At 36.7% G+C, this 144,179-nt stretch overlaps 1 protein-coding gene across 1 annotated transcript; it reads left to right on the top strand.

Annotated features, from left to right (window-relative positions):
- Positions 1 to 102,183: 102,183 nt before the first annotated feature.
- On the top strand, positions 102,184 to 104,182 carry LOC148819370 (leucine-rich repeat-containing protein 4C-like). The gene has a single exon (XM_088934779.1). It carries the CDS (start codon positions 102,231 to 102,233, stop codon positions 104,127 to 104,129), a length of 1,899 nt encoding a protein of 632 aa, XP_088790905.1. The 5' UTR covers positions 102,184 to 102,230; the 3' UTR covers positions 104,130 to 104,182.
- The last annotated feature ends 39,997 nt before the right edge of the window (positions 104,183 to 144,179 follow it).

Below are 144,179 nucleotides of genomic sequence, written 5' to 3'. Positions count from 1 at the left end.
GACCTCTTTCTTTGCTCTCTATGTTACTGAGATATTGAGGACATTTTTGTCCAACAATATGTGTGGATCTTTTATAATTATTAGAAAAAAAAACTATTAGGCATTAACCAATCAATATTCACAAATTTTCTTATAATTTAGTTACAACTGCCATCCTATTCATATGTCCAAATAACCTAAAATATAGCAATAACACATAAGTAGTGTGTGTGTGTGTGTGTGTGTGTGTGTGTGTGTGTGTAATAATATTTCAAAAGTTTAGTTTTAGCTACTTTACTTGTAGAAAAGATCTGTCCCTTAGTGTAAAAATAGTATAGAAGCCTCTTGCCTTATTTATGATAACAGGGATCCAAGATTTCCATGACACAGGCACAAGACAACTGCTGGAATATATATATATAAAAATTACCCTCCTACTGCAGCACCTTTGACACAGCACTGTATTGACCTTCTAAGAACTGCAATGGTGTGAAAACCAGCGCTGTGGTAAGGAGATAATGATTTTCTGACCACCAAGTGTAAGGCAAATCATCAGCTCTTCCAGAATAGATATGGTAATCCATGATATCTCCCTCCATGTGGAATAATAATCCATTCACATGAGCAGTAGGGTAATTTTCATTCTCTCTGCAATTTCTAGTTGTCATGCACAATTGAAAAACATCACTTTCTTTTGAGCATTGAGAGTGACAGCAGTCATATCTCTGGTGTAAACCTCTACTTTATGTTAACACATGTGTGCTTTAATAAATACTGGATAAAGAAAACAAATTGTAAATAGTCTTTGGGGGGAAATGGCAATTTAACACCTATAATTATATCAACTCCACTGAATCTTCACATTTCTCTAATAGTCTATCCCTAAATATCTACTTGCATCTAAATGCAGATTGGTGGAAAAATAACAAAAATAGAAAAAAGGCTGCCAACTTTTGCAGTGAGGTGTGAGTCTTATGGCATGAGATGTCAGATGGAGTGTTAGACAGCTAGTTAGATGAAGACAGATACATGATGAAATGGTAAAATTTGCAAGCAAGGGAGGAATAGAATACTGCTACTGTAGATGTACATGATGGAATTGTAGATTTTTTCTAAAGTCATCTCCAATTTAATTTTTGGAAAGAAAAATGATCAATCTAAAAATAATTTCTTATGCACCATCCATTGTTTGCTAATTGCTATAGAAAATATCTTAATAATTGCAAACAGCAGTATGTCTCCTGGTCCCACCTTGCTCTCTTTGAGGCAGAAGCCTACTTCAGAAGCATTGTGTGGGAGGAATTTTTTGTACGTTGGTTAACTCCTTTAGTTCCATATGGTGTTTACTTTGCCATTGTGAAAAATACTGGACAACACTATATTATGACTCGCAAATGAAATTTTACCCACTTTAAACCATGTAATCTTCCCTTCTGTTAATTAAACTGGTTGTGATTTCCTCATTAATCTGATGTGATTATATAATCACCACCTTTGCGAGAGTAATTAGTCTACTGTGCAAAAACTGGCTGCTGTGGTAGATGGATCATGCCTGAGTTGGTATTAATCTGATAACACCCCCCTAATACACTTTTAAATAAGTGATTTAAAATAAAGAAGTAAAACAATATGATTAAACATAGAAATACACATATTGTATGGCTCTGAAGCCGTGAATATACAAATAATGCAAAATATACACCATCAAAACAAGAATGGAAAGGCGAGTACAGTATATACTCTGAATACTAAAATGAGAAGAGATTGAGGAGGATATTTATAAAACCTGCTATCTGTTACACAATGGTGTTAAAGTCTCTATGTGAGTTTTTTTTTTTTTTAAAATCATTTACTGTTATTGTAGTTGCACTGTGTAAATCACTACACACCTAAAGTCCAAAATGGTAATTTTTCCATCTACAACTTTAAAATATTGAATATCTATCCAGTAAAACATCCTGGTCTGCTTTTATTTAAAAACTTTAAGTTTAAAATTTCATGCATTAAGAAGTTTAAAGCACAAGCACAGTGGCAGGTGATAGGTGAAAATGTACTATGGGGGATTCTGTCCTTCAGATGAGATATTAAACCAAGGTCCTGACTACATTTTTATGTCTAATGTCTAATGGCACTCTTTGAAAGATTAAGGATTTAAACTGTGGCTTTATGATTGAAATACGCATTGGATATGCACAACTTTGTCATCCATTTTCTAACCACTTCAGGATCGCAGGGGAGCTGGAGCCTATCCCAGGAAGCAGTGGGGGCAAGGCAGGATACATTCTGGACAGGACGCCAGTCCACTGCAGAGCACAAACAGGCACAGCCGCACACACTCCAGGGCCTATTTGCCCAGAAGCCCATTATCCTACCAGTACGTCTTTGGACTGTGGGAGGAAACCCACATTAACATGGGGAGAACATACAAACTCCATGCAGCTGGCACCCCAGGAGTTCCCAGGGCCCCAAGACTCCAGTACTGAGGCAGCAGTGCTGACCACTGTGGCAGCATGCCCACATTCACCTCTTCACTCATTTTTTAATCTGTGGTGCAGTGGGGCTGCTGGTGCATTATGGCTATTGTGCATCTGCCGGGTGGTGCCTCAATTCAGTGGTGGATCAACTGGGTCCCCTTTGATATGTGAACTGTTTGGGATGAGACAGGATCATGCTGGGGTGAAAACTGGTCTTCGTGTTTAACAATTATTTAAATTTAATTGTTTAACAAATGTATCTGCGTTCCTATGATGAGTAGCTCTGCGTGGAGTTTACAGGTATGTGTTCTCCCCCAGTGTCCTCCATTGTCCAAAGGCTTATTGTCGGAGCTCACTAAATTAAACCTGCAGATGCATGTGTGAGGTTACTGTATGTGTGTGCAATGCAATGACAGTCCTTGACTTACCGGGTGTATCTTTCCTTGTGCCCTCCGTCTGCCTGGTTGGTCTCTGGCTCACTGTGACCCTGTATTTGACTAAGGTTATTAAAAATGAACCGATGGACAGAAAATCCACCACACCATAATAGTTATTGCTCAGTTCCTGCTCTGAGCTATTCCCTGACAGTAGTTGAGTTCATGACTGTCATACTTTGTTTACTTTAACAGCATCTGAAAACATTTCTCCAACCACCCACCACCCTTGTCTCTCACTATGCTTCATGCTTTTGTGATTGGAAAATGTTGACAGCAATTTCAATGTTATTTCTCACCCACTGCCCTGTTTCTAGGTGCAAGACTAGGGATGTTTAACACTTTCACGAGAAAAGGATAATGAAGCTGAAGGTTACTTGTTTAACAAAAGATGTGCCAGCCTTTCTTTGCTATATTATTTTTTTTTATCCTTGGTGAGAATACACTTCCAGTAACACTGCAGTTTATTCTTTTCTCCTTATTAAAAGCATATCTCCCCACCGCAAGTGCTCATTGGGAAAATGCGCTAGAAAAGCATGAAGCAGAGGAACTGGTAATTTGATCATGGGCAGTGGTGTTGAACTTTACAGACCCTGTTCGTGTCATGGCCTGTTGTCCAGAAGAAAGTAGCAGTAGGACAAACTAAGCTGGGAGATGCAATGTTCTTGTCTCACTTGCCATTATGTGGTTATTAGCTTACTGACACAGCCATATTTGCAATAATCTCAGGAAATCAGCTTCACCAACCTAGCCGGGTTGTTCCTGAGGTTATTGAATGTCTGACAGCTAACCTAATAATGTTGTGATAACATCATACAAAAAACTTTTCAGCTTCATTTTTTTGTAGCAATGCAAATTTGTAGACTCCAGGGGCTGTTGTCAGAGCATTCTTTATAAATGTTTCCAAAGCAAAAACCTAACGTTGACACAATGCTAGTGCAATTTTCACTCATCAGCTTGTGGTTTTGTAACATTTTGACATCTTAAAAATGTGCATAAAGCATTCTCAAGTGACCTCTTCTAAAAGCACATTCTGTACACAATGAACATCTTAAGCTTTTACAGTGTTAAGTCTGAAAGTAAAAAAATAATCTATTTGCACCCTTAAACATTTTAGAACACTTTGTCTAATGTAGTTAAATCACAACCTTAGGAAATGTTTCTACAACATGTGTATTAGCTGGATAAAGGATTAGAATTAAACTTGTGCTTGTCTGAATTTAAATGTGAGCCCTTAGCCCTAAACATTCCAAGCTGCCTGAGGTGTTATATTTTCTTATGTGAGTAAATGACAATCTGGAAAAACACAGTCTCCCGATGCACAATAATTCCTGTTGCGGCTTCCTTTTCTATTATCAGATTTTCTAAGTTTGGAATAAATAAGTGTTTGCTTCTACAATGCAGGTCTCAAAGGCCTGCAGGCCTCACAGCATTTAAACTAAGACTGATAGCACTGCTGCAGAAAGCTCAGCTCCATGCAATTCTTGCAGCCTCCTCTAGTGTTGGTCAAAGCAGCTGTACAAACATGAAGCCTAGTCTCGTTAAAGTTTAGATCTAAATGAGAGCCCTGTTTGGATGGGAGGCTTTTAAGGGAAATATGGATAGTGATTCTGGTTAGAAGGTAGGTGTAGCTCCTCCCCAGGACAGCCACAGTACAAACCCATTTCTCATTTTGGTGACAGGGATGCTTTATTACCGCATCGCCAGTCACAGCACTCACTGTTGTTTGCACTTTTAAATGTATGTCCTCCAGACTGTTTAAATATCCCTTGACATTTGCTGGAAGAATAAAGGTTCTAACCTCTGTGCCGGAGATTTACTGCCATTTCAGCCTTTTCAATAGAGCCTACCTATGTATATTCCACATAATTTGATTTGCATAATACTGAATTTGATCACCCTCTCTGATGTGTATTTTAGCTGCTGGTGCATATACAGAGCTGTACTTCAGAGGAGGATGAACAGAGCCCCCTGTTCTGTAAAAAAACATGTAGGGGTCTTTTAGAAGGAATATAATTTTAAAATAAAAGGGATTAGTAGCATTAGTAGCAGTATTGTGGTACATTAACTTTTAGACAATCTTCCTTCCTCTGGCTGGTTCATAGATTGTAAGTTTTGGATTTACAAAGTGATTGTGTTTTAGAAAAACATTGCATTGTGCAGTAAGATGCCTTTTTCATTGCTGAAATCCTGAAACGTGTATAAGCCATGTAAACAGCCTATCAAGATCACTGTAAGTTCACTGTCTTGCAGCTAGGGTGTGACCTCAGGCTGCTGTCAATGTGTCAATTATTGCTTTTAGGATGTTTTTTTTTCTAAAGATCCCAAACTAACCATTAAATCTACTAATAAATATGAATCTATGGCTGAGGCGCATTGACGTATTCTTAAGTATACAAATCTATATGGAGATAATCCTGCAATAAAGCTGACAAGTTTATTTGTGTCTGAAGGCGCTAACAGATGTGCTGAGTTCACGGGAATTTACTTCACTTCAGACCAGGAAGTTCTAATAAAGTGTGAAAATATGTTACAGCAGCCTATTTTAATTTAATTTTCTGCTGATTAATGTAATCATTTGTGACAAGAATAGAGATTTTTTTCTGTTTCACAATGTAATCATCAGTTACAGTGTACAGTTCTTATTCTCAGTGGTAGTCTGCTCTCTGTTTTTGACAGTTCAAGCAAACAAAGACTGCTTCTTTAAAAATCTCTCTGAATGGCGGACTTTTATGTGTTACAGCAACAATATACTTTTTCAAAAACATTGTGTGTAAATCTTTAAAAAAAGCAACAAGATAGAGGATTTAATAGCAACCAGTTGGAAATTACACACAGCTCTTTTGTGTTACTGCATATTATGTTAAATGTACAGTATACTTTCATAATAATATTTGGTTAATGGTTTTTGTAAGGCCTTTTCGTAATGGTAAATGAAAAAGTGCTTTTGGAAATCAACATGCACAGAGATGCGAGTATTTCTTGAGAACAATAACCAAGATTATTTGATGTGTCTTTATAATGTTATAAATCATTGATTTGTGAGATTTATGGTGTGTAGCTCACAAAAAAGGGACATTTCTCATTTTCTCCAATTATAGATTTTGCCAGCTCTTTTTTATATCAATGACTTTCGCCTTACATTTTTGTCTCATACCATACAATGAGTGTTCATAGTAAAACTTTAAATTAGATGGGGTTAAAACACATACTGTATGTATAATGTGTGTATGTATGATTTTTTAAATCCTCCTTCATGATACACTGTTCTGCTTTTGTGTCAACTTTACTTAAGTATTTAGTCACTACATGAATGCTTTATCTCCCTTAGATCAATGTATTTTTAGTCCAGTTTTGTTCATAATGTAAAAAAGTTACATCAATTCATTTTTTAACATAAATATACTGTATTGTTTAGACTGTTTTAAAAGAAAACCAAAATAATAATAACTAAAAGCTACTATACACAACATTCTACAGTACATGGTGGTTGCAATGTGAATTATTTCTGTTAAAGATCAGAGTAATCTGACATGAAACACTGACCAATAGCTCTTATGCTTCATGGATCTGTCTGCTTCAGTTGAGAAACAGGGCACTGCAAGTCAAGTAAAATTGAAGGGCATCATGCAGTAGTGATCTTCACATCACTGTTGGAATAGACCATCTCAGAAATCACAGATAAATGTCCTTAGTGCCTGCGAGGACAGACCATTTCTATGAAGTACGGTCAGTGCTGAACTAATCAGGAATTGGGGTTCGCTATAACCCCTTGAGGTGCAGATGTGAGTTACTAGTAAAGGCTTTTATGCAGTAGATTGAAATCGCATGCAGAAACCAGACAATGAGATGAGCAGAAATTAGAATAGCAAACCAACAAAATGCAAAAACACTTTTAAGACATGGAAAGCAAAAATAATGTAATAATTTGTGGTCATCAACCTATTTGAGCATCGGAAAAGTCTGTAAATTATTATTATAATCAATAATAGCCATAATAATAACATTTATTATTATTATTATTATTGTTGTTGTTGTTGTTGTTATTATTATTACAACATTGCCCTGCTGTTCAGTTTCAGTCACTTTGCTCTGGGTGGCCTAGTAAGATTGACACGTGTTACGCGGCCAGCCGGTAGGTGGCAGCCGCGGTTCGCGATTGCCTGACTGGAAGCGGCTGAGCTGGGCATGCACTACAGTCTCCCCGTCCCTTTCCCTTCATGGCATCAAGTGTTAATGCAATTGACCAATCAGTGGTAAGATGATGGGAGGTAATTGGGTAATTGTATTTTACCCATCACAGAAGCGAGTAAGGTAGGGTGAGATGGGAGAGTACAGCGAGACCGGCGAGAGAGCCCTTACAAGCAAGTAGAGGAGAGGGATGGTGATGTGCCGAAAAAGAGAGGGAGTGATTTCTGCGGAACTGCGGTGTGCATGCCTCTGTCAGCAGCCCCAAGGCTCTAGGACACAGTAGTGGATTACAAACCGGCGTGCTTTGAGCCGGCGAGCCGAAGTGCTTTCGGGATACAGTCTTGCCCGCAGTCGCTTGCGAAGAACAGACCTTTTTTTTTTCTTTCCCCTCATCTGGCACATAGCTATGCTCCTTACAGGAGTAAATGAATGAAGAACCTTTTTGTCTTGCAGTAGAATTTCTGTAGAAGTACCTCCGCTATCTACTGTATGTGTTTGCTGCAACTAAATTTTTATTTTTAGGCTTCTTTTTTGCTTTTGTTCTTGGAACTACTGGGAAGGACAACGCACGGTAATCAACTTGTGGATTTCTGCCGTATCCTTTTCCCTCTCTGTCTTGATTTCGCGGGGGGGGGGAGAGGGGGGTGTCTCGAAATGCCACTGAAATGCTGAAAGCTTCGCTGCAAGGAGAACTGGAGAGAATTTGGGGGGAAATTGTTGTCGGATGTGCTCCTTGATGGATGCTCTCTGTCACGGCTTGAGAAGACCGGGGGAAGAAGACGTGGAGCTATAAATATGACTGCTGTAAATGCTAAAGCATGCACAGATTTGGAAATCAACAACTGAGGGGGAGATAAATCGACTGACAGAAACTCCGGTTACGAAGGGACCACGCTTATAACTGTACGGAAAAAAATGGAGTTCGTCTTATTTTCAGAGAGGCTTTCTGATTCCCAAGTAAGAGGGATGCAACGATCGCTAAATATAGAAAATAATTAAAAAATATTATTTTTTACAAAAGCCGGTTTATAGTTCGTCTCAACGACCAGCCAAAGAATACATACGCACTCAGCAGGCAGCATCAAAAAGGAAAATAAGAATCTGGAAATCCGCACTGGGCTGTGAGTGGAAATCTAATCAGAATCCTTAGGGTACTAGTGTTGGAAAAAAGTTCTATCGGGAAGAAAACAGAACGTAAATCAACACACTTTGGAAGGATGTACTGCTCGGGACTATAATGGAGAATCACAGAAAATCATTTTTTGTGTTTGTTTGGTATGACATATGGTCAAAATATAAACAAATTACTGAGCAAGCGTCTTTTTTTTAGATTATGATGGATAATCTTTGGCGAGAAAAGGGATGCATTCTTGAAAAACATCGCCCTAAACTGAAAACAGGATAAAAAAACAGTACAGGGTGCCTTTTTTTAAAAAAACCTGAACGTCAGTTTAAAGGAAGTACCAGCGGCTATCCCGTAGTTTTCTTGAATTTGTGCTGTGAAATGAGGAGATTAAGTCAGCACATACCAAAACAAATAAAAACAGTTGCACGCATTTAATCGCCAGAAAACTTAAATATATGTATTTCTTTATTTGTTAAGAACCGGAGACGCTGTGCGCTGTATTTCCTTGGATCCTCTGAAATTGATTGAAAATTGCAGATGGATTTTTGTTCCAATAGTCTTGGGGGAGGGGGGTCGTTGAAGCGGAGACCACGGATTTCTCGTTTTGATTTCGAGTAAAATCATCAAGGTAGGAGAAAAGTGAGTATTTATTGATGATCCATTGAAACATGCGTCATGTTTTACCTCTATAGATGGCAGTTTATATTTCCGCTTCATTTTATCGAGGTGTTCGTATTTTGTATTTTTTAACTGGTTGATATCTAATTTGTAGTACTGTATTATCTATTTTCTGTAGGATTTGAAAAGCAGTAGAAGGAGTTGTCTGTACATCGGTGCTAGGATGTTACATTGCTTCGATCTTTTATGAAGTGTTTTAACAGAAGTATCAGCGTCGCTGCATGTAACCTGTTTTGGCAATAGTTAAAACAGATGTAAATTAGTAACCCTTTCAGGTGACTTAAAACAGATAAAGGTCATAGACCATAAATGTAAATATATGTGTGATTGTATGTGAAACTGAAAATGTATACAGTTATATCTAGTAACTACTGAATTATTTTTCGTGCTAAATACCTTCTGATCTTTCCTTCTTTTCTCTGAGATCGTACTAGCACGTTAAATAAATTTTAATTATGGATTATTCCACACGAACACATAATATATATATATACATCTTCAGCGAGCATAAGCATGTTTATATACATGTAATTGGCTTGGTGTTAGGTCTATAGCTTTTTACGACTGATTTATAAATATATCATCGCATCTTCACTTTAGATTCCTGCAGTGCTTTTCCCTCCTGCGCTAGCTGTCTCCAACTATGAAGCTGCACTGGCAATAATGCTGTTTCTCATCATGGTTATTCTTTATTTTTAAATAAAAGTTGTAATGAACCTTTCCCAATTACAACACGTTACAGGTGAACGAAACAGTTTTGACAAGTTGCAGCCTTTGGGAAAGATAAGAAAATGGGAACTTTAAAAGGGAGGGAGACCTAAGATTTCAAACTCATAATTCAAGATTGAGAGCAAATCTTAAAATCTGCTCTTTAAATACAAGTTGTGTACGTGATTAATTAAAATCTGGATATCTGTACCTGCTGCAGCTGCTTGAAACAGTGTAAGATTGACCAATGAATAGCATAAGGTTCCAAAAGCCGACTTCGTTTTTAAATGCTAACCCTGCCTGGTCTGTGGTCATTTCAATTCCAGAAGCAGTGTTCAGTGTACTGATTTTTGCAGGGGTCTATGGTAGATCTACAGTACTGTAAGTGTTTTTATCTCGTTAAGCCCTGAAAGCTCCATAATTATTGCTGGACTAGCAGTAATAAAACATGTATTTGGAAAGCAAGTGTAAGATATGCTGAAGTAAAAAATTACGTCTTTTTGTGATAAAAAAGTAGACCCGCGCTTATGTGGTTGTTCTGCGAAGTCGACTACTAACCTGTTAGCAGCAGGTTCGCAGCTGGTTTGAAAGGGAACTGTCCACTCTTAGTAAGTGCTGAATGAATCGGGTACAGCTTTCTGTTTTGAACAGAGATCTATGCCATGGTTTATAAACTCTAATCGCCAATTATTAAAAATAGAAATGACTACACCCCTGGGCAGGACACTTTTCGGCATTGGTCTTCGTGATTTAAACTATGAAGAAGAAAAAGGCTTAGTCTGAGTGCCGTTGTAAACCTATATTATATTTGCTTTTTAAAATAGAGAATATTGAGCTATATCAGTTGTAGCAGAATTAATTACATATAGCAAGTCAGGGCTCACACCGATGATGCAGCTAAATTATCATTTAAACACATCAGTGATAAGAGTCTGTTTTGTCCTCACATTCATACTCACCATTGTGTATTATTAGTCAAAGAGAAGTTGTGTTATAGATTCTTGAAAGCTAAACTTTGTACAGTATAGTCAATGGCACAATCCGCATTAAACACAGTGAATAACATAGCCTTGCATATACCTGTGCTGGAGTAGAGGAGTAAAGTGATTATCTGTTCATGTATAGCAGTAATATGTAGAAAAAATAGTTTTCATGTATCTGTATAACTTTCAGATGTATATTTTCTAGCTAAATTGTACGGCTCATGTGCTTGATTTCTTGATGCTGTGGGTCCGCTTTTTGTATACTGTATTTGGCGAGTTGCACAGGTTATGTCAGTTCGTTTCTTGGCATTCCTTAAAATTAAATAAATAAATCAGTACAACTATAGAAGGACCACATACTGGGGGGAAAATTGTCTTATTGTTAATGTCCCAAGGTTGTGAGTATGCGTGTTTCCAATTGTGCGGCATAGCTGTGCAGAGTCAATTTCATCTATGCTATCTAAAGTAGTCCGCAATTTTACAGATACAGTACATGACTGGTTTTTGCAGTAAACACAGATAAAACCATACGTTAAGACTTAAGTTAAAATAGTAACTTCCCGACTTAAAAAATAGTTTCCTTGTTGTTGAAGTAATCATTTTAACAAAAACACTGCAATACAGAACGACAGTACAGTACCTCTGTGATTATCACATGAAATAACAAAAAAGTTAAGTTAACAATGTACGTTATCTTACGGATATTCGTTGAAACTGCTCATTGTGGCCATTTTAATAACCGTTCTGCTCGTGGGACACACAAAGTAGTCAGCGAGAGAGAAGTTCCAGTGGATTTATGTAAACGTTCGCAAGTGTAAGGGGAAAATGGAATTTAGTGGTTATTACAAACTTTTTGTAATGATAGTTCTCTAATCGTGGCTTTTCTCAGAAGTCAATGTGCTGAAAATGTGCAGTAATGTAAAATAAATCCGCGACTTACCAGAAAAGAAAAAGTAAAGAAAATCGGAGATGTACTGTAGCTACAGTACTTGGAACTACGCTATTTATGCAAACTCTAGCCTTCCACTTTGTTTACTATAGTGTGACAAATGTGACTCTTATTTGTCAGCTGCTATATGCAATAACGAACAGAACAATATTGTCAATAATTAAGTTGCGTGAATTTTTTCTCTTTAAAACAGAAGTATACAGTACATGTGCTTTGCCTGCCTTTGAAAATGGATTTGCAGACAAACTAGGCCTATGTACACGTGGAGAATGGTAGCTCAACAATTTTTAACATTGTGTTGATGAGTAATATATTCAGGGACGGATTTGTAAATTACTGTATGCGTGCAATATTTTATTTTAAATATTTTAATACAGAAGCAGCACCACGAGAATGACAAATGTCTAGGTGATGGGTTTTTGTTTTTACAAGTTTAAATTTACTGGGGAAAAGGGGGGCAAATTCAAAATATTTTTTATTTTCGACTTTCAAATGAGCATGTCCACTAGCGACAAAAGCTACAGCAGTCAGGTCGAGTATAATTATTTTCAGCACGTCTTAACGAGTTTCAGTCTCGGTATCTTTAATAAATACGGCGAGACAGCCGTGTAGTGTATTTGCGGCGGTTACATGATCAGAAAATATTTGTTTACATCGATGCAGAGGACCTTCTTAATCGCTTGGACAAGTGTGAACAGAGTGTTGCAAATGAACGACACTTTCGAGGGCTCTGACTAATCTACTAGCCCCTCAGAGGTGCTCACACGGAGTTAATGGACACTGACTATTGTAATAGGAATTTTAACAATTGTTCATGAGGCTATATCGATTTGGATCTCAACAGGACAGGAATATTTCAGCTTCAAATTAAGTGCTTTGCTCAAATATAAATCTTGAAGGTGAACGGGATTGAGCCATGCTGATAAATTTTGGCTCTTCTTGAAGCAAGCTAACAGCAGCTTCTCCTCATATCACTGTCTCCTGCCAGTTTTACCAAGGGGTTTTGACAGAGACCAATTACAGAGATAAACTAATTCGGGTTCTTTCCTATTTAAATGCAGATCCAATTTTAAGCAAATTTAAGCCAACCGAGCTGGCATAAAAAATGTTGACAGCTGAGTTTTGCTTCACTGCAGGGATAAAAAAAATGACTCAAAGACTCAGAGGTTGAATAAATGTTTCCGTAAACTGTATATCAGAGTCCAACCCCTCGAGAAAAAAAAAGAAGCAATTTAAAACTTTTTGTGTGAATTATCAGGTATGGTACACTGATTTCAAATTTGTAGAAGAGAAATATGAAAACTAGCTCCTTTGTCTTAATTTGCTTACCTGTGTTCCACAGAGAAACACCAGCAGCTACAAGGATCTCAATCCATAGCAGCACAACTCTAATCTCAGGTGGCCACATGGAGTTCATGTCTTCTTTGAACTCATTTAGGCAGTAAACTTTTACAGGAAAAGAATATTCAAGCATGATGAGAATGATATTTGAATCTCTCTAATGCAAGCCAGAATTAACCCTTTCACTGCCACTTCTGGAAGCAGAATTTGTACAGAAAAAGACTGCAGATACTTTTAGCTGACACTTCACCACGTACCAGTTACAAATGAAGGAATTCACATTTTCCCAAACAGAATAAGTGCACTCTATGGTATTAACTGCTCACAGGAGCAGAGCTTAAAAAAAGAAATCCATAGTTAAAATAAAATTAGGCTTGTGTGTGGCTACAAGACACTGGAATTGAGAACTGCTGGCATTCTGTATTCTTGTTTAGAAAGACTGAATTTCTAAACAATTACAAAGGTAGATAACAAAATATTTGTTAGCGATGTTCTCCCCACATCTTGAAGGTATGTAGTCTTTAGTACATGCACATGAGTTAGAGTCTGTTTTCCATGTGTGTGATTGTTAGTTTATGGTCTGTTAGAGTCCACTTTATTTATTATCTTTTATTTTTTATTTTTTTTATTTTAGAGAACAAAACAAAACTGTTTTACATATAAACCACCATTATTCAGCCTTAGTGAATGACTTTATTTTCAAATACCAAAATGGCCAGTTAAGTGAAATTAGACACTAATTCTTAGATAAGCTTTTGGGAAATTCAGAAACTTTTTAAAGACTTTGGACTTTCCTACTGAATACAGAAAAAAAATAGATTGAATTTTAAAAAAAGATCAGGCTTGAATACGTACTGTAATACTGTACCTCTAACTTCTTATGCCATTGGCCATAATGCTATTAACACTCAATTTAGGAACTGTGAATTTCAATGAGGTTGAAATGTCTTCTCAACTCTCTTTTTCTTTACAACATACCCAGAAATTCCAAAGTCTTCAGCAAAAAGCAAAGATTAGGCTTTGGATCTGTGTAACTTTTTAAAGTACCCCCAGGATTAAAATGTAATTATTCCTGACCTGTAGTCTTTGTATGCTAGTCTCATAATTGCTTCAGTCTGACCAAAGTCTATTTTTTCCATTCTCAGTGATCCAAGTTTGATCCCATTGTACTAAAATTACTCTATGATCATTTCAGACGACTACAGCGGATGTTTTTAAACCTGTGTAAAAATGGTAATCTTTTTGGACTGCTGTGATCTTTCTAGAAAAAAACATGTTTTTGTTTATTTTTCATAAACTATAAACATAGGATTGCTAATCCTACATAAAATCTCCACAGTTACCTTCTGTGACTTCAGGATGGTGAATCCTTGGTTTGACGCGGTAAAATGAAACATACTGTATTTGCAAGTTTTTATTCTGTGTTTTCATATTTTAAGCCAAAACAGAAGACAGTGTCTCTTTTAATTTTTGAATGTCACAATAAATAGAAAATGTCATAATTTAAACATGCATATGCGTGAGTACAAATCAGATACTACTTTTGTCATCTCAATTACTCAATTGCACACACTCCCACACACAGTAGGTTTTGTAAAAGTTGTACCATATTTATTTGTTTGCAGAAACAACACTAGTATTCACTGCAAAACTGGAACAATCCTTCTCAATCCTCACAGATATGTTTTTTATTAATGGATCTGTGCACATTTGAGTTTTAAAAATGCATATTATAAACAAAATTGAAGATGACGTCTCACAATATTGTGTCCATCAATATTTATGTTAGTGTTTTTGAAAAAAACAACAACAAACTAAGTTTGTATTGCTCCACATGCTGTTTTGTCAAACACAACACAGTGAAACAAAATGTTAGATATAACAGCCCAAACTGCTGGGAAATTTCAGTTAAACATCCTCTGACGTGAACATTTTTGGTTTTTTTCCTTTGCAAAGAACAACTGTTTTTGATGTTAAAAATAAAGTAAACAATACACAGGAAGGAATAAGTAAATTGGATGCAAATAGTATTATTTGTTATTTATAAGCTTCTGCTTATTGCAAAAATGACCTGTCCTTTTAAATACAATAATTTCTTATTGGTATGATAATGAAGACAAATCCCTTACTGGAGCATATTCATACAGTATATTGTAATGTTTTTGTCTAATACTCAAAATATGTATCCATGATCAATGCCTCATACTGTAATTTAATTCTGTATATAATATAAATCATAATTACTGTATACTGTATACTATATGCAGTATGAGGCATTGATCATAGATTTGATTTACATTCATACATTTGCAATATATTTAAAATGTGTGTGCTCTGTGTTTGTAGGGTGAGATAAGGTTGGTCCTCAGGAGTCACAAACAGGTTTCTGTATTTTTTTTCGTTAGTTTGGAAACTTGTACACCAAAACATCAAGATCACAAGAGTTTTCATACAGGTTTTTTAGCTTGACTAACTGCAGCCTTAAGTAAGACTAAGCTGAGTGCATATCCATACCAATCTTCACTATTCAGGGAGGAGCATGGAGTAGTGGAGAGAGCTGTCAGCTCCAGACTCCGGTGGGTTTTGGGTTTAAATCCCATGTAGGACTTCGCTTTTTTACCCATGAGAGAGATATTTCCCCAGTAAACGCCCAGCTGTGCAAATGGCTCTTAAGATCATTGGTATGAATGATAATTTATTCTCAATTAATGTATTTGGTAAAATAATTTATTAAAAATAATGATACTTTTCTTTCTTTTTTAAAATATGTTCTCATTCTATTAGTCATAGGTAACTAGATGATAGATTGACCAAAGACGTCAGCCCTGCAGCTTTGACTGTCTCGTATAATATGTGCAGTGACAGAAGTAAGCTTTCAAAGGAGCAGACAACAAACACGGACAAACTGACAATAACACTTTATGTCACCCCACATGATAGTCAAAGCCTGTCTGGTGCAATTCGGTCTCTTGCTATGCACAAGACATTGAGATGGTGCAAGCATTAGTTTATCCCTTTTTCATGTTGTCAAAGGTTAAACATCCTGATCTCTTTTAATTCGGTTGAGTTTCTTGAGGGTTCCAAGGTTGTGGTAGTGAAGTCATGGACTTAGCCTCCGTCTGTGTGAAGCAAAGAACTAATACATTTTATTCTTCAGAAATATTTTATTTTAACATGCTTACTCTGAACTTTGGGGGTGAGTTTCATAAAAGCTATAAAAGCTGTGCATGAACAATGTTTTTTTTAAGAAAGCCAAAGATAGGACAATGTAGGATGAAATTGAATAGTAATGAGAAAGAGAACAATATTGTTCTTCCCTGTTACTTAAACAGTTAAATGAATTAAATCGAATACATCTTCATGTACTTTGAAAACACTTTTTTAAAAATAGATCACGTTCGGCCAGGAGCACATATGTTTTTCACACACAAAAAATGAGATTACAGGTGATACAGTGCTATTGCCTGAGGGTAAAATATACTCATTATTTCCTTACCTTGACAAGCTTTTGACAAAATGAAATCTTCAAATCCTTCAGATCAGATCCTGTTCAATTAAAGGAAGAGGCTGTTTTACACTGAATGAGGAAAAAAAGCATTTTGAAGAGCTGAATTCTTTAACTTCTGCAAAGCATTTTGTCTCACTTGACTTGTGTTAGCTGTTGAGGATCATTAATATTTTGCTAGAGAATGAGAGAAGCAGTGACAGGAATGAGTTTAATGTAGAAACAGAAGCTGTTTCATTTTTTAAAAATGAGCATAACTAGTCCCTGTAATGTAATAAGATAAACAAGCTGAGACAAAAGATAGAGAAATGGAAATTCAGGATTGTTATCTGCAATCACTACCTATGATATTTTTTTAACTCAAGAGGACAGTAACATTTTGATGTTCTGTGAAAAAGTCAAATAAGTTTGGAATTTTTTTAAAGATATATATATATATTTTCATCCAGTCATTATCAGAAAATACTTTTTCCTTAGAGGGTCATAGTGAAGATTGTACATATAATATTGAAATCAATAATAAAACTCTTGGTTTTAAATTGATTAAAAAAATGTCTTGTATTAGGCATTTGTGACATCCTTTAGTGGTTAACAGTGATATAGGAAAAAGTGCTTGGACACAAAAGAGTTACTTGGACACCATTCAGATGACAGTGACTTTGTTATACTAGAGAGGAATTTACATTATAAATGAGCTTTCCTGCACCAAAACCTTGCAAAGAAAACAACACAAGCATTCATTTTTCAGACTTCTTGGGAGATAAGTCAAAATGGTGGTTCCATTGAGTGTTCAGAACTACATCCCCAGAACCAATTCCTTTACATAGTTTATGATTGCAGAAATGAATCGTAAAGGCAAGAAAATGAGGCTGAATGGTTTATTTTCTCACATAAAGTAGCACTGCAACAGTCATACCTTTCGGTTTCCTTCAGGGTAATGTTTAATTTGCTGACCTGTTTCTGTTAGAATGGAGTGTCTTCCCTCATTCTCCTGCAGTTTTGAGGCTGGAGAATAGAGGGGAGGTAGTAGAGTCACAATTTCCAAATGTGAGAAATGGGTGATGCTGAGAAAGAAATCATTGCTCCCCACGGTATTATTTATATTTTGCAGCAGGTTTGGAGAATCTGTAGCACAATGTGGGAGTGAGTTTAAGAGCCAGAAGCACTTATATTCACAGACATACCTGCAAGACCTGCAAATTGCCTTTGTTCAAATGCTATTGCTTGTGGAGTTAAAACTGTGCATGCAGTTTTCACACAACACTGAGGTGTCGCCTTCCTCTCACTCCCTGGCAGGATTGTTTTGAAAAAGGAAACAAACACTGACTGTACCTGTGTTTTTATGTAATGATACACTGAGGCTCTTCATTCTGAAACATACTTTGTTTAGCTCAAATTCCTTACTCTCAACCGATACCAAATTTGACCAAATCAGTGCAGTTTTCGTTATGGTTGATTTGTTCCAACAGAAAAAAAAAGATTATCTCTATCCATTAGAATATACTGTAGGCAATTTCTTAATCCATATTTATTTCTGTGCTACATTTCAGCTTTGATGTACACTAATTCCTCCTAGTAGTTACTGCTAAAGATTGCAGGAGAATTAATTGAGTTAGGACAGGAGATACCTAGAGGTACAGCAATTGCTTACATATATATGTAATTGCATCAGGTATAATTTTCTTCTCTTTGATATGTAGGCATTGGTGTCTTTAACTAATTTATACAGTGATATATAAATAATGGTTAAGATGGTAGCAGTTACATCTAATTACCCATGTGACATGTTCATTGTTGCTATTCTGTCTGTAGTTCTCTTAAACGTGTTGGAGCAGTGTAATAAAAAGTCACCAGTCTTAATCAATATTCTTCAATCAAGTGGACTATGCTACTGTATCATGGTATTATTAGTATGATATAGTTTGATCAGATTTTTCATTAATTTTATTTAGTTCTGTAGTTCCTCATTTGAAACTAGTAATTCTGTCAGCATGAGTGCTGGGATTTAATGTAGCAGCAAATACAATAAACTACATGTGCTAATCTGTGTTTAAACATTTAAAGATCAAGTAGTGGAGCTGCAAGATATATTAATGTTATACTCCACCATGTACCACTACAGCTGTTTAGTTGATATATTGGTAACATGTCATCTTTATGTGGTTAAAAAGGTTAAAGCTTGTCTTATTTTAGCTGTATCTGATTTTTCTGCTGCTCAGCATCATCTGCATGGAAGAAGAGGGGTTGAACCTGTTTCCATTGTTATGCCCTTTTTCCACTTTCAGAAGAAAGAATGTATTTAAAAATCCAACTCCTGTATACAGATTGTTGTTTTTATGGTGTGGTGCCGTGGCTCTGTGGCTAAGAATCTGCGCCTGTGGCTGGAAGGTTGCTGGTTTGTATCCCGCGGCCGGCAGAGGAATCCTACTCCGTTGGGCCCCTGAGCAAGGCCCTTAACCCCAACTGCTCCGGGGTACCATATAAATGTCTGACCCTGCGCTCTGACACCAAGCTTCTCTCCCTGTCTGTGTGTCTCATGGAGAGTAAGTTAGGGTATGCGAAAAGACAAATCCCTAATGCAAGAAATTGTATATGGCCAATAAAATGATCCCATCTTACACAGATGAATCAGAATCCTGAATTGGTACAGTATCATTCCCTCTGTATTGGTGGCAGGGAACAGAAAAACCCTGTGGTTTGTTAACTACAGGGAAGAAGGCTTGTACTGTAGGTGTGTTACAGTAGTTAAAGCACTGCGGAAACATAAAGGGCAGTGCAAGACTACTGTTCTCATCGGGGCAGATGTGATTATGTTTCGTGGGGAGGCTGTCTTCACACATGTCACTGCCTCTGGAGTGACATAAAAATCAATGTTATTGTGTGTATCAGGCCAGCGAGCAACACTGACTTGTGAAAATGTGATAGATTATTGTCGCATACCAGCACATCTTACAGCAGCTCTCCCATCTTACATCTAATTCTGAACTGTTACTCTCCTCCTGAATTGTGATAAGTCAATTAAATATTCTGCTGTAAGTACTAGAAGAAATGTGCTTTCCTTATGTAAGAACTGATTTGAAAAATCTCTAATACACACATTTTACAACATGGACTTACTAGCAGTTTTCTTCATTATGTCAGAAACACAGGATTTCAGAGGTACAGTAATTGAATGAACTCCAAATATTGTGGTTTATGTATTACTATTTTATAAAGCAACTCATTTTACTTAGCAGATTTTTAAAATTTCAGTTCTCTTCTGTACTGTTTTAACACTTCATGTATTTTCAAAACTGCATATTTGCATGTTTTTACTATCATATAATTTATTTGTACTAGGTAATAAAACCCAAATATTAGTGGTAATAATAAAATATGTCTAAAATTATGCATCTGTGTTACAACTCAGTTTTGGCCAACATGGTCCGTACTGTAACTCAACAAACAAGACAAATATAAGACAAAATGTATAGTATACAAGTATAAGCTCTACAGCAACACAGACATGAGACACCTCTCAGAATTGGACAAGCAGCAGAGCCTGTTAAAAATGTCTGATGAGTTTGGCTTGGGGACAGGTTCAGCTGCTCTTGTGCCAATGGCTTAGTATTTCTGAGACACAACCTGAAAGTAATCTAATTGAAAAAAATGCACAAGTAGATTACATCAATGCACTATTGAAATGTTTTTTTAAAGTTTTTGTTTTATTCAAGCATTCCTTTTTGTGCAGATTTCCTACAACCTGCAGTCTTTAAGACTCTACAAGGGGAGAGTCTGCAGTAGCACTAATGCTCCCACTGCGAGGATTGTGATTGGCAGATGAATAGTTAACTGGCTTTGGTGATTCACGGATGTGGGAGTCATGCGAAGGTCCCTAAAGAACTCCTTTGCTGGAGAATGATGACCTGAATTGGGCAATGTGAGTCAGCTTCAGCCTCCTCTTCATCTGTATGTCAGTATGTCCAGTTTTTAAGGGATTGCTGTGCTTCATCACAGGGTCAAACTGCCTACTGTATGTTCTAAATATACAAGTATCCTCTTGTAGTGGAGCTCACTAGTTAAATCTTTACCCACCCAGAAGGTTAGACAAAAATGCAAAGAAAGAAACAATATCCAATACACAGCAATTTGATTGCTGTTATCTTCTTAATCAAAGATCTCCATAAAATAATAAACAGGAGTACAGGGATAGTTATAGAGATCTACAGTATGTAGGTATTAAGGCCCTCTGATCTTGACTCGAAAATGGTTTGTAATGGAAATTCTGTATTTTGTTTTTCAATAATGGAACAAAATAAAAGCCCATGAAAACTGTTATTTGTTTACCAGGAATACGTCATTCTTGTTCTAAGGAAAAAAATAAAGTTGCTGAATTCTGGATTGGCTGAACAGTGGTCAAAGCTTAACAGGGTACCCTTTATTACATCTTATTTAATACAGTATAACTCCTACCATCACGACAACAATAATAATAACTGCAACAAAAACACATGATCATTTATCCATAGGAATATAATGTAATCATGTAACATTGAGGTAGTACAATGTACTGCATTTAAATGTGATTTGCGAGGTTTGTTTCCTCTGCTGTTCCAAAATTCATTTGGTAGTTTTTGATTTAGGGAATTGTGAAAACAAATTAAATTAAAATTTTAGCAGGTACATTTATCCAAAGCAGCTTGCACTGTTATAGGTTTAATTAACATGATGTGATGGAATTTACAGACCAGCAAACAAACAGCAAAAGAAGCAGTACTGCATTAAACAATATCCAGAATTAGAATCTAGTACCAAAGAGAGTACATCATATCATACAATAAAATACTGACTTATTTCAGTAATATTTGTCCCTTACCTTTGTTGTAAAATCTCTGCCTGTGGTTTGAAATGGATGAACTGGACTGGATGCCATGGAAGATACTGTAGTTAATCAGCCCTGCGATAACCACGCTGTGGTTTCATGAACATGCTGTCTGACGATTGTCTGTTTAATGTAACCTGTGTGCAGAAATCACTGGTGTGCAGAGAAAAACAATAAGCCTCCTGTTGCATAGCTGCTGGATCTTTTCCAGGCTTTATAAGCTGCAGGCTCTTATAGAATCAGATATTGTTTCTGAGTAGTTTGTTGCCTTATTGTGATTGAATTGAACAGAGGCACATTTCTTTCAGAGCTTATAGCTGCTAAAACTTCAAACTGTTCTGAAGTAGGATGTTTCTTGCTTTATGGGTAGATTCATTAAATAACAAACAATCAAGAATATGTTTCTGAAACACATACTGTATCATTTAATTGTTTGCAAATGCTTTCCCATCTTTTAATTTCATGCTTTCTCTGAAAAAAACATTTGAGTTTTTCTGCCTTTCCATTTGATTAAAATGACCAGAATTAGAAATCTCATTTACTGTATAGATTATATTGAAGGAATATAGTGCATACAGATGAATCAGCATGTACTTATAATGAATTTGACAATCTTTCACATTCTCTTTCCCTTATTAAGCATGAGTTAGTCATGTATTTCCAAATGTGACTGATAGTACAACTAAGAAATAAGATTACTACTGTTGACATTTATGACACATTTCTGTCAGCTTTATCTAATTAATTGGCTGTAGAATTACAGTATATTGATTTTTTTATTACTATGGTTCCTAGAGTTGCAACACATACTGTATTCAGACATTTTTTCTGAATTTTTTCTTCCCATGCTTGCCAGTGTCACAGACCCCTTTCTTTTATGATTTTTTTTACTGAAATGAAATAAAAGCATGGAGAGCCTACATCTAGAGCCTTGTTGTCAGTCACCCCGTGAAGCATTCAGTAGTAGTTATGGAAGTGAAAAGCACCAATATTATTTGCCCAAAGAAATACAAGGCCTTGGAAATACGAGGCTAAATGAGAATGTGTGTAAGCTTTGTGCTTCACAAGCATCAGAACTGGTCATGTGATTGAGAACAGAAAAGGATTTCACTTAAAAAGAGGAAGCTGTGTGGGTTGTTGAAAGGAATTGTCCATGCATAGAGACAGTTCAGAATCTCTAATCACTCACAACAGAGACTTCACAATAGGCGGCTGGGATATAAGTATGTAAGTGGTCAAGTCTAAAAAAGGGTGAAATCAGCCCTGAATTTGTGTCACCTGCAGATAATAATTGCAAAATGCTACAAAATAATTAATTTCAAAAGCATATAGACTGCTTCACTGTGAGGATAATAGCACTTTCAGGGTACAGTGCTTTGTAAAGTCTAACAGAGCTTGATTTCCAGCTTTAAGGAAGCATGAGTGTACACCAAAGTCCTGCTTAAAATTGGCCAAGTGGCAAATTGGAAAAGTTCGAAGGGAACTATGCAGTGACCTCCTTGGCCGGATATCACAGGAGTGCCTTATACTACCCACATATCACCCATGAGGAAAAAGAGAAAAATAGCAGAATTTCTGTGCTAGATTGTTATTAGGGGAGGGCAGCTGATGCAGCCATATGGACACTCCCTGCTCAGAGCTCCTGTGGCTCTGGGATGAGTGTATTAGCTATTGCCAGTTCCTCAAGCTACTGTAGATAGAAAATTTGGAGACAAGCTTTAAGTCATTTTTTACCATTTTAATAAAATAGTTGAAATAGATAACGCATTTGTCATAGTGGTAAGAGATACAGTACAGGTATGCTCAGTTGTAGACATCCATCTGACGTACTGTAGAAATGTATGGTTCAGCTATCAGGCCTTCCAGAATTTGCTCTGTATGAAATATTTAAAATTAATATTTAAGATGCTGGAGTAAACCAAGCTTGTGTGTGTATTATACTGTAGGTCATGGTTTTCTTTTCCGATAAGATTTCAGAGATCCCGAAAAAGATAGTTAAAGAAAATTAGAAAAAAATCAAGGACATGGATTTGTCATTGTGCTACTTAGCTTCTTGATAAACTGTTGACTTGAGGCAAATCAGTCAAACCTTGTGGTGAATCGTCTTCCACAGTGTGGATGTGTTTTGTTCTAGGCATACATAGTGCTTTGGGTGAAGAAGTACCTACTGCCATTTCTATGCACTCAATGACACTATAGCATGTAAGGTTGGAACAGTATATTACTGTAATTAATTAATTTGCTAAAAATGTTGAGCTGGTACGTGTATTGTGTTGTTTACATCTATCTGTCTCATCTTCCCACACAAATCTACTATTCCCTGAATGTCATGTAAATGAAGGAGAATGGTCATGTGATTATAAAATAGGCAGTTGCTAGGCCCACTTGGATTCTGGTGCTGTGAAAGACCCCAAAATACACACTGTGCACACTGGTTTACAGACGTAACTGGGGGGATGATTAGTAATAGATGCAGGTACTTCAAGTGACTCAGCTGCATTTCCAAATGTTGGAAACCAAGTTTACATTCTAAAACCTTCCAATAAAGTGTACAAGGTTCTATATTTGTTTATGATAAACTGTGTGCAACATTAGCACCCTACCCCTACTGCAGAAACATTAAAAGGTAATTTAATTTTTTTGGCAAGATACATAGTGGGTATGAAAACTTATTACATTCATATAACATGCATATACTGTAGATCAATGGCAATTAGATAGCATTAACTTTTACAGTACTGTATATAGTCTTTGTGAAGGAGAACAATAAAACTTTGCTACAAACTATTTCTGGTAGAATCTGTACTGCAAGTACAGTATAATTTTCTGAACCCCATTTTTAGTCCATGATAACTTATTTTTCCTCAAATTATGTTTATTGTTACTTTAGAGGAGTTACTGTTGTTTCAATTGCACACACTTTTTGGAATCATGTCAACAAATTCTTAAGTAAATTGGCCCATTGCCAGATTTGACCTGCGTCTGAATTATTCATTTTTATGTTCAGAGTAATTTGCTAGTTTTGCTTTGTCAGTAGCTTTTAGGAATTTATAAACTTGGATCTCATCCATAAAATGTCCTCCCTGTTATTCAGTTCTCTTTGTAAGTGTTCTTTGTACTGTATGTCACATCCTTTCAGTGAACAGGACACTCTTTGTACTTAAACTTGTTTTATTATACAGGTGTCATTTCTGTAGCACAATGAACAAAACTGTATTCTAAATAAATTCCAGTGAATGTGGAATGTGGGTACTGAGAAAAGTGGTCCAAGTGTGAGTGTGTCCAAGTCTGTGTTTGTGTCTGTCTGCCCTGTGATGGACTGGAATCCTGTCCAGGGTGTATCCCATCTTATGCTTGTTGCTTGCTGGGATAGGCTTCGGATCCCCCATGACCCTGTATTGGATGAGGCATTAAGAAAACAGAAGGATGGATGAAGAAGATTGTGTTGATCTTCAGAACTTCCTTAATTTCCTCAATCTGCACACTCATAAACAGATGAATGAGAGGAGCATTTTGCCAATGGTGGAAAAGAAATCTGGACCTTTTTATCTCAAAATTCAGAAAACAGGGGGAAAACACAGGCGATACCTATTCTACACGTATATATAGTATGGGGAAAACTACTTCATGGTATCTAGTAAAGTATTGGCATATTTCTCAGTTGCACAAGCTACTGAACATGCAGTACAGTAAATTCATAACAGAATGATTTAAGTAATAGTAAAAGTCATGATGCAGAACTCGTGGGTTTCATTGCATTTTAGAGTAAAAACATTTACCGCTCTTGTTGAAAGACTGGAATTATTGTCAGCAAAGATTATTTTATAATAAGACAGATAAAATATTTCTGTTCTGATCTGTGTATCCGCTTTAGACTCTGCTATCAGATCCAGTGATAAAACTGAGCTTTTCTCAGCAAGACAAGTATCTATATAAAATTGAGATAAAAGGATACCCACCTGGGTGGAATATGTTGGCTAGTTTAAAAGATGTCTCCAGATTATCTCGGTGTGTTTATGTGCATGTGTACTCTGTGATGGACTGGCATCCCATCCTATCTGTTCTTCTGCGATAGACTTCAAGTTGTCAAGAGGCTTGCTGGGAACAAGTGATGTTCTGATAATGGATGGATGTACATTATTCACATCATATTGCTGGATGATACTTTCTTTTATATCGAATAATACTTTCTTACATACAGTGTATATATAGTGGTTTTCACCCCAGAGGATTCCAAAGTGCTTTACATATTGGAGAGGACCACTTGATTTATCAGCACCTGTCCTGTTGATGCTCAGCAGACATTGTGTGTCAGTAGCCTTGGTTACTCACATCAGGCAAATAGGCGAGAAATTGCATCACCAGTTTAATTAAGGTGGACGTTTTGCAAAGATCAAATTAAGAAAATTCAAAGTGGAATTTAGCCAAGAAATCAGGTTTAACACTCCTACTCATGCAGTGCAGTGGGATTTTTTAAAAAACCCAAGTAGGCAGGACAAGATGAGGTTCTATATCTCCTCTGAAGGATGTAATCTTCTATAGCTCAGTGTGCCCATCACTGTACTGGGGCAGTGGTTTGTAAATTCTGGTCAAGGTGGAAGAGAGCAACCTGGTTTCCTTAGAGTTCTCCCATGCCAATAATAACGTGTCCAGGCTGTGCGTACCTGTGATTCGTACTAGTAAGTAAAAAAAACACTTGTTTCATAATGTTTCCAAATTTTTTACTGCGTTATAAGTTATATGTACTGTGTTAGCATAAAAATGGTAAAGTGGAATTTTCAGTAAATACAGACTTCTTAACACCACATGAAATTAGTCGTTTCCAGTAGCCTTTTTTTATTTTGGATATTCAGTTTATTTTCTTTGCAGTTAAAAAAATAAAAACTTTCCACTCTTCACCTGCCAGGAAGCCCAGGTACATGTAATAGGTTCTGCATTTGTGTTAGCAAAACCAGTAGATTAAACACTGATTTCAGATCCTTTCAAGCTTTTTTTAATGCTGATTGTAGAAAATGTGAAGAACGGGAACCTAACATTTTTTCACCCATTTATTCTCTCCATATTTTTCAGTGCTCTGCCCCTACTGCCACTTACTACCAACTCTCACACATAAACAAAAGGTTCTGACAGCTGGTGATTGGTCTCCGGTCTGTCTGCTACATTCTCTTTGTAAGTGGCAAAGCTAAATCAGACATTTAGTAGTAAAGGACTGGCCAGAGTGTGAATAGCCTTCACATACTCGCCTTAGACTTCCTATGGAGTGAAGTCACTCTTTCACTCTGCGACTTCACCCTCTTCTCTCACTCTGTCTCACCCAGTCAGCACATAACAACAATGCTTTTAAAGTTGCATTTCTGAGACGATAAGGCTCATGCCTTTCCACATTCTCTGTGGAAGTGGCTTGACTTATTTCTGGACTGTTGTCATAAACAAGACACATGCCATCCCTGTTGATGGACATAGAACTTGCTGTATATTCCTGATGCTGTCTGAGAACAAGGTAGCTATTCCCGTGTTTCCACCTCTCCGAAATGTGAGGCCTCATCTTGTGCCAGACAAGCGGGACATGGTGCATGGCGGTGCAATCTGTCCACGTTTTTCTCTGCAGGGATTCCAGGCACTTCTTTCACATGATTCCTCTCTGGGACACCAAGGAAGGTGAGACAGCTCAGGAAAAATGTGCTGGGCCCTGTGGAGTCACAGTAGGCGAGATAAAAGTGTCAGCATGATGTAATTTCAGTCTCTTTAGCAGCAGTTGTGATGCTTTGTGCTCTGATGGACTGGAATACCCAGTCTGAGTGGCATATGGCAAAGTGGAGGGCTGCCAGGACACTTTAAATGCATGGCAGAGCAAAAACATGGAGACGATTCTGCGTTCATCATTGAGGGCAAGTAACCGCTTATTTTTATATCTGGAAATAAGTGTCTACTGCAAAAACCGGCCATGTTGAGAAAGACTTGAGAAAGTCTTGAGGCATGTTCTCGGATAATGTGGTGGTCAGGCCAGGTCACTTAGCTCTCAATTATGTGGTTTCCTCTCTGCTCCGGAAAGCCTGGGAAGATTGAGCCTGAGATAGTAGGCGTAACATCATCAACGCCACTTTCTCTTACAACTGCTGTGATACTGAATTCACTTTTATCAAGAGATTTATCAATGACAAATGTTGCAATCCATGCAGGAAGTAATAGCATGCACATGCATATCATGTGGGTGTTTCTGAGCTGCTGGAAGCTGTGAATATAGGTACAGTATGTGGTATGTGATGTCATCATCAAGATAATGTCTGAAAGTACTAAGCGAAAGCAAAAAGAATATTTGGGTAAAGAGGAAGATATTTGGAAAACATGTTTGAATTACAATGCACTAGTAAGACCCCATATAGAAGATTGTCTTCAGTTTTTGTCACAATCGGTCAGTTGCAACACATTTCTAGGTTAAGTATTTGAGCAATATTACAATATACTGTGTGTATTGTTTAGTATTGTGTGTAGAAAGTGGCATACTAGCTAGAATAGTACTATATAGGGATCATTCCCAGGTGCGTGCTCAATTGCAATGAAAAAACCTGCAGAACAAAGTTGGAGACTAGCTAGTATGGTACTAATGATTAAGCTGTTCTTCTACTAACCAGAAACTGAAGGGATCTCAAATTTAAAAAAAAATGAATTATTTGAGACAGTAAGCTAGTATGTGGGCTGACATTAATATATAATTATTAATATAAATACATACTGTGTTTGAATGCTTATGATAATTCAATGGTAGTTTTTAATACAAAAATGTATGTGTGCTAAAATACTCCAGATGAGGGTACGTAACTACCTACTGTATACGATATTCTATCAATTTCAGTGCACCAAGAAATGAGTACAGCTTTTGTGGGTTTTAATTTGATTATAATACATATCACAGTGGCTTCAATTTCCATTGATAAATGATACTGGGGCATACTGTGTCATGTGCAGTCCTCCCCAACCTTGCTACACACAGGGGTGAACCACCTGTTCCATCTCCAAGACATTTAACATACTGGCAGTTTTGACACTGTTATTATTGGATCACAACCATGAGGAAGAGAAGGGACCGTGTTCTCTTATAAATAATCTCATATGAAAAGACCCCAGTAGAGTGCTTTCTTTAATATACCCTTGTCTTTCACTACATAAAATAACACATTTTACCCATTGTACCCCTTTTCCTAAATATCCCTGCTCCCCTGAAACTACCACCAGTGTAGAGTCCCATCAAACAAATGCAGTAAAAAGAGACTCAAGTTACACCCAGATGTGACTGAACACACTTATAAAGGTTCACATCCCATTTACTTATACAGTATATATTTGCCTAGATTTTAATTTGCAAAGGAACAAGTAAAGGTTATTTCCATGCTGAAAATAGAAGAAAATAAACCAGAAACACAATGTTTCGGCTGTGGAGCCTTCTTTGGGTCACCCGAAGTCTGTCCATGCAGAACAATCACCTGAAGCAGGCTCCACAGCCGAAACTTTGTGTTTATCTTGTTCTCCTTTCAGGAATAAACCTTTACTTCTTCACTTGCAGCCTACACATGCTGACGCAGCTCCATACTTGAACTAGATTTAATTTGCTTCCTTTTAAAGATTTTTTTGTCTCAGTATATATTTTAGAACTCTCCATTGCGTTCTTCATGCTGTAAATGCATTACTACTGTAGGTGTAGCACTGATGACACCTTCCACCATAGTTAGAACATGAGAATAGTGTATTTTGGGTGGTTGGAATAGAATTTTAGTTGAATATTACAATAAACTTCCCAATAAGTGCTTAAAATAGTTTTGTAGTCTATTAATAACAACATTATGTCAGTAATCAGCTGCTAGTATTGTATATGCGGAACTATCCCATGTGATCTACTTAATACAGTACTACATTTGCTTCGTCTACTCTATAGTAAGAGTTGTGATAACTTAGTCCCATATTTTAGTAACCTCTAGAGGGCAGCAGCTGTTACTTTGGGCTTGTTGCAGTTGAAAACATTTTTAAATCTGTTGCAAATTTTGTTGACCTGGAGTACGAGTTTAGTATGGCTCTGTGTACTTACCACAGGATCATCCCCAGCATATTATAGACTTAGACTTCAAAGAAGAGCAATACAAATAATTTATTTTTTTCAGAATATTGTCCTGTATGGACAGGCTATAGGAACTAATTCTTTTCTGTGTAAAACAAGGGAGACTTAGGTTTAACCTAAGTATATTAAATTGTAAGAGGTATAAATATGACAAACACCGAGGACTATTTCAGACTAGGCCATGAAACATGAAAATGGAGTCACAATTGGAAACTATGATGTAATTGGTTTAGAATAGAGATTAGGAAGTACTTCTTTTCAAAAAGAGTTGTGTTTATCTGGAACAGGCTTCTCAGTTTGGAGGTCCAATCCCAAGCCCTGAGCTCCTTTAAGAAACAGCTGGACAAAATGTTAGTTTCACTTAGCTGCTTAGCTGCCAAACACACAAAAAGAGCTGAAAAGCCTCTTCTGATTTGCAGACTTTCATGTTTTCTTATCAAAGCGGGTCACTAACTGCTAATCCTGTAACCAAGACAAAGCATCTCAATTAGGCTCAAGACCATTTTTTAATTATGGTAAATTAAGCATCAGCTACAGTCGTTTGTATGAATGGTTTTCTCATTATTGGACTGAGGACAAAATAAAAAATATGTCTGTTTCCTGTTCCAGTTTACATGGTTTTGTGACTTCACCTAAATTCACTGAAAGGTGCTTTGTGCCAGTTCAGTTACAGTATCTATTTATTGCTTTTGAAAAGAAACTAAATATATATACTGTATATAGGACATTTTGAAGAGTTTACAAACACATATTTTCATGATACAGTGTTTCTATAGAACCATCTGCAATTGCAATTACTTGTAATTGCTTTTTGTCAATTTCCAGATGTAGAAACACAAAAGTAGTAGAAAAAAGGAAATACAGGAATGAGTCTTTGGAAATGCCCATGGTAGTGAAGCAAGCACAAAATAAAGGATGAGGAAGATGTTGGAAACCTGCCTTTCAATGTGAAATTTAGCAGTGGTGCCACAAGGTTCGTATCTCATTTTCTCAATTTTAAGAAAATGGAGTGTATCTCTGTCCTAGATATCATGTGAAGATGGAGGCCAACTTGGAACAAGGTTAGACAGTAGACCATTAATGATCCAAAAGCCAGGTTGTGCATAAGCAGCCTTCAACTGCTCAGAAATCACGTTAGCCTAGTATTAAACAGCTGGTGCCTCACGGGTTTTCGCTGTATTTGATTGGATCTCATACTTTGTAAATAATTTGTATTACAGTGATCAGGAATGGTGGTGGAGAGATTATGATCACATTGTGGAGGTGTTTCTAAACAGTTAGCCTTTATTTTTGTATTTTTTTTTGTTCCAGGTTAACATTTGCCTTTTCCATGATTCAGGAATGGAAGGAAAAAGGTGAAAATCTAGAAAGTGGCAACATGAGCAGTGGTGCATAAAAGATAAAAAAATGACAAAGGAAAAATACCTGTTTTTTTTGGTTCATTAAGAATGCCCTAATTTGGAAAGTGAAAGATTGTAACAAACGTAAGATGACCTCATCTCTGGGGACAAGGTACTGTAAGAACTGCCTGGGACAACACTTTCAGTCCCTGTATGGAGAAGGAATTTGCACATCAACTGTTCTTTGCTTCTGTGCATGATGTCCTGTATCTGTCCAGGAGGTGCTGGAAGCAGTGAAGTGGAACAGAGTTTTATTGTCCTGCTGAAATCAGAGCATCTGAGGACCCTTAGATATAATAGGTGTCTCACTGACCTTTTTAGTTTTTGCAAGGCATTTTTTTCACAGGAGTAAAAAAAAAAACATTTGGCCAGAGATTATAGGAGAACTAATTTGCTGACGTGTAAATTAAAAGTGTTATCAAAAGCAAATCTGCAAGTTACAGGTAGCATCCTAAAGATTAGCAGCTGTGTAAGAAGAGGGTAAGGAGTCCAGACAAGATGGAGATTTGTGTCTGGACCACATCCCCCAGACTGCTGTGGAAAGCGCCACAGGAAGCTGAGGCTTCAAGTCGTCATTTACGCTCTGCCGTGTGAAAACAGAAGGCAGATCCTGTTATGCAAACTGCAACAGAAGGTGTGAGAAAAGGACTGATGGAACAAGGAACTGTGGAGCTGCACATTTTTGGAAGGGTTTGTGAAGAGTCTCAGGGAGAGACTGGAGTTAAGAGTTGCTTTTTTTTTAGAATTTTAGTAATACTGGCTATTTTGTTGATCATGAAGAGGTCAAAAGTAGTGTTCAGATGCTTCAAACAAAGTAAATATGGGCTGTTTCATGATAAAAATATACAGCCTAGAATCTAGTATGTGGCACATTCTGGCTCTGTAGAAAGCAATTTTGGGGAGTGTTAATTCTTACATGCTCAAATTTCAGTTGCAATAAAATAATCTGGATAAGTAAAAAAGTGATATTTATAACTCACACTTGAATTTAAGTGCAGGGTAAAGAGGGTTAATTTACCAGTCCCTTAATTTTTCTAGTAGGAGCCACTCTTGACTGGATGGATTAATGAGGTAGGGTATCCAGCTCCCATTGTCGTAGAATGGGCAACCTAATGCAGCCGGCTGACCTACCAGCATGTCTCTGCAAGGTGAGAGGAAACCAGATTCCCTGGAGAAAACCCATGTGGAAACAGGGAGAACTTACATGTTCCACACAAAATTGTCCCACTTGTACTCTAACCCAGGACCTTAGCAAGCCATGAGGCAGCATTACTACTGTACCTGCCAGACCAGGGTCTGAATAGGTTCATCGTTCCAACTACCTTCTCCTCATTAGAAAGCTCTTGCTGTTGTCTCTCCGGCCAAAGTATATATTTACATTTGTTTGCCATATAACAACATTTCAAATGCATTGACTGCTAGAGTGCTGTCTGCGTCACCTGTCATGTCTTTTGGGTCTGTTTTGCCATGTGACACCTATCATAGTCCAAAAACAATGAAAATACTAGATCAGATACAGTGCCATTGAGGTGACACTCAGTTCTTCCATATAATATAACACTAGTACAGCGAGATTTACAGTATTAAGTGCTAAAGGTCTTGTATGTGAACTACTTTGTGATAAGAGAATATTATGTTGGGAAAAGTTTGAAAAAAGGATGCTTGCTTTTTTTGTTGTTGTTAACTGCTGTTCCTGATATCCATCAGACCTGTGATTAATTCAGTAGGGTCTCCTCCAGTATCCAGTATTATCTTTTATAATATTAAGAAGAAAACAAAAAGAGCTATTCATCACATCTTGAGTCTGCATTATTAGATATTCATCTTTCTTTGGCTCCTGACAGTGTTATCTCACCATCCTATTCAAAACCATTATAATCGTCACAACCTGCAGAAGCAGTAGGATCTTTCACTGTTCTTTTTTCTTGTGGTTTGTGAAAAATAAGAAAGTAAATATAACTTAAGAAAAGCAATGCTTTGGAATGTTAGAATGTTGTACAAAACAAGCATTTATGACAACATTGCTGGATTCAATAATTAAATACCAATAAATTTGTACTATTTAAGGAATCCAGCTTTTCTTTATGTCTGAATTTTGTGCAGTAGGAAGTGAAGAGAATAAACTGCACCAAAGTGGGCATCAGCCAACCTCCAAACAATGTGCACCATATGGAGAGCACGATAATTTATTTACATGAGTCTGCATGTCTGCCTTTGTTTGTGAAAGATTTCCACTCTAAACCCAGCTTGTCTTCAATTCTTGAAGTGATTGTGTAGTCTAATGTAGGGTGATTTTGCACGAACCGCTTTTCTGCTTGCATAGTAGCTTAGCTCTTGCTAGAATTGTGAGCTTGCTCATGCCTGAAAAAACGAGTCAGGCGCTTTGTAATGTTCAGTTTGTTGATTTGGAAGCTTTGTGGCAGCTCTGCATTTTCTGCTACCTAGTATCAGTGACATGCTGCTGTGTTCATTTTGGTGCTTTTGGATATAGGTCAGGCTCATTAAAGTTTTTTGTTGTTGTTTTGTTTATTACATTGTAGTGTGTGAAGTTGGATTTATGGAATAGGACACCACCATCCAGGGGAATACTATAGTAATTGCAATTGGGATAGAGTCTGTGGAGTGAGTACCTCAGGGTGAGGGAAGTGCATGTGATCAGAGTTGCTGAAGGCAACAGAGTCTTCTGGGCTTTTTTCCACATTGGATCTCAGTTACTGAACCAAATGTATTCTAACTTGACTAAATTAAACACCTTTTCCGGGGCAGGACATTTTGGATCCAGGCTACTGGCCACTGGGGCATATCTTTGAAATTATTTTCTACAGTTTAGAAAATCACTGTAAATAATTACATAAGCCAAATCTAATACAGTGAAAAAACCTTTGAACACAGATACATCAGTGCACCACATTTTCCTGTTCTGTGGTCTTGAAATCACTGCAGATTTACAGCTGTTAATCCTAAAGACATTCTTTGCTGATTTGCTATTTCTTCTGCCGTAAGCACATTAGAGGCAGCATGCTCAGTTCTTGCAATGAGCACTTCAGTAAATTAAGCAATAATTAAAACACCGGTCGTTTATTAGTTGCTAAAAGTATATTGATTCTGAAAACTGACAAGATCATAACATTAGCTTATTAAGGTAGTGTTCATCATTTTATTTGTCACCATTTGCCTTGCTTAGTTTTTTATGTGAATTAGAACACAGCTACAGTATCTGCTGGAAAAAAAAATAATGTTATAAAATTTGTTAGAAAAATTATCAAATGCCTGCTTTTTAAAATTAATAAAAAATCAGAATTTGCTAAATGGATTAAAACAATAAAAAATGTCCTGTATTCTCTAAAGGGAGGACATAAGATTTTCTTTGTATTAAATTATTAAAATGAAACAAAAAGGGAAGTCATAGAATTCTAATACTAAATACTAATAGTGGAGGTCCTATTTTGGACAACGTAGAGTGTAGTCTGTTCATCCATCATCAGAAAATTATCTTTTTTCTATCATTCATGTCAAACCATATACTATCCAGGAAGGATAGAGTGCAAGACGAGACAGCACAGAGAGACATATCGGTGGAAGTTGGAAAGAAAACTATCATCCTTTAGGTTCTTTATCTGAGGGCTTTGCATGGGCTTTGTTTGGGTGCTCTGTTTCCTCCTAGTCTGAAGTCATACTGGTAGGTTAATTGGCTTCTGGGAAATCTGGATCCTTCCTTGCACATAGTACATTCCAGGACAGGCTCCGGTCCACCATGACTCTACACTGGATAAGCGGTCATCGAAAGTGAAATGCTGATGATTGTAACAGTGCGGGAGTGGGATGACTATTTTAAAGGGGATCCAGTCTGGAAGACAAGAAAGCGCAAGGCCAAAACAAAAAGACAACTCACGTACCGTGTACATGGTGAAAGATACACCGTGGGACAGGTGAAAAGAAAAAGAAAATAAAAAGAAGGAAAATGACAGCCTCATGGAAGGTCCCCTTGCAGAAGGTCCTCCTCTTGCGGGGGTCTGCTTGTACAGTACCTCCGGGGAGGAGCTCAGTCTGTCTTGAAGGGCCCCACAGCTTCGGCTCATCCTTAATCAGCCAGGGCAGCTATGGTTGCTAAGGCAACACATAACCCCAAATCCAGAGCTCCACCTCCACACTGAACATGCCCCCACATTATGCCACATAATGTATTCACCCCATTTCTATATGTTTGGTAGGATTTGCTTGGACAAACCAGTTGACATAATAGCTTTATGGCAACATTTTCCAGCAATGCTGATTTGTAGACTGCAGGTGGCCTTGCAAAATAACAATGCAATAAATGACTTTTATATAAACACATTCCAGCAAATATTATCCTCAAAAAACAAATTACGTGTAATCAAAAGTAGCTTTAATTTAAAGGAATGGAAACTACATTCCCTGTTGTCCTTCAGCATGTGGAAGTCTCCATGGTTCCAGCACTGTCTCCTTAACTGTAGCTGGAGGATGTAGAAAAAATATTATTTACTCTGTTTATTTTTATAGTCAGTGACCTTAAGACACATTCTTTTTATTGCTTCACAGGAGACAGTTTGTGGGAGACGGAATAACCCGCTTAAATTAAAATACACTTATTTAATCTTCCGTTTAAATCAGTTTCTTGCAAAAGTACAGTATTTACTCTCTGCCAATAATATCACATGTTGATGAATTTCAAAGTGTATTTTTTTCATGTGAACTTTTTTTAGTTAGAAACAGCAATAATCAGACATAACATTTTTACATGTGAAAGAGGCTGAATGTCAACAAAAACTCATGCAAAGAAGATGTACAAAGTGAAATTCTAATTGCATAAGTATTCAGCTCTCTCAGTCAGAACTCGGAGGAAGCACCTTTGGCAGCAATTACTGCTGTCAATGCTTTTGGTTGGGTCTCTACCAGTTTTGCACAGTAGGATGGTGTATGTTTGCCCATTCTCTCATTCTTCTTGGTAAAATTGCTCTAGTTCTTACAAGTTTGCTGGAGGTAGCTGATGAGCTTCAATCGTCAGGCCTTGTCATAAATTTGCTGTTGAAATTCAGAACTGGAACACTCAAATACATTCACTCTTTTCTTGTCAGACCACTTCAGTGTGGTTTGTCCTTGCGCTTCAGGTAATTGTCTTGCTGAAATGTGAATTCTTGACCTAGTTTTAGATTCTTTGGTGACTCAAACAGGTTTTCCTCTAGGATTCACCTGTACTTTGTAAGATCCATTCTTCTCTCAATAATGACAGGTTTCCCAGTCCCTGCTGATGGGAAACGGCCCCATAACATGATACTACCAGCACCATGGTGACAGCTGGAATGGTGTTGTTTGGTTGATGTGCTGTGTTAAGCTTGCATCAGATATAGCGTTTTGTATCTTTACCAAAAGTTATATTTCTCTTTTATGGCTCTAGCATAATTAAACCACAATACTCATGTCAAAAGCATTTATTAAGTTACCTAGGATGCCATATTTAAGTGGTATAAATAGTATAAGACTGTATGTGTGATAATTGAAAGAAATAGTCTAATGTGGGTAGTATTTGAACTGAGGGAACACTTTAACTTAAGTTCGATTCTTAAATAACATTCTAATATATGCACAGTGCAAATTAATCTGGAATAATTAAGGATATAAGCAAACAATGACTGAATGTCATAACAGCACAGGAACTGCTCCTAATGATATTGACAGTCAATGTTTTATATCTGACACATTTAAATATCCACTCCTCCTTTGTTAAGAGGAACGTGTGTCACGTGTATGTGCAATTTCACAAATTCCTTACTGTGGAGGCAGTGTTCCCAGTTATGAAGTTTATAAATTTAAGCTTTAAGAGGGTTTTAATAAGTAAAAAAAAACAAACACACTGACAATGGTATTAATTCTTTTGCATATATCCCTGTACAGAAATATGTCTCCTCTCCACATTTCAGATGTTCTTCCCATTTGTAAACATTTCTCTGGTTTGTGCCTTTGCCTTCTTATTAAGGTCTTAACGGTTTAATCTCTCTTGCAACACTGCAAGTAGCAACAAGACAATGTACTGTATACCCTGTTTTTTTCACCTTTCTAAAACGTTTTCATTGTTGTATTATATTTAAAGCAGAGAAACGTATATTAAAGGAAATAGACAAAAGCATAAACCATGGTGCAGTGGTTAGCATTGCTGCCAGGCATCTCTGGGGTTCAGTTCTGTCAGCGTGGAGTTTGTATATTCTCTCTGTGTTATTGTGGTGTTCCTCCGGGTGCTCTGGTTTCCTCCCCAAGTCCAAAGACATACTAGTAGGTTAATTGGCTTCTTGAAGAATGGGCCCTGGTGTGAGTGCGTGCATGTTTCTGTGTGCCCTGTGATGGACTGGTGTCCTGTCATGGGGATGTACCCTGCCTTGCAACTGTTGCTTGCTGGGATAGGCTCTGGTTTCACCACGACCCTGCTTTGGATGAACCAGTTAGAAAATGGATGGCTAAACCATAGTTAGGCATGTACTGTAGATGAAAAGCACAGAATAATCCAGCTTTTAAATCCAAATAACTGAATGCTGTGAGCATGTCAAAACTATGGATACAAAAATACCAAACAATACCCCTCATAGCTTTTGACTATGCTGTCCCTGATCATCTGAACTAGCCTGGAAATAGAGATGATACTAAAGAGTGCTTTAAGACGAGAGTTTTCCATGTTGTGTGATGTGGGAGAGAGGGCAGCCGTGCTTGAGGGTTTGTTAGAGTCAGGTCCCATGGTACAGTAGGTTTCCATAAGCTTTCACTCACAAACAAGCATTGCAAACAGTGAAAACCCCAGCCTTCACAGTTTCTCTCTCTAAACAAGATTTCTGTTTAGAGGTCTTCCAGGGTGTTCTTTTTCATGCCTCATCTTGCACACAGAACTGCTAGAAGCACTGACAGGAAAGACCTTTCTGAAACATGTTCACCTCATACAAGAATGAACCCCCACGCCCACGTCTTGTGTCTGAAAGTCACGAAACTTACTGTACAACATCGCCCTTCAGCTTTTGAAATTATTCCATTTTTTTCTCTGGCTTTCAAGTCCTCTGCCTTACTAATCTGAGTATATATTCTGTAATAGGTTTATTTTTCTGGTCTGCCCCCATATTAGTTTTTTTTTTTCTTATTTGCAAGTGCAGAAAATGAATTGCTGTGTTCACAGCTCAACAGCTCCATCTTGCTCTAACACACATGACGCTGAAGTAACTTACTATAGTTCCTACCCTAAATCTTAAAAGATATAAAACAATAAAAAATAGATGCATCCAATTGGTGACTTATTTCTTTCATTACTCAATAGGACATCTCCCGATTGTGTCCCATGGTTACAGTCTGAAGCTAATTAGTTCTAGCACCTTGCATCCCAAAAACATGCAGTAGATCTTTATTCTCTCTTTATCTTTGCGTGAACATTTGCCTCCTGCCCCTTAGCAGTAGCTGGCCATACTGTTCAATGAATTAGGTTTAGTCTGTACCCTGTGGTTTGTTCGACCCCTTTGCCTAGTATTACAATGCGTAGTGTTTTTTTTTTCAATTATAATTTATTATAGAAATGTTTAATTACAACTATCCATGTATTTACAGTGTTTCATTTAACATAACGTTTTTATAAAATTTCACATGGATCAACTTGCTGTAGATGGAGGTGTCATTCAGATTTTAAAAAATAGAACACCTAGAATTTGGGGTTCAGTCTCTACAGTGAAATTGTACTTGGTTGGGTAGCTGTAAACGGAGTTTGTCTTCGCAGTTTTACGGATACCTTTTTTACCTGTCACTAGTACGCTTCTGCAGTTTTGTTTTCCTCAGTCTTCAAAGCCCTGGTTATGACCTACTTGCCCCCGTCTCTTTATACAGGAAGATCTGCATAGATTCTCATCCCAGGAGTACAGGATCTTTATTTTGCCTCAAGCACTTTTTCCTGGCAGCCAGAGGCTATGTAACATTGGGTCTTCTGTAGATATCAGCACATTAATTCTATAATAATTAAACTACTGGAGACCTGTCCAGGAGTTTGTGCTCTCGTCTCACAGTGTGCCCTAATCTCCAGAACAGTGTAACCCTCACCAGCAAAAAGGGCTCTCTGACGATGAATGGAATAAACTGGATAATATGCCTGTGAATCACCACAAAAGGCCTATTATTAAATACAGCTCTACCATTCACTTCAGAAGACTCATAGTTTTACTTTTGATAGTGTTTTTGCTCCAGTGCATTTTTAAATTTAAATAATCAGACTACATTCCATGTGTGTATGTGTACACAGATATCACATCATCACTTCCAATAATTTAGTATTCAGTTCAGGGTCATGGTGGCCCTGAGCCTATCCTAGGACGCAATGGGCACAGAAGCTAATTAATTTACCATCATGTCATTGGACTGTGGGAGGAAATCGTTGCATCCTGAGGAAACCCGGGGTGTCACGCAACAATATTCAGCACTTTCCCACCCACTATCAAATATACTGTATGTATCATAAATATACATACTGTATGGTAGATTAGGTGTCAGAAACAGTCACCTGTGTAGTTAAACCAGGGGGTTTACTTTTCCCAGCAGCTAGAACAACTTACATGCATGAAGAGGCTTTATTCAGGAAAATGAATGCCCAGCACAAACTCTCAGCTGTGAAGATTACTGAGGGAGCACTGGATGGAATGTAGACCTTTTCCACCAAAGGCACGGCGCAAAACCAAGAATGCATGTAAATCCAATACACAGGGAATGAAAAAAGAGCCTAAGAAATTCATATCTCAGGGGAATCAATATGTACTGACTTTACCTATAGTATCTTATCTGATCTTATCTTATCTAGTGGGGTTAGAAACCTAGCTTGTTAAAACCATTTTTTGTTGGCACAGGAGGTACAGTATAGTGCCACAGGAGGTATACTTGACTGTCTTATTTCATCAGCAATAGCACATTTGGTGTATGGATCTTGAATGTGTAGTCCAGATGCTAGACCATGCAAAGGTCTGCCTTCTTAAAGGTCTCCCCTCTCAGTTCTGCTTTGGCACAGCCAAGTGTATCTTCCCGAGGAAGTGGTTGCATTCTGAATCCAAGTTTTTTTTATTGCTGGAGTGTGCAGAATAACTCCTCTGGGGGCTGACTGTATACTAGTAAAAGTTGATTGTTATAATGCTTGGCACAGAAAAGGAGGTAGGTTTCTGTTAACAAACGTAGAATTTTTTCAAGCATGTGCCCTACCCTTCCCCTGGGAATGTATACAAAATCTATTCATAGCTTGAGTGTCCTAAAGGAATCCAGTGTAGACAGTATAGCGATCGCAAGCAGATGTGCCTTGTCAGTGCTGGCATTTCATGCCACTGTGTATATACCCATAGGGTAGTAACCAAGCTCGCTACAAAGCCCTGCTTTCAAATAAGACAGGAATATTAGCTGTAGCTGTTGTGATACTATAGATCTTCTTCTTTCTTTGTTTTGCTTTGTAAAAATATTTTCCATCTATTGCTCCTTAGATTTGAATTTGGTGCATAACTGTACTGCACACTGCATTCTCAGCTCTCTAGCTGAGCTAACAGCCATAAATATTCACAATTCTTCTGTGATAATAACTTACAAATATAAGAAAGATGGAGTTTAAAGTGTTTGAGCAGATACTGCCAGTATCTTTCAAGTTGTGTTTAAATGTGGCCTTAACTTCACAATATGTCTGTTGTTCAGGGATAAATAGGTAGAAGTTCTTTTCAATTCTCACAGTGTATGCTGTGTCCTTTGAGCATGGCTAAATTGGGCTGCTCCTGTTTGAATCATTGTTAGCGCATCAATGTCCTTTTGGTAATAGGACAAAACTACTCAGTATTTTAAAGAAATTCTTTCAGGTAGTGCAGAATACTTCTCACATTAAAGCCTATTCAATCATTTGGTTATCCTGGTCACTTAACCACTTTGCCTGGTGAGAACTGACTGCAGGATCTGGCAAAGAAAGCTTATATCCTTTATCAATGATCTGTGTTTTTCTTCAACACCATTTTGATGATTGAAACCCTTTTGTTCTTTAGACTTAACATATCTGATCAATTCAATATAAATGCAACAGACTCAATTAAGAAGAGACCCTGCTTATTTTTTATTGCCATTTCTACTTTCCCTGTAATAAAGAAGGTTATCATGGAACAGAAAAAAATCCTTCGAAGATGAAAATTGTTTTTTTTTATTCTGTCTCCCTGAGTGTAAAACACAGTGCTGCCATAAGATGGGACATTGTAATTCATGCTTTTATAGGTGGAGTATTTGTCTTGTTGATGGATTGCTTTGTGGTAGTGGCTGGCCGACTCTGCATTCCTACAAATGGATTGCACATCTCTGGGGACTGTCTCCTATGAATGCGAGCAGAAATAAACAAATGAACACAAGCAGTGCTTAATCAAGGAGATTGTTAGCGAAGCCCATTTGTTTTCGGCCACCTCAGCCAGCCAGCGACTCTTGAGAGCAGATAAGGGGGCCATTGCAGGTACACCTTTAAGCTAAAGGAAGCTGTAAACGGAGTTCCTTTATTAAGCCTGGACTTGACTAGTTACTGTACCTACTACAGTATGTTCTGGTTAACACATGTCTCCACACAGTGAATTTATTGACATACTGTAGACTGTTCAAAACATTGTAGCATGACACCAGAAAATGACATAAGAAATACTACAAACAAGAGAGTGCTGTTCAGTGACTAATTAAATAATAATCCTTATTCTTACAGTATGTAGTGCTTTTTCAGGACACTCCACACAAACTGCTTAGCAGGAAATAGGGACTCCCCTCCACAACCAACTTTTTGCCAGCAAAGTACACCAGTATACTCACTACACATTTGCTATCAGTGGGGAAAACAGAGTAATGAAGCCAATTTCTAGATGGGGACCATGATAAGTAAAGGTCGGGAAATTTGGCCAGGACACTAGGGTTAACACCCCTACTCTTTTTGAGAAAAGCCCTGGGATTTTTAATAACCATGGAGTGTCAGGAACTTGGTTTTACATCTCATCTAAAGGATGGCACCTTTTTCCAGTATAGTGTCCCCATCATTATATTCAGGCATTAGGACCCACACAGATCATGGGTTAGTGCCCCCTTCTGGCCCCACTAACACCTCTTTCCCAGGAGGTCTTCCCTCCAGGTACTGTCCAGGCTCACACCTTCTTAACTTCAGGGACTTCATGCATTCATATCCATTTGGCAAAATTAACCCTTTCAGTTATTTAGGGAAAGACATCATTACATAGGAAGAGAAAAATTATTACCGAAAACATGGAACACTACTCAACCGGTACCATTCAAAGCTGAAGAGTAGTTTTAATAAAACACAAGCATTTGGCGTAACAGTTTTTATGTACAGTATGGTTGAAATGACTTACCCATTTTCAGACTTCTCAGACATGCTCATTTAACTTCTAATTCTATTTCTTAGAACTAACATTTAACTTCATTCTAATTTCTTTTTCTTGCATTTTAATTATTTTTTAGTGAAAATGTCTTTCTAGGAACTTTTCTAAAATCTGCTTGAACACAGACTCTCTGCAAGATTATCAATGCTATTAAACTAACAATTTTCAAGACACATTTTCCCACAATGTGCAATGTTTAGGATTTGCAAATAGTAAGTCACTTGTAGCAATTTAGGTTTCAGTGTAAGATCACAACCCTAATAATTTGCCATGGAACTGAAATCAATGCCAAATGTTTACTTATTATGAGCATGAATATGTCTTGCTGACCAAGTACATTTTTTCTTTTTTAATGTGGTTTATCGTCGAAATATTGTGGGAAATATAATTTAAATTAGGAGGATAAAAATGTAAGAATACTGTACTGTTTCTCTTACTCATTTATTTCCATTTACTCTACCTGTGGGTGACATACTGTAGTTTTGTTGCAGGTAGTCAATGTTAGGTCAGTGACAGTGATGTACAGTAGTGACAGGCAGTGACAGAAGACAGTCATTCTCTAAAACACAAAACAAAGCATAAACAAAAAAAAAGGATAGGCTCAGTGAAAAAATGAACATACTGGCTTTAAAATATATTTTGTTTGCAGTTACCATATTTAAAACCTTATTTTTCAAAATGTCCTTTATTCATGTCACACACTATAGCATCACTGGCCACCAGTAATAGCTACATTTTTAATTAACTTACTGTACGTGGTGGCTCTCTTAATCAATGTACTGTAAGTCCAAACTGTGTGTGATCTGACTGCTAACTCAGCGCTTTGGGCACTCTCTCTCACTTTTACATCTGAAGTTGTGGGGCCTGCTAGCTGACTATAGCTGACCAACTCGGCTTCATTTCAACTAAATCAGAACCCATCTATTGTGATGGAAAGACAAAGGAGCCCTGACTGCCAATAACAATGTCGTTTCCCATACTACACTAGGCAGAGCTGCAGTAGGAGCTCAGTGACCTTATTTGGAGACGTCAAAGCTGTGATACAGTCTTGTCTGTGATGGCCATATGTGGCTTATCATTATGAGCACAGTCTTGTGGCTTACCATTTTGAGAATATCTCGTTTCTGTGATCCACAGTGGACAGAGTGAAGTAATCCAGCTTTAAAAAAGATGTATTTTTTGTTTCTTTACTACTTTTGTTTCACATTTTTGAGTGTATCAGTAAACTAGAAATATTGACCTAAAGTAGCAGGAATTGCATATTAATTAGTTTCTGCCTAATTATCAAAGAACCGGGTTTGTTAAAAGTTAACAGCACCTTATTACAGTTGACAGCTGATACCCATGTCTAAATAAGGACAGGCCTGTGAATTAAGCTGAATGATGGATTTAATTATGTAACTGCTCTGATTTCCACCTGTAATTGTAACTGTGAAAATGTGGAATTTTATTTTTCAGCATTTTCAGGTGATGACTTTTTTCTTATTCTTTATTTTTTCATCTATGGGAACTTAAGTATTACTGTTATATAGTGCAAACTGTCTGTCTGTCCATGATGCCACATGTCAGGCTGAAACACTTTCCTAACCAACAAAGCAAAACTAAAATCCGAGTCAATGCCTTACTTTCGTTTCGGTCCTACACAAGCTGAAGTCCAAATACTGTACAAACGTTCATCTATTTGAAAATTATAAATATTCCAGTACATATTATCATCAGGATAATATGTTACCACTAGCAGCTGACATAACTAATAACACTGCAGAACAAAGCAATTTACTGAACAACAAGTTTTGTGGGGTTTTGAAATACAGCCCGGTGAAACTGAAACGTAATGGGAGTATAGAGAGTATTGTCATGAAAAGTCTTATAGTAGACACTAGAAAACAGTCTTTTTTTCTTTTTGACCAGAAGCTGTCAAATGCTGACAGACACCATACAATTTAGGAATGCTTTCTTCATTTGTCAAACTGTTCTATGGTGACACATAATACATTGGGATTTTATATTTGTTCTATCTTTAAAAAAAAAGAGAACAATGAGCCCGTTCTGCCACTGTCAGGGAGTTATCTAACACTTTCCTGACTTCCTTCAGTTGTACTGTTCTCCCCACATTCATTCAGCTGCTAAAACTACAGAATAGAAGGGGTCTGCAGCTCACTTACAGCTGAGGGTTTCTGTTAAAAGTATATTTTTGTACATTTTTTAAAACTAATGCTGTACCCGACACATTAAAACCTGAGACGTATTAATTGCTTGACACTGGTGTTGCCACATGTCCTTATTGGAAATGAAAGGATACTTAACAAAAGTGTGACGAATGTACCCATCTTTTCTCAAATACCTTCACTGCAGTCTGCACTGCAAACAGTATATGACATTTATGCCAGGATTTTGACCTAGTTGTAATTTTTTTTTCTTATGTGCTTTCTAGAGGCATTACCAACCATGGAATGTTTTTGTCTTGTTATGCTCCTGACACATGAGTGTTAATTCATTAAGAGGATAGCTTGTCTGTAAATTAATTCCACTTGATTTAAATAAATTTCAATTTTATGCTTTATGATCCTGACGTATATCAACGGAAAGTCTGAGCACAATCACTAAGCACAAAGATTTGTGACTTTTTCTGGGAAGGTTTTAAAGAGAAATTCCATTTAACAATTTTCAGTCTGGCATGTTTGTCTTTTTATTTAACTTCTTATTGAAGTCTGAAGTATATTTGCATGAAGTACAAATGTACTTCCATTCATATCTCATATTAGCTCTATCATTTTCTCTAAGTGCTGCAAGTTATATGTATATACTGTATAATGTATGCTTAAACTATTGTTAGGGTGACAATGGAGAGATTTAGTTGGATCATACAAAACCCTAATGATTTTAAAAGAAACCAACCCTTAGTTACTGCTAGAGCCTCAGTGTGTAGATCAGAACAAGAATTATGTGGGATATTTTCCAACACATTTGTGGCTGTGGAGACCAATAACTACAGTATGAGTGTGGGTTTAGTGTGGTAAATGCATTTCCTAGCTGTGTTGTGGAATATGACTTTCTGGGCTATTTTAAGATCAAACCAAAAGATTGTCTCCAGAAAGCAAGCCCATGGCAACTGGATTAATATCTTTATATTCTCTGCAGTTCTTCTGGTTCAGGACTGTCATTTGTAACCAGCATTCACACTTCTGCTTAGATAACGTGAAGCAGTTGGATATTAAGAATGTCTCCCTTTTCCTCTCCTGCTTCTGACATATTTTCTTTCACATGGTAGTTACCTCGTTTAATTTACTTCCCACTGAGTCTCTTGTGCTTCCAGTTGAATGATCAAAGCAACCATCTACTATAAAATACACACATGTTTGTGGGGCACAAGCTACAGTATAACGAGTCAGCCCTTCTTGTATTTGTGTTTTAAGACTTCTGTAACATTTTCCTTATGCTTCACTTTGGTGGAAATTATTACTTGCTACCAATTATATTCATGAAGTGTTACAAATGCAAATGAAATATGTGTTGTGACACAGTTCCTTATATTCATTAATACCTTCAGGAAAGTGAAATTGTCACCCACACAGAAATGAAAACTGCTGATACCTATCAAGGTATCCTGTATGCTGAATGCTGGGTGTTAGCTACTTTGGTCTCAAGACTAATCTTTTGAGCAAATCAACCTAGCTGTGGTTGTAAAGTTTAAGCTGTACTTGAGAAAGTGGAATACAAATGGCTTATTTGAAAAAAAATATTTTAAATGGGAGTTAAAAACACAACCTTAAATATTGATGAAAACAGTAGATACCACTCATAACATTATAGTAAAAGTGAAAATGGAATGAGTTCTTAGATATACTCTGATAGAATATTCACTGTATCTGCTCAAGTAAATCTTCCTTCTAGATTAAAATCTGAACTGTTTCTGGCAGAAAAAAAATAAAGTGCATACTAATAATGTTTATTACTGTTGCTAATATTGCCAGAAAATGTGTTAAACATATGTTTGTAAGGTTTCCTTTGGTGTTCAGCATTAAATATTTGTTTGATTTATTTTATAACATATCATCATGAGTACAAAAGTAAGCTTTAAACTGTCTGAAATATTTCCCGCACAATTCCTGGATTTCACAGTTCAAAGTTATCCATTTTCTTGATAACTCTGAACCTTTTGTTTCAGCCCATTGTACATTGTCTTCTGTGTCGATGTTGTTACCACTCTCTTATACAGAATAATATTGGAAAAGGAAGATTTGCTCAATGTTGATTTATTTGAAACCAAACTAGTTTAGTTGTCATTGTACTTATTATTGATTTTAATTAAGCAGCAGGAAGACAATATATTTTGCTTTAAACATGATTCATGCTGTTTATCGGTTATTGTATGTGGTATTTTTCTTGAGCAAGCTAGTCAGCATTCTAGTAATCTCCACTTCATTCACTTTCCTACTTGAGGCATCACTCATTCACTTTATTTTACAGAAGTAAGTTTTTGTGTGGTGCTTCAGGTGCTTCATGAAGAGTAAGTTTAGGTGTTGTTAAACGATACACATTGTAACCAAATTTAAAGTACACTAGGTTTTGTTCTTGCAAATGGTTAAATTTTTTATTTTTAGTAGAGCCAAAAATAAGACATACAGTATATGGAAATGTAGCTACATTACTATTTACAGACAGATCTCAAGGATACACGATTTACAGTATTTTTCTGCAGCTTCTGGAATTGGCTGATGTTAATCAACTTGGCTAACCTCTCCATGCTTTGCACCACAGCATGAGAGATGAAGACAAAATATACACGTGTCATCCCAAACACACAGTCTCTGACCATCTGCTTCTTTTTACATTATGATTCAAGCAAAACAATAGTGTCTGTTGGAGCACTGATATAGTAGCTGTGCAGGTTCACAGGTATCTGCCAGGATGCAGGGGCAGACCCTAGGAAAGCCTGTCTAGCACTGAACCTACTCAATGGCAGAAGTGTGTTGCTCTGACGGAGAGCCCCATCTAGCATTCGTCAGATCTGAAACTATTTTGGAGAACCCAGTCTATGGTATGATGAGAGTCCTTCAGTGGCACAGACCCAGGGAAGCATCTTACCAATTCTGTGTCAACATACAGTATGTAAACATGTGATGTAGCTATAGTATGTAGCATGTGTTGAATATGAAACATGAAGCATTGTTTTAACATATGTGCTTGATTTACCAGTAACACTAAGAATTTGCTTTTTAGTTTTTTTTGTGATGTAGTCTAGACATCCATTTAAGAAATCAGACTTGGAGATTAGTAATTCACTAAGTACATCTGTTGTCAAGTAACTATTGCAAAAATGGCTCTGCTTTTACATGAGTACATTGCCAAATTAAACCATTAATAAAGGTTTTGAGCAATGAATGACAATCACAATTTACAGTAGATCTTTTACAGAAAGATGCAGATTGACATAACAGCCCTCTCTCCTTTTATAGCAAAGGAACAAATCATAAGCCATTGACAATACTGACAGAAGGATATTTTGCCATGTGCATAGCAGTATATGTCCCAACACCTAAGTATAATAAGAACATATAGAAGTTAATGCCACTCTAAAGCAATAGAAAGAAACAGGTGGGTTTCCTCTGAAAACATCACAATTCAGCAGCTGAGTCTCCGTTAAGTGTTCTTCTCACATGCTGATGTGCTCTCCATTTGAAGCGCTAATGAATAAAGTCCAAAAACCACAGACAGTAGATCCATTTCAAGACTTACTGTATTTAAGACTTACTGTATTTAAGAGATTTTTTTTACTCTAAAAAAAACAGTATCATAGAATATTATTCATCATAGAATAATATCTGTCCCCAGCCCCTGTCCAATCCATCCATTTGGAGGGACACCCTACACGTTTCCTACCACAGGACCCCTAAACAAGCAGCAGAGAGCTCTGCTGGGGACACTGGACAGTGTGCCTTTGGCCATCTCAGCAGCAGAGCCCCTAGGCTCCACCATCCCTCGCTCCTCACCATGGATACGAGCAGAAAGAGCTGAGATAGAACAGGATCCAGAGATACTGGGGAGGTAGTGCAGGGGCTCTCAATGCAATGCCAGCATCTTTCTAGCTATGGGGAGAGCAGCCAGGCAGATCTGTTTCTGCTGCAGTGAGAGGCCAAGATTAGGATAATCATTTAGTGGGAAGTGAGAACAGACACTATCCCTTATTGCGAATAGGGTGCAAAAGTTAGTTGATTTATTATGATTTTGGCAGATCCTTTGAAAGAGTCACAGTGGAACAGTCCAATGTCCACAAAGACAAGCCCTACAAAACACAAATTAAATTGCTGCAATAAGAAGATCTGTCATAAGTCCAGTAGAAACAACAAGGAAACAACACAAACATCCATCAAAGGTCCTGTTTGTTTAATGGCATACAGCAAAAGACAAGAAGGCAGCCTTTCTAAATAGATATGGTATTAACTTAATCTCTTTCCTTTTCTAAATTCTACAAAGACATTTAACTGTTTTTTAAAAGCAACATAAAGCAGGGTGATTTAGAACTGTTTCATAAGGTGGATCTGCATTAAAAAAAAATAATTACTCTATTTTAATCAGATGAAATACTTTCCTTGCCCAGGAAATATATTACTGTAGGCCACACTAGGCTTATTTATGTAACACTGTTAAGATATGTAAACAGTGCTACACTACACTACACTATTTTAAAAAATCCATTTTTGTTTTACTGTTTGGTGACATGGATGTTAGCACTGCTGCCTCACAGCTCTTGGGTCCTGGAGTGTGACCAGCCTGCGATGCCTTCTGTGTGGAGTTTGCATTTTCTCCGTGTGACCACATGGGTTTCCTCCCACAGGCCAAAGATATGGTGTCTAGGTTAGTTGTCATCTCTAAACTATCCCCTAATAGCATGTGTGTGTGCCCAGCAATGGACAGGAGTCCTAAACAGGATGTATCCTTCCTTGCATCCTTGCCTCATCATTAATCTTTCACAACAATAGTAATACAGTGCATTTCGTTACAATTAATTATTTGGAGTCCTTCTCGGGGGCTGAGTGACTAGCAATGCTTCTTCACAGGGTTTAATTCAGGACTCTGACTCTACATGTAGTATGTACATGTATGTTCAATCTGTGTTCACATGGTTTTCCTTGAGGTGCTAAGGTTTCCTCACACAGTCCAGAGACTTACTGGTAGGTTAATTAGCTTTTGGGGAAATTGGCCCTGCTTGAGTGTGTGCGTGTCTGTGTCTGTGTGTGCCCTGCGATGGACAGGCGTCCTGCACCTGTTGCTTGTTGGGACAGGCTCTGACTCCCTTGCGACCCTTTATTGGATAAAGTGGTTAGAAATTAAGTGGATGGATACTGGTAGTGCATACATAGACTTGCTGACTACCAAATCCTCTCCTCTTATTCAGTCAGCATTTTCACATTATTAAAGCAGAGACAATTCTATGATGATCCACTACCAAAATCTGGGAAGTTTTAAGTCTGTTATAAAATCTGCTTAAGGATGTTAATTTGTAGTACAAATAGTAGCTTTTTGGCAGTATGCTAAAATTTTTGGTAATGTTAAAAAATGTGGTCTGTTAATAGTATACATTTTTAACATGATCAGTTTTTTACATCTGTATTTTTATTCTTGATGGAGTTTCTCCACTGTGGCCTATATGCTTCACACAGTGAATTTTGTTCGTGCTGCTATCATATTTGAATGGAAAATATAGTGGTGAAGAAAGCAGAATGATTGTCAAAATGAAAAACATTGTGTTTTGGGTGTGGATGGGGATATACAGTAATAGCTAAATTAGTCAGATTAAGCACAAATAGGAAACAGGAGCATGGACTGTGAATGTCCCCTTGAGATAAATGACAGCCATCACAGAAGAGAAAGAGACAGTCCCAGGGGCCACATTAGGGCCTGGCTCCCAGGGGGAGTCTACATGGCTTTTCAATTTTCATCTCCAGTTCCAAAACACTGCTTTTCATTTACTCCTCAATATTCAAGCTATTCAGGACTCACAAAGAGGCTCTTTTGTTAAAGCAAGTGATTGGTGAGGGAGACCAGTGAATTTACTAGGGATTCTGACACTTTAAATAATGCCTTTCTCTGAGAATATTTAACTATTTCAACCAGACAACTCCCACTTGCAAGCCAGCTAGACTGCTGCAGCTAATCTAGAGCACAGAATAATTAGTTACAGGTTGAACCATTCCTGTTCATCTTGCTCAGCTGATGCTGTACCACTGTCAGAAGGTTTGTGATTGTCAATTAAAGTATATAGCCATGAAAACTATCCTGAAGGAATGCCAGTGCTGAAACTCATTCTGGTATAACCTGAGTTCAGTATAACTGCAAATGCAATTGCACTTTTTACTGTCATTACATATACTGTACAGGGGGTGGACTTCAGTGTAATAAAAAGGGACCATAGAGCTGAAGTCAGTGTTGATTCAAGGACCGAAATTGACTGTACCTGAGACTTTGAGGCCCTGATGAAGATTGTCCCATGCAATTAAATATCAAATATTACTTTGGGCTTAGAGTCAATCTTTCCCTTTAAATCACTGCCAGTTTTACACCTGAATGAAGAAATGTAGGGTTGGTACAATTAATTGAATAATTAGTTCAACAACCTACAGTAATTAAGAGCTCATGTAAAGTAAAATTCAAAAGGCTCTGCAAGTGACAGAATATTGATTTAGGGCAGAGATTGGCAATCCTCCAGCAATCCACTGTCCTTTAGGTTTTGTTCCACTTGCATTCCAGTGATCTTAATTACTTGATCAAATTAATTATTTGGATAAGAAATAGAATCAACTGTTTTTTTTTAGGTCTCAATCAGTTGAAAAAGTAAATTGCCTGGAAAACCTACAGGAATCTGTAATGAGGGCTTGAATTGCCAGTCCTTGATCTAGGATGAAGTTTTGGATGTTTGTCTTCAGCCTGAGAGAGGTAGGCCTGGGGGTTGAATTATCATGTCATAGACTCCCAGATCAGCTTGCCAGAGCACCAGGAATGGCCTGACTGTGGCTTCTTCTTTGAGTTGTGTTGTTTTGCTAGGAGTGCTCATGATTGTGCTTTTTTGTGCATTTTTCATTGCTAAAGCTTGTTTTTTTGCATTTTGCATCCTGTGCTTACTGTATTATCCTTATTTTGTAAGCCTTTGTGAGTCACTTCACATAACACTGGCATCTAAAGGAGAGATTAAAATATAATTAATTTAATTAACAGGTTTCAGTTTGTTTAAAAAATTGTGCCAATCTTGATTAAATCTGATTTGATTAAGTCTTGCAACCCCTGTCCTTGCTAGCCTGTGCAGGCTGCCAACCAGACTTATGATTGTAAGATGTTAGAACTGACATGTGAGTTCCTACAGTACTGTATATGAATGAACGACTTTAGCACGTTAGACCGTATGTTTTTACGTGAAATGATTGTGGAGTGTGGCTTATTGCCATCTGGACTCCAAATCAATTACTTCTTTCAAAATATAAAATACAAATCTGTTTCTTACATTAGCTTCTAACCAGCAGAATTTGTATTTTAATTTTAAAAGTGCCTTGTAGTAGGGAATAGTGCTTCTTCGCAGCTCTTTGATCCTGTGTTTGATTCCTGATTGGGGCACTTTCTGTGTAGAGTTTGCATATTCTATCTTGAGTAGCACAGGTGTCCTGGCTTACTCTGACCTGTTCCACAGAAATGCTGGCTAGGTTACTTGGCATCCCTAAATTGTCCCTGTGCGTTTGTGTGAATCTGTTCTTGTATTTGTGTGCCCTGCAATGGGCTGACATCCCATCTACGGCGTAGTCCCACTTAGTGACCTGTGCTTTCGGGTTGGTTTTAGGTTGGAAACCATACGAGGAATAAGCAAGCCCCTGCTAATGAACAGACAGACGTTCCTTGGGATGCTCACAATGAAGTGTTAATATTTCTGTTGCTACAGTATCATGGGCATGAGAAATCAATTTACTGCATCCCTGCAGGTTTAGTAGCTTCATTATAGGCCCTGACCTCTCTTTTCCCTATGTAGTTCGGCTGGTCTAAAAGCTCTGCTTTGCTGTTGGCATTTAAGGTGGGAATGTGGATTGTGCCATCCATGGGGAAAGTGAAACCGGTTATGTTCTTTGTCTAACATTCACAAGTCACATCTTGACCAAAATCATGTGTTTGATTCTCATCGTGGTCTGACAAGCAGCATATTCCCAAGCTGGTGGTAAATTAAAAAAATAGCCCATGCTGAATGCAGCATTTGGCATCACAAATTAACAAATTCAAATTTGTGGGAGGAGAGCTTTCAGTTGTATGATATAATTATAACGAATGCAATCAAAGACCTTACAATTGTAGAAAATAAGAAGAAACTAAAGTATACTGTATTCCTGTTACGCCTTAATTTGTGAGAATGGGTATTGTATATGGAATCCAAACTAATTATGTGGGTGTTAAATTTGTCTCCAGTGGTGGTGAATTTAGCCCTCTTATGAGCTTCTTGTACGATATGAGGCTTGTCTGAAATGTGTATCCTATATTGAATTAATGCCCACTGCAAAAACATGACTAGAGGTGGATATGAAAAACACGGGGCATTTTTGTTTGGGACTGGATTTCAAGTATCTAACATGTTACAAATTTTCACCATCAAAATACTGTATACAGTATTTTATATGTAATTGTACAAAAGGGCTTGATATTTTTGTAACAGGAATAATCTGACAACCTTCCTGTTCCTACTGTTTGTACTGTGGAAGAAAATTAATAGGTTCATTGATGAATAATTATGTACTCTGCAGTGTTCTTGGCTTGTTTTTCAAAGCTTGCGTAAAAATATTTTTAGAACAGAAATGCCTTTCGGTAGAGGCATATGCTAATGTTAAGACTAGGTCGGGCAGTGACTCACCAAATTACAGGAAGAAAAACAACTCATCTACCATTTGACATCATTAACCCTTGACATTTCTTTTCTAAACACCCAGACGCTGGATGGGAAGGGCCAGGTACAGGTCAAAATGCAAGTACGGAGGGGAATGTAATTAACTGCTTTCAGCAAACCACCACCCTAAACAAAAAATTGCTCTTTTTAAGTAGACATAATGTGCATGTACAATATGTGTCTTGTCAAGATTGTTTCAAATGGCAGATAAAATACTAAGCATGATACAAGTTTTCTAGCACGATGGAAGAGTTTAGCTTTGAAATTTTGAAGAATTTCAGTGTTTGAGAACAGTTTCTTCAAATATATACTGTACTTCAAAATATATACTCCAAATTCTGCTAGTAGTGAATTGTTTCTATACTGTTGGTTCATTCATTCTAGTACTTTATCACAGATTTAAATCCGTAATTCTGTAGCATCAGAGCCTTGGCTATGCAATGTATTTAAATGGGTGTCTCAAGAGTATGAAATACAGTAGAGATGAAGCAGAGTTGTTGTTGATTTTATTTTTATGGATATACTGTATTGTTGTATTATGATCCTGATTGTTTGAACCCTTTTTCTTGATCAGATGCAATTGTAAGTCGCTCTTGATGAAGGCATCTGCCAAATAAATAATCCATCCATCCATTCTCTAACCACTTCGTCCTATTCAAGGTCGCAGGGGAGCCAGTGCCTCAAATAAATAATATGAAATCTAAATGTAAATTTGACACCCACCATTCATATAAGTAGACTGCTTATCTTTCCCATCATTGTTGTATTCATTGTCATTTTGTACCTTAAGAGCATCATGATTCACAGCAATTCTTTGCAACAAACATGACCTTTGTGAACATCAGAACCCATTTCCAAGGCTTACAGTTTTTCACTTGGGGGAGGTGGTGTCGTAGAACAAGTCATTTGTTTGTCCTCTAGCATTCCATGATAGAGTCGTAGGGTAACAGTGACATCACATACTGTATTGAGGCCATTGCAAACAATGGTAGGGCTCTGGGATGCACTGTAGGAGGCAGCAGAGAAATCGAAAAGTACTGAGCATACCCATCTGATGTTGTTGCAGACTTGCAATTCAATTGCATGCTGGTTAAGCATGCTGGGGTTCATCGTGTGAGGCAGTGGTGTTGAAATGTGAAACTAGCTTTAGTGGTGGGCTGTATTGTGAAGAGAAATGGTCTGCCTTAGCTCAGAAGCTGACTGTAGTGCCTTTGGCTACATTGTGGGAGGTAAATTTGAGCTTCTCCATTACACAAGTAATAGGCTGCAGTGTGGGAGGCAATGTGTCTTCCTTGATTTTGGTTTCAGTGCTTAACCAGAATTTGGCATGCTGTGCGGGTGCGGTTGGGTAGTTCAGCTACCATTCGTGGTCATCCTTAAAAAAAAGCCTGATTCCAAATCATATAACTAAGCACACATTAAAGCTGTTTGAACAGTATGCCAAAAGAGTTTCATTTCTTTTTTTTCACCTCTCAAATTTTTACACTGTATACACAGTATAAGGCCAGTGTACCAACATTCAAGATTTCAAATTGCACATTTTATCATGCAATGTGGGGGTGTGTCCTGGAACATACTTTCCGTCTGATGCACCTTGCAGCTGTTGGACTGCATTCAATAAGCAGAATACTCTGCCATTGCACTCAGAGGTAAGATACAGCTCTTTTTAAATGCTTTTAGAGTAGAGTTTATTTCCGGAAGGTGCTGATAAAAGTAACGCAAATAATTTATGAAGAATTATGCAGAAATCTTGGTGCAGATTATCAGCAATATACTGTATAACTTAAAATATACATATGGACCAGGGTAAATTGAACTCCAATTCCAGAACAAACCAGACATAAAACGTTCATTATTCATATTGGCTTAGAAATGTAGAAGCTAACGATTTGGATTTACCACTTCTGTCCTCTCACAGACTTGCCTGGAAAGCCAGATCCTCAGGCTGTTATGTTGTTGTTACAAAGTGTCCTCCGCTAACAGAGTGTTCAACTGAAACATTCAACTGAACTTTGGTCTGCTCTGCGTACTGTATACACCATTTGACAGAGGCCATCTGAAGATGTCTATATTATATACAAAGACAGACCCTGTAATGACACACTCCTGCCATAGAATGACACCTTCAAGATTTTCAACATAGAAATTTACTTAGAATTACTGTATATCATTTACATTTTAGCTTATGTTTCAACTTTGAAATTGAAATGTTTGAACTAAGAAATACAAAAAAGAGTTCTAGGCTGCAGGTTGGAAGGACCTGGGTTTGGAACGATCAAGGATTAAAGAGAAAGGCAACAGTATGAAAGATGGAGGATGAACAGAGTAATGATTAGGACCTCATGTCAAGCTTCTTTCTTGACAGAAAAACGCATGTGTAGAGGATAGACTATAAAAAGCACAGGCCTTCAGATTATTTGTTTCCATGGTGACTGAAAGAAGAGATATTGAAAGCCCAATGTGACCTGCTTGTGATTAGTTCCTGTATCCGTCAATCAATCACAGATGCCACTCACAACGCTGCTGTAGTGGTGATCTAATTCCACTTAATCTTTGTAGGAAAAATAAATCTTAAGGATTAATAAATAAACTTTACCTCTAAAGGTACAGTAGCCTTTGAGTCAAAATGCAGTATTGTGTTGTTTTAAGTGATTGCAATTTGAACTATTCTTCCTTTTAGCACAGTATGCCCACACCATATTGCATTACCAGGGCTAAGGTCTCTTTTGCTTTTCTTTCCATATCACATGTACCTTTTCCATAACGCATTCAGGTACTTACAGTAGCTGAACTTAATTTGTACATTAATTTCCTTCATTTGATGTTTATAACTGTTTTGAGGTCTAGGACAATTAGAGATGTCATATTTTCTTTTTCATCTCAATAGTAAATCAGCATCATTCTAGTACCTTCAATTATTAGAAATAATGCAATTAGGGGTTTAATTAAATCTGCTGACTGAGAGCTCCAGAAAAAGCCCAAAGGAATACAGTGTCTATTGGACCAGAACAGAGAAACCCCACTAAAAAGAGTCCAGTTGTGCAAATGGAAAAGGTTATATTTGGAGTGTGTTTCTTCTTTTCTGTTAAGGCCTAGTAAATACCACTGGAGTATATGCATTGAGGATAATCCCACAATTTGTCTGCTGTTTGTCTTTGTGTTTTGTTTCTTGTCTCTTGTTTGGTCTTAATAGCATAAAGCATCTCTGTTCTCACTATCAAGGCAAAGGGATCCTTTTATTTTCAGTCCAGCAGTGTTTAAAAGATCTGCCGCAGCTTACATCAGGCTCTTATGAGGGATTCAGACATTTGGAGAGGCGATTTAATATACTGCTAATTTACTCTTCCCCTGAGGCCTTCTTCACATAGCTTTCATCTCCTTATTGTTCCCCAAAGTCAAGCACATTTTTTGTTATCCTAAGTCTCTATTTTTCCCTTTTCTTTCCTTTTTTTCTTTTCCATTTTCTCTGTCTCTTATTGGGTCCTCACCAGATAAGTACCTTGAAATTGAATCTCTCATCTTTAATACCAGCCTGTCTGAAAGGGATCACAAGGTCCTTTGGGAATTTGCAATGTTCTGGGAAGAGTGAATTTCTGACATGAACAGTCGACCTAAACTTTAAAAATGAGAAAAATGAAGAAAGTCGTTTTAAAGAAGTAAAGGATGTGTACTTTCACTGAGGTGGTTAATGAATTAAAATATGTAATGCTAGACCCTTCCTTCTTCTTCCCATGCTTGCTCAATCCTGGAAAAACACAAAAAAGTAATGGCAAAAAAAAACTCTTTATGCAAATTCTCTTTTCTAGGCGCAGCAATCTTCTTAGCTCCCAATACTAATATGCTCTGGCACTTAATCAAGCATATTAATTCCATATCTCCCTGATTGCATTAATTCAGATTAGTAAGAGAGCTTAATATAGGGTTGTAGATTAAGTTCCTCGCTACAGGCACTCCATTTCAAACTGAAGTAACTTCTTTCTTCTGGACTCAGAACTGCATTATAACCCTGTTTATCATGATGCATTTTTCATTAAGCTTGATCTTTTTGCAGTGGTTAAGTGCGAGACTATGCAACATGATGATTACAAGTAGTTCTTTCTTTTTCATTTCTTAACCATATTAGGGATAATGTAGTGAACACTTAACTACGTTTTAGAATATAATGATGTAAGAAAAACAAATAAAACAACATTAGAACTTCAGTTTTAAAAACAAAAACAAAAATCGGGTATTGTAATCTCATAATAAAAATAATTTTGTAATGGTTCTTGGCATATTTCTGCAATACAATGAAACAGTAAAATGTAAGGTGTATATCATAGCGTAGGTACTTCAGTAAAAACAGTAATTATAACTAATGTAAAGACTTCAGTAAACTGTATTACTGCCATCATGACAGACAGAGTTGTAATTACATCTTGTTTACCATAGTTCTCAAATGCGCAACAGCATTTGATATAATTAGGAGTGCTTTTAAATGTACTCTGTCTTCTAAAATTAATACCTGAGTAGATGTATTAAAATTCCTATGAACATGTTAGACTTTAATGTTGTTATTGTTATTATTGTTGCTGTTGCACTGTACATAGGAACAGTTTTAGATCTATGGCCCATTCCATGAAAAACCCAGAGTTACTGTAAATGTGCTTAGTTTTTCCCTTAAATGTTTGTTGAGTTTATGAGTCTTGCAAAGAATAGCTAAATTAATTAGCCAGGTTAAAGGAAAAAAATGATCGATGTCTTTCATAACAAGCCCCTGGTCTTTATTGCCCAAGTTTCTTACATTTTTCATTCAAACTTATTCTCTTAGTGACTCATACTGTAACTATTATATTTATTAGTTCGCTGATTAGAACTTTTAAGTTTAAGAAGACATCTTCTGAAACACAGAAGATTACTTATATCACTTAAAATCTGCATTTTTCATTTTATACGACTTTAATATGCTTTAAGTTCTAATCTGAAAATGAAATGTTTCAGTCAAAAGTTTCAATAGGTGATTAAGAGCTCTGCTGAAATGAAGCCATAAGGTTCTGTGGCAATAATGACTGTGCTTTAAAAGCTCTGTTAATAGTAGATAACACTTATAGGAGATCTTATTCTTATCCCATTGCAAGTAGCTTATTTATGCAGAGTGCCACCAAGTCCACATGAATACTACCAGTGACTCAACATCTACAGCATGACTTATCAGTTTGTGCCATACACCCACAACCCTTTGCAAGAAAGAAGTACTGTGCCACAAAAAAAGAAATTTGCAATGCAACATTTTCAGCCACAAATGTGCCAAATCTAAGAACAGCAAAGCAAAGCTGCTTTTTGAGCAGATATGCTTATTTCATATGACTCATGTGCTGTGTTATTCTCATTAATACTGTACATGTACAGTATGTGGGTGAGAAAAATAAGGAACATCTTTGTAATCCTTGAAGGGTTTGATTTCATGAGCTTTTATTGATTTTCACCTGCTGTTACTTTTAACAGTGTTTTAAAAACAGCCGGCATAAGCTAGTGGGACTTCAATTAGAAAAAGAAAAAAAATGACAAAATGAAGAGCTGATCGCTGAGGATGTTGGCCAATAGTGTATCTATGGGAGAATACTGATCACAATTTTCCCATATGAATCATGTGCACACCAGGCTTCACAACTGCCTCAAACATTGCTGTACTTGACCAGTTCAGCACTGCACCCAATCATAGTCACCTAATAGCTCTATAAAAGTTAAACCTGTGCTCCAAACAAACACAACTGTTTTGAGTCATTCTGAAACCTGACTGTAGTATTTCAAACAAAACAGCTGTGTTAGAATCGCCAACAGTTAGAAGGAGCATTTCTGAGATCTTTAGACCACAACACAATGCTCAGTCATGCTGAAAAGTTACTCTGCTGACATCTTTGCAAATGCTCTTCTCAAGCAGGATTTTCAGGAATTCCCTTAGACTAAATGTACACGTGCTGCAATGTCTCTATTTTTGGTGAGAAAATGTACTGTAGAGTAAGCGGTATACCGTGTTTGTTTATGTATGCATGTGAAACTAAAGTGAGCTTTGAAGGATGGTCAAAATCCATACAGGAGTTCTTGCAAATCAATTATTTACTGTATGTTCACTAGGCCGCACAGACTTTAAACTTGCATTCCAAAGTTATTTAATTAAATCAAGTGAATTATTAACTTTTATCAGGAATTCTCAGCTCTGGTCTTGAAGGATCCACAAGATTTGTAGGTTTTCATGTGACATCAATAAATGAAATTGGAAAGGTGTGGCATAAGAACTATTTACAGTACATAGAATCCCACTGTAAATCCCAGTGTACTGGGGTCGTAATGACAGATTACTAATGTTTCAGAATAAGTTGTACAAATAAAGATTTGAAAGATAAATATTATTCTACAGAAGCTAAATTTGTAGCAATTAAATGCTTAATATGACATCTGTTAAACATTCATTGATATATAATGAATTTCAAGTACAGTGTGACAAATTGGTCTAAATCAAGACTTTTCAACCACATTCTTCATGTGTATATTATTTTTACTCAGCTACTTTCTTAAAATCTAAACAAATATTTTTATTATATTAACTAGACCTTTAGATCTTTTCAGCAGCTAGAATATTTGTGTTTTTAAATAAACTAGAAAGCTTCAGAGATATTTTAACATCTTCAACCACTGACCTGATCGACATAGTGCTAAATTTGGCTCGAGAAGCTGTTAATGATTTCATTACTCATAATCATTATTATTATCTTCATCATCAATTTGCTCAGCCAATGTGTTTATCCTGTCGCTTACATGGGTTTCTAAAACACAAGTTCAATAATGTAATCATGTAATTTCATATGGGGGACCATTTGTGAAAACAATGGCACAGATACTTATAAAATTGAAATTTAAAAATATTTTTTTCACAGATTTAACCAACGATACTGTATGCTATTTCCCTGTTTTATAAATCTTGTGAAAAGAATACATATATCAATAGGTACTTTGATTTATAACATATTATATCCTCATTCTGTAGGGTACCATTAATTTGCATATGACACTTCATATTTATCTTCATATTTGGGTTTTAAAAGTTCAATATTTTGAAAATGTATTTAAATATAAATATTCAATTTATTCAAAACCTTATATTTAGTTAAGAAATTCTATATTTAGAAATAAAAGTGATAATTTAAAATAGGTATTCAGTGTACAGTGAATATCCTATATGCAAATCATTTTGAGAATCTTTTGTAATAACAAACACTTAATAAATATGATATTTAAATCAAGTAATAGCAATAAAGGTTTATTGTAAACCTAGACTCCAGCCTTAACCCTAAATAACCCAAGTGCAAAACCTTAATCTAACCCTAGCCCTCTGAGAAACTGTTGCTGAGTTTATAATCTGAGAAGCTTTCCACTGCAATCACTTCATACATGTTCTACCTTCAAGCATGAAAATATCAACCATATCAGGAGAAATGCAGTCATGCCATGAAGGTGGCTCAAGTGAGCAATTCAAAGAAGTTTTTTTTGAGTCACCAGCTTTGCAGCAGTTGAGAAGATGGTAAGTGAGCCAGCCAAGAGCACAGAAAGAGCACGGTGCCCAGCTGGGTAAATGAAAGGCTCTTTTGGAGCAATGCTGTGGCACAACATGCGGGTTCTTATTCTCACTGTGGGAAAACTGCCACTTTACAGAACAGCAATTAGATGGGCAATTTGCCCAAAAATTGAACAACAGGAAAATCAGGACAACAGGAAAATCAGGACTACTGTATATTGTCTGTATCGATTCTCTACTATGAATTAACAGATCCTCAGTCCCAATTCCTACCTTTCTGTAGTATGTTTCAAAATGTAAATAAAGGTTTACTAGAATGAAACATGACAGAAGATAACAACAAAAACAATTTTAATATTATTGCTACTTATAGTAACTATGTACGTATTTTGTTAATTGAGCAGTTTAATAGTAATACCATTTGCTAAAATATGAACAACAATCATTGGTAAGATTTTGCTTTTACTTTAATCAAATCAATGACCAAAGGATGATTCCAAATAATTAATTGGGGGTCTTCATTGTAGACAACCACTTCCCTTTAGACTTCGTGTTAGTTTGTTGATACTGTTAACCTCATTCATTATCAAAGCATTTGCAGTAGAGATACTGCAAATGGGCCTCTGGCGTCACTCAACAGGGACCCAGCTAGTTGAGCCAAAGGGAAATCTCCCGTCAGCCCGACAGCTGCGGTCCCTGCTATTCACAGGGAAGGGCGGTGACGTCACTGCGCTGGTAAGTCGGCTCTCACAACCTGCAATGGTGGCTGTATGCGTTACACTCTCCCCCGCTTAATTCAGCGAAGGGCTATCCCTACCCACTCTGACACCAATGTAGCGCGCCCGGGTTCAAGTCCCCATCGGTGGGGGGGGCTGACCTGAGGCGGCAGCGGCGAGGGCACATACCCACATGAACCCAAGAGCGCTACAGTATACTGTATACTGTAATACAGTGTCATTCGCAATAATCTGAAAACGTTAACTCTTCTCTCTTCTTACCAATTTCTTCTCTCCTGCCCTAAATATGCTTTAAAACAATCTGCAGGTTTCAGTGCAGTTTGATGATGACTGTGGAGAAGGTGTCTATGATGTGCGCTCCTTGAAATTATTTCACAAGTAATTATGCCATTATTTAATCATGCAGTTTTTAGCAATAACTTATAGTGTTAGGGGACCACTTTCATTTGATTTTGTACTATTTGTCAGTTTGAATTTCATTATTCAAATAGAGGAGTCGTGCTGTGCACCCTACTGCTCTCTTGCTCATAATTTGTGGGCTATATTCAAATACTGGATGGTTTAAAAGAAGGGGCATGTAGTACAAACCCCTTGTACCAGCACAGTCTGCTGGCACTGGGAGCCTGAAATGACTGTATTCAGTGTTATTGCATTACAGATTGAAGAGAGTCCTGGGTGTAATCGAGCCCTTTTTTTCTGCTCTGGAATTTATTTGTGGTGAATGAAGGCAACACAATACTAGCGTTTCGGAGAGATTCATGACTCTTAGAGAGCAATAATGGTTTGGCAGACCCTAAGGCATGTCTCTGTTCCACATTTATGTATTCCAGGCCAGGATAGAGATTGTCCAGTAGAAAAATAAAAAAACAACAAATCTGAAATAAAAAATATAGTACTTTTAGTCAGTTCAAATACTGGAATGAGGAAAAATATTATTTTCCTTTTGTATTATGCTTTACAAAAGTATTCACATTTTGTTGCCAACTGAACTTGCAACCATGACACTTTCAAATACAATAGATACAATGTACATAGAAGATCTCTCTGTTTAGAATCTGTACTATCTACTTTGAACCAATGAGGCCAAAATTAGAAGAACAGTAGATTCACGTTGCATATGTATTCAAACCCTTTGGTATAGTAAGAAAGAAAAGTTTGCATGCAAAAGTACAGTTTGAAAGGTTCTAACTGATGTAAAGGCTTCTGTGTGTTATCCAAGTGGTTTCACCTGTCATCAGAGAAAATCTATCCGTTTCTGTAAATTCTCTTGAATATTTAATTGCAAGCCATGACTCATGTAATGATACAAAATTAACCACGAAGGCCAAGGAACTTTCAAAATAAGTTGTCAGATAGATAGGCACAGATCAGGAGACAGACACTTACTCTTCTGGGTACAGTGAGGTCCCTCACTGATACTGCAAGTAGAATGTGCATAATACCAAACACACACTACCTACTGTAGTTCAGTCCACCCTTTCGAACTGCACAGGCCACACGGCAAGCAGGATGCTAGTTTGGGATGCCACTGTGAGCCCAAGAGTCAATTTCAAACATGCAAACTTCTGTCTGAGACAGGAGTCATTCTTAACACATTGAAGTCACAGTCCCTACACAAATCATGAGAGACAAAACTGAAAGTGAAAGTGATTAGGTCTTAATACAAGCTATCACCTCTTGCACAAACCAATTGCAGCACAACACCCAGTCAGCTCCACCCCTCACTGTCAGGGACAGTAGTGGCAGCGTTCACACACTGCATTATCTGTGGTTTGCCAACGTTTCTTCCCTCTCTCCCGTTGTCTGCTGCGTGGATCTCTGGTTCACTGTAATCTGGGACCAAAAATTAGTGGATTAAAATAGAAGGATGGCATTGTATGTATTTTTTTAAATCAAAATATGAAAGTGATCTCTGTTGTCTTTATGATTTTTTGCTCCATGTTTCTCTGTAAAAGAATGGTTTGAATGAAGAGCTTAATAGAAATGTTTGAGATGAAAAGGTTGGGGGTTTGTAATGGAAACTATTGTACTACATGTCTACCATAACTGTAGAGAACCTATTTCTATGCCTCTGTTGCTTGCAAAAAAAAGTGCATCACTCTGAAAAACACAAGGTTTTCCATTATTTTTTTTTTTCAATTTATCATAGCACCTGCCTATACTAATTAGCTCCTTGGATCTTTGCAAGAGCCACGGTCAAGTGCTGGAGTTGATGTAATTTGTTACAGAGGAGAAAGGAAAATATTAATAATAACAGTACTAATCATTACAGTAATTCAATACGAACAAGGAATGGAGATTTATTCACTAAAGGATGAGCTGATTTCATCTCAAGTATGCAACCCACTTTTGGCCTATGGGAGATGATGATGATCCAGACTCTGATAATTGTTAGTACCAGATCAGTGAGAATATGGTTTATTTTTTTATGTTATTCAAAAAGGAATCTGCTCAATCTGCCACATTTTTCATTCCCACTTTAATTTCTTATTTATAAGAAATGTTCAGTATTAAATTTCAAGTTTAGTTAGTTTTCTTTTGAGCACTCATATTTGATCTGTATTCCACAATATCTGATTTACATTTCCGTGAAAGTAGAAAAAATAACATGTTTTTAAATTGCGTACCATTGAAAAAAATAGATCTATCTATTATTTCCACAATTTAATCTTAAAATTCCAGTGCAAGTCCTTAGGGTCATCCTGGTCTTTATCATTTTTATCCATCTGACTGCATAAGTATAGCATTACTGGTAACTAAGGTGAGATAAGGAACAAATAGGATGGCAGAAATGACTTCATCTTTACCATAATGAGACCATTTGTAAAACTTATTATAAAATGTCTGGTGTCTACAGTATCACTGTCTGTAGAAATTCAGAGCAACCTGTAACAGAATTAAGAGAGTGTTTTAGTTAATGTGGTTTAGTATTTTGTTTTGCTCTGAATTCATTGGCTGAAGGAGCTGACCTTCACTAATAACAGGCATTTTGGACTAATCCTCCTAATGTGTGGTTTAATTGGAGAGACATTTTTTTTGGCTTTAAATGGTTAGTACAGCCAATTCTTGATTTGCACAGTACATGCATTGCTGCAAGATGCTGTGTAACTCAAAATGCATAAATTAAAACTTATTTCTTATAAGAATGAATGTAAATATATGAGATGATTTCTGGGTCTGCAACCAACAAGAGGGATGATCTTCTGAAAAAAAACAGGGACACATTTATTTATGTGAGGTGTTTATATAATTGTACTAAAAGTTATTTTGTAAGTGAATGTGATGTGATAATATTTATTAATTCCATTTAGAATGTAGAGGGAAGACAGTTTCTAGTGGTAAATAGTGAATGGTGTAGAAAATGCAAGTGTAATATGCCCACTGACAAATCTGAATTGCACAGATAGTAAAAACTATTTACTGTAGATCCTTCCTATGGCGTCCCATTTTCTTAACAAACCAGCTTGTTTCAATTTTGCCCATTGTTCTTGGCAGAAATACTCAAGCACTCTTATGGACAGCGGTTTTTAGTATTTGCATAAATTCTCAATAGGACTCAAGTCAGGACTTCTTTTCGGACAGTCAAAGGCATTCACTTTCTTTTTTATAAGCCACTTCAGCAGATCTGCCCTTGTGCTTTAGATCATTGTCTTGCTGAAAGGTGAATTTTCACCCCAGTTTTTTATTATTAAGCTGACAGAAACAGTTTTTTTTTCCAGTATTTGCCTGTTCTTTTCTCTATCCGATTCAATCCTAACACATTTTCCAGTCTCTGCTGAAGCATCTCCATAGCATGATACTGTTACCACTGTGCATGACTGAAAGAATTATGATTTGGTCTCATCAGACCACAACACCTTTTGCCACATGTCCGCAGGTTCACTGAGGTGGTGTGTTGTGAACTCTGTGTAGGCTTTGAAATTGGGTTTTAGTATTGGCTTCCTTCTTGCTGTGCTGCCATACAGGTTAGTTTTGTACAGAGATCTGGCTATTGGTGACTGATGCACATTTTGTCCCATTTCAGTCTTTGAACGCTGTACAGTACCTCTTTCCAAACTGTCACTGGCCTCACAATGGCGTTCCTCACCACTTCTTGCTTGCCTGGCTGCTCAGGTTGGAGGAATGACCTGATCTAGGCACTGTCTGAATGATATAATGCACATTCCATTTCTTGATTATTGTGTAGATTGTACTCACAGGAATATTCCGAGACTTCAATATTTATTTGTACCCTTCTCCTGATCTGTGCTTTGCATTGAATTTATCCCTGTCTTGCTTTGACAGCTCCTTAGTCTGCTAGAAATTCACTACTTGACCAAGGGAACTCTCAGGTGTTTTTATTCTGAAATCATGGCAACCACTATAATTCTACACAAAGGAAAAAACAAATAATTGTGTGATTGTGTGATTTCTAAAGATACTGTAGTTGCGTGCGTCTAAATTAATTTAGTTTTGTCACAGCAAAAGGTTTGAATACTAATTCAATCATCCATTCATCCATTTTCTAATTGCTTTATCCAGTATAGGGTTTCAGGGTAGCCGGGGCCTATCCCAGCAAGCAATGGGCGCAAGGCAGAGTACACCCTGGATGTGGAAAACATTCACACACTCACCAGGGCCAGTTTTTCCCAGAAGCCAATTAATCTACCAGTATACAGTATCTTTTGATCAGAGCTTCCAGAGGAAACCTACAGGAACACAGGGAGAACATTACAAATCATTTTTACTAATTGAGGTTTTTAACTGATTATTAATTATAGACTCATATTATCTTATCCTATGATCTTATCTTTTTTGATCATCAGATTTATTGTTAATGTTGACGATTTTTTTTTTGTTGTTGCTTTTTTTCTAAATACAAATCCATTGCATTGGATTTGGGTTTTAAGTTTTTTTTAACACATTTGCTTACTTTTACGGTTTATTGGTTTTATTTTAGAATGTATTGAGTATATACATAAGCTACAGAGTAAGATATTTTATAGATTTATTTAGGAAGCATGAAACAATGGGAGAGGAGGAACACTGAGAGAAAGATCGTCTAGCTGTCTATGTCACCGAAACAATTTCTTTCATCTCTGTACGCAACTGTACTGCGCAGTGTAAATCATCTCAAACACTTCATGAAGCTGCCTGGCTGCACCAGAATACTGCTTAACTCTGAAGTGGGAACCAATCATCCTGATAAAAGTTCTAGTTTCCCTGAATAAAGAAGACATACAGTATATATTAATGTTTTTTCTTGAGGCTCTTTAAACCAGAAATGTGAACAAGAAGAGCATGTAAATACAGAATTATTGTACTGGGATGGAAGACGACCAGGAAAAATGCAGGTTGTACTTGATAATGATGCTGGTGGACCAGTTACTGACATTAGACGTATAGGTCTGCCTGTCTCCTGGTTGTTGGGGAGCCTATTTGCAGTGATAAGTTATAGACATTCCTCCCTCTGGACCACAGCTGTTCTAAACCAGTGACACAGAGTGATAAAGGGGTGCAGTGCTGTGGAAGGCGCTGTCCTTTGATGGAAAACCAAGACTCTAGATACTTGGTCATGAAAGCCTCCATGGCACTGGGGTGGTGCAGTGACTTCAGATGTGGATGACGTACTGTAAGTCCCCTTCTATGGGTTTTGTACATTTGAGAAAAAAAAATATTATATAATTTGAAGAAAAAATATTTTTTTTAATTGATTGGCTGCGGTTTCCCACAGATTGCATGGTGATTGACCATGCATACTGTATACTGTATATTACCTAACACAAATGAGAGCTAATGGACATATATTTGGATCTTACAGGCTAGCATAGAAAGAAGCAAAAGCTACTATATATTATTGGCCATGTCTATGTTTATTTTTAGTGTACATTGTGTGTGTTTGTTTCCTTTATACCACAGTCTTAATGCCTTAAACCTCAGTGGCTTTATATTCCTATTGTGTGTGATATTTTATGACATCATAAGGTAGTTTGTTCTAAGGAGATTTCATTATAGTCAATTTCAGTAGAAATAGCCAACAGTGAATCAGTAATGACACACTTATTTAAAGCTACAGGCTAGCTTCTTCTAAAAATGAATTCATGTTAGGTTGGCCTTCAATATTTTTCATCCCATCCCATTAACTGTACTAAGGAGAAAATATATCATTACTCACAGATAATACAAACAGTTTCTTTCAGCTTTTGTCCAGGGTCAAAGCATAAAGGAAGAACCAGTGGTTGCCTTAATGACCTCATTAAAATACAGTGTCACCAGCCTCTTAAAAGATCATTTATTTCATTGCCAGTCAATGAGTTGACAGAATAATGATATTATTTCAGTATTCTTCTCATCTAGCCTGAACAAAAATTCTCCCAGAGACCAGACCTGGGCAGCTAGTCCACTTCACACTGACAGTAGAAGTGTAGGCCTGGCCATCTGGATATTGGGGAGCCTATTTGGAGTGATGAATTATGTACAGTAGCCCATTTTTTTAAAATCATAAACCTTTAAAAATTAAACCATAAAAGATCAGTAAGCCTTCTGCCAGGCAAAACGTGGACTTTCTTCCAACAAACAGAGACATACCCTGCACATTCCTGCTTTTAAGTGATATGTAAGTTTTTAAATAAAACAATATTTTTTGCAGTTCCAGCTGATAAGTGTAAATTATGTATTGGATGTCCTATGTTAATTTTATTGAGCTTATATACTGTATATATGCTTATTTCCAGATCACAACCATTATATCTAGTATAAAGAGTGAAGAAAACCAAAGCAAAGGAAACCTGGAAGGCATGTTTGTGCTGTTGATTACAGTGGATTAACAGTTTAAGGTTGTGAAGGGCTCTTCTCATGTCTGAAAAGTTTATCTTTTCAGTGTCAGAGATAAACAAGGATGGCTATTGTAGAGAAATTCTGAAACATGTCTTGTGTGTGACCTCTCCATGGTAGCTTCATAGAGTTAAATCTAGGGGGATTGCACAGTCACTTAAACAGGGGATTTTGCATCAGGACCTTACAAGCTTCATTACAGTCTCACCCTGTTTCTGACCCTACTTACCATAAACAGTTCATGTTTTTGACTTGACCAGGAAAGCTAACAGTTTCACACACAATAAACCAAATATTTATAATGTTATCTTTCAAATGACTTACTGTGTGTCATGATTAAATCACGACTTTATCCCAAAAGCAACCCTTGTTAGCAGTTGTGCTTATCGTGTAGAAAACCATTGTTTAGTGGGGAGCTACCATCACTGGATAAAACTAAATATGGTTAAAACAAAAACCGACTATTTACTATTTTCACTACAGATTTTACACTACCTTGCAATTATTCTGTTATTCTGTTTCATTGATAAGAGTATAAGATTATGATAAATTATAAGGATTTTTGACCCATGTAGTTTGTTGGTATGCTAGTAGCTATTTGATCCAAATATTCCCTCCAGATGTTTTCTACTTTTGTTTTTGGAATTTAAAATGTACTGTAATATCCAAGGATTATTGTATCATTTCCTAAGCACACATAATATAAGTCCCTCAAAATTCCTTATCCTGTGGGGCAGATGTACATGTCTGTGATTATTAAGAGAGTTGCTATCCAGAACATGCAATACACTGGTATTTATTATGATACTGAAAGAATGGCTTTTTAAAATAATGTATTTTAATATCAGTTCTGGTCCTTTTACTTTGACACAGAGGTTGCTGTAAATTGCTATAAACAATGCTTTTACAGTACTTGAAACACTGCACATAAGAGTGTTACAGTGGTGTCACTTCTAGCCTCCCAAAAGGACTGTAGATGTAGGTTTTACTATCATCTATTAGACATTAAGGACAGTGTTTTTTCTAATAGACTGTGCAGCTCTTGATGTACTGGTTATAATAAGAATGAATCTCAGCTTTTGCTTTAGAAGTGCTTTTTCACACTTTAAGAAAGATAAGCTGTTAATAATATTTCACCAAGGTTCCAAAGGCTTGGGTTAGGATAGAGCGTACAATGATCCATTATTGAATTAAAAAGAAATTGGAAACACACACCTTCTGTAACTATTGATTTGCCTCTCTTTTGCCATCCAGTGTCATCAAACGTTCTCACAAGACAATTGTACTTATGTAAAAACTTATGTTTGCATTGCCATTGAAGATGACTAATTCAACAATGCCATGATCACTTACTGTAAAACAGAAACACAGACTAAATAACCATATTGATGAGATATTCTGTACTTCAGGGATCTTTTTTTTTTCTGGATCAATGTTTCCATTTAGAACTATGATGTGTGGATGTGAATACAATGTTACAGTCAAAACCTTTTAGAAATTAGAAATAGAACTGCAGGATCCAATGAACATATTTAAACAATAAATATATTTCATGTTTAAAATCACCAATCCCGTGGTCTTGTTGAATTGTGCTCTTTGCATACTGCTGCAGAGCTCATAAAAACCCGGGAGATGTACAGCATAGATACAGTACATGACTTCTCAATAATGCAGTCATCTTCCACTCAATTATCATACTGCAAGCCCATTGCATATGCAGCAGATAAGCTCGAGACTGGATATGGACTCCCCAGTGCCTCAGTCATTAAATTGTGCTCTCTTGTAGCTTATCTTGAATTCTCTGATCCAGATGTTACTAGTTCATCCTGAGTCATGTCACCACAGTAACTTTCTGTGACTGTGATTGCCTTCCCCACGTGACAGTGCACAACTGGCACAGCACTACTGGAAGGAAGACTTGGATTAGTGGAGCTGATCTCTTTTAACTCTTTTCAACATAACATCCTTGCCAGAAGTGGCTTTCTGATCATGGGTGTATGGAGAGCTTTTAGCTTTAGGGTTTAGGTTTTGATTTTAATATCCTTCAAAGATCAAGCCTACAATCCCTCCTTAGAATGGAGAAGAGAAGTTGAATTTCAGAGAAGGTAAATAATTGAATCTACTGATATTAACTTAAAATAATAAGCTTTTTTAAAATATCTTTAAAATCCTTAAATCATATAATTATAAAAATACAGTAGGACACCATTAATAGAATGCATAATTGAGCATTTTGATATTTTTGTTGATTATATATTTTTAAATGTATAAAATACATTTAAATACATGCTTGAAATACTTTTAAGACAAGTGTAATAATCTTCCAGAAAATCTTTTCTTTTCTTTTAATGATCTGACAAAAAGAAATTCAAATGCTCTTAAGTGGATGCCAACTTCTCATCAAGTTTTCATCTATTAATCAAATACAATGGCTTCATGCCAACTCTTTTCACAAAAAGCATTTTCCTGCGCCTTATTAACTAGGGCCCTGTATGCAGAACTATGGCAAAGCACCGAGCATCACAATGAGTGACATCTGAGATTTCAGAAAAGTTCATTGTAATGCAATGCCATTTTCTTTCTTGCAGGAGTGGCCAGCTGCTGAAATGGAATGCGAACACAAGTGACTACAAGTGAGCTGGCAGGTAAACATCACCCTCCTCCATCTGAGCAGATGCCAGGCACGATCATCTCTGCTGTGTTAATCTTTTGAGATCGTTTACTTCACCCTTTCATGTAGAGCCACTTGGAACCAATGTTAAACTTGACTAATGTTCCGGAGAATGATTGGAGCTGGTGATTCTGTATATCCCTAGCTTATCTTGAAATATATATATATATTTACTTTTTTACAATATGGATTTAAAATTGAGTTAATTATTTGACTCATATTTATCAATTATATACAGGCACTTAAAAAAGTCCAATCTAAATATTGTAGTTATACAGTATAAACATGCCATGCAGGAGTTTTTGATTCACATATGTTTGATGTTTCAACTAGTAATAAAGGAGAGTATTCAAGCATGACCTTGAATTGTACATCCAAAATGTAGACACAGTTTAATCACTGAGACACAAGCAGTAACTGCTTACTGTTGAGGAAGATGTGTCACACAAGCATGAATTCATAACAAGGAAATCTGTTCCATTTTCAGTGATGCCATGCTTATCCAATGATGAGAGTAATCAAGCTCTGGGTGTGCATCAAGCTGGAATGTGCCAGCAGGCTGTTACAAACAACTTCAGATGTCATAGAAACTGTACCTGTGCACCGCAAAGACATTACAGCAACTGTCATAATGTCAATGAATGGGCACTTTTAGGACATTCACATGTGAGAACACCAGCACAATCCAGATGGTTGATGGTAATGCACTTCTATATATGCATTCAGATGGCAGCTGTAACAGCTGGAATACACCAATATGAGGAGCAGAGTGATGTAGTCATTGCCGCTAGATGCTGGATTTGTACATTGTGAATATAACACATACCTGTAATGATGTGCATGATGTATTTTTTGGAAGTACTGTAGCAGCTCATACTGATTGATAATGATTCTGCTGAGGGACAACTAAGTTCTGTTCAGTTTCAACTCTGCCCTAAGTGGTAAATTGCCACTTACATTTTTGATATTTGCAAGTAGTTGTGAGTCAGCTCTCTGTAGAAATGAGCTCTTCTTTGGATCAAATACTGGGAGCTAGACACAACCTCTCAGTAAAGTGTGCAAAGTGTAAGTGTGCTAGTTTAGACGGATTAGGCTTGTTGGTGGTGTAAATGCTTCAACTGTTTTGTATTCCTGCTTGTTGGAAATCTTTTACCAACTGGAAATAACAGCATACTGTACCACTATGGATATAATATCATACACATACTGTACTGTATGTTCCACAGTGACAAATAGTTCTGTGCTTTGATTTGGTCAGGGGCTCTAAACCATTTGTCAGATAAATAAATTATGGCTTTTATTTTAGACAGACTTTGAATATCCACTACAACATGAACTATGTGTAACATATTATTAGGTCTTCAAATGAAATGATTTCAAGTTACAAATGGGAGAAAAAATTGTTACCATTTGGAAATAGGAACAGAAACTCTATGCTGATCTGTGTTATGCTGAGTAAAGAGATCTATATCCTTATTGGAAAATCTCTTTTCTCTCTCCTACTCTGGAGAATAAACTATGTAAACAACAGATGGTAAAAATTGGAAGGAGGAGACACTCGGTCTCTGGTTGCCTGAATGCCTCATGACATATTTTTTTGTATTTTTGACTCATATAAAATACTTTCTTTTGGTTGTCATGTTCTTGTTTCCTTTGGTTGTACTAATAGTAAGCATGACAGAGCTAGATTTATGTAACACACAGAAAAACAATTTCTAAGTTTGTATAATGGAAATTCTTTGCCTTCAACAGAAAAGAAAAAGGGTTAAATGCATTTTACACCGAACATGCTTAACTGTATACATGCTTGTCCTGGTACCATTTCAACTGAGTTTCTGGTTGAAAAACTGTGGAAAAAAACATAACACTAATTTTTATGGTAATCTCCATTGTCCCCCTCCAAGCACAGTTATGTATTTAGAATTTACATCTCTGCATGTTACCTCATTAAAAGACTAGTGAATCTTATCCATATTAGTAAAATACTGACTCTATCCACTCCATTCCCCATTAGAATTAATGTGCCATTTGTTTGCTTTAACCATTTTTTAAGTGAACATTTTAATTAGTAGGTATATAAAAGTGTTGTAAGCCTTCAGATCTCACATCAGGTTTTGCTGTGCCACAGCGTACATGTACATTAGGATTGTGAGTGCAATCTTCCAGCCACTTTATAACAATAGGAATACTACAACTTTATTTATGAGCACACTTCAACAACACCAAAGTACTGTACAGTACCATACTGTACATACTGTATAATTCCCAACAGAATCAGCAAGAAACCAGGATTAAATCTGTAGCAGTTACTTATAACAAGAATTCTAGTTCTATAGAGGTTCTAGTGAAAAGGCATGTCTTTAAGCAAGTTTTATGTCTCAGCAGGTACAGAGTCTTTAATGAATTTTGACAGTGAGTTTTACTGATACGGTCTCTTCCAGTGTGTGGAGCCTGGTCTTTAGGGGAGGGAGAAGGCTATAATCCCCAGATCTAAGGTTAAGAACTGGATTATATTCATGCAGTAAATATTTAAGATACCCTGGAGCTAGACTGTTTGATGCCTTCTACATGATTACAGAGGATAGGAGTTATGTGCTAATGCAGAGTGTGTTCAGTTAGTACAAGACACAGAAGTCTGGACAAATTGAAGCTTATTTAATACCTTGGAAGATACTCCACTAAGGAAAGTGTTACATAAGCCTAATTATGATAAAATAAAGGCATGTTTTAACGTTTCATTCAGGTCAACATCTTTAACCATGCCATGGTGTTCACCTTTTAAATGAGCATCCCCTAGGAGTCAACTATTATTTTTTTAATGATTAAAAACTGATCTTTAAAACCAAATAAAACAAAATAAAAAGAGCTCCAAATCATATTAATGTAGAAAATTAGTGTTTTTTGTAATATTTAAGGTTTTGTGATACAGTGCTTAGTAAGCCTTTACTTACTTTACATTACAACCTCCAAAGTGCTGATTTTCTGTCCCTAGTGCATGTACAGCACAGTAATTTTGTGCATGAAACCATCAGGCTCACAAGTTCAAACACAATCTGTCGCCAATGAAGTGAAAGCAACAACCGTGAGGCAGTACAAGGCAGGGGAATTAGTACAGCTTGGTAGAATCAAACATGTTTTTCATCACATTGTACTTGTTTAAATATGCTTGTGCTTCGTTTCTTGCTTCTGATGTTGCCAGAGTAGAGATCTGAAGCGGAGTCAGCAACTAGAAAGCAACAGCAAACACGATTCTGTGGATGCTGTGCAGGTTTCCCTACACCTGAACACCCCAAGGAGCAGAAAGTATAGGTTGTTTTAGGTTGAAAAGCAAAAGACAACATTGCCACTGTTCGACTTAGCTTGAGGATGCAACATGAAATGTGATTGTCATGAAAAGAAAAGTCCAACTACTGTATATGTTTGTCTGTATTCAGGATTTTAGTGCATATTACCCATATTGGGATAACTTAATATAAATTTGTAGTGTGTGGCAGCGCTATGTAAAAAAAATCCAAATCCACTGGTTTTCAGTAAAAAAGTGCATATTATTAATTGTGTGTATGTACTGTAAATCATTTTAGCAATACATTAGATTGCTACACAAACTCTTGTAGAATCCTTTATTATTTCTTTATTATTAAACAAAAAAAATTCTGTTGTGATATTTGTGAAGAAACTGTAGAGGTTACCTGTAGGAATGAATAAAGATAGAAATATGGGTAGATAGATTTTATTTTTATTTAAGGGATTTCAGGGAAGCTTGACAACAGTATGCTGAAATATGGGGTAACAGAAACATTACCTGTGCTTTCTTGAATTGCATGTCTGTTTCTTAACTAAGATAATTTATATCTTTTAACTGGCAATCCAGTCTAATTCAAAGAAAATTCTTGACATTCCTTTTGAAGTATACAGGATGTACAGCATTGACTAAGCATGTACAGTACAGTAGGTGTGATGGTCGCCTGATCTAGCAGACATTGTTTCTACTTCCGTCGTTCTTCCCTGATTGAAATAAGCAGAAAGTAGAATAGATATTACTGAATAAAGATATTGCTCAAGGACAATCAAGCACACTGCTATGTATATTTAATAACACATTTAAAAGTCATAGTCTTAGTGGAGACTTTCTACTGGATATAATTATTACATATTATTTGAAAAATGCTAAAAAGGATAAGAAGGTTAGTTTTTTGTCTTTTTTGAATATACAGTAGATAGGTTTATATGTGCTAACAGAGAATGAGCTATGAATGTGCCCATGGGAACTATAAGAGTCATAAGATTCCAAGTAGAAATTAGTTTTAGTTAACAGAGCCATGATTATACAGGTAATGCAGTCAGATCTCAGATTCAGACAACAGTGTGTGGATACCCCTGAGCACCTGAGTTGCATAGCAAACAAAACTCCACCACGCCAGATAATGCTTCCCGATGTTTAAGATATGAAGGGTCTCCAATATATATTTTTTTCACATACTTTAGACTAAAGTCCCTGAACCAGAGTAATTTCTACCTTGTCTGCTTTCAATATACGTGTGCATCTGTGGTTTTCTGGAAAACCTTCAAATCTGCATTGGAGCTGTGGGATGTGGTTCTGTGCATTGAGGGGCTGTTAGGTTATTTTTTTAGCTTAGGCAGTTCAGGTGGCCCTTCTTGCTTCATTATCTTCAAGGCCATTTCCTGCGAGATGCAGGGAAACACCTTTTCTCTGTAAAGCACAATTGATGTGAGCTTTTTAAGTATGGTCTTCATCACGATTCTGTACTGTACATCATGCCATCTGGAGAGCTTCTTGATGGAACTCTTCAAGTATTGATTGTGAAAGAAAATGTGTACTTGGATTTATTTAGACTGATGCCCATCAGCATGAACACCCAGTGGTTTTGGGTAATCAATAACACGACCGACTAGATGTGCACTGAGTTAATTGGCGGAATGAATCAATGTGCCACCAGGAGTGAAAGTATATTATGTATATACTATATATATTATACAGTTCATGATATGTATAAAAATCATGTATACAAAACACTGTGCTTATAACACAGTGGTTATATGTTTCTAAAGTATCTTTAGATTGTTTCAGTTTACTTCAGTTTACTACATTTTTTTTTAAATAAACACATTATGTGTATTGAGGAATGCCTGTGTACTGTAGCTCTAGCTGGGAGGGGCTGAGCACTGTAGTGTTGGAAATGCGTTGTTACCTGTGCCCCCAGTGTAAGGACTGGTCAAAGATGCTGTCTTATAGCTTTGGGCAGTTAGGCTATCCTGTATACCTTGGGTCTCCAACACTACTCCTGGAGAGCCCTTATCCAGCAGGTTTTACAAGTAGCCTTTAAATCATTGGTTTTTAAAAACCTTCCGTAATGAAATACAATAGGTTACAAAGACCATTTTTTACTTGGATAATTGAGAGATCACATGGGACAAACATCAGAAGACCTCGTAATGTTCAAGAAAACCAGAATTCAATTAACTGGGTAAATGACATGCTTCTTTGATGAATACCCTGCACGTGTTCCCAATTTTTAAAAAGCAGGTGTTTCAGGGTGACCTAATGGACAAACGGGTCTGGGGCTTTTCAGGACCAGAGCTGGAAGCCTTTGCTGCACAACAACATGTTCTGATCAAAGCGCAGCAATTGCACCCCAAAGCTCCTCCAGAAAACCAATCTCATCCAACATCATACATCTTAGCAAATCATTCTCTCTGGAGTCAATAAATACAGATCAAACCTTGATATACTGTAAAAAGTCATATCTTCCTATTTTTTTGACAAAGACAATCTCCATTTGCTGCACACTGCTGCCATGTAAATCAATGTTCATGAGTAAGGATTTGGTCATGATAAGCTTCCGGCCCCACAAAGCACAAACCATAGTCAGCCAAGCATCTTCAGAATGTTCTGTTGCCAACTGGCCTTATTTAAAATTATAATTACTGTGTTTTTTATAGCTCTGGCCATCTGAAACCATTTGCAAAGGAGTTGAAAATTCTGTCCTGTTGTGGTGACTACTGAGTACCGGAACAAAGATAATCACGAACACTGCCTACCAGTCATCCTAGCATGTTCTAAGAGATGAAAAATTGGTGGACATTAGGGTGATTTGCAACCAGCTGCTGCAATATTTCAGTATTCAAAATCCCAGGTGCCATGTTCCTCCCTACAATTGTCAGTCACGGTGCCCTACAGATGAATAGCAGTCATTACGCACTGCTTTAATAAGACTGAGATATTAACAGTGCATGTCCATCATAATATCCTTGCTCTAGAGATAATTCAAGCACCATTGCAAATGTTTCAACAATTCAGAAACAATGCTTACAAAATATTTTTCCAAACCCCACAACTTTCCTTAATTATTGAATTGTTTATTTAATATAGGACAAAAGTGACATGAGGATTTATTAATTATGGAAAGATATTGCCATTGCATGATTATTGACTCTCATTGTATAGTATATGGGCATTCTGGTCAGGTATGACTTTAACTGTAGTGCTCTAGTGACCCATGTGTGAACAACAGCTCATGAAAAGGTGCTTCCATGTGCAGCAGAATTGGTAAGAAAGTAAAGTATTAACAATAATTTATTGTTTTTCTGCACATTTGTCTCTGCTGTAACAGAGAAGATGACTGTGTGTAAACATCAGGTTGTCTGAACCTTGCATCCTGTCCCAAGATCATTATCCAAAATATTTTATTTAGCATGTTGTTATTCCCATGTGGATGTTTTTGTGTATTTGTGACTGTTAGTGTGGATTTATATACCATAACAGTAAATAGAATATAGAATATAAACAGTATATACAGTATAGTAAGTATGTCCAATATTTGTCCTTTCGGATCCCTTTTAAAGTATCATTGCAGCCTGAATTGTGCTTCCTGTTTGGTATTTTGTATGTGTCAATCTGTGTATACAGTAAACCCCTGAGGCTGACTGAATTTACACATTATGCAGGTCTGTTATTACCATCATCAGTGTACCGGAGCTACATTTATTTTGTGAGGCCCCTTGCATTTCAGTCAACAAATTGAGGGAAAAAAGCCTGATCTACTTCTACTCTGCATTACTTTTAGAGTCATGGGACATACTGTACCATATGATAGGCCACTATTTTGGACATAATGCATCACCCCTATGAACATTCCATTCTGTAATACATAGGTAGGACAGTGTATATAAAAACTGTAGGAGAAGTGGAATGTTTTTGAGGTTACCAACCCCGGGTAACCCCCCTGTCCCAAAACAACACATACAGATTGTTTTTAAAAAATGATTTCCATATATGAACCACCAGATGGTAGCTCACTGTATGTATGATATTAGCTACAATTAAATCATGAATAACATTTTTATGTGTTTGTAGATGTTCTTTTTGGTCTTTTTAGTGTTTGCTTTTTATCTAAATTAAAATCAATTGAATGATTGGGAAACGAAAAGAAATGTTCTGTTTACATTCTTGCTGTCCTCAGCTTCTCATTTTAAATCATCACTTTCTATCTCCAGTGTACTACCTTGACTTATTCATGATCCATAAGCAGTGTTAAAAGTCAACAGAACCAAGTGCTTGGATGTGCTCCTTTTATTGAAGAGGTCTCTGTGCCTTGCTCGCTTACTTATTCTTTAATTCATGGTAACAAATTCTCTCTGAACAACCTGGTGGAATATGCTGCTCAGTTTTGTACTGTGTTTAATTCATGACATGATCTTTTAACCCAGTTCTGAATGAATGTGATGCAGGGAATTAAGCAGATTTTACAATCAGGGCTAAAGCATGATTTGAATAGACGTGCGCATTCAAGTGCGAAGTGACATTTGCCACATTTTCTCAGGCCGATGATGTTCAAGCAAATGTATCCCAACAATTCCAGGGGCAGAGTTTCAAATCCAAAATGAGACAAGGAGGAAGGACATTGTTTTACCAATAAATATGCACATTACTTTAACAAACGTATGAATGAAAAGCAATACATTCCAAAATATATAATAGGACAGTGACACAAAGTGTGTGTGGACACTGTAGAAAATAGAGAGTCAGAGCATGCTCCTGGCCCTCGGGTCATCTGTTGGACTCATGTGTGTAGAACTCATAGATAAAATATAATTACTGACATTAGCACAAAAAAAAGTAGAAGTGTTTTTTTAAGCATCTGTGTGTTAGGGATGTAACACACAGAAGACAGACTCTGTCTGACCCAGCATTAGTTATGAAGTTAGTAAGAGGGCAGGTGCCCTCTGCCCACAGATTTTTTAGCTCCACGATGCCTCACAGAGAGGTTTTAGGAGATTCTTTTTACCTGACTTTTACTGTTTTTTTACTGTTCTTGTTTTAAGAATAGTGCACTGTATGGTGTGATCGATTGTGTCAGTTTACTGCATTATAAAGTATGTCTGTTTTATTCTTGTCACGTCTGTGTAGTGTTTTTAAGTTCGTTTACTGTACGTCCATGAGCTTTGCTGGCAACTTAATTTCCCCCTAATAAAGTGTATTGTATCGTATCATGTAGTAAAATAGGCATTAAAACAAAGGCTTTTGTAATGAGAGAAATGCTTGTGTCATTCATCTGAAATAATACTCAGTTTTATTTTTTTTTTTAGTAAATTACTGTAAAACCCTTTGTTGAACCCATGAATTGTATCTATTTTTTCCAGTCTTACTTAATTCATGACTTATAATTCTACTTAAACTTCTCTGGACTGTAATGGAGGTAGCTTTCCAAACCAGACTGAAGACCCTCCAGAGTTACTTTTGTAGAGTCATTTTATTTGCCTTTTGCGCAGCAAGAGAAAGTGAAAAAAGCTTTCACTCTGTACAGGCTTGTACATCATAGGGGAACTCATGTATACCATGCATCAAAATAACATACCATACCATAACAGCAATTTTAAGTAATATTTAACTTACAAATTAAAAGGATTTGTTATTTGGACCATTTAGCCTGTTTTGTAATTGGTAGCTAATTGATTTGAGAATATTATCCTGTCTTTTCTTCAAGCAAGGAATCCATTTTGACAGCATGGCTGGGTAGCAGGTTCCATACTACTACAACTCCTTAGGTAAAGAAAGGCTCCTTGTCCTCCACATATTTTCCCTCTGGTTTGTGTTTCATTATTTATTTTGCAAAATTCACTTTGTTAATGCTTTTGAGAATTTTGAATACTTGGTTCAGATACCCTGTCTGATACCCTGATACCCTGTCTTCTCTGTTCTTGACAGAAAAAAGTTTGGATGATTTAGTTTGTCAGTAAAAGATATTCCTTTGCTTCTGGAAAGGTCTCTGGTCACTCTTCTCTGGTCTGGGCTTTTTTTTTGTAATGCAGTGACCACATTCATTTGTACACAATATTCTTAAAGAATATTAAAGTCTAGGCCCTACTAGTGAATAGTACATGTTTAACATAACATCCCTTGATGTTTGAGCCCTTGATCTCTAGTGAGTGCTCTTGTATGAAAAATGTCCAAAAGAAAACCATTTGCTCAGATTTCTCCAGCATTTGTCTCTGTAAGTGTCGGTATGTAGCATATCAATTACACAGTATATCAGCGTCAGTATATAAAAGATGGAATTCTGAAGTGTCTTGAACCCCACAAAGTCTGTTTTTTTATACACTCTCCAGTTATTTGTTTTTTTTTGTAAGCCTCCCCATCTTTATTTTTTTAGGAATGAAATGAATGAATAATCCTTCAGTGTGAAAACAGGTGAGGTGCAGAATGGCAAGGGCAGATAACTGTGAAGAGGACTGTGCCTGAAGGGGGGGACAGGTCATTGGATATTGCTTCCAATCAGGCTTTTATATTTACCAGATCTGCCTTTCTTGTTGCAAACCACTTTGCATGATGATCTATTCTACAGCCGAAACTAACATCAAATTAGGAGAGGATTTCATTGTTTCAATTAAGAGGTCTTGTGGCTCACTCCAAAAGTGTTATTTATATGTATCGGTTCTTTGTTTATAACCTCTGTTTTTTTTGCAATTGCAAAATACATATTTGGGTTGGTAAATTTAATTAATGAGAAATGTATGCCAACAAAAAAGTGCCAACAAAATGGATAAACGTCTAAACAAAAAAACTCACCCAAACCTCCTAAATACAATACATTAATAACAAAGAAAAATCATAATTATTATGATATATTGAAAACCAAAGGATATGCTTTAAAATATTGTCAGTTACTGGAGGCTAACAGTACAGTATATAGTATGTGGAATATGAAGAAGTCTTCTTTTCATGTTGGAGTTAACTGGATGCTTTAAGGCTCTTAGCTCTATAACATCTCTTTGTAAATTTTCTTTAAAATTTATAATTCAAAATTTTACATTGACATTTAGGTAAAATACTAGAAGAAGCATGAATGTGACATATTTATTTTCAGTCTGTACTGTATGTGGCTGGCATGTGGTTTCATTCTGCATGTTGATGAATGTGATTAAATTAAGCTAAAGGCTATGTCAAAAGAATAGTGTAAGTCATTAAAGTAATTTGTGGTATAATTGTTTTTCACATGTACAAATTCACAGCTTCTAATTGATTTATTAGAAATTCAGTTTTAAAAGTGTAACAGATGGCACACATGGTTTTGTTCGATGCATGGATATTGTGAATAAAAATGTTAAGCAAGTAAAATACAAAAATGCTCATTGCTGTAGCTTCCCATAATTGTTCTGTGTGCAGAATATTTTTCAACTCATTGTTTCAATATTTGATAAAGAGCAATGAGGTCGGATGCACGTTTGCTGTGTACATCATAATTAAATACTCCAGGTTGAAGACTACCATACAATTCTAGAAAAATATGTTTACATTTGTTGCATTCATTATTTGAACATAACTCATTTCCCCAAAACAAAATTGAATCATTGAATGAAAAGCTTTTCTGGCGGCTTTATGAAGAACTTATAAAAAATAGCCCACAACTTCTTGTTTCTTGATTAGTGTTTCATCAAAATACACAGTGCCAGGCTAAAGTCCAGGCTTTATCTACTACTTCAGATGCATTGTGGATCTTTTTCAGAGTCACAAGGAGGTGATTTTATTTTGTGTAACCTCATTAACAGTCAGGACATTAAGCATCTGTAGACAGGTTTCTCCAGTCAATGAATGCTTTTGATTGCTTGTTTGTTTATTAAGCTACAAAGGACAGAATCACCAAGTAGTAGTGTTTTAAATAGAATACATTTTAGTTAAAATTTCATCTTGGCTGATGATGTTATGATGTTTCAGGCTGTTTTATGTGTTTATTTCTACATTTATTGTCTTGTGTGTGTATATACTGTATACGTTATATAGTTTCATGCTTCTTTTGGTTGATTATTTCTTTAAAGTATTTCATATCAGTATGTTTCTTAAAGGCTGAAGGGTTTTCTTGAAGATACAGATGCAGTTCCCTCTTTTACAAGTTTTCATGACGTACGTGCAGTAGCCCATTTTAACCTATCTTTATTGTAATTATTTTTCACTTGACCCAAATACTCATTATCAGTGGCTTCTTCTGTGCTGATTTTATGTACAGTGTTTAATTTACACTGTACTTGTATTTACTGAAGTTAAAACCATACAGACACTTTTGTTTTCACAAAAATGTGTGCCTTTAATGTGTTTGCGCTATAGCCAATGCATTAGTGACAATTAGGCAAAAGTAGCAACAGTAACTCATTGAGCAAAAGGCCAAGAAAGAAAATTTGCATCTCAGTGTGTAATTGATCTGTAATTATTAACTGGCAGAGGAAGTCAGCAGCTAGAGGAAGGAGTGAACTGGCCAGGACTGATCTGGCTGAATGAAAGTGTTAGACAGCACATGGGCATGTGAGGCCAAGGTCTTAGACAAAATTTCGGAATGAAGCTGAGTTTTACGTGGGTGGGCTGTTTCTTGATTTGCATGAGAATGGGAATGTTTCAGTGAGAGGTTCCTCTCTGTGGGAAGGAGAACACGGAGGCTCCGGTACAGGCAATGGTGTTAACACTTGTTTTTTTTTTTGCTTGAGGCTATTGTGAAAGGGTTAAGGAAGATTTCTCTTGCCATTTAAAGCATAAATGAGGATAATCTGAAACAAATATGGAATTACAGTACATACCAGCCTAAGCTTTACCTAAAATATGCTTTTGAATGCATCTTTCTGTGTTCTGATTTTTTCAGTTGATGTTTTTATAACACAAACAACTCCATGCGTGTGTCTACAGTATAGTCTTACATATACAGTAGGAGAGGACCCACTATGTCAACTGTGTTAACATTTCAAGTGTCAACAGCTTCCCATTTAGGGTAGCAAGTACAGTATACCATGTATGTTTTCAAGCCATTTTGAATAGAGAATACTGGGTAACCATTATCATACAGTGATTCTGTGATTTTAACAGGAGGGATTATGTTTTAAAATCTGAAAAGTATAGAAAATTCTGCAGTGGAGCAAAAATCTGTCAAACTTTTTCCTTTCAGTACCTTTATCCACTCCTGACATCTTCTCATGACTTACTCCTTCATTTATTGCAATATGAAAATAATTTAATTCACAAATTCATTATGGAAAAAAAAAACAGTTTACTACAGGAATGTAAAATGACAGAAGCCTAAATTAAATAATGAAGTATTTTCTGAAAAGGCACATCTGAACAGCAACCATTGTAAGACTAATGGAGTCTGTTAAAGCTATTCAGCAGATTCTACAAGTGCCATGGACTTTTCTCTATTAATCTGGCATACATCTTTGGTCACATGTCTCCCTAAACACATCTCCGTGTCTAATTTGCATAAGACAACCATTCAGAAAACATTTTAGTTCTTTGGATTGCCAAATCTTATCAACTGAAAACTAATTAATCAGAACATGAAAATTACGTTGATTTATATGGAAGTGTCCTTTCTGTTAATAAGAACATTTCCGCCTGGGTACATACTTTGTGGATAATCCTCATTTTAAAAGAAAAAAAAAAACATTCTTTGAATCACAGTCTAGCCTGTGGTGATGTTTCCTCTTAGGGGTTGGCATGGTAACCAAGGACAGGAAGTAATGCCAGCTGGAAAATGGTCGCTAAGGCGACACTGCAGAAACTTTGTCTCTCTGAAGAACTGGAAGGCAGCTGGGTCAAAATGGGAAAAAAGAGTGTGAACTAGATTTCAGCAGAGTAGTGGAAGGGCCATCTAGCCTTCTTCATTAGTATGCATGTGCTGCGTGAGGTTTTAAATGTGCTTTTTCGGCAAACACGTTAACCGATCACAGAAATGTTTGTACAGGAATTCCAGTGCATATAACGTGTCAGTTATAAAAAAAAACATATAATGTGCTTGATATTGTGGGTGAATCTGCATGTTCATTTTCATATTTATCACATTTTCTCCTTTTGTGAACAAAGGGTTTGTACAGTTTTGTTAACTGGCATTCAATTAATTGTACACTAAACTGTGTGCATTCTCATTTTTCTATTTTTAACTACTCATTAAAAAGACTAAAGTAAATGGGAAATGACTGGGTTTTATTTGTTCATTTAATTTGGAAAATGCAATAGTGATGGAATAATGGTGTATTTAAATTAGCCTCCTTGACATCGAGATGATATTTAGCTTCTGGTGCCTTAATTTCTGGCACAATGAATTGCATGAATCCATAATAGGTCCAGATAATGAAAAAAAAGACTGCATCTGTCTGATGCACATTGTAACACGACAGCTGTGGTAATGCAGGTATATTATATCTGTCATACCATTCATTTTCAGTACGTAGGGCATTTGGCAGCAGTTGCAGAACTAAATATGTAGGAGTGTTTGTAGGTTTATAAGCTAATAAACAGATTAAAAAAAAACATTTTGAATGAAGTGTAATAAACTATGCTTCTGCCAGGACCTGGCCTAATAGAATTTCACATTTTGATTAAGTAGCTCTCTTTAAAGAGTACTTCAAACAGTTGCTGCGTTTTGTACTTTTACACTTTTTGGATACCATGGTACTGCAGCAGCTGCTGTGCATCGTTGTTATCAGTTAATCTTCCTGTGTAAATTCCTAAATACAGATCAATCTCCCATTTCCTTTTTTTTTGTCATTAAACATCATTAAATTAAAACTACTACTGTATGTTATATCCTGATGTACTGTTATAGATGATTTGCTAGTACTCAAACTGTCCAACTAAAATCTCATATCACTTCCAAGACACACTAGTTTGGATCTATATTCTCCCTACAAATGTCTTACAGTACATGGCTGGCTGGAGCACATGTGACAGCTGAATGCAATACTTCCCTTGTTGCCAAAAGACAGCACTCAATAAAGACACCTTTACACATTTGTGTCACAGCTGTGCAGAAATTAAGTGTCTTGATGAAAAAATGGAAACTAGGAAGTAAGCAATGTTATGTGACGTTAGGTGGCCATGGAAATTTTAAATAGTTTTCCCAAGGAAAATGCCATTCTTGTGTAAGAATTGAAGTCACTTCCTTTAGTTGTGGGCGGCAGGTTTTCTTTTACTGGAAGGCAATGGCCTGCTAATGTCAACAGGTACAACAGATAAAAAAGGCAATGAGCACTCTTCAGATTACATGCATTAGGTCTGTAGCATAGCACTAATTTAGTCAGCATTGGGAGCAAAATCCATGAGTTTTTCAGAGGCAAGTTAAGAAGCAGATTGTGGAAGTAACTTAACTAAGGTGCTTATTCATCATTAGTCATCTTTTTCTAGGCTGGAGAAATAATAGCAAAACTAGAGAAATGCTAATGTTTATATGCATTCTTCCCTGAAATAACTGGACAGTAAGAAAAATGAGAAAGAAAATGGAATTGTTAGAAATTAAATATGTACAGTACATACATTTTTGTTGACCTAGTTTTTTTTTCATGTGTATTACACTGTTTATGTGGGTCTAACATCTGCTTATGATTGATTGTTGGCAAGTATTTTTCACAGATGTTTTGTTGGAAGGAGCTATATTTACCAAAGAGCGTCAATAGGGTAGTGGTTTCCTTTGCTGGCAGAGAAGAGAAATAGTACAGAGGATGGTTTCAAAAAGCATTATTTTTTCCTTAAGTGCTGAATAATTTCTTTGAACTCACAGTTACTGGGTCTTCACGTCAACATGTCTGTGGACTATGGTAGGAAAGGGAGCACAGAGACACATGCAAACGTAAAAGGCACCCCATGCTATAGCAGAACTCATCCTCAAACCCAGGACCAAAGAAATGTGAATGAGCAGTGCTAACCTCCATGTCATCATGACATTTTATCATCTGCAAAGGTTCTTACCTTACAAGAGAATGTGAAGCTCTGAAACCCTGAGCCAGTGGAGTATTACAAACCTGGGTGAGAAATAAGTGAAGTAATGAACAGACCCAGACGATAGACTGTTTAATATGACAGTCTAACATGGTTTCTAAGATACAACATCTATCCTTGGTAAAATGATGTTGATGATGATGATAATGATGTTTTTGTTTCAATTATGTCTAACAAATTACTATCCAGTGAGGGCATGAAGTAACTGGTGGAAATCAGTTCTATGCTGAAAAGGAATAGTCAGATACACCAGGTGGGGGCCTTCCTTGGTGTGTAATGAAGAAAGGGAATAAGAAGGATAAGACACACAGTGGACCTGTTGTAGTATTTACAAGTTGTCCTCATGGAGGTGCCAAAAACTGTAAAGGGGGCCAGGTGAAATACTGTCTAAACAGTGGCTGAGATGATACAGTATGTGAGGAAGAGTACAGTCATCAATGTTGTAGCTGGATGAATATTGCAGGACAAACTCACGGTCCTTGCTGCTTAAACAGCTCTTTGTCTCCTGACTGTCTTACAATGGTAAAGCTAGGCATTGTGGCATTCAGTGCAAAGACACAATGCATTGACCAAAGAGGACCAATTTGATATCCTTACTCCTTTAAGTCAGTAATTGTTTTCCAGTTATCTAATACAAGTATTTTGTGAACATAATTAGTTTTTTAGTTTTACAAAATGTAGTCATTAAGATGCGGCTCTTTAGCATTTTTATAGAGGTTGCTGATACAGTATATTAAAAACAGAAATAGAGTTTGAAAGCCATAAAAGCTATTTTTTGTACATTTCATTTTTGCTGCATTGGATATAGAGATTGAGAAATTGGCCTTTTTTGAATGCAATTAAGTCAGCTTGTTTTCCACAGGGCTTTCCAATCCATACTCCCATTACAGAGCAATATTTCAGGGAAAATGTACTTTCTAATAGATGCTGGAGTAAAAATGACTATGATGTTGTTAAGTAACTTATCGCATTGCCTGAGGATAACTAGAGTGATAGTGTTCAGGTTTCTGCCATATGCCCACAAAGTGAAAAGGTTCAGTTTTCCATTGGATATTCTTTACTGTCCTCACCTCGATCCTATCCACTTCCTCAATTGTATGTGACAAACTGGAAAGACTGGGTCCCTGCAGTGGGAAGGTTTGTTTTCTTGCAGAGTCCCCCTGCTAGTGATGTTCGACGCAGATATTTTTACAATTGAGACATTTAATAAAAACACACAGTTTATATGCATGAAACAATATGAAGGTACACAACATGAAAGCTGTAGTGGATTTTTTTTTCAAACCTATTGACAGCATTAACCCAGTTTGTAGCTTTATTTCTGTAGGTGTTCTTACATTTCTTAGAGGTTAATTAGAAATGCAGGAATTTCTGTTAAAATGTGATAGGTTTGTTCCTGGGAAACTTTACGTTACTAATGGAAATTAAGCGGTTAGTGGTTCTCAACCTTTTTATGAACTGGGCCGCAATCATGCCTAAAAGCAAGTCTCGCGGGCCCCATATATTAATCACTACTAGGCCTACCTGATCTGTGTGCATAATAGCTATTATAATATTATATTATAATATTTAATATTATAATAGTACTATATAATATTATAATAGCTATTAACCATGTGTTTGTATGTACAGTATATGTATAAGGAAAGTGCTTCTGAAGTTGCACAGCTGATGAAGGACTTCCGTCTGAAATGTCCTGTTTCTCAAGCAACCTTGTGTACTACACCATAACTTTTCCATCCTCTCTCTCTGTATAAATATATATATCATCATCACTGAATGGTTTGCCATATTGAGCAAGTAGCCATGAAATTTTGAACGTGGCTAGTGCCACTGCCTGGGACGCTTTTAAAGTACAGTAGCACATATGATTTTCTGCTCGGCAAAAGCACTTTTTTATTTATCTTGAGAGACCTGTCACTTGAATCAGGTGGGTATTGCTTGTCAAAATTTTTTGTGAGTGGTATCACGCTTTGCAAATTTGACTACAAAGCCAACAGAAAGGCTGCCCATCTCTATCAATCACGGCAAATTTGCTCCTCCAGTCTTCTAGTACTTTCCTACCCATTTCGCTGATGCGCCGACACGAGTTATAGCCCACGTGCAGCACTTTAATGAAGTTAAAGATGAATGAAAATTAACCTGATCACCATTGAATCTATTCAGAAAAGGTTTTACCTGACTAGAACACACTGCGAGTTCTACCTATTTTTTTGATAATTTTTTTATCGAAGGAATTAACTTCAAACAAATGTAATTTATTAAAAAGGGGTCAGATGTTGCAGGCTGCACTTTCGTGTGTGGTGGGTCGCAGGTTGTGAACCACTGGGTTAAAGGGTAGAGTCAGATTCAAAATAACAAATGTATTTTTTCTGTAGTGTTTGGTCATATTAGTTTCAATATATTGCTTCTGTAGTTTCTTTTGTGTTTTTGTGATCATTTAAAGCAGGGAACTGAAAAAACAGATGAAATAAGTCAAAATATGCATCAGGATTTACTTCTCTGTGCTGACATTTCTGTAGTGGGCGAGGGTTAGACACCATTATTCATAAGAAATATTTTTAACAATATACAGTACACTGCAAAGCCAGGTAGCGTAAATAATATTCATTTTGCTTTATAACATGTCATGGGAAAAGTGTTCCCTAATAAATCAATCGTGCTACAGCCAATTCACCTTATTGAAGCATGCATAATAGCAGAAATGAGTGTATTCACACCGAAGAAAAATACCTAACACATTTTTAACTAAAAAAATATCATTTTCTTTATTTTTAACATTGTTACCTTACATTTTTCTATAGTTCTAATGCAGTAAAGTGTTTCTCCTGGGTATTTTGGCTTTTCCTCCTCCTTTTTTTGCTGGCACTGGACCACCTTCTAAGTCAGCTGAAATGTCTCTAGCAGTGTGAAAGGGGGAATTGTCTCTGACCTGGCATGGTAGTCAGATAATAGAGGCTTTATTTTCATACTGAGAGGTAATACAAATGCACTGAAGCCTTCAAAAAGAAAATCATTCATTGAATCCTCAGGTCACAATTGTCGCCAGTGTGAAACAAATAGAATAAATGCTTAAGGAATGCATTGGTGTTTGAAAAAAAAGATTTTGTCGGTGTTTCTGAACCAGTGATTGATATTCTACAAGCACCTTGGTAGATAGATAGATACTTTATTGATCCCGTGAGGGAGATTGCAGTGCAACAGCAGCTTAACACACACAACACAGCCACAGTGTAACGAATTATATAATAATAGTACAATACATACAATACAATACAAGAGTTACTCACAGTCCGGACGCACAAGAACAAACTAGAACAGAACAGTACACAGAAAATCGTATCACACTCATATCACACATATGAATATAAATATAGATGTAACTATAGATATAAATATAAATGTATTGCACAGGTCCCTGGCATATATTGCACAAAAAGTGGTTGTAAACGGGAAAAAGAAAAAGAAAAAGAATGAGAACAGATGTAGCAGTAGATGTGTAGATGCGTTTAGTCCAGAAACAGGTCACTGTCGATGTTGCCTCTGCCAAGACGCAAGGTGGATGCATTGTACAGTCTTATGGCAGACGGCAAGAATGACCTCCTGTAGCGCTCCCTGTCGCACCGTGGATGGTACTTAAACTTTGTGCAGCTTGGAGTGGGATGTCAGGATGTGATATTTTCTGACATGCAGGATGTCATCTTGAATTGTCCATGTATTTATTATATCAAGTGATCCTCAAATTCTGAGATTTTGCAAAAATTCCAAGGTACATTGTGTATTACACAATCCCAATATGCTGCTGGAAATTGTTGCTCTCGGTTTTCAGACATTGTCGATCATTGCTGATCTCCATTTTCATCCTCACGTATGGTCACGAGCTTTGAGGAGTGACTGAAAGAATGAGATCAAGTGTGCAATCAGCAGAAATGAAGTTACTCCACAGGGCTGCTGAGTTTGCTCTTCATGACAGGAAGAGCCTGGCAATCTCGGAAGACCTTGGAGTAGAGTCCCTGTTGAGGTGGTTAATGCATTAGGTAAGGGTGACCCCAGGGTGCCTCCTGCTGGAGGTGTAGCGTGCTCAGCCTATCAGGATTAGACCCCGGAGCAGACCCAGGACAGGCTGGCATTATTTTAAATGGAGTGGGCCTAAAAAAATATAGTAAGGAATCTGTTGATTACAGATTTTAAACATTGTAACTGAAAGAGTTTGAAATATAAATTGAATATGTTAGGCTTAGAAAACACCGTTATGCTCAAATTGGAATGAAACCTTAAAGGCCCCATGGCTCTTGAAGACCTGCGTTTGACAGCTTTGTTTTACTCTCTTGAATTATTGGTTAAAAAAAGAATAACACAGTAACACAGAAACTGGGGCATAAAAAAATCACTCATTTTGACATCAGGTCAACAGTTGTGAATAAAACAGTTCACGATCAGTGGATTGAGGTCTTCAACACTGAGTTGCAGATGGTTTATTTCAGCACTAAACACTTAAGAGCCTGGGCAAAGGTTCTGGGAATGGATCTTCATTATGGCAGGCAGAGGCCTGGCGCTTTATGGCACTACACCATAATAAGCTCCACTAAGTGTAAGCCCAGCTAACTAAATCGTGTTTTGGCAACATTTCAGCATCGTTGTACTTCTGTTGTGACAACAGATCAATATACTGTAATGTAGTTCCAACACAAATTTGTAGACTCCAGGGGAGGCTGTGAAAACATTGTAAAATGACATTCAGGAAACCACATGGTCACATTATCATTTAACACTGTTTGCCCTGCTACAAGGCTGAACTTCTGTTGACAACAACCATAAGATTTTTCAGTATTGGTACCGTAATTTGTACAATCCAAGGGCTGGTATCATAAAATCCTGCATGGTACAATCACATTGTTAAATAACATTTATATAACCACATGCAAGGAAATCTTATTCTCACCTAAAAAAATACTGAGAATAAAAAACTGCTTTAATTGAAAGGAATGGAAGCGAAACATATATTGTCAGTCATCATGTAATGAAGTCTTGTGGGCTCCAGCACTGGCTTCTTTGCTAAATCTGGGGAAGATACAAAAAATCACTTTCTACTTTCTTTAGGCTTATTTTCAGTGACACACTTTTACTGATTCAGGGGAGTGAAGCTGTGGGAGATGGAATAACTAGACTACATTAAAACCCAATTCATTTATTTCATCTTACCTACATAAATACAGTCAATCCAAGCCAGGTGTATGTCACAGCATTAAAGAGATACAAATACATGAGATAAACAACCAGCAACCAGTGCAGGAAAGAGGAGGCATTGAGAGATTTTTTTTAAACCATCATAGGATTTTAAAGTCGTATAAAGCCTGTCACTAATTCGAACAAACACAATTCTTCTTTAGTGAACTTCACTGAGTGGCCTCTCTCTCATGATCCCAACATTTTCTCCCCCACAGTCGTCCAGAAGCAACAACACCTCTAATGGCGACATACAGTAAGTGTTTTCCTTCTTTCTAAAATTAACAGTTGTTAAGTTATTTCCACAAACATTGCACTGCATAGGGAACTGGAGAGGAAGAACTCCAATTAAACATGTATAATAAAACAAGCATACTTAACAGAAATAAAAAAGTAAAATAAATAAAGAGGGAAAGGGTGAATGATGCCAGTATGAGGACTATTAGTAAGCCATGATAAGCCATATGTGCTTGTTTTAACTTTTTGCATTTGAGTGGTTGTGCAGTATTGTGCTCTTTTGTGTATATTACCTTGTGGCTTGTACTGTATATAGTACTATTTTATATCCTACTAGTAAACAAAGATGTCAAGAATTCAGAAGGAATATTTGTTTTACAGTTTAGCTTTAATTACTGATCAAATCAAATCTGTAAAATACATTTCTCTAGTATATGTAACACATACAGTATGGGATATGAATCTGATTTCAGGTTTTCAAAATTCTTTAGATATAAAGTCTCTCTAGATTTAAATAATCTGTACTGTAGTTTCTTGAAATGCTTCCCAACCCTGCAACTTTTTACTCCCATGCAGGGTTAATGTGAACCCTCTCTCCTCTTTAGATTAGTTAACTGGAAACTTAGCCCAACTATTGTTTATGTAGAATGTTTTACTTGTTTTCATCTGTTTAATAATTGGATTTTGGTTTTGAACTGCTCTTAGTATTAATTTTACATTTCAGTTAACTAGATGACAATATGGTAACAAAGAACTAGAATGTAAAGTACTTCAAGTTAGTCCATGAAATATGTCTTCTTCATAAGTCTATTTATATGTTGCTTCTACTGCATGTCAGCTGTTGCTATAGTAATTATATTTGTTAAACCAGGTCCTCAACTTGATATGGTTCTGTTGAAGTGCAATGTTTCTTTAATGTTTATACGGCATGGATTAGTAATGTCACCTAGTATTATTTTACTACTGTATATTATGCGACAGTGCAATAGCATGATATTATGTACAGTTTAACATTAAGAGATTGATGTAATTTCTAGTTGTTGGATGGGGATTTTTGTAACATCTTGGAATGCTGACAGCATTTATAGAACGATTAATTGATTAATTAATGCGACGGCGTATGTTGGAATTGGAAAGAGCTGGAGTCTGATTGAGAACAATGTGGGGTTGTTTGCAAGAGGAGCGGATGGCTGGATTCTGATTGTGGGCGGTCGTGACAGTTGTGGGTTCAAATCCCATGTAACTTTCAGTACTACTAGTGTTGTGCCCTTGTACAAGGTATACTTCACACAGACTTCTCTAGTAAAGCTCCTTTCTCTGTAAATAAGTACTCTCCAGATCAACACTATAATTCATATTGTTTTCTCAATTAACTTATATTTTTAAATAAAGTGTGTCAAAATATAAATTGAGTGATGGGTCAGCAGGTCAGAGGAGCATGGTTATTCTTTCTTGTTCATTATTGCTGCTTCAAGACGTTTTTAAATAACAAAACTGTATACAGTATATACAAAAACCATTTACACCTAATGTGTGTGTTCCCATCAGTAAATCTCACTGTTCACCAGATTTATATTAAATTGCAAAATATCCATGAGACTAAAAATTATTTAAGAAAAATGTGAAGGGCATATATTCAATTATTTTAATAAACTGCAATTTAGGCAGCATAGTGAGGTTTAAAACACATTATGGATCAAATGGTAAATCAAAGGTTCATAGGTTTAACTAAATGTTGTTCTTTGGCAGGATACACCAGGTTACTAAGTGCACCCCTGGACCACAGCTGAGCCAGAGTCCATCTTTTTTGGTTCAGTTGCTTGGCTGTATGTTTGATAGAATCAGTGAATCAGAAGCAGTGGGGTGTCCAAAAATGGAAGAACAAAATTAATTTGGGTAATGTGATTGGCTGAGGTTGGTTCCAGTTGTCCAGATGTGTGATTCATGTGGGCAGTTGGGACATCATCACATATAATAACTGCTTTCACAGGCTTAGCTGTCTTTTCACAGCTACATTTTATAGAGCAAAGTTGTACTTTCAGTAGCACAGAGATACTGTTTGTTCCCTTAATTCTAAGGACATTTAATAATGAAAATTGCCTTGAAAACGTTTTAATATGTAATAAGTAAGTAATGTGTTTATAAGATATATCTCTTTTACCCCCAAACAATTTTTCAGCACAAATTGTAAAGACAATACATTCTTTCATTTCCAAAGGTGTTTGTAAATTTTGGCCTTCAGGTGGTTCAAGTTGTACCCTAGACCACACAAACTCTCAAGACACTGCTACTGTATATATGACAGAATATTTACTGTATATTAGACCTATAGGAACACTTTTTTCAATCTTGTACAAAAGTGTAAAACTTTTTGTTTTACGGTTTTATAACTATTACTCATTTCGTAGTCTAAAGTACTGTATATAATAAAATGCTTACAATTATTGTAAAATACATATGAAAAGAGCTAGAAAAAATCATTTCACAGTATTGAAATCAATAAATGAATTAACTACAGGCAAATGTTTCTTTTAACCAGAAAAAACAGCAATTTACAGTGAGGTTATTGGGTAGCCACTGACTATTGTTCTGCCACAATTTGCATAGACTCGACTGGAAGGTTTATACCATAGCTAGCAGTGTTTTAATTAGATACACTGCTGGGAATGAGATGGAGCTGATGCAGCTCATTGAAAACCCCAATGTAATTAAACGATTCAACCAACAGATGGCTCTAGATTTCAGTGTCTACTTTATCATTGTCTGACCTCTCTGTCAAATTGATGGTTATTATTTCCGGAAAAGAATGTACTGTAAAAGGTTTGCACTGATTTAATTTGTTTCACTGTTTTGAAGTACATGCCCAAACCTACAGTTAATGGTACCATTTTTGAAACATTTGCACACAAATTCCTCATAGTTAAAATTTAAATACATACTGTAATTGCACTTGCATATCTTGGATATCACTCACTGCTTCACTTGAAAATACAATTTTGAAAAAGTCTTTTTGAGATATAATGCTATGTATTTTTGGTTCAGTTGGAGATAAAATTGCTAGGTAAATTCCTTGTTGAGAGCAGTAACTCAAGGGAATTGCCCTAAAAGCAGTGAAGGTGTGCCTTTCCATTAGCTTTTTCTACTACATTTTTACTGCACCAATGTACTGATTTGATCTGTGCACTAAAATGACTGCAGCCAAGTAACACAGTGAAGGCAGTGATGTCCTGTGCTTTTTATTCCCTATTAATGAGAATAAGAGCTTGCAATACACTTACAGGACTGAGCAGAATGGCCTACTTTCAAGCTCAATTCTATGGAAACCCAAAGACATTATTGCCTCTCCTCATTTCTTCATGCTTGGGGGTGAGCGATTGAATTAAGTACATACTATATATTATTATAAAAAAAATTCTCAGAAAAAGTGTTGTGACAACAAAGGTTAATGCACAATCATATACAATGGTAAAGCTCGTAAGTCAGTGCTCAATGCTCCGCAGGACAAAAAACACAAAAGTTAAGCATTTTCTAAAAACGTACAATTTTCTCTAGTAATTGCGGCCCAGGCAGGCTCCCCTTTCATATTTTGAAAGCGGTAATTCATTTAAAACACAATGGGCACCTTCCCTTAGGTAACATCAAAGGTCAGTTACCTCTAATTATAAAGGTGTGCAGTAGCTGCCAGTGTTGACTTGGTTTGCAGTGGAATTCAGAATTCATACTTAACTCTCATGCCATTGCAGACCCTTCTGTTTCATTATTGTTTGTTTTATAAATGTAATTGGAAAACTGTCACTTGACTATTAGTGTTCACCCTGACATATTACAGTCTGGGAGCCTCGCTTTATAAAAAATCACAGATCTTGAAAGCATTGCTAAGGCAGTTGTGTCATAAAATGAAGGAAATATAGCAAAACAAAATAAAAACAAATTAATGATGGATTGCATAGGATTTCTAAAAAAAAGCACACACCTGTGGCCCATGGAGTGTCTCAATTATGATTAGTTTCTCCATGTTTTCTGAGTTGTACTGTAGATGCAATGAAAGTGATTTGGCCCAACTCATTTGGTTGCTGGTAGCGTATTGATCCAGGAATGATATTGAGCTAAAAAAAACATGTTTTTTAAAGAGATCCCAATGAATGGGTTTCAATAAATCATTTTATCAAGTCACCTTTTCTTCATACTAAATTCAGTTCCTTCAATCTATTGTATTTCTGGAAGAAATTCCTTAAAGGTCAGGAATTACGCTTGTTACCCACTTTTGATTCCATTGCAGCTATGGCCTTACTGAAATATGCTGATCACAGTTGTATCCGGTATTCAATCACATTCTATTAAGTTGCAATTGCAACTATTTACAATTAGGCAGTACTATAGATGCACAGTGACAGCAAAGAGGGAGGGAGAGACACAAATTAAGGAGGTCTGCATCTTATACTTTAACTATGGCAGCACATTTCTTTATGGATTTTTTTATTTCTATATGCACATGCCTTTGCCATGTCCGTGATCTTTTTTTTTTGGTTCAAAGACAATGCTGTCAATGTCTCTCAGCTGCTCTGCTCTTATTCACGAAGGGCTTCGTCACATTTTATTGAACTCAGCCACTTTCTTTACCATAAGATTCAACAGCCCTTGCTATGCAAGTTTAAGTTTAGTTAAAATTGTATTGTAGTCATGTTCATCACATTTTTAAGAATCCTTCCATTTTGAAAGTCTTTAAAAATCCCATTTGTCCAGCTTTTTGAAGAAAGGGTCATGAAAATACTTCTTTTTTTAAGAGAATTTACTTCTGCAGCATTTTGCTACTTTTTTAAGACTTTAATTTCCTCCACCTTAATAAGAGCTTGGATCTTGCTGTAAGCAGAACACTTCCTATTCATTTAACAATCTAATAATAAAACTGTAGTTCACTTCATTTCCAGTAGGTGGCTTGTTCCAATTATTATTCTGTAAAAACCTCATTGCATCTGGTTCTTTCTATTGTAAAGCAAATAACCAATGCATTTTAAAGTAGAGTCTAAAACTGTCTGCTTATTAACTAAAATGAGTATTGGTACTTTGAAGCTCAGGATATTTTTTAGATTTTAAAGTACAACAATGTTCAGTTCTTAATTTTGCCGACTTTTCAGGCAATGTGTTTAATAAAGAAACACAAACACAGCTGAAATCACAAACAAACAATACAATGTGATTGTCCTAAACATATCTGAAGTTTTGCATTTGATCCATGATCTAATTAGCATTTTATAAAATAAGGTTGGACTTAAGATGAAGTTCGGAAATCTGGCACAGAGGAAGTATAGATGTAACTATGTCAGGTTTAACAGTTATTACATACATATACAATCATAGACCAGAGAGGCAAGAGAGCCACTGTACTTAGGGCAGCGCAGTGAGGCACAGCAAATGAATCCTGGATTCTGGCACTATGAGCATCATCTTCAAAGTAAGTGACCAATCTGTTCCCAATACTTTTTTTCTAAATAAAGGTTAGAATTTAGTACACTATTCCATGTTAGTATTTTCCTTTCCTTTTGCCTGAACAGGCTAGAACACAATGTGGTTCAATATAACTTTTTATTGAATTGCCAGTCTGTAGTCTCAGATTGTCATGGCAAACGTTCAGAAATCTAGGAACCGTATATTATACACACACAGCTATTGCAATTGTGCTGCAAAAATGTATTGAAGATTTTACAATATCTTTCAGCAGACATGCTGCAATATCACCAGGTCAAAATTTTTCTTTACTGTACTCTCCCTCTGCCTCTGTATCTGTCCCTTCCTCTCACTCTCAGTAGAAATCCTTTGTCTCATGCTCTCAATTTGTAGAATCTCTCTTCATCCCTGGGGCTTAAGTTAGGTGTTAGGTTTAGCAATCAAATCTTCAGTGGCCTCATTAATCAAGCAATTAATTAATCTTTGGGTACAGCCTTTCCTGTGTTGATAAAAAGATATTCATTTGAAGTACCTGTTCACTGAGTAAAAGTTCTTAAAAAATATTTGATTTCCTCTGGTGCAGATCAGACTTTTTTGTTTCCTTTTCTTTCGGTTTTATATAAAACAGTTATTCAAGACAAACCTGAATGTGTTTGAACTTTAGATGAGATACCTTAGATACGACTCATGAAAATCTCTTAGCCTGCATCATGTTCACATGGATTATCCGTATTTTCTTGCTCATGGAAGGGTCGAAAGGTTTCTTGTAACTTTTTGCATATTCTACTTCTTTGCCTTGTCGAGAAAACAAGCTGCATTGTAGAAAACCACAAGTTAGTTTAGTTGAACATATATTTTAGCCATCTGAAAGGATTTGTTACGTCAAAACGCTGACAAAAGCAGAACCAGATTGTCAAAAAAAGAATAAAGTGAGTTCACTTACAATTAAAACACATGTTCCAGCAAAATGCTTTCGGCAGCATTACCAAATGATTTATAACCTGTTCTGTCTGTTTAAAGAATTTGCTTATTTTAAGAATTTATGTAATATATGGGAGGGCTGCAGTTTGTAAAATCTATTTTTTTTTCACTCATAAAACGAAGATATTTACTCTAGATGGTCAAATGTGTTTTTGAGAACATGACAAACATTCTGTAGATCAAGGTATTTAAATATATTTCTTATTGAAATTGTCATTTTCCTTTTATTTTACCACAGTGCCATGGCAGTTTCAAATTATTATTATTGTTATTATTATGATATTGAATCTCCAACCTACTTTTTGCATACCTATAAAGAAAAAAAACCCATAAAGGAACATCTGCTCGAAATTAAAACAGATGGCCAGAAAACAATATTGAAATGAGAATTTTGGGGGGTTATTTTCAGTTTTATGAGTTCATTCACACTTTTTCCACAAAGCTAATGATCCACAATATACCTGAAATGTGTTTAAAAATTAGAGTGGATGCAGATGTGCAAAGCAATACTACAAATAAAATATGCATCTTTAAAATCTTAAAACTAAAGAAACCCAGTTGATATAGGTGGAATTTTGTTCCTATAACACATTTAAAAATTCCTTGTCAATCACCCTCTTAAATAAATGGGCTGCACCCAGCTTTTCTTTCCAGCCTTTTGTGCTGACCATACTGTTTCTCCCTCAATGTCATCTACAGAGAAGTTAAGAAATAAAATGGCACAAGTTGTGTCCATCCATGCGGATCATCTAATTAGTAATGCAACACTATACTGCAGTGCAATAGTCAACACTGCAGCCTTAATCTGAACATGTATTGGAAGCAATAACCCTCCCCTTTAAATTACAACTTTAAAAGGGACAGAATTTCCCAATAAAACAAAAATCCTGGATAATCTTTGGTAATTTTGAAAGGTGGCTCCAGTGTTTCTTTCTAAAACCTCTAAAACCATTTTAAACATGTAAAACCATTTTGGTTAAAAATATTAATTTTAAGGTAACTCTGCAAGGGAGTTACCTACTGTACAGTTCCTGAAAATCTGAATGTTTTGCAGTTTGGTAGGAGTCTGGAAAAAAAGAAAGAGTGTTTCACAAAGTTAATGATCTTAAATATTCTTAGTTAATGAATTCTGAATATTTCCAATGTACAGTACATGAAATGTATGTAATATATATATAAAGCTTACCATTGCCAATTTAAATAATATTGGCAAGAACAACCTTTTTATGCAATTCCCCATTCGGTTTTCCAAGTGAATGACACTCAAATAATTTTGCAGTTAGAGGGGTTGTTAAAAAGAACAGTCAAAATGATCCTCTTTTCATTCAAGTGAATGAGCTTTTTTCAAGTGTAAGAGGTGAAGTACAGGCTGGTCTGCACACTGAAAGAAGAGGAATACTGATGATGGTGGTTTATTCTTTATCTAAAAATATGCCCCGGGACACAAGTGGGGTTGGTGCGCCAACTGTCTCCTTGTCTCCCCGACTTTATAGTCCACTCACACATGCACACAGCACATTCTGTACATTGTAATCAGAACTTTCCAGATTTGTTTGCCTGATTGAAGGGCTTGTGGATGGCAAGTTTTCCATTATTTATGTCTTTCCAGTTAATAAAATAAATCACAGTGTACAGCACAGCTCTTTTCCTAGAGAGGTTTAGAGCAAATATGTGAGACTTGACTAGAGATTCTTCATGTTTCTGAGAGCACCCCCACAGCTTTCAATCTTTTAAAAAAAAAATATTCTAAAAAGTAGTCCAAGGTCATCTCAGCTGTATCTTTCTGAAAGCCTTGCCTTGTACTGTACTGTATGTAGCAGACAACATTTAAATATAGATATTGGGTGAAGAAAGAGATTATATATATAGTGTATATGACTGACTGTTGACTGTGATTGACATAAAACATAGCTCTCCTACAGTATGTCATGTTAACCCGTTTAATTTTGATTTCCACACATCCTATAAATCAATGGTGGAAGTCCTTCTCACACCATTTGCTGGATGTTACAGTATCTGTCTTGTGCTTTTGATACAGACAAATTACGTCTCTAGGGAGCCTTTTTGTCCTATTCCAGAAAACCTGAAAAAAGAAGTGTGTGTGAGTCCACACAGCCCTTTAATTTAATTGAGCTGTATGGAGTGACCACCTGTTGATCACCTCATTATTACAGTATGATCACTGAAATGGATTTTTGAATTTTAACATAATATTTTGACTCATTTTTATCCAGTACAACTTTATTTTATTCAGTGAATAAGCATTGAATTCAATTTTCTAATATATATTTAGTTTAGGAATGTATTTGCATCTCAAGATTTTTTGTTCCTTTGAAGTCTACAGTTTTAATTTTTCATTGTGCACACATTCAAACTGTCTGCAGAAGCATTTTGTGTACCAGAGACAGACAGATAATTATAAATGTGAAAGTGACTATTTTATACATCCAGAATTAGCAATTATTTTTGTTATACCCTTCCAGTTTTTAGAACAGCCAATGTGTTTTTCACAACCTTGGCTTGCAGTTGTGTACCCTGCAGCTGCACAAAGGTGAGAATGAGGAAGTGTAGGCAGGCTCTCTGCACCTGTCCACCTTTGTGCCAATTGTCTTTTAACACATCACAGGCACCATGTCCCCAACTGGAGATTCAGAGCTGATTGGAGGAGAAGCTTGTCCTCACCGACAGCATCTCATGCCTGTAAGTGCCTAGTTGCCAACAGGAGTGGCTGTGGCACTGAGACTAACACAGACTAATCCCTTGCTAGCCCTGGTAGCTCTCAGTCAAGTGTGCGCTGTCACTTGAGGAATCCCAGTCACTTTCGGCTAGTGACATGACCAAGGCTCAGGGAGTGATATAACCTTGATCTTCTAGAGCTCAACCTACTCCTGTGTCAGAACCTTTACTGGTTGAACCCCTCAGAATACTAAAAATCGTGTGGCAGCAGAGTATTGTTCTGGGAAAAGGGTTAGAACCAAGCATGTCAAAAGATTTATGTCTAAAACAACCATCTTAATTGTGGCAGAGTTAATTCAATTCAATTAAACATTATTTGTCATTATACTTACACAGGTGCATAGTATAATGACAAGTGTTTCTTATTAGTCTCTCATGTGTAGTATATACAGTACTGTACAGTTAGTTAGTTAGAAAGGTTTCACTCTGATGTTGTTTCCAGTTTTATGTAAATCTTTTGTCATAGGAGTAATCTGTGCTTCCTCCTGCTGTCATTGGAGACAAATGCATAACGGGTTTCTTCTCTTTTTAATTCTTGAATCAAGCCTTTCAGTGCTTAATGCTCTCGTAAGACTGTTATTATTTCTTAATGGCCTTCTTTGTACCCACTGGAAATTTCAGTCATGTACTGAGCACTGAAAATGCTAAACTTAGGATATTAATTTTACACAATGATCATTATATCTAAAGATCAGAGCACACAGATTTAGTCTTAGATATGGTAGAATTTTAATTTCATTAAAAATGCTATTGCAGTTTAGATATTCATTCCGAGTACTGTTGAATTTGCTGTGGGGTTTGCAGTAATTTTTCTTTACAGAGTTGACAACTAGATTTTTCAGTGCTGTAATACGTCAAAGCTTTTTTTATTATTTTAGTCTGTGTGTGCTAATATATATGAAGAGACAAAGTAGAAGGAAGGCAAATGCACTGTTCCTATCTGATTTTTTCCTAGGTTGTTGCTGCAAAATTGTACAACAGTTGCATAAAATGTTTGCTTTATCCTATATATCTATACATTTTCAATAGTGCATTGCAGAACATACTGCTGAAAATATCCAAAGGCCTGTGATCTGATCTAGTTTTTTTTCAGCATAATTTTGACAAGTTTCTCTTATGTCATATTTTGCACATATACCTCTCACTTCAGTATGATTCAAGCTATATTAAGCAAATTATTGATTCTTGAATATTTTTTTCTGTCAGCTTCAATCAAACCTGGCAAAAGGTAAATCATTAATTACTGTCCAGTTTTTTTGCATGGACTCCTAAGGTCAGAGAGTATTTAAATTACAGGTAACATCTAGGGGAGTCCTGTTTTCTAGCATTTGCGTAGATTTACAAAAAACATCTTAATGTTTTGTCATAAGTAGATAATAAACATATTATTATGTACTTGAACTTTCACAATAAAAATGTCTTTTCTTAATTTCTTTCCAGATTGCCCATTCTACAGGATCCCAAAGAGAGGACCACCAGCCAATAAATTATGAATGTTGAACAAGATGACATCGTACCTGCAGCAGACGATGAGAGGTCCTAGGTGGAACAGGGCCCTGTCCGACCCTTTGTTTGTTCTGCTGTTGGCTCTTCAGCTGCTGGTGGTCGCTGGATTGGTGAGAGCCCAGACCTGCCCGTCCGTGTGCTCCTGCAGTAACCAGTTTAGCAAAGTGATCTGTACAAGAAGAGGCCTGAGGGAAGTCCCCGACGGCATCTCTACCAACACCCGCTATCTCAACCTGCAGGAGAATCAGATCCAGGTCATCAAGGTGGACAGCTTCAAGCATCTACGCCACCTGGAAATCTTGCAGCTCAGCAAAAACCACATCCGCAATATTGAGATCGGGGCCTTCAATGGCCTGGCCAGCCTCAATACCTTGGAGCTCTTTGACAACCGGTTAACCACCATCCCCAATGGGGCTTTTGAGTACCTCTCCAAGCTGAAGGAGCTCTGGCTGAGGAACAATCCCATCGAGAGTATCCCATCCTATGCCTTCAACCGGGTGCCTTCCCTGAGGAGGCTAGACCTGGGGGAGCTTAAGCGCCTCTCCTATATCTCTGAGGGGGCCTTTGAAGGCCTCAGCAATCTCCGCTATTTAAACTTGGGCATGTGCAACCTCAAGGAGATCCCCAACCTCATCCCCCTACTCAAGCTTGACGAGCTGGAATTGTCAGGGAACCAGCTGTCCGTTATTCGCCCAGGTTCTTTCAAAGGGCTGATCCACTTGCAGAAGCTGTGGATGATGCATGCTCAGATCCAATCCATTGAGCGGAATTCATTTGATGACTTGCAGTCCCTGGTGGAGCTCAACTTGGCTCACAATAATTTGACACTTCTGCCCCATGATCTATTTACTCCCTTGCACCACTTGGAAAGGGTTCACCTGCACCACAACCCTTGGAACTGCAACTGTGACATCCTCTGGCTTAGCTGGTGGCTCAAGGAGATGGTTCCAGCCAACACTAGCTGTTGTGCCCGCTGCCACTCTCCCTCCAGTCTCAAAGGGCGTTACATTGGAGAGCTGGACCAGAATTTCTTCACTTGCTATGCTCCAGTTATCGTGGAGCCCCCTGCGGACTTGAACGTCACAGAGGGCATGGCAGCAGAGCTGAAATGTAGGGCATCCACCTCCTTGACTTCGGTCAGTTGGATCACTCCCAATGGGACCATAATGACTCATGGAGCTTACAAGGTGCGGATCTCTGTCCTCAATGATGGCACGTTAAACTTCACTAACGTTACCGTGCAGGACACTGGTACATATACCTGCATGGTGAGCAACTCAGCGGGAAACACAACAGCTTCTGCAACACTTAACGTGTCAGCCACAGAAAACAGCACCTTTAGCTATTTTACCACAGTCACGGTGGAAACTATTGAGCCTTCACAAGATGAGGGCAGGACCACAGAGCAAAATGTAGGGCCCACAGCCACTAGTGGCTGGGAGGTCCCATTCACCACCACACCGCTGACAAGCACCAAATCCACGGAGAAGACTTTCACCATCCCAGTGACAGAGATGGGGGAAGGCAGCCTGAATGGGCTGGACGAGGTGATGAAGACCACCAAGATTATCATTGGCTGTTTTGTGGCCATCACCTTGATGGCTGCAGTCATGCTCATCATTTTCTACAAAATGCGCAAACAGCACCATCGGCAGAACCATCATGCCCCAACCAGGACAATTGAGATCATCAATGTGGACGAAGAGATCACAGGGGGACCTGGCCTGGACAGCCACTTGACCTTGCCAGCCCTGGAGCACGAGCATCTCAACCACTATAACTCCTTTAAGACTCCTTTTAACCACAACTCCTTACAGAGCTCTGCGCATGAACCTTTGCTAATTCGGGCAAACTCGAAAGACAACGTACAAGAGACTCAAATCTAACTTCTTTCATAATAAAACAAAGAAAAAAAATAATAAAAATAAAACATTAAAATAAAAAGAGTTGGACATGCAGTGGGTGATAAAATTTATCAGTGACATCAAGAACTAGGGTATGTCTACTGTTTCAAAAAGTGTCTTTACAAAACAAAGTTTATTTATTAAAAATCTATTGTGATTAAATCAAGAAAATGATCATGTATTCTGCAAAAACCCATCGTTATGTTGTTGCACTTAATTCATTCTTGTTTTTTGTTTCTTTTTTTCCCATGGGGAAGGAATGGTTTACTAAGATTGCAGACTCCTAACGTTTTAATCAATCTGCTTTTAGGAGCACATCTTAGTTTGATGCACTCCTAAAAAATAAAGGACAATTCAATGCAATTTTGAAGACTGTGTTTTCAGCGGATACTAATCTGACATTAAAAGGCAATAAAATTACCTTTCCCTCAAAAAGAAAAAAATTGCTAAACTTTTGTTTATTGATATGAACAATATATTGACAATGACAATATATATTGTCTTAATTGTACATGGTGGATGGTCTAATTTTTATGTCCATTTGCAAAGAATATGAATACTGCTGATAAAATTGAGGCTTTAAGTGATATAATGATCTTACTATTTCAACAGCAGAAGAAATTTTCCCAAAATAGTTTGGTGACACATTTAACTGATACCAGATGAATTATGAAATGGAACTGAAAAATACATGGAATTAAACAAAATGGACCTTTGCATTGAAATAAAACCTACATTTATACTGGTGATTTCATCTTTGGTCATTAAAATGTAACATTCTATTTTATCTTAAAGTTTCAAGGGCTGATTTAGATCAGAGGAGAATGCCCAATCCATGTCATCCTGCCTCACCACGGCTTAATGCCAGACTGCTAAAGGTGCATTTATTTTAAAATTGAAACTGCATATTATTTTTATTAGACATCCAACAGATTTGAAATAGCCCTGTGTCTTTGCATACATATACGCATTTGACTACATGAGCAAACTAAGGACGATTAGGCAGAGTTCTCTAACCTGACCATCCATCAAGCCATTCATCTTTTGCACATTACAAGCTCTGCTATTTTATACGAGAAGTTTAGCACTGTCTGAAGGAGTGGTGCATCACTGACACCACTGCAAGCCTCCAGGTACTCATGAAGTTGCAGGGTCCCTGATTCATAGGAGCTCAAAGAATCAGCTGACTTATTCTGACGCCTCGCCTGGCAGTTATAAGCTGTTTGCCAGTGCTTGGGAATCCCAGTCACAGTCATCTAGTGACACGACTCTAACTCTAGTTCTGACTCTGACAGCTACGGAGCTCAACCTGTATTCGGAAGTAGAAATTTTACTGCTAAACCACTTGGTGACACAAAGCTACATTTTTAACCTTGCAGAGTTTCATGTAATCTCTCCCTCTCCTCACAGAAGGCAATGCTGGTGTAGATGCTTAGAACCTCAAGAGTTCATTTGCTCACGTTACCCCTCCTAGTGACCATGATTTGCATTCACCCCTGTGTTACTATTCAGCAGATAACTCTTCTAAGTGTGATGAGCAATGCCATCTGCAATGTCATCACCTGCAAAGATGTGAAATTGAAGTTTAATTTTCCTGATAAGACCTTAACTAGGTAACTTTTACAACATCACAATCACCAGAGCACTGTGGGAGATTTCTTCTCTTATCTTTTATTTTTTATACTGCTATGATGATTTTTTAGCACTTTCATGTTTTTTTTCTATGCTTTGTGAAACCAAATGCAAATTAAGTAGTGTATCTGTCTTTCAAAGAGACAGGCCAGTTCCTCTTCACAAATGGGTGCCCAAGCATTGCACTTTATACAGCATGTATTCTACCTGTACAATTCAGCAGTGACATCCAGAGGGTATTAGAGAGTATACCTGCCCTGTGTGCTGCAGGTCTTGGGTTTCCTTGTGTTTCTGTTGTGAACTGTTTCAGAGGGAAATGCAATAAATGTAACCATACACACAATACTTTTTAGAGAAACTGCTTAATATAACCTCTGACTTTCTATGGAATTGGTGTTTTTGACTCCCCAAGCAAACCAGCTGCAAAGTGGCACAAGCACTATATTTTCCAAAGGTCGTGATTGTGTCATGTGGTTATTTCTATTATCATGCAGTAGTTGAATGAAAGCAACACCTTTAAAGCTTTTTGGCTAGTCATCGGATAAGTCCTGCTTGAAAAACAAGCTTCCTTGAATCATTATATTTAACTAGATGAGCCATCTGAGAATGACATCATACAGTATGTGGAATAACAACTTAGAGAGCACCTATTTCTGCAGCAGGGCATTTACTGGAGCAAACTGAGTGAAGTACCTTGCTCAAGGGTACAACAGCAGTGTTCCACTTGGGATTTGAACCCACAACCCTCTAGTCTGGAGTCCGAAGCCCCTAACCACTGTTCCTCACTGCTGCCATAAATCATCCTGAAAACCAATGACCTTCAACACTGACAGCATGGAGCAAAAACTGCTCCCATTATTTCTCCCTAATTGAATTTTCTTACTTTTGAAGTTTAAACTGAGCTTGAGTTCATTAACAGCAGAAATGGTGTTTGGTATTAGGCAGAATTCATAATGCTGGAAACCACCCAATCCCTACAGAATATTGTTTTTAATATATACTCTACATGTTGTTTACCTGAAATATTGATCAGGAAACCTTTTACAAATGTTCAGCTATGTAAATCTAGAATGATTCAGAGTATGATTCTAACGTTTTCATGCAGACTTCATTAATTCTATTACAACGATCTTTGCTAAAAGTCTACCTTTAAGTATCAAGAAAAACAATTTTCACAGGGCAGCACATTCAGTGCTATTTTTATTTTGTTTTACTGAATCGTGAAATTAGAATATGAAATTTAATCATGGTAAATGAAGGCAAGGTGGCATGTCATTAGCACTACTGCCTTTGGGTCTTGAGTTCAATACCAGCCTGGTCCATTGGTGTTACCTACCCTCCTTTGGGATTTTTTCTGGGTGATTTGGTTCTCTTCCACACAGGATATAGTATGTTGTTTATTTTATTTGACGTTTTTAAATTGGTCATGTGTGCTTATATGCGTGTGACATATGATGAACTGATATTTTATCTAGGGTGCTGTCCTGCCTTGTGCAATATGCTTACCGGATAATCTTTGGGTTGCTATAACCCTTACCAGAAATAAGTATTTTTCAGATAATGAATAGATAAATATATGAAAGCACGCAATTTATGGTACCACTTTTTAAATTATAGATAAACACCCTTAATACTTAGTGAAGGGTCCAGGAACAGTACCTGATCTACAGTTGCTTCTTTTGGGTTCTGAAGATTCTGCTAGCATTAATTTAATCAGTTGCTAATTGCCCTAAGGATGTTACTGATTCATCTCTTTGTCCTTTTCACACAACATCTAAGGTGTTGGTGTACTGAGAGGGGGGTAACCGCTACAAGTTACATGCTTATAAATTACTTAAACTTTGATTACCCATAGCTAGGATCAACCACCACACATTACTTAACCCATAAGTGCTAAAAAATACCATTGCTCATAGTTATTCTAGAGAGATGCACACAGTACATAATTCAGCTGTAGAATAATAAAAGGTACTTATTTTAACATATGTACAGTATATCTGCTTTTGGCAATGGGCATTCCTTTTTCATGTTGATTTGGCTTGGCCAGGTTCATATTGGTTGATAATTTCATTTTGAATTACTGCTGTGTGGATTTATAGTGTTTTATTTTCACCTTAGTGATTTTATCAAGAAAGAGCATTTGTTAACACTTCATACAAGCTGTTATCATCTCATACCATCACCCATATAATCTTTGTGTTAGTCACTCAATCTCTATGAGAAGCACACAAAGAGTGCTACAGTATGTAACATAGTTACATAACCACAATAGAACATTGTGCTTATCCTACCTCCAACAATGTCCTTTGGAACCACTTTTATACTTGACAAAATGGGGTGAGATTTCTGCAGAACAAATGCATAGGTCCCTGCTCAATTTAAACTAGGAATGCATGATGTGTTTTAGCAAATGATATGTGGAACGGGACCATTTTTGTTGTTTTATTCCAGTAAAGGAAACAAAAAGTTTCAGTTCACCACTTCAAACATGAAATTAATTCATGTGACTTGATGTCAACGATGCTTCACCCCCATGCATTAATAGCTGAATTAAAGAAAATAAACACTCAAGGCAGTGATCACACCAAGTAGAAACTAGAGCGAGACAAAAAGAAGAATGTGTTAAAAAAGACAAGACTGTTCCCTAAAATTCCTCAAAGGCTAAAACCTTAATTTTCACCAATAGTTTATATTGTAATATACTTTAATGTGTGCAATGGATACATTTTAAAAAAGTATATGAATATTGCATTTTATATAAATGTTAAATGTGATATGTTTTTTACAACCTATGTGGAAGAATTATTTTTATTGCATATCGTATTAAAAAAGCCTGCTGCCTCCATATACTGATTGTTGTTTCTTTTCTTATTATTCTTATTGAATAATCTTTTTTGGGGGGATTACAGTACCCTGCAACTGTTTCAATGGCAAGCTGGGACTTAGACGCTTTATTAGTTATCCATTTGCATGTACAGTACTTTGGTTAGACCTCCATCCTTGAATGAGAGTCCCATCGACACCAGCAAAGTACACAAAACTGAGCTCAGGTTCATTTTCATCACAAGAGGAGCCTCTATGAGGTCTGCTGTCTTGACTGAAGGGTGATTTTGTTTTCTTTTCCGGGTCCTTTAAAGCAAAGGAGTTTGCCTCTCTTGTAAGCCATTACTTCCTATTTTCATGTCTGTATTTCATTTCATGTTGTTGGGGAGGGAGGGGGTTGTCAAAAATCCTCCACATTTTGGAGGAACAGGTCTACCATGTCTTTTATGTTATAGTTCAACTTTTGGGATTTTTATGGTGAATTCTAGTGCTGAAATATTGCTCTATTTTGTCTCCTTATGTAAATCAAAATTAACCTCGGGTGTGGGGTGGGTAAAGAATGTTTTAATTTCTTTCTGACAGGGAATGCTGTACTAGCAGTAGATTTATATAAAACATTTTGAAAAAAAAAAAGAAAAACATTTTTTTTTGTTTTTAATTTTACATGTGCCAACCTGTTCTAAAAACATGCTGTGAAAGAATAAGAAATTGATTTTCATGTAAACATACAAACATGACATTAAAAAATATATAGATACCAGAGTTTGTAGTTCATACACAAAAATAAGGTTATAAATAAAATATTGTTGTTTTTTTCTGTATTCCTCAGAAGGTGGTGTTTATTTGATTTATCCAGTCTGGGCGAATGGCTGACAGTGTGAACAAGAAAACTGATGTTCATGTATGCATGAGATATGCTGTAGAAGTGTGGGAATGTGAATGTGACTCCTCCTGCACTAATACACTTAATCTAGTGTTCATTCCAGTTCTGGATGTATGCCCAATAGTTTTACTAGTAATGCCTTTTAACTGATAATTAAATAGCAGAGGAAGTATCCCTGAAATTTCCTTCCCAAGAGGGGATCTTGAAGTTAACCGTGGAGAGCCAGTGGAGTGAATAAGGTGAGTGGGCATGAGCAGCAATGCTGTGTTTTAACATAAACCCTCTCAGAAGCAATACATTCTTTAAAATACAATACATTCATTAGACGTCACAAACATTGCTAAAAAGCATCTTTCTGAAATTACCAACAATAATTTTGTGACAGTTGAAAGCATTAAGTATTTAGCATCATTAACTTGGTATTTGGTGGAAGCAATTCTGGCAGAAGCCTTTGGGGTATATCTCTACCAACTTTGCATACTGGTTGGTGCACTTTTTACTCATTCTTCTTGGCAGTGCTCAAGCTCTATCAAATTGCTTGAGGATTGCTTATGGACATTGGTTTTCAAGTCTCTCCACAGATTCTAAATGCTGTAGGATTCAAGTTTGGACTTTGACTGGGCAACTAAAGGAAATTCACTTGAAATGAAGAATGGCATTGGGCACTATGGTGGATTTGTGTCAGATTTAAATGCTTATATTGAGATCAAAAAGGTCCACTTTTATGTAGTCTACCCTCGTGCCCCAATTTCATAGTATCATTTAGGTGCTTTGTCACAAACTCCATATGGGATTTGAGATGTTGTTTTTCCAGTTCCATACAAGGCCCTTTTGTGGAGTGATTGGGATATTGTTGACCCATGAACAGTTTCTCTCATTTCATTCAATGAACCCTGTAACTCTTTAAAAGTCACTGTAGCCTTTTCAATGGCATCCCTAGCCAGTATCCACGCTTGCTCAGCTTGGAGGGACAGCCTGTTCTAGGCAGTGTCTGGGTGCCTTTTTACTTCTTAACGATCAGCTTCATTAAGCTCATACTGTATGTCAAAGAGAAATTTTTAATATCCTCCTTTCTCCTGATCCGTGCTTATATACAACTTTATATGCAAATGGTTTTGAAAGCTCTTTGGTGTTCATGGTGGATTTTTTTGTTTCAAATTTGTTATCTGTCAGAGCAAGCTCACAGAGATAAATATATTTATTCTGAAATAATGTAAACCACTTTTATTGCATACAAATGCCCCTCACTAATTGTCTGGCTCTTTAAGGTAATTGTACTTACCTCGATTGGTTTAGGTCTTCCACAATATGCATTTGAATACTTATGCAATCATGCCTTTTCTGTTTTTCTTTCATATTGTCTAATTATTTTGGGGAATATTTTGTTTTATACCAAAATTAAATAAAACAGACTAATTGCGACTTCAATTTGTCATTACTCTGTACATATAATTATTTTGAATGTCAGTGTAAGGAGCCTCAAACCTATCTAAACTGCAGCAAAAAACAGTAATTGTTATTGGTCACAACTTCTCTGTGAGGCAGGTTGGAGTTCTAATTTTAAGGAACTTATTCACATATTGATTTTCTGCTTTATCGATATGCAATCTTAAGCTTTCCTTGTTTGCAACTGCCAATCTGGAATGACCACTGCTGTTCTGGGCTGCTCCACTATATAATCTTTGCAGCACCCAGGGAGAGAAAACAATAAAAAAAACCTGCTTTCTTTTTCTTGGCAATCCATCAATATGGCGCAATATGGCCTCAATCCATCATGTGGATGGTCAGAAGGAGAAGCTGAGTCATAGAGGACGTAGAGTCACAGACACCCATCCTGCAACAGGGTGGATGAAACACTGATTGATCTCCTAGATATCCTTGGTCAAGGAGCTCCTAAGCACTGCTTGCTGGTGGCACAGATTGGATTTGAAATTGTCCTCCAAGCTGTCTGTCCTGCCAATGAGCTGTTCAAGATCCCAAGATATGATCTTCTAATACCCCACTCCCAGATTTCTTGTGAAGTAAACAGGAAAGAAAACATGTGAACTGGGGGAGCATGATGCACAGGGGGAGTATTACTGCACGTCAGTGAGCTTGTGGGCTGACATAACCAGTTGTTTAAATGCAAGTTATATCCTTAAGGAGCCTGGAGTGTAAAATAGATGTTTTTTAATATACAGTATAATACTAACATTGCATAACTCAATTTAACTGAACCTGTACAGAAGCTGAAGATAAGCAACCCCTCTCTTTATGGCAAAGATGAATTTTAGTGGTGGATAATTGGGTAGTATGGGACAACTTCTTCCTGCATGTAAAATAAATGTAAAATAAAAGTCCTTATTAAGGTCTGACAGACTAATAATAATTATCCAACAACCCAATCTCCCAGTGAATACAACCCCAACAATCAGACATGATGGTGGTAGCATTACATTATGGGGCTGCTTCGAATCTGCAAATTATGAGGAAAATGTATTGAGAAAATTACAAGTTAGCTAAATTCTTAAAACAGGTAAAAAATGGCATGACAATAACCTAAAGCATAAGGCCGCAGCTACACTGATGTTGCTTAAGAATAAGAAAGTGAAGAGACTTGAGTGGCCCAGTCAAAGTCCGGACTTGAATCTGTGGAAAGGCCTGAAAACTGCTAAATGCCTAAGCAACTCGAGAGATTGAGTAAATATGACTAGAACAATGGCCAAAATTGTAACAAGTCTGAAAAGTTGATAATGAATTACTCCAAAAGACTCCCAGCTGTAACTGTTGCCAATGGTGCTTCCACCAAATATGCTTAAGTGTTTATGCAATCAACTCATTTCATTTTTATCCTTTTTAACTGTAACTGAACCTACCCATAGAATTCTCAAGTATGAACATTCAGAGTTTGAATAAAATATTGTATTTTAAAAATGAGTAAGCATCATTTTGTAAATTCATTAAAAGGTAAACAAGACATTAGATAAGATCAAGAAATAAAGAAGACAATTAGAGTTTCAAGTGACTTGCTTTACCTTTAGCTTCTCTGTGATTAAACACTAGATAATTTCTTAGCAAGCCCTTGATTCAGAAACTATTCACCTCTCAAATGCTAGGAGTTACAAACTTAGAAATAAAAGGGGATACAAACGAGAAAGGAATAAAATACTGAGTCTTACACAATTTGTTGTTAATAGCTTGCTGATATAAAAATCTCATCTGAAAACAGTCTTGACAAGGTATCCTCAAGAAAATAGTGTAGAGTAAAAATCCCCTGGAGACCTTTTTGTTGACCAGAAGAGGAGTTTATTGTATATTTGGCCAAAGAGAAGCACCCTCCCTGCATTTAGGAGGATGGTTCTAACAAGAAGAGTTACAGCTGGCCTTTTATACACTTACTTGATAAGGAAGACAAAGAGCTTAAGTTTAAAAAAGAAAAAAAACTTAAATCGTATTTAATTTCTATTGGTTAAGAAAACTTCGACCTCAATCAGATGTCAGCATAATTGAGTTATATTAGTGTTTTCTAAAAGCAGGTAGTTACAATTGGCCTTCTACACAAAAACAATTCTTTCTTCTTATGTCTACAGGCCCCTGTTCTTATCAACAGCAGATACATTTAATGTTGCAGCTGGTGTTTTGCTGCACATGGTGTACAGAGAAAGAATTTTAACCCTTCAATAGCCCATCAGTGGATTTCAGGCATTTATCACTCTGACTCTAAGGTTTCTCCTGTTTTGACTGCACTTTCACCTGCCCCATGTGGCTTAAGGTCCCTCTGTATGGGTGAACTTGTAGTTGTCTCTGGGGATACTGGGATAAATTTTGTTAAAGCCTTTGAAGACTGTGAACTATAAATCATTTAAATGTATTAGTTGTTCAAGACCTGTTTAAATATGAAAAGCATTTGTTAAGGTTTTCAAGAACTGGGTCCTGGGTTCAATTCCTCCAGTGCTGTCTACATGGAGTTTGTTCCAGGTGCTCCAGCTTCCTCCCACAGTCTAAGGACATGATTCTTGGTAATTTGGCTTCTGGAAAAACTGGCCCTGGAGTAAGTGTGTGCTCTATGATGGACTGGTGTCCCATCCAGGGTGTATCTTGCCTTGTGCCTCATGCTTGCCAGCTCCTATGCAACCCTGTACTGGATAGAGCAGTTGGAAAATGAAATGGATAGATGAATCATCTAAAATGAAAAAAAAAATATTTCTATTAAGTGAGTCACCACAGGGTGTAGAATTGACATTAAGTCAAATGTAGGGGTGTGGGAGTCAGACATTTGGCCCGATTAAAGTCACTATTAGCATTTTGATTTAATGTGCTGTAAAAAGTGAGATGGAAAATAATATGATCACTAGCATGCAGAGGAGCTCCTCTCCTTTTTTTGAATGACTTACTGTTGATACCTGTACTAACACTCAGAGCCTCCATTTCTCTTTTCTTAAGCACAATTATAATGACACAAATGACCCTGTTTGTTTTCATTAAAACCTATTTAATGAACAATAAATTACAGCACAGCAAAGGAATTTATTTGGCTAGAAAATATTAAAAGAGTTAATTCTGATCCAAATTATGTTATATACACTAAATACAACTTTAACAAAAAGTAATTGACATTAAGTGGTTGTTTACAGAGAAGACATAGTACTGTATGTGCCTTGTAAATTTCTTTCCAAATTTCTAAGTTACTGAATTATCATGGAATTGTGATGTACAGTACCATCCACAATATTGGGGCACTAAAGTCAAAACTAGTTCTTGCTTTACAGTCAAGCAATTTAGATTTTTAATCATGAGATTCATATCAATGGTGAGTATATTATAAATTTTATTTTTGATAATTTAATGCATAACTAAGCCAAGTGAATTTAAGTGACCATATGTATTGGGACATATCAATTATAAGTCATTTTTTTTTGTTTTTAAAGGTATTGAATTTGCTATTACAGGTTCCTCCCAACAATATGCTTTATGCAGCTCGGAAGCTTTTCTGCATTTCCCAGTCCAATATTCCCAGCACACACACAAAAAAGCAAAAACAAATTTCTTAGCATTCAAATTAGGAGCCAGCTCTTCCACAGTACTGCTTTCCTAATTTCAGAGTCAGCCTTCTACTGCTGAAATTCTTCTCCTTTTTTTGACACTATTGACTATTAAAGGGATAATGCATAAGAGCAATTTCTACATAACCAAAGCATATATAAACACAAATTTGTTTTATGGAGATGCTGCAGAATAGAGGGCTCACAATTGTATGACTAGAATGTGGAGACCAGCTCTCCTCCTGACCTCTAGAAGACACTTCAGTGTCATGTCCTCAAGGAATAGGTTGGCTGTCTTAAAGAGACATCCTCAACCTTAGACGTGGTTTTGGCTTCCTGTTGTGCTACTCTACCTGTTCCCAGTCCAGAACCAACATAAATACAATAACACATATTTACAAATATATATATCTAAGTTTCATAAAATATTTTTTTTACCCAAACAGTAGAACTTTTCCATCTGCTGGTAAGTACATTATTTAATAATATTTCCTGTTGTAAAGCTGTCTTTACATCAGCCTGCACAGAAGGTTATTGCAAGCCATGTGAGAGTGCACTATCACAGTTGGATATCCCTTTAGGGCTATGACTGCATGACGCCTGTGGCACACTGAGCTCATTAAACTCCTCATGTAATCATTTGAAATGCTTTGCTATAGACACATTGGTGTTTACTCAGTCTTAGGTTGGTCTGATTGTTTTTTTCCCCCATCAGCATGTCAAATGCATGCTCAGTTGAACGGAAATTTGGATTCTGATTTGGCCACTCAGATTTATTTTTTTTTATATTCCAATGAACACCTATGTTGCAAGAAAGATAGAGGTGGGGGTGAATACATCAAATGGATTTCAGTGCAGGAATTAAACTACACACATTAACAGTCATACTTATTAAAACACAATGGTACTGTAAGACTAAAGAACATGTAATATATATGAAATATTACACTTTTTATAAAATTAGATCAGTGATGCATTTATAAAGGATTATAAAGAACAGGGTCTTTGATAATTCCCCCCCCCAACCCATGAGTGCACCCGCCCACTAGTAGGACTGACCCATTTCTACCTGCGCCCAAAACCCCCCCAAAAAACTCAGCGATTTGAACGCATTTGTACGCATTTAGTTAGAAACAGTGAAAGCCTACTCTGTCACAGGCTGCAAGGCAGGATACACCTGAGCAAGATGCCAGTCAATTGCAGGGCACACATAGACAGAAACGCTCAAGGTAGAACCCATGTTCCCAGAAGCCAGTTTACCAACCACTATGTCTGTGGACTGGGGGTGGAAACTGGAGCTTCCGATTGCAACCGTAAGCTGTGCTTGTCACTCTGCCACCATGCTGGTAGAGGTTAATATGAATAAAAAATGTACAGCATGTCTACAGGTTAAAGATTCTGCTTGAAGTACACAAAAGATTAATCCCATGTGTAATTAAATCAAATTTAGGAAGTCCGTGCCTCGTAAGGTTTAATACATTAATTAAGAGGAATATAGGGAGAAATAAGGTGCTTCTGAAAGCCTTTAAAAAGCTCAGTATCCATTTAAAAAAGTCTTAGGACTGTATGCACAACTTAAAAAGAATACGTTGCAACAACTGGTGCTATTTCCTTGTACAAATAAATTAAAGAAAAATAGAAACAGAAAAACCAAGCAAAACTAGCAGAGACAAGAACTCTTCAACAAAAGATAACATTCTGAGCTGGCAGAAAATCAGCTTTTGTAGGTCAATTACCCATGAGAAAGCAGGTCCTCCCTACATCACACATTTGTAATTCGTTTTTGCCAAAAAAGCAAAATAATTATCCCATACTATTCCAGCTCTGTCAGTTAGAACACAATTCCTATTTTTATATAATATTTTCACATATAAAAAAACTGATTTATTTACCTGAGCTTCCCAATTAATTACACCAAAATAGACAATTACTGCTGATTAAGTACAATGGTAATTCAGTTCAGTTAGATAGAGAGTACCATCACATAGGCTAACACACATGCACAAATTGCTGATGTGACAGCATTTCAGAAGACAATGTACATCCTCGTGATGCTCATGTAATGTCTTTATTGCAAGACAAGAATGTGACAGTTATGGACAGGCCCTATTAGACGGGCTGGAGCACCATCAAACATTTATTGGATAAACTGGAAGTGTACAAAGTAAAGTGCACATTGCTGTGTTTGATATTTATCTCTTCTATTTCATAAAAGCATATATTTTTTCATTAGATGCTAAATAAAAAGGTGTGCAAACCCAATTATAAAGGTGAAGTTCTACTGTCCGTTACCTTATATGGATTTTATAACTGTAGTTCAGGAGGAAGGTTAGATAGTTAACTTGCCACCTTCTGCTATCCTAAGTGTATGTACAATCTTGCACTTTTAACATTCCTTGGTGAATCTTTCCCTCATTCCATTACATTTATACCCTTGCAGCAACTCTCCAGCTCTCTCCTCACAATAGTGAGGGGGATTTGGACAGCCTTAACTTTGTGGCTAGGTTGCAAATCCCTCACTTAGGTGAGATATGCCAAATACACTTTAAACATTTTGTCCCACTATCTCATTCATTAGGATCTAACCAAATAAATAAATGAATAAACACCTTTTAGTTACCATTTTACACCTTCCTGATGTGGAATTGACAGTTGTTAATCAGCTGGGTTAACCACCGAGAAGAGAAAGTGGAAAAAATGCACCCTTCGCCAACACATGCATTTGGTGAAAACAAGTCACACTGCAAGTTGCAGGAGAGTAAGCACTGATTGGAGGAGCATTGGTAACACTGTAAGTCTATAGATGCTGGGAAAGTCAGTACTATTACTAAATCAAGTCAAGGATATCCTAATTGACACAGTTCCACCAAGCAATTCCAGTCAGAGATGCTTGATAATTAACCTAGGTTCAAACCAGTAATGTCTCTGCCATATTACCAAACGTAGGGTCTTCACTGGTTGAGCAGCTAAAGAACCCCTATTCTATCATTTTAAGCATTTGTATTCTGTGATGTTGACTTTCCTTTTCTTCCCAGAAGGCTTAGCCTGGATATAATGGAATTCTTTTTTTGTGGGACACAAAAGAAAACGTGATTTCCAGATCAAATGCAGAGGAGGTTTTATTGTTGTCAAGCAGGAACATAATTTTGTCACTGTGACAGTCTTTGGGAGCACATCTGCTGGAAAAAGGATAAAGATGTTTATGAACAATAGAGGATAAAAAATATCATTCCAGCTTGAAAAGAAAATCTGAAGTATAATGCTTGTGCTCATTAAAGAACTGACTAGTGGAAAGATGCTGTTGAACTTCAGGAACAGAACAAAATAGAGTATGCACACACAACAAAGCAAGACAATGTTGATAGCAGCATGCAGCTAAGAAAAGGTGGTCTTCATTTAGGGTGACACCACTAGCTGTAATCTATAGCTTGTTGGTGTGTTTTCAGGGAAACATTCACAGTTTCTTCCATTAATCTGTGACATGTAGCATTTATGCAAAACAAGAAAGCCTACAAGAAAAACATTTTTACATATTTTGAAATGTCTGTCATTCCCCGGATAAAGCACAAAAGAAAACACAGATCCAGAATTACTGTAGTAAACGGAGACGGGACAAGAGTTAACCCCTTGAGCAATTAATTATTCTATAAGAATCACTTGATTGTGTTTTGGTCAATAGTGTAACAATGCTATTAGTTCCACATAATTGCCGTATTTGGAATATAACATATTTTTTCAATATATCTTTTTAACGGAAACTTTTTTCAGGTTTTTTTCAGTTCAGTTTTTTTTTTATTTTCACACGAGATGTGCATATTTCAATGCCATTCAGATGGCATCTGTCCATCGGTAAATTCACACTTCAACAGAGGCCTACTGCATTGTTGTTTATTTTGCATTGTAATTTTTCTAAACTAGATTCAGTATACAAAATCCTACACTGATATGTATTAGATCTTTAAAGAATTTCAGAAGCTTTTGTGGAACAATCGATGCACAAAAATGAACTGTGCACAATGGAAAAAATGAACACTGCTTTGTGATTGTATGAAATTGCCCAAGAGGTTTAAAACAGGTAATTATTAAATGAGAAATAGACCTCTCGCCTCATCATTGATTCCCAAATCTTTGTCAGCAAGAGTATTTACTTTTATTAGCATGGATTTAATGTAATTCTTTGGAAAAGAGGAATATTGAGGCACAAATGAAATCAAAATGTTGACCTCCTTTGTCCTATCCCCAATCTATTGAATATCACAAACATGACACTTGATGGACACTTTTCGATCTGCTAGGACAGGGGAGTAAAAATCATTTGCTGTGGCATCCCAGATTTGATTTTAACGTACTTCAATCAGTCTTTAGTGGTTTTAGTGTTGCATCTTCACTAGATGCTAGTCGAGCAAAACTTGCTCATTATGCCCTGAGTATTGGATGTGTTTTAACATTATTAATTGTAATTATTTAAAATGTGGTTATGATTATTGTACACTTTTTCAGTAAGTTACAAAAATAAATTAGTTACCATACACACACCTATGTCTAAAAATAATCTGTTTTCTGCACATTTTTCCAGTAACGAAGGAGATATTTTAAAGCCTGTTTTTTCTTGTACAAACCATTTTCATTTCAAAATTGGAAAGAAGGCACTTCACTGCAGCTTCCCTTGTGATCAGGGAAGATTCTTGGCTTATCTTAAACTTAGTTGTGCAGTGCTTATGTTTAACAGTTCAAAATTTTTAAATGTGAATTGTCTTGTAAAATACTGTGCTATGTAAAATGTGATAGTGCTCTTATTTTGACAATTCAGTACTTGTATGGTAGTAACAGTGAGTAAACAGGACTAATTTTACAACTCGGGAAGGATCTACTTGTTAATTAAGGGAGAGTTTGTTTTTGTTATGAAAACTTCTACAATTTAAACAGTGTTCAGAATCAATTACTTTCCCAAACAAGGGATGCTTTTATATGTATATCAATTGATAAACTGCAGGACAAAAATGCAAGTTATACAGGGTCTTGGAATGGTGATCAGCATCACCTACAGCATAAATGCTGCTTGAGGGACTGATAACACTAACACAGCTCCAGTTATGCTAAGTCAGAAGCAGCTATCTTTAATTCATATCTAGCAGAGTCTTAATGTTTTAAACTAGGAGACTGAATCAGCAAAAGATAAGGACATCCTGTGAAAAATAAACACCCAAAATACAGAATACTATTTTCTCGATATCAGCAATATTAAAAGGGAAAATTCACTTTATAACTACTGCTATTGCTCTTTGGCAACAGCAATCCATGCAAATCCAGCATTTCATCTTTTTATTCTACTTTATTTATTCAAAATATAAATGTCCTTTTCCTTAACTATATTACTTTTTTCCCCTTTCTTTGATAACATAATTTTCAAGGCCATTATTACAGTGCTCAAAAATATTCTTTTGAGACAATAAAAAACACAAAACAGTTTGGAAGTGTGTGCACAGGTTTTGCAGTGTCACTTTTTCCTACTGTGTTCTAAATGCAAAACCCTGTCAAAAATAGGAGTTGTGATTCAATAGAGTACAGGATACAGCACAGGGAGCTCTGTGTGTGAGAGACTGATACAGTAATATTGCACCTGCTTCATATGTGCGCTGTGTAGGTTCAAGCAAGGCATAAAGTGAATCCAGCCTGATGGCTCTGATTGCAACAACGGCCAAACAAATGGACTTGGTGAGCCAGATTTGCGGACCATATGTATGACACACCTGTGCCAGAGGCTCCTTGACCCTTCTCTGCTTTTATGAACTAGATCGTAATTTACAGTTAGCAGATGCATCAAAGATTTGATTTCATTCTCAAAATGTTTTAGTGTGGTATCTTTGGACTTGACAATGACAGGAGTTCTGAAAGGTTGCGATAGAGATGGTATTGCTGTTTGCCCATTCTAACAACCTGTAACTGCAATATACTGAAATTAAATTAAAACATACTGCATCACAAAAAAGTATAGAAAATAAATATTCCAAACGGGTAAAATAAACATGCTAAAATATATTTGAAGGTGGAAATAATTTCGAGAATTAATTCTACTCTAGGGATATATTATTTTGAATTTGTTCTCTAAACTCTAAAAATTACAAGTGTGAAATACATACTATATGTTTAACTACAAAAAAGTTTTTTGGTTTTATTGTTGAGTTTATTCAATACAGTATGTAGCAATACTTTACATATTGCTATATATGCTATGTTTGTAATCAGAATGTGTTCCTTTACATTTCTTTTTGGCAAAAGGCTGTCAGCTTGTACTCATTGAATATAATATATCTGATCTGTGCTTCCTCCTACACACTGACCTTTTCCTGCCTTCTGATAAATCAAAGAAACAAAAAAACTGACAGTAAGGTTTTCTGTTGAACTATTGGCTGGGTTTCATTCAGACTGAATAATATTGCCTGAACAGGAAGAAGCTGCTCTGATGAGGTTGTGTTTGTTAGACTTGCATTTCCTTCTTCTGAACACAATGGCTTAGTCTGATTGTTATTCCAACAATAACTTCTTAAAACTGCACTTCAGTGTAGTTTCTAGAGAAAAGTTTATAGTTTCACAAGTAGAAACTATGTGGAAATGCTTTTAAAAACAAAAACAGGAAGCACTGTTTTGTTCAAAGGGTAGTGAGAGGCCAGCATAATCTATTCATCTGTGTTGTTGATGCTGATTCCCCGGTTTCTTCCAAGAAACAGCTGGATGAGATCCTTGAATTAATGAATTACTAAATATGCGAGATGGAGTTAATGCCCTTCTCTCACTTGAATGGCTCCTCCAGTTAAGACCTAAATCCAGAGCACAGTTTGAACCTCATTTACTTCAGTTACTTTTTGATTTAAACACCAGCTCTAATGTCATAACCAAGTCTGAAAAAGCCAGCAGTTCTTAAAAAGTGCTTTATTTATCTTGTAGAAACAGAAAATGCAAAGCGTAAATGTGCAAGCAGAAATATTTCAGCAATTAAGCTTTTATCAATACATATGGAAAGAAAGAGCAAATACTCAATTTTATGTATCTAAACAAACAAGACATGTCCAAGATGCAAAGTTCAAGTGAATAATAAATTATACATTTGAAAATGTTTCATCTCTGACCTTAAAATGTTAAAGAAATCTATGACCAGGATTTCCCAATATTGTATTTATTGAGTAATTAGTATTAGAAGTGGATAGGTTTTAATATGTCCAGGACAAAGGTCAAATCACAAAGATCTGAACTTTAAGCAAGTGAGATACAACTGGTAACTCTAATAATCTAATGTGAAATAGTCACCAAAGGAGTAATAGTATCTTCTTATTTCACTGGAATCAGCTGTAAACAAAGACTTCAATGATATGATTGGTAAGGAAAATCTTCCACTTACCAAACATGAATGATTTCACCAAAAATAATGTACATCTCCATGCATAGGAATGTAACCAAGTTTAATTATTAAATATTTAGGCCAGTTGCTTTGTTATGGACACAAACAGTAAATTTAACTTTGCTTAATTATTAAAAATCCCATCTACAGGCTTAAATTATTAATCAACACAATGAAAGTAGATAAATACCAAGAATCCAGTCAGGAATTTAAATGTAGATACCTTAAGTGGCAGTTTATACCAGGACATTTTGCATAATGTCAAAACAATGTTGTCCTTCTACTCTCTAGAAGTAAAATTAAAAAATGGAGGAATGTGTGGGACTGAAAAAAATATTCTTTGGTTTACTTATACATGTCCAAATATTTGTTGTTATTCTTTAGAATTAGTGTTTGTTTTCATGGGATGTTAAATCTACTGTATATTAAAAACAATACAGTAGGATTACATGGTAAAAGCAGATACAAATGTAGTAAAAGAGAAATACCGGTAAAAGCATGTTAAAGCAAAGCGAGACATTGTAAATTGTAAAACAAAATATGGGCAAAACACATATATGGTATAAACATGGTAATATCATGGAAATGATAAATATGATAAAAAGTCGAATTAAACAATGTTTATATTTTTTATGTCTCTGGTAATCGTTTTTTCTTTCCTTGTTCATGAAGCATGTACAGTACATGCTTTCTTTAAAATAAAGCACAACCTGATTTTGATCTAAGATGTCTGTTTATTAAGAGCTGTGAAATGCTTTGGCTCTGCCACACAGCCTTCTGTGTTGAGGTACAGTAGTTAAACTTACTTTAAGTTAATTTGTCTTAATAAATTTGTCCTAATAATTTGGGGGCATTGGACGTAAAACGTATAATTTTATAGAGAAAATAAGTGAAAAAGTTCCCTAACTGCTTATGAGGTGCATGTCTGGAGCAGTGGACACAGCTCTTTCATGCCTCCAGTGGCATCACAATTTGCTTTTTATTCAACCATATTTTTCTGTGAAACTGCTACAACCATCTGGCAACTAAATTACAGATTTCAGGGATTTGCATTCTTTTAAAAAATATATCAGGCCTATAAAGTAAAAATATGTAACAATTGTTCTATTTAGTTATTAGCATTGACCATTATCAAAGGTTATTACAATTTGTTGTATCACAGGAGATAAATGGTTGAACTGAGAAAATACAGATATTTATTTCATTTTAGCTGAATGTCCTACCTCTTCCATGACTATTGCTATTTAGGTTTAGAATTGACTGTTTAGTGAGGGTTCTACCATGGCTTTCTGATTTATGCCACCACTCATTGTTGCATCGGAGATGCTCTGAAAACTCATATCTTTACTGATAGCAAAGGTAATTGCACAGCACTGGGAATCATCCAGTTCTCCTTCACCGGTGGAAGAGAACAACTGCTCTCTTCTGTGCGATAAGGTAAACAGCTAGACATGGTGAAGCAGCAGCAGAACCATGCTGATATCAGAGCATCAGAAGAACCAGATATTGCACCTGGCCTGAAGATACAGTGAACAGCATTGGAACAGTTAAACAGTGAAGCTAAATTTGTAATTTCTGCCACGTTCTAATGAAATTTGTAATTCACATCACAAGATTAAGACAAAAGTATAGATTTTCAGCTTTTGTTTCTGGATATTATTTTGCTTACATCTTAAACTGCAGCAAGGCTGTACACCCACATTATTTTGAATTCAATGTGCTATGTGTTCATGGAAAATTGAACATTTCAGAATGAGTGGAGTTTTGTTTTTTGTAATTGAGGACTTGACAGCCAATTTAAAGGTGCAGGTAGAACATGCACTGTTAACCTGTACTGCATTGCAGCTATGAGAGGTTTAAGACAATGGATACTGGATGGCTTATAGTTTTTTTGCTAGGTGTTGATGAGTTTGGCATAATGGCAAAGCTAATTGGTAGCAGAGTTCAATATGAACATTCAATATTTTGAAGTGGTAAGACATGCAGATATTCTCCTACCCTTCCTGTTACGACATGGCTGGATACAGCCATCGGTGTGATCGGATAGAACTCAAGAGCAAGGGACCTGAAAGAGGAGGACCTACAGTAACTGGCTAGAGATTAACAGGTCCAGGTCAGAGGGAAAAGTGAATGTATAATAAGTGCTAATGGAATTATTGATTACTGGCTGATGGGACTTATATGTCCCTGGCCAGTCAGTAATGAAAAACCTAAACATGACAGTCTAGAGGAAGGCTATCTTTTTTCATCCCAGGCAGAAAAGAAAAGGGCTAGATTAGCACAGCACCAGCATTCAGTGAAACTGTCCACCAGAGTCTGCTGACCAATTTATGCATTTGGGGTTTCGCTCTCTTGACTTCGGAGCTGATTCCTATGGCCTGGCTCCTGAAGAGCACAGGTTGCACAGTCCAGAGGACAGGCCACTCAGATAGCCTGGGGTGCACGCTGACGGACTAATAGACTGACACGCTGGACAGGAACGAGTCATTGAGATCCAAAGCTGTGCTTTGCCCGCATGGCTTCACTGAGGAGGGGGTTCAGACCAACAATGGGCGTGTAGAAAATTCCAGCATGGTGGTCCAGTATGAAGGCTCAGGAGCTGGTTTATACAAGGTGCATACCCTAAATTGTGAAGGAAATCTGCTGAGGATGAGTAAGTAGTCTTGTCCAGGTTCAAAAGATGGAGAAAGCAATCTACTATCATTGTAATATTGTAGCTTTGTTACACACCTTCGTTCTATTTCTATATGTTCCTGGTGGTTTGATGCATGAATTCAACCATGATTTATAACTATTTTTTGTAAACACAAGTGCTCCCCTAATTAATAGCTATTGACATATCCCTGATAGCCAGTAACCACTGGAGAATCATCTAGCTCTCAATTTATTGTCATGCTTTACCTTGGAAGCCTATAGGCTTCAATTTAATAATAAATATTTTTGTGGAACTTCATCAAAAGCCAAAATCTACATATAACCATGTCATCTGTTCTGTTTGTATCCATTATTGTTGTTGGTTGTTTAAAGAACTCTAATTAGTTAGTCAAACAAAATCTCTTTTCTGAATCCATTTTGTTTATCCCTTAGAATCCTGTTGCCATACAGATAAAGATCTGATTTAATTTTAATTATAGTCCCCATATTCTTACTTGTAATAGCTATAAGACCTGTTGGTCTTTAATTAATTAGCTTGGTTTTGTCAACCTTGTATGGTTGGATGCTATATCAGCGATACAGTTACATCACCCCTGTGTTTTGATCTGAATACCTGTAAATCAAAGATGCGCTTCAATGGACACTGAGCTGCTTTTTAACTGTTCAGCAGCTGGTCTACGGTTATAGTCCTTGTAAATAGAAATGTATTATATACAAGCATGCTCAGAATGATGAGATGTACTTGCATTGAATAGTTTTATAGCAGGCACCATAAATGATCTTATGTGTCCTTTAACTATTTTGGTATGAAACTGAGCAATATTGTACATAAATTATGACAGTAGATAAATATAATTTTAATTTCTTAATCAATGCTTAGAAATTCATTAAGATTTCAACACAGGTTCTGTACCACAGCATAGATCTCAAGGATCTCACAGCACCAAATCTGTACCACAGCATAGAAGCTCAAGTTTCTGCAAGATATAAGACTGTGACATGCATGGTACATCCAAGTTTTCACTCACTTGTTAAAATGTATGCATTTGTAAATACTGTTCCTTTGTATGAAACATATCCAGTCAGTTTATAGGCATTGATTCACTTTTCATGCAATCATAATGCTATAGGAGACAGAATTGTCATCATTCTCATCCATAATTCATTGGAATCGCTGCTATTAACTCCCACCCTAACCTGCAAGGTTATTCATTCTAAGATCAAAAGAAAACACCTAGCCAAATGTAAGTAAACCACTCCTGAAAAAAAGCGTACCAAAGATTCATTATTTTTCTTCAACCAGAATTGAAATAGACCTCTTCCTCTGAAACAGAAAAGATACTGAGGCAAAATAAACTGAAAGATACACAGTGGATTTGGTTGCTGTTTCATTTTTTTCCCAAAATGGAGCACACATTGACACATACAGTATGTAAATGCTAATTCGACCTTACACATTGCTGATGATTGAGATCATAGGCATGGAGAGGCTGTGGGAAAACGTATCTGTGGATGATCTTTCTATTGTGCCAGAGACATACAGAGGTCTATAGGCTAGCTTTGGGTTTTACATTTATGTACTACAACCAAGAGCTCAAGAAAATACAGATCCCACAAACAATATTATTAATACAGTGTTTATAAACAGTTGTGACATTACTAGGGGGCATGTTCAGTGTGGAGGTGGAGCCCTGGATTACAAGCGAAGTGTTGCCTTAGCAACCACGACTGCCCTGACCGATTAAGAACGAGCTGCAGCCGTGGGGCCCTTTAAGACACACTGAGCTCCTCCCCAGAGGGACAAGCAAACCCCGCAAGGGGAGGACCATTCCAACGACTGTCCCACAGGGGATTATGGAAAGAGTGTTGAGGCTGCATTTTTGCTTTTTTTTTCTTTTCGCCTGTCCTGCTGTGATGATTCACTGGGGCAGGTAGAGTTTTTTTTTGTTTTGGCCTCGTTCTCCTTTTTTTTCCTGACCGGACACCATTAGATAGGGAAGGTCTGGTCTGGATGCTGTGCCAAGTGGTTCTTTTTTGCCCAGGCTGGACCACACTAAATAGGGACCGTCTATTGTTCTGATGTGTTACTAGTACTCATCTATGTTGCGAGAAAGAAAGAGAAACAGGAAATACAGGCTCAATTACTGTCTGTCTCATAAAAACATTCAGACATGAATTATAAATTGGAAATGTAGTAGATAATAAAAGTTACCTAATAAACAAACGAGCATCACAACACTACAGACTGCCACAACTGAGCAGTATAATCTTCATAAAATTAAAATTATTTTAATTAACTTTTAAAGAAGGGTATCTTACACCAGAAATCTTAGAAAATTGTTTTATGTAGAATTAAAATAAAAATTTTCACCTGAGTGGAAGCTGCTTCATGGGAGACATATGAAATATGAAAAAAAGCTGGAATTATGCACACCTGTTTTCAGAAACCACAGGGGTGTTGTAGACTGTTTAAAATTTATTGCTTTCTGCTTTTGAATTGTTAACACTTGGAAATAGCTTTAGTCACAGGAGTTGTTCAAGCAAAACAAGGAATTTAATTGGGATAAAGGCTCTTTAGTGGGGCTTACATAGACAAGTTATTACTTATGCTCTCTCAATTATTTGCTTATTTTACAAATAACACTGCTATGCAGTTATGTTTTAAGAAGTGAAATAGCACACCTGATACTAATATATGGAAGGGAATATTTAAATTCATTGTCTGATAATAAAGACCTAAAAATGTTTAAATTGTAAGGAGCACTTTATGTCGACATAATAATTTAACAGTTATCTGCTTGTATTTCCATTTTGCATAAGTTTGCTTCACATTGACCAGAACTCCTATTGTGTACATACAGTATAGTACATCTAGGCTGACGATAAATTCTTAATGATTACAGAACTAGTTTGTTTTCCCCTCCATCCTGTTCTCCATATACTCCTGTACTTGCTAGGTATATTAAATATATACATTTGAAGCAATTAATATAGAATTATTATTAAGTCTTTGGTGTGAATCTTAGAACATACTAAAGTTACAAAAAGGGGAAACATATAGCTTTAAGCTTAAGCTTATGAGGTTACTTCAAGCTTGTTCAAATTGAATACTTAGCAGTTTGTTTCAAGCACCCATGACTGTGTAAAGATGTTTATTTTATTTTCTCACTTGAAAATGTCTGTGCTTTATTTTCTCTTATTTTTAATCTTGAATACATTTCAGGATTTGTAACGTTTGAATCAAATCCTCTTGTAATCTTATTTGTTCAGAGCCAGAGATTTCATTTAACCTTTGTGTGTGTGTCTCACCTTTCAAATGAGACTTATTCTGATCACTGTCTTTTGAATCTTTCCAGAGACAATATCCTTTCTGTGTCATGGTACATCCTTCTTCTTCTAATAAATGTCTTAACAGTGAATTGCACCATTTTTAATATTAGTTTTTCTTTTTTGATATGTTTTTCATATTGCTGCTGCAATTGCTTGTGCATAAGAAAAATTCCATATGCATACTTTAGATAAATAATTAATATGGTTTCCCCAGTCTTGGGAATGTAATCATCATTTTATATTTTTGTGTGGAGTTCAATGACCAGAAAAGAATAACTTTCTTCAACTGTAAAACACAGAGGTCTTATTCAGATTGATATGAGACTCCCAAGATTTGAGTCGTGTTTCAGATAATCACATCCCTTGACTCAGCCTTTCTTGCATGCATTTCACCTCTCATAAGCTCATACTATATGTGAAATTCAAAGTATGCAGTACAAACACACTGTTTAAAGAGCCTTTTCTGTAGAGATGCAGTTTCTTAGAGGAAGGAGCAGTCATTTAAATTTAATTGTGATCTATGCAGGTATTCTGGTCTACTGTGCCCCTGCTGACTTTTTATCATGGACACTCATGAGCTCAGAATCATAAAGATCTACTCCAGGAAGCAGTAATCACTCAGCTGCCAGCATGCTTTATACAGAACACTCTCTGTTAACAATTATTTTTTGCATCGGTGTGTAACTAATTAACCTGATACTGATACTTCCACCCTTTTTTAGGAAAAACACAAAATCAAGTATGTTTTTGTTTTTGCTGAGAAGGTTTGTAAGGTGACACAGTGGTTAGAATTACCGCCTCAAAGCCCTGAGACCCTGGGTTCAATCCCAGACCTGGGTTGCTATCTGTATGCAGCTTGCATGGGTTTCTTGCAGGTGCTCCAGTTTCCTCCTACAGTCTAAAGACATGGAGGTAGGTTTTTTGGCTTCTGGGAAAGGTGGCCTAAGGTGTGAGTATGTTTATGTCTGTGTCTACTCTTTGATGGACTGGTGTCCCATCCAGGGTGTACTCTTTTGCCCATTGCTTGCCAGTATAAGCTCTGTCTCCCCCCCAGCCTAAATTGGAAAACAGAAGGAAAATGGATGCTTAAGGTGGATGGGTTAACCCTCTGGGAAAGAAAACTGGAGTGCAGGCTGCACAGGTGAAGTGATCATCAGTACCATACAACAGCATTGAAAGAGAAACATTCTTCTCTTTCTCAGTTCACCTACCTAGCTTTCCTTTATAGTCAGATAAAAATAAATTTAGCAAAAACCATAATTTAATGGGTACTTCCTTATCTCAATACGTGCCCTTATCTTGAGATTAAAATGGGCATTGGTGTCTTCCATGCCCCCTTTTTAGTCCTGTCAGATACTTCATTATAATTCCTAATTGTCAGCAGTCTACATATTATTTATATCAGAATTACAAAGACATGTAAAGGACCAAAAAAAAAAGTGCCATCGATGCCTCTAGTTACAGTTAGGTTACACAAAAGATATAGGCCTGTTAGCAACATGCAGATTTGTTATACAAAAGATAAAATCCAATCCTTCAAAGTAAAAAATTAAATAGCAATGTTTTGAGTTTATGTCCAAAAAAGAGAGGGTTCCCCTTTAAGAATCCCCATCAGCAGTAACAAGAGGGAGGCGCTAACAGCATATAAGTCACAGGGACACAGAAGCACTGTGCTCTGGCTCTGTTTCCTTAAACATGCCACTGCCTTTGGCCTGTAGATGGAAACCCACACGTCCATCGAGGGAGCATGCACACTGCACACAGAAGGACTCCCCGTCTGGAGTCGAACACAGAAACCAAGAGCATAGTGGCACAAACACTAATTGCCACACCACTGCTGCATCAGTAACTCGTTTCTTTAGTATTTTCAAATAAACACAATTAATCTGAGCTCACTTTTATTTTTTTCTTTGTTCTGTATTGCAAGTCTTTCTTTCTATGTTTTAAATCTCATTTGTCTTGATTTCTATTGAAATGTTCAGCTCCCACCCACCAGCACTTTTCCAGGAGAATGCATATGGTTTGATGCAGCAAAGCCTGAAATAATGGATACAAATAAAGTACATTTCCAAAAAGATAAATGGCTCTTCCTGCATACAATTTAGAATCTATTAATATTTAACCTAGATTAATGAAATACGTATGAAGTTTTAAATCTAGTTGTATGCAGTAAATTATGATGAGGGTCGTAATTACATCTGCATGTTGGTTTCCATTTGTGTTTTTATGTTATTTTTTAACATGCTTTCTTTCATGTTGATTGACATAGAAGAATTTCCTTCATATTATTTCCCAAGTGGGGATTTAACACAGTGGCCTTTTTTCATATGAATATGGCATTCAACACATTGTATCAAAGAATACTCTTTGTCCATTGTATTATTTTATATTTCTTTATCTATAGTAGCAAATACCTTTCAAAAAGCAAGGAACCTTTTGCATCTGTTGCAGTAGAAAAATTAAGTTGGAGTGGTATTAACTAAAGAAATCTACAAACACAATAATTCAGCACAGGACAATAATGGGAATCCATCCATGGAATTTCTATTTACGTCAACAAATATAGGGTTACATGAGAGACAGTGCCTATCCTGACATGCATCAGGCACAAATTGCCCAATTGCAGGGCACACTCAGTTAACCTACCAGTATGTCTTTGGATTGTGGGAGTAAACTGTAAGATCTGGAGGAAACCTACACAAACATGGGCAGAACAAATTTCATGCAGATGGCATTCCAGGAATTGAACCCAGGGCTCTAGCACTTCCAAAAATGACATAATATAAGATACAGAAATGACTAAGATACTGAGATACTGTAAACCTAACTGCAAAACACACAGTGCATGGAATGAAAGTTTCTGTCGTACTCATGTGCTGTTGTCTTTCATAAAGTTATTTTTAAAAATACAGTGTATATATATCTGGGATTGATTACTTTGTACTATGTGTACAACTCCAGAAATCTTTTTAGACATTCATTGCTGGAATAGAATGGCATAATTCCTCCTTTCATAATTGAGAATCACTCTACATTGCCTTTCACATGTTTTATAGGTGGTTGAAGATGCACTTAAGAAAAAAAGGTTATAGTTCCAAATCTATAAGAAAAAAATATTATAATTCCAGTTCTGTAATAATCCTGCTAAGGTTGGATTATAATTGTGCAAGATTTCTAAAGGTGTCATCTTGCCTTGACGTAAAGCCTTGTTGTGAGTTGTGCTATATTTCTGTCCATGTTTTTCATGTTTTAAATTTAATTTGTTTACTAACACTTTATTTGAAATTGCTTCATTGTTTTTCATTATTCTTTATCTAATGTGAATAGGTGGTATTTATGAAAAAAAATCATTTGGCAAAATAATGGATCATAAGCACTGGATCATAACTAGCATTATTCACATTGGAAATAAAGAATGACATTTCAAGGAAAATAAAATCAATAATTAATTAGATGAAAGTGAGAGATCAGTCCCAGGTAAACAATGAAAGGTCATTGTGTGCATATGGCCTTTCTGCACAAAGTCTTCTCCTGATATCAAAGAGTTGAGCAGGGACAGAGGTTCCTGTATAAAAATGCAAGGGGGAAAAGGCTATTAGTTAAGTAAAATGTGTTCGGTGTTTTTCAGCATTGCAATTAGTTGTCTCTCCCTGGATGCCTAGGATTTGGCCTGCCAATAAAGGCAGTTTGGTTCATATGCCAAAAAATCAGTACCTTCACTACTCTTCACTACTCGTACTTCACACCAGTTTCAAGTATGATTGAGTATCAAGCTTCAAATTAAAACTATTTTCTAACCATTCAATTGTCTCATTAGTATTCTTTTCCACTTGCCTGCTTTACCCCTTTGTGAAAATCATTGTTTAAGGATTAAGCAATATGAAAAACTCTAAATCCTGGAATTAAAGTACACATTCAAAATGTAGAGTATATTGCACTTCTGTAACTGTCCCCCCCAGAAACATCATTGAGAAAGTGCATTACCAGTCTTATCTTGTTAGATCTTAGGCTGGATCTGGTTAGTAATGGTAGGAAACACCTCTAAGAAAAATTAGGTTGCTGCTCAGTAGTACTGGTCAACAACAAGGTGGCACTCTTTCCTCTGGGTCAGAATTTCCAGTCTAATAGCCCAGTAATATGACAGTACACTGTGCTGTTGGGGGTGCAGTCCTTTGGATGAGAAGTTAAACTGATGTTCTAACTACTTGGTCATTAATAATCTCATTGCGTTAGTCATACGAATAAGGGTCTTAACCAAAATGTCCTTGCTAAATTCCACCCTGGATTTACACATACCTAAAGTTCCCCCTTAATTCAAATAGAGACAATTTCTCCCTGTTCTGTCTGTTCTGCTGTGTAGTGGGACCACTGGGTATAAGGCCTTGTGGGTGCTGCACGTCAATGGTGGATATCCTGGGTCTCCCCATAAATGCAGAGTTCTGTGGAAGCCTTTGGGAAGAAAAGTGCTGTATAAATACATTAAGGAGTGTGGCTCTGCACTGCCCCTGCCGGGATTCATTCTCAATCTTTCTTGGGCTCAGAGCAGTCACAGCACCACTCCACAGACTGTAGCAAATGCCAATGAATTAAAAGTCCAGGTTCTGCGACAGCAGAATTTTCCACTGTCCAGGACCCATGGGATGATGTTACTTCTGTATCATGCTCAGTGCACCCATCCCTGTTACAAGTGCAATTATAGTTGATTAGAAAAAAGAACTCTTTCACTTGTTAAGTGTTCTTTTAGAGTCAATAATAATAATAATAATAATAATAATAATAATAATAATAATAATAACAGTAACAGTATTAATATTACTACATATAGTGTTATTTAAACAAACTTACTGGTACTACTTATTTCTGATCTGATTAATTTTCACACTATATTATAAAGTGAAATTCTTTCGCAGAAAAAAGGCAGAGTAATGTTAAGCTCTTCAATGAAGATTTAACATGTTAACATGTAAGATTTAACAATTTAACATGTGAATACTAACAGATTACGGCAACCACTACTTACTTTCTATAAACGTCCCCAAAAATGTGAAAAGTCTTTTTTTGTAAATCACTGAATTAAAATAATTTTACTACTAACCTTCAACCCTCCCATCCTTCTTCAAGGTGGGGGAATCGAGTTAAATCAGTATTTATGCTCTCCATCCTCACAGCTACTGTACATGTTCAACAGCATTCCAGTGTGCTGCCCTTCAGGACCAGAAACCTCCATTTAGTTTTTCAAAGACAGTACCACAATCAAGTCTCTTACTCGTGAAAGAGAGACCAGACAGGAGAGAAGCCCTGCTGCAGTCTGAATATCCATTTCCCATTCCTGGTTGCTAGACCTCACATGTTGTTCCCCTTCTGAGGAAGACTGCTCGGTCTTCTCCGACTGTTGTGTTCCTGCACGCCTTGCACTCTCACAGACACACATGCCAGCACTCAGTACATGGCTCTGCACTGTCGTATCATATATCAGACATCAACCTTCTGCTGCTTGGAAAGTTGCATTTCACTGGGATTTCCCTCAGAGTCCATCCCAGCCTCCTTTCATATACCCCTGTGACATTTCCATGGCCACGCCTACACACAACCTAAACCCTCATTCCCTGCGACTCACAATGCTGCTTTTCTCCTACCTGAAGCCCAGTGGCTGGCAGCACTGTGCACTGCTGCTTCAATAAAACGTTGTTTCTCCGAGAGAGCATGTGCAGTTTCTCCAGAGAGGTCAGATAGGGCATGTAAATAGGATAGCCCACAGCTGTAGCTCATCAAGCCATCAATTCCCTACAGCTGCGGCTTCCTAAACGAATTCCGGCAGACGGCCTCTCGCGCTTCATTTATAAAGATGTACGTTAAACTCCATCATTTCTGATTTCTTGCAACCTGATTTGTTGAAACCCTGATTTGTTGAATATATTGTATTATAGTATATTCTACAATAAAGGCTGTATTTCATTCAAACATATTTCTAATAGCTTTTAAAAATATCTTATTTTTTGTAATTTATCTCAATTTAATATAAATAAAAACTATTAAGTCTTAAATTGTCAGGCAGGAGGTGTTACATTTTAATCATAGCATTTGCTGGCTTTGTAATGTTTATTTTTAAGTTCTTTAACACATATTCTAAGTGATTATATGGGGATTATACTTTTCGTGAACATACAGTAACAAACACATTTTTCTCATCCTGTATTTAGCTAAGAACACCATAACGAACAAAAGTAAGCTTTTTGATAAATTGTGTGGATCAGGCCCTGTAAAGGCCAAAATGTTGAATACAAATGTTTGTTTTTGTTCAGTTTTTAACTTGGCTGTTGTCTTGTATTTAGAGATCTCTAAATTAAATTAAAATTAATATCAGCTTCCTACCCTAAAGCTCTTTTCCTTGCCTGACATATCTCCTGTATGTTTATTTTAGTATGGTACCAGATTATACATAGAGAGCTATGTAGGAGCAAGGCTTTTACATTCTCATTGAACTGCACAGGTCATTCAAAATATGATACCATACAAGATGAAATCGTGGCACTCCTGGCTGAAAACTAAAAGGGGGACAAGTGGCCTTACTAATTACCTCTGGGTCTCAGAGATGAAAGACACATGTCTTCATTAGTCAGGGTTCTTGCAATTTGTGCACCACTTTGACACAAATGCTCCATGTGAAGTGTTCATTATTGTTATGGTTACAAGTAGAAAAAGAGAGCCTCAAACCCACTGGAGTTCAAGCCAATTATAAATGATTTTTCTTACTTCCTCTACTTCAATGGTCTGCTTTAGGAACCAAGATGTTTCTGGATGTTTTCTTCCTTTTCATTAGTGACATTGGTCAGCCTCCGGGTTTGACTCTGATCTCCACTGCATTCCAGTTATATGTACTTTAGGTACTGTACATAGGTAGTTTAATATTTGAGCCACAGTAACACATTGGTCCTAAGCTTTTCCTGATTTGCATGGCATTAAGCAAATAGAAAGCACAAGACTTTTCCCCTGTATTGTCCATCACAGGGCCTATTCCCAGCAAATGCTGGATCCCATTCATACAACTGAGTGCTCTGGAGCAATCAAGGTAAAGTACAAGAGTGGTGTCTTGAAATCACAATCCAGTAAGCTACATTAATAATAATAATAATAATTATATGTAAAGAAACGTAATATTTGTGAATGTTAAAATATATTTAAAAAATAGTGATACTACACCAAACTAGTTACTTTGGTTTAGAAGCTCAAGTAATAGGACAGGAAGAGTAGATACTTCCAGGGCCAGAATTACAGTACCAGCAATCTTCTTACCCCACACAGGTTTTTGTAAAAGTCTGCCGACAGCTGTACTATTCAGCCAGAGGATTTTATGTAGTACTCCCATCTGTTAAGGTACTTTGTTAGACTTCTAGTGTTTGTTTTTCAACCATACAAAAAACATATAAGACATAGATGTTGATTTATCTCACCTTTTCCAGATTGTTCTAGAAACCTCAGGATCACAAAGTAACCAGGGGTTTTCTGTGAAAATTTCTAAACTGACAAAGATCAAACAACCTCACTCAATCTAAAATGCAAAAGATATTTTGCAAAAGACAAATTTGCCATGCATCTTGTACACAGAGTAGACGTCTGAGAAAAAAATGACATTCTAGTTCGAGGAAAATCCAATTTAATGCTGCTAAGCACTGCTTGCTGAAAGGTATCTACAGAACCCTTCCTGATCTTCAAAATTAAATTCTTGCCCCATTTTTTAATTGTGGTAATTAAGAGCACCCCACCAAAAAAACTCTGAGTCATGTTCTCTAGATTGAGGGATATCTTTACTTTTGGTTGGTTTGCTTTTGACATCCTGCACTCCATTTTGCAGACATTGGGACTTTATGTTAACATACTGTATCAGCAAATTCTTCTACTGCTTAATGGCTTCTTTGCCATTCTTATTATTAACCAAATAACCAAGGCAAGCTCTTTGTAAGCATTTGCCAATCTCAAAACTTAAAACCCTGGTTCATTTGTGCTCACTCAGTATACTTTATCTGATTATTTTAAAAATATTGGTTAGACGGCCTATAAAAGTCAAATTATATTTGCATTTCCATAAAAATAAACATTTGGCAATATGTAGTAAAGTTCAGACAACCCATTAAAAACTAATAATATCATTTTATGGCTCGTTTTCAATATTACATAAGACTTATGGGCTTTTACTACTCTGAAAAACAATTTTGAATGAGTTCTAAAAATGCAAATTAGTGTTCACTGGACATTTTCTTGGAATGTGCATCTAAAGCACAAATTACTTTCAACTACTACATTGCACCCTATCGCAATATGCTCCCTTTATTGTTCAGGTACAGTAAATACGTTTGCTAAAGGTAGATCGGTACTTGGCTGATGCATTGATAAACATACAGTAGATATTGGTAATATTGTCACACAGGCAGCTTTAAATTCTTATATTTTGCACAAAATGAGACAAACTTTAAATGTAATAGGAATATAAGTTATGGTTATATTATAATTATATTTTTACTTTATTTAACTAATTGGCATATCTTATCTGTATCCAAGAACCACACATACAGCAGTGCAGTGCTGCAGTTTTAGTGAAGACAGAAACGCATGGGAAAAAGTACCATTTATACAGCAGAGTATGGATGCTTCAAGTCCTGCTTTAGGCACTTGCATGTATTAAACATGCATAACTCGTTATAGGCTTAAAATAGTATACATTTTCCAGAAGGTGGTTTAGCTTTAAGCATAATAACAAGATGTGAATCCCATAACCATTAAGCAGTAGGTGGTTGTATTTATTTACATGATTTTAGAGTGAACTGCAATCAGCCCCACACTGTGGGATCTTCTTGTTTCTGACATCACAACATAGGGGGAAAATTACATTTTGGTTTGAAATCCTTATTTACAGACATACAATCAAAGTAAAAGCTTTTGCTCTGTATGTTCCATTTGCTTGCAATTCCCAAAATATAGCACTTTAGTGTTACTTACTGTGTGTTGGCAGCACAGAGCAAATACTATAGGCCAATTGCATGGAGTCACAGCCAGACTGAGAAAGGGAGATGACTAGGAGTGTTTGCTACACAACTGGAAAACAGCAGAGATACTGTGCTTTGTGCTATCCTACCTCAAACAACCACAGGCTGAGGAGAATCAGTTTATGTTTCAGGTTTACAATGTGGAGCTCTGTGTCTACTGTCTGCCTGACACCACTCCAGAACCCTGTGCTATTCTGTCTGGGTCTCATTCTGGTCAATCTATGCCCCTGGTGCACTGAAGGCAACTAATACATTTCCAGTTCCTGACATTATTAACATCCTGATAATTTGGAAACACTGCACCTATGTTCACTATATTGATTGCTTGGAACTGGATTTTACTGGATCAGTAAGATCACTTATGAATGTATGACATTCATCACAGCTGTCAGAGTACTTTTCATAACTGTTATTGTGTAAATTCTTGCAGTTATGCTCTATTATATATCCTGCTCTAAACAATACCCCCAACAGGATGTTGTTCCACCTCCAGCAGTGATTACAGCTGCACCACATTGTGGTATCATTTCCACTAGAACTTCACAGGTGTCAATGAACATATAGATTTTGTCAACACAACAGCAAAAACACAGCTCTCTATGAGATGTGGGTAGCAGTTCAGTATCTTCTCACGGACTGAATATTCTTTCCTGTTCATACAGGTATCTACCAACCAGTGCTTGCTAGCCTTTAACACTGTTCTGAACTGACTTACCCGGGTTTGCTGTTACTTTCACCAGTGCACCAGAGACTCCAACAATCATGTCTCTAAAGAGGTGTTTTACCAGCTTTTAATCCCATAGCACGGCACACTGAAAAGGCCTGATCTGACATGACTTTTAAAGACCCTTTAGTTATCATGAAGCATACCACACACTGGCTCATTTCCATTATTCTGGAGAACATGGATCCCTCTTAATGACGTATATAAGGCAGTTGTATTATTCACTGCAAGTTATCTCTGATAGACACGTCAGCTGTTAAATATATCCAGAACAATACATACATACAATTCTAATGTATTTAAACAACAACAAAAAAAAATGATCTAGAGTCATAAAAAATGTAATCCCACCTGAAGAATGGGCTCATCCTGTTTGTACTGTATACTTTACGCCCTGGATACTTGATTTTACTCTAGTGCTCCTTAATTGGAACTCTCGAACAAAGATTAAATTAATACAGCTAACAGAGCAACAATATACCACATATTGTTCTCCTTTCATTTAGCTGCAATTCATCTCTCTGTGATTTTTATCATAATTACATCTAGGAATCAATCACCTCTTTCTGTAGTTTAATATGCTCATTAATCCTTCTTTGCTATTTTTTATCAATCAATTGATCACACAAATAATGACAAATTATTTTTCCTCTAAGACTATTACAAATTAACTAATCTCAAGGCAAATATTGTCAATTGAAAAAAAGGAATCTTTTAAAAATCTTTGTATTGTTTTGGTCTAAAAATATTTTATTTACATTATTTAGGAAAGTTTTTATTCTGTTTTTAAATGCTGAAAAAAGAAATATTCTGACAAAGTGTTTAGAGAGATTAATATAAAAGTATATAATCAACTGCTATAATGGAAGCTTAATTAGTTTAGTCAAACAATGCAGAACAGAATTAGAAGCTATCGAGTGTTTAGATATTTGATTGTTTAGATGTACAGTACACAGCATTGGGCATAATAATAAAATGCAGTATTTTCAAAACAAGCATACAATACATATATGTTAAATGGTTGTATAAAATAAAGATCACAAATATACAGAAAGGTATACAGTATATGTATAGAAAGTATGAAGCATCGTTAATAACAAATTAAAATACATGCATACATATTTGCAGTAAAATCTCTGGAGATGTTCATGGATATTTTATGTAAGATCTTTTTAGGTTGTATTCCCAGGTGGGGATGCTGCTGCACCTTTGACACTACAGCAAGCTGACTACCCCAGTAATCCCAGCAGTACAAATTAGTTCAATCTTACCACTCGGCCGTTCTTTTATACACCAGACTGCTGGTTGGTTTCTCTGAAAACAGGCCCTGGCATGAGTGTGTGGGCCCGGCGAAGGACTGGTGTCCATGGTGTATCCTGCCTTGTGCCTATTGTTTGCCAGGATAAGCTCTGGCTCCCCTAGGTCATTGCATAAAGTGGTTGGAAAATGCATGGATGGGTGACAGACAGTATGCAAGTTGAGGCACTCTGAGTGAGCTGTTTTGCACTTGTAAGAAAGCTGTACAATATTACTGTACATCTCAGCTTTTTTGGATGTGCATGGCAATTCTTAATGACGTTTTTTTAAATCCAACAGTGTTTGTCTTACTGCATATTTTAAAATTCAATACATTTTTTACACATTTCAAGAGCCTTATCTACCAATCACTTTTAATATCAGGTGTGACATTCCCTCATAATGTTTGGATTACTGCTCAAAAGAAGAATAAATCACCATGTTTTTTTCCAGAAAACTTCTACAGTAGTTATTGTGTTCCCTATGGATTTACTGCTTAATGCCAAGCTCACTGGAGATCAAGGTTAAATTCTAAACACTAAAAGCCAAGAAAAAGGACACATCTTTAAGAGCTTTTTGCTATGACCTAGTGAAATTAAGGACACTATATTCAAAACAATACTGGCCTTAAAAATAACTTTAAGCAGTGATATGTAAAAAAATATTTGTTTTGAATGTAAGGCTCAAGTAAATGTTTTGAATATACATTTTTCTCTCTACTTTTTTATCTTTTATATATGAAACATACTGTATTGTTTTTCATGAGTGATCAAATGACAAGTTAATAATCAGATATTTTAATAAAAAATAACCAAAAATAAATACTGAGTGATCAGTAAAAGTATATTCATATTCATATTCATAGACTTTGGAGTTCTATTAAGCAGATCCTACGCAATATAAACTTTATAATTGTGGTTGTAGTATATTAACCATTAGATGTCCTTTTGTGATCGGTGCATACAGAATCAATAAAATGAGATGAAAATGACATTAACGTGTGTCAACTTGAAAACAATGACTGCAACTTAGATAACATTTAAGTTTAATACAGTGTATAGCATGAACCGCTGCCCTGGTACTTTTCAAAGTGACATCTGTTTGTGCAAGATACCACATTAACTTCAAATTTTATGGTGTTTTGGTATTTGCCAAACAAAACCCTTAAGTGATACAGTACTTACAGGGAGTGAAAGGGAGAAAAGATGTGCAAGAAAAAACGTGCAAAAATATTTAATTCTCATTGTAGGAAAGCAAAACTACAAAAGGTTTTGGAGCATGCAAAACATACAGAAACTTTGTTAACACATAATGGAGAGATGAGTTGAAATTTACAGCAGAACAGTAGACAGGTACAAATTGAACCAAAGGACTGTGTGCACAGCATGTTTTTTTTTTACTTCAGTACCTTGCTAGATCTTCACAGGCTTCAATTTTCATTTACTATACGCATGAAACAGTTTCTGAGCCCGAGATTTCTAAAGTCTAAAAACTTCCCTTAGTCTGATCGAACAAAAAACAATTCTGTTAATTGCTAATACTTTTCACAAAAGTTTAGAATTGTTCAAATATGGTGTAACTTCATACAATGAAGCATGAAATCAAAGTAAAGCCCTTCAATAACTGGAAGATACAGATAATGACAGTTACATTTATACTGTACATGTGAAAGCTCCCATTCCATCTACTTAATGGAAAATCTTTAAAACGCAATATCTCAATAACTCATTCATCTGTTTCAATCATCCATTTTCTAACCGTTTAAAGGCTGAGGTGGTAAAGCTGCGTGGGGCAAAGCAGGTCTCCCTTTCCTCAGCCACTGTCTCCAGCTCTTCCCGAGGGATTCCAAGTCTCTCCTAGGCCAGCTGAGGGATACAATCCCCCAGCCAGTGTGTCCTGGCTCTGTCCGGGGTCTCTTCCCAGTGGGCTGAGCCTGGTACACCTCCAGCAGGAGGCGTCCTGAGGGCACACTTACCACCTCAACCCTAACCACCTCAGCTGGCTTTCTCAATCCAAAAGAGCAGCAAGTGCCTCAACCTGCAACAAAGAGTAAAGCCCAGCAGCCCCATGGAGATTTCTGCTGCTTTCACATGTGACCTCATTCTTTCAGGCTCTACCTAAAGCCTGTGACCAGAGGTGAGGATGGGGATGTAGATCAATTGGAACATCAAGAGCTCTGTCCCAAAAACTCATCATTTATCACAATAATAATGAACCATTGTGATCAGCAGAATGAACTGAATGTATTTGCTTTAGAAAAACTGAATTAAGACTAATGGCAAATTGACCCAGATGAAACTCATGATAACATAAAAAAACATTGTATTATTAACCAACATTCCAGTTTTTCCAGTTTCCCCAGATTCTATACATTTTTTAGAAAGGGTTTATTTTGTACACTTGGGGTGAGAAGGGAATATTTTTTATTTATTTTAGTATACCACACATTAGTGTTTCAAAAGTACTGTTAAATCATAAAATATGTAAAAATATCTGGGCAGTTAGTAAGCAGAGGACTGGAGCTGGGGAAAACAGAGACGTATTCTTGAATACTAAAGTAGAAAAAGCCCCAAAAGGTAACTTATGGATTGTTCATTTTTCTTTATGCATAGAATATTCTGAGACCAGAGATAGAAAAATATTATAGGATCAATTAGAAGGAATAGGATCCAGTTCCCCAGCAACCCTGAACTGGAAGACGTGGTTAGAAAATGAATTGAAGGATTGGAGAAGACTCAACATCTCAGCACAAAAGCCTTCAGGACAAACATACTGGATTCAACTAACAGCACTGCACATGTGAGGGAAATACCCCTTTGGAAGTTACTCATACATCCACCCCTTTACCCAGGAGGAACCATAATTCAATGCACAGACCCATGTGCTCAACAAATTACAATGAGCACAAACACAAAACAGTGCTTAAGGAGTGTCAAATTAAATAGAAGAAAGTGTCATGCTATGTTATGTTGCAGATACAGTTTATGGTGTATATCTGGGATATATGCTGATGAGATGCATTGCACATCTGTATATTAACTGTATTTCTGTCAATACTATGTTATGTAATGATGACAATATATTACCATTTGCTGATTTTCCAATAATTGTTATGGTATAACTTATGATGGAAGATTTAGATTATTTTTGTTGTGTTCCAGTGTATTGTATTGCAAGACATTAATAGCACTATATATAATGTATTATGATGGCTTTGGAATATCATGAATATATAATGCAACACCATATTCCACTATATTCTTTGTACATTTCAGAAAGTGGTACCTATTTCCTTGCTGATGCAAGATTTGTTGGAGTGAGCTATTTTGGTTGCTGTTGATTCCAAATTAATATTATAGAAATGAATCAAACATTTAAAAGCATAAATCAACTGACAAAAATGGGATGTTTTAACAGTCCTTTTCTGTTCTGGGTAACATCACAACTTAGAGCTGGGAGGTCCATCCAAGACAAGGACGATTAGAATCCCCAGGAAGGGGGAACTCGAACAGGAACATGTAGGTTAAAAATGGAGTGACGAGGCCAGGCACTCCGAGTCCTGGACTGAGCTTGGTCAGTACACCGATTGGAAGCCTATGCCTTCAAGCCACAGACATGGGGCGTCTGTCTTCCAATGCAGAGCCCAGAGCTTCTGGAGAACCCGGTTTAGATAAAGTACAGAACAGGGGGGCAGGTGAATGTGATAACGAAAAACACAAAAGGATCAGAGCACCCTCTAGAGGGATGACGATCATGACAGCAGCTTTGAACTCTGGCATGCAACAATTTATTATGCATACTTGTCATGATGTCTTCATATGCACAGATACTCATATGCCTTCATATGTCTTCATATGAATATGCAAATGAAATCAGGTACTGTTGGTGCTACTTCATGTAAAATTACATTGGTTGCTTAGCTTTGCTAGAGCAAAAAAAAGGGTATCATTGCACACTACTGTTTATTTAAATATACAGTAAATTCTCACTGTGAAAAGATTTACTGAAACTAAAATAATTCCAAGTGGCAGCACAGAACTGGCAACAAATGTAGAGTTTAAACATCACAAATTACTTAAATTGTGTATCCCCAGTGCATGTTGTATTAGAGGTGACTCCAAATTGTGGGGAGGGTTCTAGCAATATTTAGAGATGAAAATTAAAAACAAGATTTTTCATTTAAGGACTGTCTTTGAGGACACCATGGAACAACTAGTTAAAGACAAACATTGTTCAAAACCGATGTCTGGAAGTCTGGTACTCCTAGCCCTTTAATAAATTTACCGCCACTTGACTTATAGATTTTCACAACCATTTTAAGGTCTGAAGACATATCAGGTAGAGAAAAGGTCTGGCTGAGACACTGGGGCATAATAATTACATACTATATACTGATGACAGAATTCATTACAAACGCCTTTATTATTTTCTCAGCAAATTGCTACATATATCATTCATTGTTCGTACAATACAACTTCCTTCCAGCAATGGCAAATCGCATGGATTTCTGCATCAGTATATGTACTTCCCATTAATCTCTCATAGCTAATGTGCCTGTTGACCTGCATCATTTATATGTGTAATAGAGACTGTAGGCAAAGCCATTCATTTGCTTGGAATTAGTATTACTGTCCCATCAGTCAATACTTGTTTATAGCTGGTGCAGCAGCAACCAAAAACATACATGATGTATTTTGTTCTGGGACACATTCAAACAGCATTTCATGCTAGAAAATACACAAGACACAAGACTCAGAACCCCTCCCTGAAGGTTTGCTTCAGTAGAGGGGGTTAATTTGGCACTCAGCCTGTTAGACAAAAGTGGAATATTTCTATTCCTATTCCTATGTTTTTATCCATAGGGGAATATGGTACTGTATGTGGTATTCCACATCTTGATTCATGTCCCTGAGAAATAAAGAATCCCCATAATAGTAACAGTAATACAGCCTGATGATTTTTATTTTTTAATTACTAAAAGAGGAAAAACTGCAGGCATGTAACTGCCTACTTAACAACAGGAAGTGGGATCCAAAAACTGTGACATCATTGTGAGACACATCATCTCATTTTCCAGACTTATCTCTTCCTCCCATTGTGTGTGTGAACTCTCCCTCTTTATTTTTATTTTTTTCAACATTGATTAAAAAGCTCTTTAAAAATCTAAATTTTATATAAATTATTTTGCTTCGAAATCACACCAGTCCATCCATCCATAAAAGTTCCTGAAT

The sequence above is a fragment of the Atractosteus spatula genome, chromosome 16 (genome assembly GCF_055471065.1).
Source record: "Atractosteus spatula isolate fAtrSpa1 chromosome 16, fAtrSpa1.hap1, whole genome shotgun sequence".
Classification (NCBI taxonomy): domain Eukaryota; kingdom Metazoa; phylum Chordata; class Actinopteri; order Semionotiformes; family Lepisosteidae; genus Atractosteus; species Atractosteus spatula.
The sequence above is the reverse complement of the archived record's forward strand: the minus strand, read 5'-3'. Positions and strand labels throughout refer to the sequence as shown.

Coding starts and splice junctions, on each gene's coding strand:
- LOC148819370 (XM_088934779.1), top strand. CDS start 102,231: ATGTTGAACAAGATGACATCGTACCTGCAGCAGACGATGAGAGGTCCT.